Source organism: Neodiprion virginianus, chromosome 3 (assembly GCF_021901495.1).
Source record: "Neodiprion virginianus isolate iyNeoVirg1 chromosome 3, iyNeoVirg1.1, whole genome shotgun sequence".
NCBI lineage: Eukaryota > Metazoa > Arthropoda > Insecta > Hymenoptera > Diprionidae > Neodiprion > Neodiprion virginianus.
The window spans coordinates 9,975,771-10,119,949 of NC_060879.1; the positions used below are offsets into that span (position 1 = coordinate 9,975,771).

General features: G+C 39.2%; 6 protein-coding genes and 2 long non-coding RNA genes across 10 annotated transcripts; 3 read left to right on the forward strand and 5 right to left on the reverse strand.

Annotated features, from left to right (window-relative positions):
* Positions 1 to 31,171: 31,171 nt before the first annotated feature.
* Positions 31,172 to 31,912, reverse strand: LOC124299513 (tigger transposable element-derived protein 6-like). The gene has a single exon (XM_046752769.1). The coding sequence runs from the start codon at positions 31,910 to 31,912 to the stop codon at positions 31,172 to 31,174; it is 741 nt and encodes a 246-aa protein (XP_046608725.1).
* A 19,668-nt stretch (positions 31,913 to 51,580) lies between these two features.
* Positions 51,581 to 56,028, reverse strand: LOC124301673 (L-threonine ammonia-lyase-like). 2 transcript variants are annotated; one of them, XM_046757041.1, is made up of 6 exons: positions 55,945 to 56,028; positions 54,259 to 54,378; positions 53,795 to 54,153; positions 53,553 to 53,715; positions 52,939 to 53,231; positions 51,581 to 52,391 (listed from the first exon to the last, which is right to left on the reverse strand). In XM_046757041.1, the coding sequence occupies exons 1-6, from the start codon at positions 55,978 to 55,980 to the stop codon at positions 52,025 to 52,027; spliced, it is 1,338 nt and encodes a 445-aa protein (XP_046612997.1). In that variant the 5' UTR covers positions 55,981 to 56,028; the 3' UTR covers positions 51,581 to 52,024. The 2 variants fall into 2 exon arrangements, with proteins under 2 accessions (XP_046612997.1, XP_046612996.1); XM_046757040.1 differs by lacking the exon at positions 55,945 to 56,028 and adding an exon at positions 55,164 to 55,311.
* A 517-nt stretch (positions 56,029 to 56,545) lies between these two features.
* On the reverse strand, positions 56,546 to 57,281 carry LOC124301678 (uncharacterized). The gene is made up of 2 exons (XR_006907535.1): positions 57,079 to 57,281; positions 56,546 to 56,699 (listed from the first exon to the last, which is right to left on the reverse strand). It is a non-coding gene; the product is annotated as an uncharacterized LOC124301678 (long non-coding RNA).
* Positions 57,282 to 60,416: 3,135 nt separating this feature from the next.
* Positions 60,417 to 61,152, forward strand: LOC124301677 (uncharacterized). Its single transcript, XR_006907534.1, has 2 exons — positions 60,417 to 60,619; positions 60,999 to 61,152. It is a non-coding gene; the product is annotated as an uncharacterized LOC124301677 (long non-coding RNA).
* A 515-nt stretch (positions 61,153 to 61,667) lies between these two features.
* LOC124301672 (L-threonine ammonia-lyase-like) lies at positions 61,668 to 65,947 on the forward strand. 2 transcript variants are annotated; one of them, XM_046757038.1, is made up of 6 exons: positions 61,668 to 61,753; positions 63,320 to 63,439; positions 63,545 to 63,903; positions 63,983 to 64,145; positions 64,467 to 64,759; positions 65,307 to 65,946. In XM_046757038.1, the coding sequence occupies exons 1-6, from the start codon at positions 61,718 to 61,720 to the stop codon at positions 65,671 to 65,673; spliced, it is 1,338 nt and encodes a 445-aa protein (XP_046612994.1). In that variant the 5' UTR covers positions 61,668 to 61,717; the 3' UTR covers positions 65,674 to 65,946. The 2 variants fall into 2 exon arrangements, with proteins under 2 accessions (XP_046612994.1, XP_046612993.1); XM_046757037.1 differs by lacking the exon at positions 61,668 to 61,753 and adding an exon at positions 62,387 to 62,534 and having other exon boundaries at positions 65,307 to 65,947.
* Positions 65,948 to 78,202: 12,255 nt separating this feature from the next.
* On the forward strand, positions 78,203 to 79,231 carry LOC124299514 (tigger transposable element-derived protein 6-like). Its single transcript, XM_046752770.1, has 2 exons — positions 78,203 to 78,605; positions 79,170 to 79,231. The coding sequence occupies exons 1-2, from the start codon at positions 78,203 to 78,205 to the stop codon at positions 79,229 to 79,231; spliced, it is 465 nt and encodes a 154-aa protein (XP_046608726.1).
* A 5,273-nt stretch (positions 79,232 to 84,504) lies between these two features.
* On the reverse strand, positions 84,505 to 88,466 carry LOC124299515 (uncharacterized). Its single transcript, XM_046752771.1, has 8 exons — positions 88,419 to 88,466; positions 87,024 to 87,156; positions 86,605 to 86,907; positions 86,001 to 86,456; positions 85,708 to 85,886; positions 85,123 to 85,315; positions 84,657 to 84,956; positions 84,505 to 84,608 (listed from the first exon to the last, which is right to left on the reverse strand). Exons 1-8 carry the CDS (start codon positions 88,464 to 88,466, stop codon positions 84,505 to 84,507), a joined length of 1,716 nt encoding a protein of 571 aa, XP_046608727.1.
* A 38,777-nt stretch (positions 88,467 to 127,243) lies between these two features.
* On the reverse strand, positions 127,244 to 129,139 carry LOC124299516 (uncharacterized). Its single transcript, XM_046752772.1, has 4 exons — positions 128,473 to 129,139; positions 127,760 to 128,362; positions 127,423 to 127,626; positions 127,244 to 127,263 (listed from the first exon to the last, which is right to left on the reverse strand). The coding sequence occupies exons 1-4, from the start codon at positions 128,951 to 128,953 to the stop codon at positions 127,244 to 127,246; spliced, it is 1,308 nt and encodes a 435-aa protein (XP_046608728.1). The 5' UTR covers positions 128,954 to 129,139.
* Positions 129,140 to 144,179: the final 15,040 nt, after the last annotated feature.

A 144,179-nucleotide genomic window follows, 5' to 3' on the forward strand; every position in this document is an offset into this window, starting at 1 on the left:
AGTGAATGTCCATCACGATATTCCCCGACTTTTCCAGGTTCTCTGGACAACAATCTTGTCATTTTCCCTGAAACATTTGACTATATTCGCTAAAACATATTGAAGAAAAATACGTATTTTCCATACAATTTCTTCTTTTTTTTTTAAACGAAAGTACTAACTGTAACTTCAGTTACACTGTCACAGCTAGCCGATGCGCAGTCGTTTGTGATGTAATATTCAGGAATAATCAAAGTTTGAAGCGAACCCTGCGGTGATGGTAAGAAAATTGGTATTCGATCTAATTTATCTAAAGCTTAAAAAACTTTGGGACGTATTTGTATGAAAAAAGTATATAGTAAACGATTCCCTGACTATGCGGGAATTGCAGAATTCCATGACATTTCCAGGTTTTCCAGAATTCCCTGACCAGAGGTCACCCCGACGTTGACGGGCATGTTTCACATTTTTCAATCGAAATGATAATTGATTCACAGTAGTACCAATTTCGATCCCTTGTAGATGGCAAGATTCCTCGATTGAAAAGCAGCTTCAAAGATGCTGGTGTACCCGAATCCTTCGCATTGAATAAATCTAGATTCATACGAATGTGCCAACGATACCTTCACGGAAAAAACCCTCAACTTGGGTGTCAATTCGTACCCCTAATTCACAGGTATTGCTGAATTCCCATAAGATAAGAATTGAGGGTACGAATTCACCCCCATATTAAGGGTTTTTTTCCTGAGGGTATCCGAAGCGATATGTTGGGTTATAGTTTTGATCCAGCTATGTTTTCCAAAAACTATTTTGGAGTGACGCTGCTACACTTGTTCGGTGGCAATCAATAACAATAGCACAACGTATTGAAAAAAAAATTTTAAATTATGTAGCCCAGCAAATTTACACAACATTTATATGCCCTAGAGTAGTACATTACGTGTTCGGACGTAATTTAAAAACTACATAAATTGTCGCTTTGAATAAATGTGGTCTCACGACTTTACAAACGCATGGATCATTTGGATCGATTAATATTCATCAAATCCGATAACTTTTTTTATCTCAGTGTACCATGTTTCAAGAGTATTATTCATTTTTAATTCGTCCGTATTTCGAAAAACGATAAGAAGGACATTTTTCGGAATCAGAAGCGTGTAAATAGAAATAAAAATAATTCGCGATTGGACGATTGCTCAGAATTATCGTTTGCCGACAAAGAATGTGGAAAATCTTTCCAACGTGTTCAAAGTCGGCATTTTTTTAGCTTCGTACAACAATACATAAATGAGTATAATCGTTGTAGAAAAACAAATCCAAGAAAAATGATAAACTTGTTTTAAACTTGGGACAATCGTGTGAAAGAAAATGCTCCAGTCAATAATTAGAATCCTGAACAATAACAAACACTATAAGTCGAATAAATAAAAAAGCATCATCGCTCAATACGTACGAGAACGGGATTCGTCGGAATTCATTTCCGATAGACTTGAGAAATATTTTCGTCCGATAACCATGATAAGAATGGCACAAAATCTCTTCTTTTCCCTGAATAGAAGATGTACGCAAATTTTTCGGTTAAAGGATAAAAATGGTGAAGCTTTACAGCATAGAATTTTCTAAACCGCGAAAATCTATTTCATAGAATTTAAAAATGTAGAAATGCCAAAATATAAAGTCTTCGGAATGATTAAGACCGGAACATACAATCGTCATGATTCAAATCCAAATCTTGTGCTTCGCCTTATTCCACACTTCGACTTTTTACATTATTTAAATGTAAAAGTTACGCTTTCACGTTTTTGAATATTTGATATTGCGACCCTTCAAATTTTCGATGTTTCTACTTTTTCACCCAGATCGAAAAATGTTGAAATCTAATACCGCACCGCCTCTCTCCCGACATTTTCGAAAAGTCTGCTGCAAGGCAAGTGCAGCAGAGGTTCGGGCGGACCGTCGAATCACAAACACCCTTCGGCCGGCCAGGTAGTCCCTTTGCTCATTAGGGCGGCACCTGATTGGTCAGCCTGAAACTGGCGGTGATAACGGTATTTCTAGCGTAGAATATAAATATCGCACGTCTTGACCCGATGAGCATTATTCCTCAGTCAATCGCAGAGGTAGTAACACCTGTAGAGTCTGAGCTAGTCCTTGACGTTGCAAGGTTTCCCGAGTTGAAGTTTCGAACGGAATCTATTCAAGTCCAGTTGGATTTAAAGTTTGATTTGTCTAGTTGTTGAGTAGAAAAAAAAAATCGACTACGATGGCTTCGATGTCTGTTCCCGGCTGTTTCAGCAACACAACTTGCCAAAACGACGAAGAAGACGTAAGTTGAAAAGTTTTGAACTTTTTTCATTTATTCTTTTGGTAATTTGACACAGACGTTGATGTTTTAACGATATTAATAGACGTAATGGTCATTTTGAGAACTTTGGAGTGTTCGTCTTTTTCCGAATAAATGACTCGATTATAACCATGTTTCTTTCCTACTTTTTTCAGAAGCCACGTCGACCGAGCGAGATCGAAATGAGGGCCAAGAAATCATTCGAGCGGCTGACGGTGCCCGATTGGTTTAAGAATAGGCGTAGAGGTGGGCTGAAAATCCTGACTGACCCACGACCGATCCTGAGCCGCCCATCCCCTTGGAAGAGCTATCAATCGACTAGGACACGCTTGGTCAAACTCTGCAAAAAGCAGAGTGCGGCAATGGAAGGTAAGAATCGATGTGTCATTACAAAAAAGCGGTGTAAACGAACCAAGTTGAACGACAGTGAGATACGCGGTTGAAATCTTTAATTGAATGCTCCATACTCATCGTCTGAAGGATCTATGTTCCAGGTATTGAAATATTTGCAACGAACGTACCTTTGTATGAAAAAAGAGTTGAAAGAAAAATTAGAAATTTTAACCTCATGATTATCGAAAAACTTGGTTCTGAAATTCTGGAAATAAATTGAATTCAACGTCTCGTTTCTTTAGAAAAATCAATTTCTTGGCGGCTGACAAACGGTGTCTTATTTAAAATTGTATCATATTGTTTTTACAGCCGATGCGATGCCGATTCTGACAAGGGCCGCACAACGGTCTCCACGTCCGGAATTAGACATGCGTGCGGAGATCATGAAACTGTCAGCGGCTGACTCGAAGATGCACGTGAGTAAGACATTGCCGAAAATGTCACGGTCACGGAAGGTAGAGAACTTGAACCTGGTCCTTCCGCTTGTACCTACGGAGAAACTAGACAACCTGGAGGAAGACGAGATGGTCGTTAGCACCGACTGCGTAACTCGCGTCGAGAAATTCGCTCCGGCGAAGAAGTCGAGTTTAGAGGACCAGGAACCGCCCGAGGATAACGTCGACGATGACGAAGTCTCGTCGTCGGAAATTTCGAGCCTCGAAAACATTGAGCAAATACTACCATTAGCCACATCGACTCCGAAAAAATTTAATTGCCCGGTGAAAACGCAGGGCGAAAGGTGGCTGAGTGATATTGAAGAGATCCTGGCCGATAGCGAAATGAAATCCGAAGAGACAGAAAAGAGGGACAATTTTCTCGAAGACGAATTGGACGCGGAGGACCACAACCGCTTCTTCGTGTCGTCAAGGAAGTCGACTGTGATGGAAAAGATTATACAAAGACACAAACAACGATCGCCGACCAGAAGCTTCGTAGAAGAAATAATCGAGGAACTGAACGCGAAATGTCGTGATCCGGAGACGGCAATGTCAAGCTACTTATCTTCAACTTCTGCGAACTTCGTGAAGAAGCTGGTGGAGGCACTGGAATGCAAGGAGGACGACGAAAAAGAGAATCGGCCCATCTCGATCCCCGCCAAGAGTTCGGGCAGCAGTTTCTGTTCAAAGGCTCCGTGTTCGAGCAAACCACGTCCTTCTTGTAGCTTCCACAAGGCGTCGGGTTCGAGAACCAAACGTTCATCCTACAGCTACGTAGTGCAGGGGAGGGACAGAAACGGAGAGATAACGTTTACGACCTGCACCGTGGAAGGCGGTGCGATCTGGATATCGCTACCAAAAGACAAGAAGAAGAATGGTCAAGAGCGGGGCGGAAGTTGCATCCGTTCGCCGCAGGCTGACGGGCAAGACGGCTGTGGAAGGACCTTCGATCGAAACAGGAAAGCCAGTCCCAAGAAGGTCAGGTTCCACGACCCACTGGTGGTCGATTCAGGATTCTGTGAAGGTTCGCGAGCCGTTCCCTGTGTGAGTTCATTACTGAACGGGTTATCCTTGTATAACAAAGATACCACGTGCACCGAAAACGAGACTGACAACAGATCAGGAGACGGAGGAAATTTGAATGACGCACCGGACACATCCGATCGCCACATGCAGCGCACGACACTTGTGTAAGTTTTTGACGTGACTTAAGCGTCTCTTTCAAAGGAGCTTATCTCATCTTACGACAAATGGTACGCAAGTTATTGACTAAGACTTATGCTTGTATCGATATCTTAATTCTTCAGCACTTTTCAGTTTCTCCATTTTTGTAAATTTCTTAATCCTTGAACATATTTCAAAGTTTCTCCATTTTTCTTTGACGGCAGCTAGTAATTCTTTCGATTGACAATAAATGTTGAAGGCCGTCAAAGTAACGTGAACGATTTGATAATAATACTAGCGATATAGTAGAATAGAAAAAAAAAAAATTTCAAACATAAAAAAAAAATTTCATCCAAGTGTTTCTGTTAGAGGGATAGGTGTAACATATAGGTTTAAAACATTTAATGTTATATTTCTATGAAATTTATCATGCATTGATTAGAATGTGATGATAATTTTGAACCGATTATAACGTAATTCATATAATGATGTATGTATGTAATGATAAGAACTCGCATATTCAATTTGTAACGCTCTGTTGTCATTGTAAATGATTGAATTGACAAATAAATGTCTGATACTAAAATCTGTAATTCTGATACTATTATTTCACTTCATTAATCGTTTTAAAAACGGCCAGATTAGAAATTGCAAATCAGGATATTTTCGTTGATTTTATAAAATTATCCTTGCAGACTGAATCTATAATCTAAATTGTAAAATTTTACCAGTAAGTCATCAAAATGCAAGTGAATTTCTCACTTGAAACATTTGAAAACAACTTTTCCCCGAATATTATATCAGTAGTTATATTGAACAAGCATGCAATAACGTATTCTTTTACACTTTGTTGTCAGTGAACTTCGGGTCGAGATTAAAATATTCGATTTTAGAAATGTTACATTTTCTCATAAAAAAAAAAACCTCAAATAGAGAACTCGGTTACCGAGTCTTATAACTAACAATAAAGAACATACAAGTGCAAGTACAACTCACAGTAGATTTATTCGACACATTAAATTCACCTAAATATTTTTCGCGCTTACTCACCGCTGCAGACTTAAATTAAAACTGTATTGGCAATTATTCAAAACCGCAGTAGTGTAAATTGGATTTTATCGACGATCTCAAATATGAACTCGGTATCTTTCCATAAAATTTTAGCGACGTATACATGATACCTTGAAATTTTACAATCGTAGAAATCAATTGCCCGTATTCCGTAACAAATTCGGAACGCACTGCAGCCATTAATAATATATACGTATACCAATCTTCTAATTGCCATTTCGCGCATCAATATTCGCAGATATTCATTTCCATCGCGCAGTTCGATATCTCCAGCCTAATAAAATAAAGCCGTGTAACGTAACGTAGACCAGATGCTACATCGAAGCTTCGGACAACGTCAAAGAACCCTAGACGTAGTTAATTTTTCAGCGGGGTGATATTACACTCCATTTCGCATTGACCGTGCAAAGACAACAGCGGACGTTCAATACATCCCACGCTGTGTGTTTTACCACTGTGAAAAAGCACGCGAAATAACTCCCGAGCAAACAAATCTACGCACTGACTCGGAGATGAATCCGACGATTGATTCAGATATCGATAACAAATAAGCCCCCAAAAAATAAACTCGCGAAAATGAAACGATAGACAGACCAACAAAGCCGATAAAATAACGAATCAAATCAAAAAACAAGAATGAAATGAAAACTATTGTAACATTATTTACCAACATTAGACTGCTTTTGAGATCACTTCCGATTGAAACTGGATCGATAAGTGGTAAGAGAAATCCAGACCGAGAAATGATTATCTTCAACACATCATTTATCATTTGATTGTAGACCAAAATTTTCTCTTCGCTAGATAATATTTTATCCAACTATCCTATTGTTGAAATCATCCAAATTAACCGATTGTTTGATGCTGATTTTCAAGTTTGTCAGGCGCCAAAACTTCCGGAATTAGTCGAATCGCACGGTTCGGAAAAAAAAGCCGTTCAAACCTGTCTATGTCGAAACCTATAAAATTTTTGAAACTCCAAAGTTGGAGCTCGTAGCGTAATTCGGAATAAATCTATTTAGTCTAAAAAATAAAAATTCAGTTTTCAGAGCTTTTCTTCTCGCTTCAACTTAGAAGTCAACAGGTTCCGGATTTGTTCAGTTAGGTAGTTGATGAGTAATTTATATAACAAGCTCTTTTTATGAGTCATAAATGATTAAATTCTGAATCTAATCGGTCCGGTAAAATATTTTTCCCGATAAAGTATTTTCAGTTTAAAATAGATTTCAGCGGGAAATTTTATTCAACCTTATTGTACAGGTCGGTCCAATAACTGTTTGTTCCAATATTTTTTTGAGTGAATGTATATGCGGTATTCCAGTTCAACCGAGACAACAACAAAGTACCTACATCCAGCCCTAACTGAATTCCGTTTGAAACCGCATTTCTGAAATTTTTTTTCTTACTTGCTAAACCTAAAAAGTACTCTTTTCACTTCCAAACCGTCGAATAATTATCGCCAAAGTCGAAATTTCACAAAAAAAATATATATATATAATAATAATAATAAACAAAACAGTAAATACGGAAAGCCCGAGTTGAGCTTTGGTAAAAAATGCAAAAAAGAAGTTCAAAAACAGCCCAAGTGATCTTTGAATTTTTGCAATCTCAGATTCGCAAGGGGTAGAGGAAAAATTTGAAAAAATTAGGTCTTCTGTTAACACGAGGAGTCAGGTTTTCCACTATGGAAATCTATAATCAGCGACAGTGAGGAAAACAGTTGTCTCAGTTGAGCTGGATATTCCATATTATTCGAAAATCGATTTGTTTCTAAATTGCGTGCATTGATGCCCATTACGACGATTCAAAACGACTGGCCTCGTCAGATGTACAGGTTATATATACAGGCAAAAGCAGACGACATCGGTGGCCTTGAGACGGTTACTATCCACAGCGGGAGGTGCGCACAAAAATTCCAGCCACACGATAGTCTCGGTCTAGATACATAGTAGAACCAAGTTTCGCAGTAGGAGGTATCAATGCTTGGGCAGCCAAGTATACGGCTTGCTCTTCTTAGCGGTTTTCACACCATCGCCGCGTCAACATTGTCAGACATATTCTTACATTCCCTACAGACTTCTTTTGGCAGCCTTATCCAGACGAGCATTTTTTCTTCAAATTTTTTTCAATTCTAATTTAATTTAAAAAAAAAATTAATTCGTCTTGACCAACAGCTGGAACTGAACTATCAAAATGATTCACTCTAGGTTCGAAAGCTCATTCTTACGAAACTTTAGCTAACCTCACATATGACACGGTGATTTTTCAACGCGATAGTGAACTTCTAAGCAGAAACGTAAGTGAGATATTTGTTACGCATGGACTTCACCGTCATTCGGCTTCTTAACCTTATCCCCTATAAAACGATCACCCTCGTTCCCGGTTTTGGACTTCGAGTCAAAGTGCCTCTCTTACTTTGAATACCCAATTCAGTATAGCGATCGCGTGAACAGAAAATACGAGACACTTTTCTTACAGGCGAAATTTCATTGGCACCTGGTAGCCCTTTCAACATTCCACCCTTACGATGCAAAAGTATCCGCACATGGTACAGATTTTCAATGCATACCACTAAAGCATTTTTACATGTAGTTGTGTAGCAGGATTTCCCTGAATTTGGTTAACTTTCTGCTTTTGGTAATCGCCGAGACGTATTTTAAAGGGAAAGAAGACCATGCAGTGGCGGATAATTCATGTTTTTATTTGGAGGTGGGTTTGAAACAATTGAATTTCACGCGCGATAAGCGGCTCTGAAGATCTTGACTCATCCTTTTCACCGAGTATGTGTATATAGGCATCGTGCAAGGTTCGGAGCAACGAATAAAACAATTTAGGGCAAACCGGGAGCTCAACGAGAGTTTTAGTGCTTTTTCTCAGAAATGAAGGCATCAAGCATTCTCTGGTAGAAACTTGAACGCGCGATTTCACTAAAACGAGGGGTAGCCAGCCTGTGGGGCAAATCTTGACGCAGAGTGTGCTGGAAACTCAAAGAGCAGGATTCGAGCCAGTCTCCTTGGCGCCGTCTCATTGACTCTTCTCCCAGCCCTCTGTAACCTTGCCCAAGGACGTCGTAGATACCGCAAGAGGGAAGCAAATCTGCGTCATAGACGAAGCGTAGGTTGTCGGGTCGTGCGATACGCGAAACGAAACGGTCAATGTGAAGCCGGAGAAGCGAAGAAACGGCTATATGACCGAACATTTCGTGCGGGTGCAATACGCGAAATTCCCATAGCGGGTGTTCGTCCGATTGATTTGCCATGCAGAAAAAATTGCCTACCAGATTCTATAGGACGGGAATATTGAACTCGGACGGAAAGCTCAAACCGAAATGAAGCTTGAACCGAAGCATTTAAAGATGGGAGACGCCCAAGTGTGAAACATCTTCATCTGTTAATGTGGCTAAACCAACTTCAAATGCGTATTTCTTGTACGAGGATGAACTTGTTGTCCAAATTTTAAGCACTTTCAACCCAGTAACTGCGTAGATGCAAAAAATAATGCTACTTAAAATGGGATAATTGAAAATCCTCCTTATAGGTTACAAACAATTTTCAGGGATCATGTTGAAACTGCAGAACACTTTTTCTCGCGCAAAAGTGCGTTACTTTATTTATGCAAGTCAGTTCAAATGTGATTATGAATGAATGTAATTTTTCAATTTTCGGTTCCTGGTATTCTCAAACGAAAGAATATCACCCGTGCAACAAAGTGTGTTATCACGGCAAAAATGGGTCGTAATAGAAGTCTCGAAAGAGAAATCATGAGTACAAAATGATAACTGAAACGGAACGCAATGAAATGAGAAATTAATATTTACCGATATTTTTCAATTACTCCATCGTTTTGTCGTAATTCAGCGCCCATGATTGATAAAACGCCTGCTTCGTCCGCAAAGGTCGTAGGCTTCCGAATCAGCTCCGCGAGGTCGTAGGCTTCCGAATCAGCTCCGCGAGCTCACCGGAATCCCGTTTATGATTCATACGGAATGTTTAGACATCGCTGTGGGTATACAAGTTTAATCACGAAGTGCTCGCGCTGGGTTAAAGCCTTCAACTTAAAGGGTTCCCCGACTTGCTCAAATTACGGGAATATACCAAGTCACAACGTTAATCCAGCCCACCCCGTATCCTTACTGGGGGGTGATAAATTTCACGATCGATAAAATTCAACCCCAGAACTAATTAACTTCCGATTCTATCGCCATTTTTGCGAACTAGTCAAATTTCAACCTGCAGCCGTCGCTCTGCCGGGCGGATTGTTCATTTAACGATCATTATTCCCTGATTAGCGACCCCTAGCACTGAAATTCACGCCTCAATGATCAGCGGAGGAAAAATGTCTTTCAACTCCAGCATTCCAGGATTTGATATTTTTGTAAAGTCGCTCTGGGATCGAGAAAATTTCCGACTGTATAAACGGACCGGACAGTTTTGCGCAGGCAATTAATTACAGATTACCCTTCCCCGACCCTGCTGCAGAAACTGCGAACTGCAGACTCGTCGTTTTTGCGTGTAATATAATATTCCGTGGGCGGATATCAGAATTTAAACCCAGGATTTATCACGTAAGCCAAGTATTCCTACGGCTAGCATCTCGCGTCGATCGAAGAACCCGGATGTGACGAGTGCTGATGATTTCTTATTTCTATTACAAACTTATCGTTTGTAGACATTTATCAAGATGAAAGACGCAGGTATTTTTGTAACGATATTGCTTGATGTCGAACAAGCGGTTTCTTATCGAGGCGTTGAATGAAATTTTTCACACTGTGCGCGAACCCTTATTGCCTTCTTGTTTCAGCATCCAGTAAACCATTATCGGATTCCGATCTTTGAAAATGTACAAGCGTGCAGCGTAATCTACTCAATTCACACCATTTCACAAGGCTGCGTCATCGAGGCACCGCTTCAATACCGAACGGGAACGATATCATCGCACTGTTGGAGACTGTCGTGAAAAACTTTTCATCGCCAGCAAATAAAAGCTAATTAGGTCATGGAAATATTTTAGAACGGCCTAATTGATTCGTTCAAAAATTTACGTATCGCAGATAAATTCTCTATTCTAGTTTATATGCGAATAGAATTTTGTTTCCTGCAGTACTTGGTCCGTTTGACAATTAATTCATATGTGGACAAATTTTTGCAGCGATTTCTACTAAATTTCGTTCGTCATCTGATACGATACGAAGTTTGCTCACTAAATGTATAATAATTTCTGTTGACGTGTGCGGTGAGAAAAATGGAGTCATTGATTGGTGAAATTAAATTTATCGAGGTCTAAAAAACATGTCATAATACCGCGTGTAGACTCCATAAGCAAAAATTGTGAAGCGTCTCGGGTTTTTATGATGATATCAACACCCCCGTAGTAATATCCGTACTCAAGTATCTGCTGGAAGCTGTTTCAATTAAATTTTACTTCAGACGTTGTTTCGGCAAGATATCGAATAGTTAAATGTGTGTCTCGCGACACTCAAAATCGTCCTCGCACATGTACGCACACTCGCGTGCAATGTTTACTTGCCGTCTCTGCGTCAAATCTCGCCGCTTGCCCGTGTCGCGACTCAAAACCCATCAGCTGTATCTCATGTATTGTCTACTATCTCGAAATCATGTATGTGTATAATCTATGTGTTCTCTCGCTCTGTAAAATCCTCACTCTCTGTAACGTTCTCTTGCGATACGGTTTGTATCGCCTCATCGAAACCAATAAAAATCTCGTTTATCGGTATTCATTATCTCTCTCCATCTCGACATCACTTTCGTTTCATTCACACTCGTTCTCATCATTAATTCGCGGATCCCACGTCAATGATCCATATCCTTTTGCCATCTCTCCAAACAGACGTCCAATAGCAATAACAACGTCATATGCACGAATCAACTAGCTGCGTACCAACAAGGCGTATTTTTCACGCTGGGTGACGTAAAGAAACACGGGCAGCTTGATTGAACAGCAGAAAAAAGTTTCGTATAACACATCTGTGTAGTGGGTCTAAGGAGTTTTTTCTTGTTAGAATAGCTTTCGGTTATCCAAATAAGATTAAACTCCACCGATCGACTCTTCGTTAGTTATTATTATTTCGCAAATGATATTCTGTTGTGGGAGGAATAATTTCAGTACCCTCCTAAAATGAAGCACCGTTATCTATACTGTTATTTGTTATCTGTATAACACACTCTGGAATAATTTGTACGACACCGTTAATATCGCGGTCTTGATACTAAGTTTCGTCCCCAAGCAGAGAATTGAACAGGAAAGATTTGTTTCCGGACGTTCCCGAGTACAATTGAATTCCGTGCACAACTCTGGGCCAATTCGCAATAATTTAGTACAGTTGTCCGAAAGAATATTGCGACAATTTTTCCACGAGCGAAACTTCAACTCGGGACATTTGCACCTTGGTATCGTTTGAAGGGCATGGGTCCAGGTCATAGATACTTTTTAACAACGTTGAAACATCCGTTCTCCGTCTTTCCGCGCCTGATAGATATGTATGCCACAGCTTCACGGTCAACGGAAAGAACACTTTGCATCGGGTCGAAGCGAGCGAAACGGGTTGTAAAGGGTCGGCTATTCTCGATAACCGGACCAAGTTGAGGCGCTGCTTGGTTATCCACTTTACGTAACTCGCAAAAATATTCCCGAGTACAAGACGAGTGAACGAGTCCGGCACCCGCGGCGGTATCAGCGCCATGTGGATGTTACGTTCATGTGCATCCTTTGCACGATAAACACGGAGAAAAGAACGACGAGAAATACGAGCAAACTAAAGAAGAAGGAGGAGGAGGAGGAGGAGGAGAAGGAGGAGGAGGAGGAGGCGGAGGAGAGTAGTCCATGCGCCCGTTTTGTCAACATTTTTGTCCCTTTTTATTCGGCGCCCGGACGACGAGGGACGTTCAGCCTGAAGAGAAGTAAATTCGCGATTGAAGAGTATCTTACACGCGTGCGAAACCCCTGGATAACCCAATTAGGAAATTATTGTCAAGTGTATTCGCGGCGAGAGGGATTCGACCCCTGTAGTATTGACTCCAAGTTTTTTTCTGGTGGCTGTTGTTTGGGGAAACTTCAATTCAACACGCAGGAGAAATGGTATTTGTACACGACGAAGGAGAGTGTCCGACGGCGAACCGCACACTTGACCTTTGTGAAATGAACTCATCCGACAGGGAAGAGATTTATTTTAAGCTGGAGCTGAAAATACGGGTGGACTACCAAACTGATATTTTCACGATGATTTTAATGAATTCTGATACCGATTCGAGGCATCTACGTGACTTGAAATTCCGTTGGACGAGAGAGAGAGACTCGATACGAAACTCAAAAGCTACGCCCGCACATTACTCTGATATTTGTGTTTTGCTCGACTGGTTTGAATAAGAATTAGTTTTGGATAATTGGGGAATGGGTGAAGCATGCAACAAGGGCGACGTTAGTGGGCGTCAAAGCCGTGGCTTCAACCTCGCAATTTCGGGCGTGATTCGAATAAACCGAAGCAAGGCAGCTAAGAGAGAGAGAGATAAATATCTGCTGAGAGAGAGATAAATATCTGCTGAGAGAGAAAATCCGCGAGGACGTTGGGACTTAGGCTGCATGGACAAGACACGAAGGAGAGAGAAAAAAGGGGTGAAAAATATGGAAAAAAATTCACAGCAACGCGCACTTTGAGCACGCGATGAGGTTAAATTAATGAACCCCGTTGTTCTTGTACGTTACCAACCGGCAACCGCAATCACAATGAACGTATATATCGGTACAATGTTGGTGATTTCTCCTTTACGCGCAAAGGCTGTGTAGGCGTATTTTGTTTTGTTATTGTTTGTTTTTTTTCTACCGTTCCTTGAAAGAGCTGCAAATCTTTACTAAGGACAGTTAACAGAACACTGAAAAACACTCGATTTCTTGATTGAGATTTGATTAAATTTCTAAATCGCATCTGACAGAAAATATGTAGAAATTTTGAAAAATCGAAACCTGTCAGTTTACAAAACCAGTAATATGAAGGATGGAAAGTGGGTGTGGAACAGAAGAAAGTTACGCTCGTTGATCACGCTTTTGCAAATATTTTAACGCGACGATTGTCACTAATATTAGGATAGAACAAAGAATAGCTTGTGAAATAGTAAGTGAGTATAATTTTCCGGTGAAATGGTGAGGAAAATAAACAATTGCTGTGTAACAAAGTGTATCGGCTGCGAAGATCAAATTTAAGGGATAAACAGCCAAGAGAAAATTTCATTAACCGAAAAGTTCATCGTGTTTTCGTCGGCAAATCGCGGGCTACGTTAATGAGTTCGTTGCGTGTCGAGTCTCCGTTTTCCGCTCGGCCGAGTCACCGGAATACAGCTTTTATTTACCGCTCAATTAGACACGAAAAAACGACAAGGTACGAACAAGAAGAATAAATGGGAAGTATTGGGACGAGGAAAACAAAATTTTCGACACTAATCCATCAACAGCGTCTCGCTTATACGGCACCCATGGACCATTCCATTTGTATCCGCCGTAAACAAGAAAAGCAAACGACCTACAAGAACAGCAAACGATCTTTTCCGAAATTGACGAGCCTCGAGGATAAATCCTCCGAAATCTCGACGCCCATTATAACAATTTTCCGTGCCCCGCACTTTTCTCGAATACACCTTATGTGAAAAGAAAAAAATAAACCATGATCTGCGAACCTGACGACATGATCCCATAAAGAGGTTCTTCCGGAAATCTAGTTTCAGGATTTCTTGATACATCTCATCGCACATGGAAAACCGATTTCTAAAATCATCTTCTTTTTTTCTTTTTTTTCCTTCTTCACTAATGTGCAGGGTTCGCAATTTGACTCAAAATTTGTAATGTCGACAAGCCGCCGCACTTCGGACGATATATGTATATAAATATACCGCATACCGTGGAGCACCTAAGACAAGTCGGATGAGGGTGTTGACAAACGAGAGATTTGCACTCGGGGGGAAATCAGATTTTCTTACCGGTCACGCGCTTTGCGAAATCGCATTCGTACCTTGCAGTCTGATATTTCATACCGTTCCCTCATCCCAGCCGGATTCTCCCTCAGCTGTCGCTCTCCAGCTGCGGTAAGATCTGATTTTTCCCCCCCTTTTTTCGCAGGGGATTTATTGATAAGATTCGCTGGGCTCTTCGCGACCCGGCTAACCACGGTAGCAACGACGAGTACGGTGGTGAGCGTAGCCGTCGCCTCGGCGGCTATCACCACCTCGGCGGTGTATGGTAGCGCCTCGCGGCCGACAGCGTATCAAGTTCCGGCACGGGAACTTTCATTCTTCTTTCTCTTTTTCTCTTTATCCTGTTCGTTTTTCTCTCTCGTTTTTTGTTGTTTTTTTTTCGTGTTGTATGGAACTAGCCGTAAGGAATAAATAAGTAAAAATTATATTGTGTTTTTTTTTTGGTTTTGGCGGTTGTGCATGCCGTCGATTGGGAGGGAGCACCCTGACATACTGACGTCAGGGACCCTAGGTTCCGGTCACTCGAAGAGTTCGGTTCGCGGGAATTGGCGCTGGCGCTCTGTCAATCCGCGATCCGTCTAGGTGGGGGGGGGGGGGAGTTGTAACGTGGCATTTTTACTGCGCGTTCCACACAGCTCCCCGAATCCTAGACGGAACCTAAAATTAGGGAGCCGGCGGAGCAGACCGCGGCTCATTTCAAAAAAGAGCGCCGGGACACCGATCACGCATCCGAGACTGTGAGAGGGGACCATAGTCGGTCTAGCGAATACGACTTTTCAGGATTTTTGTTTATTTTTTCTTTGGGTCGCGAGTAATTGCGGCCCCAGACAGGGGATCGGCAGCAAATTCGAACGACGTTACCGGATGGCAATCGCGGCGGATCGCGACAAAGGGAGGGCCTTACACGAGGCTACGGAGAGAGCGTCAACGGAGAGCTGTGCCGCGACGGAACCCAAGGCGGTCGAGATTCCCGTTGGTGTCCGGTGACCCGTAGCCCTCCCCCGTCGCACAACGGACGACAGGCACCCTCGCGAAGTCGTCACCACGCCACTGTCGAGCTACGGGGTACCGGAGACTGGCCAGCCAATCAACACCTCGCGACAGCGGAATTCAATGATAGCGATAAGCTAGGCTGTAAGAATTTCGTAACGAGAACCCCAATTAGATCGGGAGAATTTTGACTACGGATAGCGCCCATGTTCGAGGCATGTTCGAATTGCGGCTCCGATTTGCAGGGCTCGTCACTTGAGTCCTGGCGACGTGTCGCGGTGGTTAAGATAGAATCAAGCAAAAGTTAAAAAAAAAAAAAAAATTGTGTGTGACATGGCGGAGACTGGGGTCGGGGAATTCCTCGTGTGGCTGCGGAGCGGTAGGCGCTTGTAATTCTTTGCGAGCATATTTCGAGCGCAAGTTAGATTGGCACACTGATAAACGGTCGGCCCACTTAATCCTGGAGTTAGAGTAGCGGTCGAAATTTGTTTGCCGGTTTCCTCTATGATGACCGTAGCCTGAGTTTTCGCGATAACGCGTAGAGTCAAGTTGATCTCTGCAAAGTCTCGCGTAGAGTCGCGGTTTCGAGTGGGAAACAATTTCGGTTCGAAATTGAGTGTGGCCAAATTCCGCTGCACGGGGTCTCGTCGAGTCTGCGCATGTAAAAAGGGTCACCTCTCGTGGGGGTCGCGTGTTACTGTGCGTAGATATGCTCGGTTTAGCGGGAAGGGTGGCGATCTTTGTGGAAATAATGACTATGACTGGAGCTCGGATGCGTCATAATACGCTACACACCCGCACGAAAAGAAAAGCTTCCGAGTTATAATTGCGGTCGCGATCAGCGCTTCGAGTCACGTCTTTTTGGTTCATTTTATGAATTATTGTGTATCAGTAAGGTGGCGACTAGCGCACGTAGAAGTAAGACATCACCTAGATTCAATCACGATCGCGATCAGCGCGTCGATCATAATCTCGATTACGTTTTTGTCTAGCGGTTCATGATTAAGTGACGATTAGCGTCGTAGTAGAGGACGATCGCGGGCAGCGATTTTGTGAGTCAGGGTATTACTAAGACGGCGACTAGCGCACGTAGGCCGTGGAGGTCTTCTGGATTTATTCGTTTTTCTTCATTATTTTGTTTGTTCCTTCTTTTTTTTTCTTTCGGGTTAAATTTAAGCATTTGTATTTGGAATCGCGAAGAACGACTTTCGCAGTATAATCATTTTCATTTTTTTTTTTTGTATTATCGCCGACGAGAAATATATTATTGGAATTTTATAGTGATTTGGCCAAACCACGCGTTGGCTTACGTGTGTTGTATCTCTCTACCCAAAAATTACCCCTCCCCTCTCCGCGGTACTGAGCTATCGAGTATATGGTCGCGGTATTTCGCATTACCGATTTCGAGGCGTGTTAATCACGCCAGGCGCCCAACAAATTTCGCGATATTGTTTTAGGTCCAGGGTACATCGTGGACGCCGATTTATTGTGCGCGAGGTAAGTTCTCGGTCATTTTCTCCGAGTGACTGAAGAGCGGGAAAAATCCATGGAATAATATATAATATATATGTATATAAAGAGAACATCATTACAACACATGTTGGTAGCAATTTCATCTTGCGTCGTTCCAGTCGCAAATGGTGCCAGAAGAAAACTGAAAATCTTACTTCTCTCGTTGGAATCTGCTTAATGACAACAAATTCTGTGCTGAGGTTGCCAGCGCTCGTGATCATGCAATACGTATCATATCCACCCTGCAGGCCAATGTTGCAACACTACCAATGGTTCTGACAGCCATGCAGACTACCTTCTAAACTGGCAGAGCTGTGTAGTGTATATTGAATTCCTAATTTTCATTTCAGGTTAGAATAAGTTTAGTTAGTTATACATTGTAACGTGGCGTTTCAGAGTCGCCTGTCACAAGAGCACACAACCGTTATTATTTCTAGTCTACGCGTCCTCAGCAGGGTACTCCAACCGAACTCGATACCAAATAGGCAATAACTATTTTTGATTTATTCTCCCGTTGTGAATTCTGTATTTCGCGCTTCGGCGCACGCTATCAAGGTAGTTGGACGACAACGATCCCGACCACCGAGAGACCGATATCTACCGTTTCCAGCTCTCGACGACTTCGCCTATCGATACTGGCTACCAGACTATACTGGCTACCTTGGTGCACTTCCCTTGCTACCGGGGTAGCATCCACCCGAATCTTTCGTATCGCCTTGACAGCCGGTGAACAGGGAGATAAAAATCCTCCCGACGGCCGAGGGGACCGCTCCTCAAGGAGGAACCAGCCGCCCGCTCTATCGGATTCCGTTAGGATGGCGTGAAGGGCAGACCGTAGCCTGCCATCTTTCGACTTACCCGCCTGGTGCCGGACCGACCCCAAACCACTACGTCCACATTGATAAAGCCATCGTTCCGAGGATCGACGCAGCCTTCCTGTCGGCAAGGACTGATTGTGTGGGTCGTGGTCCACAGTTTAGCCAACCGTCTGACTGTACGACCTCGGGTATGGGCAGCCGGCTACTACCTGTACAAAAGCCGGTGGAAGTGAACAGTGAGGCTTCACTCTCCACTCGGTAATTTTGGCCGAGAGGCACCCTGTGTATGCGTCTGTCAAAGAAGTCCCCGATGATAGGCAACCTGGACCGTAAACCTAAGCAGCTACAAAATCGTACGAGTTGGTGTCAACGACGAAATCACGAGCAGCACATTACGCATCATCTAGCGGTAATTTTCGAAAACGCATGACCACGCCGTGACCAATATTCGCCACAGGGGGATGGCCTATTTGCGGTGGGGGTCAACCCAACTAATCAAAGGGAAGAAGAATCACCTCACGACAACCGCGAGATCGGCGAGCCGAACTGCGCATTCCTTCTATTCTACGCTTGCCCTGCTGAGCGACAGCTGTGTTTTCCGTATCCTCCCGATTATTCTCTCGCTTCAAGTTACCGATCCTTCTTCCTCTCATTATACCGTTATTTTATCTACCGTTTTTCCATACCCTTTATCGTTGCACTATCGTTAACTTCTGCATGTAAATTCAAGTCCTTTCCTTCCTTTCTACTTCCGTTTGATTATTCTGAGTTTGATTCAAAATAAATTCAGTGTTGTGTGCCTGAAGTCACCTACCAAGGTAAGGCTTCTGCCTCTGTATTGTATCGTTACGGAGTTGCTCATAATTTCTATTCTTTCTTATGGTATTCATCGACTTTGTGTGAATCATGGTCCACGGCTCAAAGTTGCAGTAAGCCGCCGTGTGGCTGCATGATTTCGGTCATTAACATTATATTTACTGTTTCTTGGTTGCATCGTGTGATGCCAGTTTTGTGTGAATCATGGTCCACGGCCTAGAGTTGCAATAAGCCGCCGTGTGACTGCATGATTTCAGTGATTCATTATTTTATTGTCTGAGCGACCTCATAACTGCCGAATAATTATTTCTTCTGTATTTATGATTCATCTGTATTTATGATTCTTCTGATTATTTGTGAATTACTATTAGACTGCTTCTGTACTTTGTATCGTATTTGGAGCCCTATTGGCTTTACGTTTCATTTCGTACTCTTTTGCAATAGTAGTACGCTTTCAATTTTATTTCTGTTACTGATTATTATATTTTTACTCATTTTTGTGCTTATTGTATCGTATATCGAGTTCCTTGGAGTACATCCGAGCGTAGAATCAGCCCCTTGAGGGGGTATTCTAGTGTAGAGGCATGAATTTGAGGTGTTTTTTGAAGTGCTATAAACAAAAAACAAAAAATATTTTTACCATCCATTTTTTTATCAGGCGTTTATTATTATTTCACGATTACAAAAAAAAAAGAACAAGTCAAAAAATACAAAATTGAAAGTGCTATGAGTTGTTGAAGTGGGGGCTACAAAAAAAATGGCGCGCCAATGTTGTCACGATTGCAAGCATTTTCAAAACCAGAAAAAAAAAAGAAAAGATTATTAATCTACATAAATGCAGCTATTGTACTAACTAAAAAAAAGTTGAAAAAAAATTTTTTTTTGCCAAATTACGGCTGTCCGAAAAAATAATACGTTTTTTTTGACGTTTTTGGACGTTTCTGAATTTTTTAAAAATAGTAAAAATTATTATTTCGTTATAATAATAGTTCGTGCGATAGAGACATGTATTGAGAAGATTCTCACCAAATTTCAAGTAAATCGGTTGAATAGAACTTGAGAAATCATGTCAACCGTTTTGAAAAATGTAGTTTTGAGAAAAACGCGTTTAAAGTTTCGAGTAAAATTCGTTCCAGCCGAGCCAGTATTGAAGACGTGTCACTAAAATGGCTATATCTCTGAAAATAATTGAAATTTTGACTTGTCTTTTTAAGGACAAATTCTTGAAAGGTTAAGCTTTGAAAATATAAAAAAAAAAAAATTGATTTTTTCAAATTTCTACACTAGAACACCCCCTTAATATTACCGCACCTTTTCTAATGCTATTGACAATTTTACATTATTTTTGTCTGTTAGTCTTTTCTCTGTATCTTGTTAAATTAAGTTCTGCAAATTATTCTTTTGTACTGCGGTGTATTTAGTGTATTTCTTTATTTTGTAAACTCTTCGAAATTCTCACTCTCTCATAATTTTGTATTTTGTATTCTCTCAAAAGTTTTGTTTAGGAATTCATTGTTTAATTCCTCAGGCCTGTGATCATTATAAATTATTGATTCTACTGTTGATGAATAATTCTACCGAAAGCTATCTAGTCGATCGTTTGCCGACTTTGTGAATTGTTAATGAATGTCAATCGCTCGTACTGGTTATAATTTATGGTAAATTCGTCGTATTATCTACCGAACTATCGTTACGTTGTTTTCTACCGATTTCAGTAAAGTTCTTTCGTTTCTAATTGACAGAATAACAATTTTCGTAGCGTCATTTGCAACTTGGGTAAGATCGCGTCGCCCAGTGACGTGTAGTTTCAAGTAAATTCTTGCATTATATCGCATCTCCCGACCTACGTTCATTTTTCTCTCTTAACTGCCGTCTCTCGTTTTAAAGCTACCGTTTACTGCTATTCTACCGAAATTATTGTGAACAACGATTGCTTATTTTATACACTATCGCTGTCGATACCATATTATTTGCCTGACTCAACCATGTGACCTCTCGACAATGAATGATCGATTAACCTGTTCATTTTTCTTTTTGACTTGAGTTTATTCTTTATTTCGTTATCTTCTTTAATTCTGTAATTACTGTTAGCTGCCTTGAATACCGCCACTCTACCGGGTTGTACGTGTGCGTACCTGAGCCTAGCCAGCCATACAACGGGTTTTCTATTCATTCTTTGTACGGTTTTGTGTTATTGTTATTGATTTGTATCATTGTTTGAGAATCGACGCTAACGGTTCTGGCGGCCAACATAATTGATTTTGTTATAGTTTGATATTTTGAATAAGTGGAGAATCGCGCCAAAGTGTCAACGGTAAGTCCCCATCCGAGGGCAACAGAATTTAGCATTACAGCACGTTACATTGAAAACGTGGTATGTACTGCTTATTTATTTGTGAAGTGCCCGAAAAACATGGCGGAAGTTGGGGCATGCGCACAAAAATTTTTAATTATTAAAAAGGCTATATGATTACGTATTATACTAGGAACGAGACTAGTTGTCGACCAACTATTAATATAAATCACTCTATCAGTTTCAGTTACAATTAAGTAAAAGATTTCATGTCATGAGGAAAAATGTCCGCTTTAATTGCGATAATTCATACTTTTCTAGTATTGTAATATGTTTACGTATTATACTAGGAACGAGACTAGTTGTTGACTACTTATTAATATAGATTGTTTCATTTTTCATCATTGATTCCAAAAAATTTTATGTTACATAGATAGACGTTCAAACTCTTCATGATATACCTTGTTCTTAAAAAAATAAAAATAAACAGAACTTGATATAATCATAAATATATTTTTTTCTATCCAATTGTTTTTACTAAATTGTTTTCAAAGAGAAACGAATGAACTAATAGAGCGATCTAGCACGCCATTGGATTAGGGACGTGAAAAAATAATCGTCTATGGAAATAATCGATTATGGAAATAATCGAATTAAATTGATTGTTTTTAAAAGTTAAAATCAATTTTTCATGCTTGATTTCAATATTTCAAATAATTGATTATTAATCGATTTTGTTTGTACTAAAAAATCAATTATAATCGATTTTTTTATCTGCCACCACCCGACATTAGGCCTGGTCTTTTATAACCCAGAGCGCGAACCATGACAGAATACTATCTCCATGGAGAAAATATTACATTAACGCCATCTGTGCGTCTACGATGTCAGCCCTTCTGTACTTTTGAAACATTACTTCATTAATTTGTCTAATCAAACATTCACTAGATGGAGTTGGGCAACGGTTGTACTATTTATTTTACCAACATTCGGCTGATATGTCTTTCATTATTCGTTATTGAAGCTCCATTGTTCTAATGACAATTTTGAAAGTTTTTCGTGACAAAAAAAAATTAGTGTTTGTAAGAATCTTGTTTTTAACAAAGTCAACAACCAAAAGAGCGACAAGTAGTTGGCGTCAATATTTTCATGTTGACAATAAATCTGGCAATGCTCAATGTAAATATTGCCATAAAATTTTAAAAACGTGTAGTAATACAATCAATTTAAAGCAACACATGGCAAGGAAACACACTGGTATCATAAGTAGTATTGAAAATAAAGAGGTAAGTACCTGCTATTTTCTGCTTTGAACCAACCTAATGATAAATCAGGGCACTATTTAATATGCCCGGGCATTATGAATACACATGTTTATGTGAATAAACAGTTGGCAGGAAGAATCAATTGCAGCTTTGTCTGCTAATTGTAAGTCATCGACATCTACATATTCTAAAGACTCTATGATTATGATGCCGACCACTTCCGCATCTCAAATTGAAGATCCTGTAGGGCCTTTATCTCCTGAACGACATAATATGGGCATAGAACCATCATTCTCAGAAATATTAGAATTTGGATCGGGGCGTTCAAAAATCAAACGGATCCAGACGCTATAGAACTATAAATATGTCGCGAGAATTATTCCTTTCAGCGTGGTCGAAGAGGGGTTTGGAAGATTAATTAACGTGCTTGCACCATTATTCATTCGATTGGGACCGAATAATTGTATTCATACAGTGCGAAATTAAATGTCGGAATTAGGGAAGTGAATAAATAATCGATTTTTATTTTAATCGATTATTTTTTTTATCGTCGATTTTTTTATAACCGATTTTATTAATGGTGAACATCGATTTTTAAAAAATCGATTATTAGAATTACACATTTTAAATTGATTTTTGTAAATAGTGCCATCTGTGCGACGAATGGGTAAGTAAGTTTATTGAGCATGTCGATAAAAAAGCAGCGCCATCGGTACTAAGATATAATAAGCTGTGATATTTTTTGTTTTTATTTTCATCTTTTTGAAGTGTCAAAATAATTCCCATTAACCTTAAAAATGTCTTTCACTGGTAAAACACCTAAAAGTTGCTGACGAAAGTATTTTGTAATAAATAAGGACAATGCCACTGCACAATGTAAATATTGTCCAAAAGCATTAAAAACGTGTAGTAACACTACAAACTTAAAACAGCATATGGAAAGGAAACATTCCGCTGTTTTAGAAGTTGACGAGGTAACACTAATCATTTAATGCAAAAAGTCATTATTTATTCTTTGTTATGGTCTTTATGAGAGCAAATCATAAAATTCAAATAATAAGTAAATTTTATATGCATTAATTGCAAATATTTTAGACTTATGAAAATAAAATTTGATTCTCTATTTCTTACTCCATAGTAACATCATTTCAGAGGTTAATAACGCATTTATGATTATATATTTCTCTATTTAATTCTGAAATCAAAAATGCATGTCATCAAAAGGTGTTTTAGCTATTATTCATTTTTTAAAAATTAATGTAAATAATAATTTCGATGAAATAATGAATAAATATTCAATTTAATTTAATTTTTATTTTTATCGCTACAGAATTCATGTGCAGTTGCTATTCAGGATACTAATAACTGTGATAATATCAATCCATTGGCACAAACTTCGAAAACAACTTTATCAACAGGAAGTGAGGCTTTATTTTCAACGCCAAAACGAGCTAAATTAAGTATTGGAGCTGCTTTTTCGAGAGTTTCTGCATATGCTCCAAATGGCGATAAAAGTAAACAAATAACGCAGACTATCGCAGAAATGATAACTCGAGACAGTCTTCCTTACAGTATGGTGGAAGGAATAGGATTCAAAAAGTTAATGAAGACTGTGGCACCTTTGTACAACGTTCCATGTCGCAAAACAATCACAGAACTTATCGACACTAAATATGAAGAAAAGAAAACTATTATCAAACAAAAATTAAAATCTATTAAAAATATCTGTCTCACAATAGATGAATGGAAGGATATGCAATTAAGAAGTTTTTTAGGTGTGACAGTGCACTTCATAGAAAACTATGAAATGCAATCTATGAGCATTGCATGTGAACCGCTACATGAGAACCATACCGGAGAATATTTATCGGAGATGATTCTTAAAGTATGTGGAGATTGGGATTTGTCTATTGAAAAAATTGTAAGTGTTACTACTGATAATGGCAGTAACATAGTTAAGGCTGTTGAAATTAGTTTTGGTCGGGCAAAACATATTCGATGTGTAGCTCATACACTGAATTTAGTGGTTGATAATTCAGTGAAATCTACTGAAGTGAAATTATTTTTGGATAAAGTTCGAAAAATTGTAACTTGGTTCCACCAAAGTGGCGTAGGCGCTGAAGAGTTGCGACAATTACAAACGCAGGAAAAAATTCCTGATGGAAAAGTGAAGCATTTAGTTGGTGACGTATCCACTAGATGGAACTCACAATTACTTATGATTGAACGTTTTATATTAATGAGTAGTACAATAGGATCTATTTTATTAAAACATCCAAATGCACCCCAAATGCTTCAAGCAAACGAAATTGTTGTACTTAAAGAAATAGAAAAAGTTTTAAGACCTTTTCACGATGTCACTGAAAAAATGAGCGCCGAAAAATATGTGACAGCCAGTAAAGCCATACCTATGATCAAGTGTTTGAGAATTCTATTAGATGCAACAACGATAGATAGTGATTTGGCTAACCAATTAAAATATTCACTGCAAACGGAGTTGATCAAAAGATTTGAAAACATCCAAAAAGTTCACCTTTTCTCAGTCGCAACTTTTTTGGATCCTAGATTTAAAAAAATTTATTTAGATGAGCCGTTATCCTTGTCAAAGACAATCGATTATACAAACCGATATTTGAGTTTGAACATGAGAAATGATGATGTTCTAGCAGTGACCCATTCTGAATCATCGGTTTCATCAGAAGTGACGGTTAACGGACAAGATATATGGAAGGTACACCATGAAAAAATAGTGTCAGCAAACACGTCAACGACCAAGAATACAGAGCTTGACTTGTATATTGCTGCACCGTTATCAAATCTTGAGGTAGACCCTCTAAATGTATGGAAAAACTATGAAGGAACTTTTCCGAAGTTAACGAATTTAGCTGTAAAACATCTCTCAGTGATGGCCACTTCTGCACCAGCTGAAAGGCTATTTTCTAAAGCTGGGAATATTTTGAGGAAAACTCGAAATCGTATTTTAGGAAAGCGATTACCAAAATTATTATTTTTAAACTCTTTAACAGAAGACTTATGGCAATAATTTATTGAAGTTTTATTGTATGTTGTGATTCAAAGTTTGGAGAAAGCTTTCTTTTTATTTTAAAATTTGTTTTTAAATATTAACGTTTTATTTACTACTTAAACTAATCGGTTTATTTTACTTCGATTCTAGTCAAATTTTAAGTGACATTAAACATTTGTAGCGATTATTTATTTTTGTTTTTTTTTTATCATTGGAGCTCAAAGATTGAAAGAAGCTTATTTTCCTTTTCAATTTTGATATTTAACAATTATCTTTTTATTTTTCTACTTGAACTAATCAGTTTATTTTACTTTGATTCTAGTCAAATGTTAAGTACAACTAAACATTTATGGCAATTATTTATTTTAAGATCATTAATTAAACTTAAAGTTTACGAAAAACTTATTGAATTTTCTAGTTTTAAGACTAGACTTTCGTTTTAATTATTATAAATATAAGCCAGTTAATTTCATGCTTGATTTAGTCTAATATTAAACTTGACTACTGATCATTTGTGATAATACCAATTCATATATTTGAATATTCGTTTTTTTCATTATCTAAACTTAGATTGTAGCAAGTGATGTGTTTTGTATTTTAGTTTTGAGACTAAAATAATCATATTTTTATACGTATTGTTTTGTAATATTTGTACCGAATTAAATCTTTAAGAATATTAAAAATTTGTATGTGAAGAGTTCGAATCTGAATTATTAAAAAATCTGAAAATCGACGATTTGACTATTTTTTTATACTTATTACCTCGAATATTTTTCATTCGAATTAAATATTCATAATATATTTTTACTAATTCATCTTATTGGCATTTATCGTATAGAAAAATATATAAAAAATCGAAATATGAACAAAAATCGATTATTTTTGTTTAAATCGATTTTTTACCAATCGATTTATTTCTAAACAAAAAAAAATCGATATTGAGCAATCGATTTTTCCGACTCGAGGTCACATCCCTAGTCGGAATCTCTTGGACGGTTAGAGTCGATTATCATTTACACACAAAATAGATACTCATCTGTCTACGAAGATCACAGTACCAACCTGGCCCGCGGACCGGCGTGCGGAATGACCTTCCGCTGTTCGGCCGACCCGCGGTTTGGTGCAGTGGGATATATACCTGGCCGGCGTCGCTGGAGTTACGAGAGACGCACGCCCCTAGCGCGCGCGTGCGGTACTTGGACAGTGCTCGGGGTACGGCGCGCGGCAGCGGAGGTCTGACCCTGAGACGTGAGGTGTTTCGGAGTGAGTTCCGAGTCGCTTCAATCTTTCTCTCGATAGTTCCGAGATAATCAAACACAGCTCAGGCCAGAAATATACTGAGAGAATACGCCTCTTGGATAAATATAGTGGCGCGGCTCGGAGGCAGATTCAAACAACACATGGACGTGCGAGTGCGGTCAGCTGTGCGATTTATGTATTAATTCAATTAAAACGTACTCTCCGAAATGAACAAGAAATGGGTGATACGAGGCACCATTGTGTTGTGGATTGCAAAAATACTCAATCGAAAAATCCAGAGTTAACTTTTTATTCGTTTCCGAGACGAAATTGGGAAATCAGCAAGAGAAATGAGTGAATAAAGGCTGTCAGAAGAATGTCAGTAATATTATAACAATTTGATACAAGGAATTAACGTATTGAAAATATGCAAACGTCAGATTTTCTGTAATCTTTTATTTTTATAATACACCAGTAGTCCGGTCAAATTAGACCAAAAAATAGGGATGAGGTTACAAAAATTCTCACTCGGCTGAAAATTGATAGGATTGTTCAAAACACTATTATACATGAAATATGAAAAGTCCTCATCGATCCGACGCCTGGAAAAGAATTTACTCGGGTTCAAATGTCACAAAATCGGGTTTTTCGCGATTTTCAGCAAAACGGTATGTTTCATCATAAAATTAGCCCCAACAAAAATTGTAGATCAGATAATTATCTATAAAAAATGTCGAAATACTTGCTTCCTAAGAGCCACTGTTTTAGAGATATGACGGTTCAAAAAGTTAAAGGAGTTGTAATCGTTATAATATGTATAAGTACACCACGTATATACATCACTGAAACTGTAATGCAAGTAAAAATATAGTTCTATCGGTCAGTGTAACTTACACATAAAATATTATAAATATGAGAATTTCGAGCAAAAAGAAAGCCAGTCCCTCATTTTATACGCCAGTGTGACCTTGAGTAACATCTGTCTCCCATTCAACTTATAAGGGATTTTTTATGGTTAACATCAGTTATGAAAATATCAGTGAGAGAACATTTTTATTTATTGGCGTTTTGACACAGAGACCGGTAAAATGGGTTTACAAGGTGACGAAAAAATAAGAAAAACGAAACCATTCACACATCACTCACACCAAAAAACTTAAAATACGCCTACCGGCCTGTGATTTTTCGATTAGAAAGGCAAAAATAAGGTTATACTTGTGACTCTAAATACAAAAGGCAAATGATTCTAAGTTAAATGAAATATGGGTACAGGAAAAGATACTGAGAGGCTAGAAAAAGGAAAGTAGAAAATGACGTTATGTGTGACTCGATACAATGTTAAAAACTTAACTTGTTGGTGGTCTAATGGCCTGAGTAACGAACTGTGACACAAAACGACTACTAATTCGTTACTATCAACGTTGGCTCTCGCTGCGTTCCGCGTAGCGACGATCGGTGAATGATAACGAATATTATGGTGTTCTGGTCAGATGACATTCCATCAGGATTCGACGTGCTCACTGGTCAGTGTGCTAGCAGTTACATTTATACGATTTGATTCGACGAAGGAATTTAAATTAAAAAACAAAGTAAAATGAAGGCGGTCTACGAGGTATTAGGTGTGCGACTCATTGCCGTGGCGTCTTCTCGCAGAGTCTCTTTGCCGTGAACGGATATCCCGTGAGTTTGACTAGTATTGCTATATTTGTGAAGTATTAGTGACCAGGGGGTAGATTGAAGAATGAGGAAGGTTTAGTCAAAATCCGGTCAGGTAAATAGATATATTTAATTGTTGGGCAAACGAACATGTTTGCGTTTGCGACGTTTCGGCCGGGCCCTGCCGACCATCATCAGGCTATAATAATTACAAAATGTTTCAAAAGACAATTCTAATTAGAACAGAAATTCCATTTTTTAAATGTTGTGACGTCTGTCCAATATAACTTTTGCTACAGTCTCCACATGGTATTTTATACACACAATTGATTTCATACAAATTAGGATTTACAGATCGTAGGTGAAAAAAAAGAGGATATTTAGTAGTATTATTAATTCTAAACGTAATTTCGATGCCTTCAATTTTCAAATCTTTTTTAATTTGGCTAGATAGATTTTCAATATAGGGTATAGAGATGGTGTTCTTAAATTTGTCATTATCATTAGGTTGATTGTTAGAGTCTATATTCAAATCAATAGAATTGTACATTTTTTCAACTCCATACTTCTTAATATCATTGATGAAATTAAAATTTGAAGGATGGCCATTTGAAATAAGAGTTGTTTCCACGAGTTTTAAGTTTTTTTTTTTTTTTTTTTTTTGAGAAATTGAGGGTTTGAAATTTTAAGACAACGATCGAACAAAGCTAAGGCGACAGATTTTTTATGTTTCATAGGATGATTTGAACGATAATGAATGTATATATCCATAGAAATCCACTTGAATCTTACTGTCAAATAACTTCCAAAGTAAATCAAACAAAAGAATTTTTAAAACATCATAATCACTTAGTCGTCACTGATGCTGACAAAGGCAATATAACAGTCGTCATGGACAAGATGGATTTTGAACAAAAGTGCAAACATATTCTTAATGATTCCAACACACACACTCTTATCTCTCGTGATCCCACCAATAAGATACAAAAACAAGTCAATGATATGATAAACCTGTGGCACCAGAAAAAATTTGTAGATTCAAACTCGGCAAAAAATCTCAAAACCTACAACTCTCTGCCTCCTAAGACATATTTTCTACCAAAAATACACAATATCAATGTACCTCTGAGACCAATTGTATGCAACATCAATTCACCTACGTACAAGATCTCCAGATTCTGCTCTAGTGTACTCTCTAACATCACAGGTAAATCCAACTATCACATCAAGGACACTTGGTCCTTTGTAAATAAAATCAGAAATACACTAATCCCTAGAGAACACCTATTAATCTCCTTAGATGTCAAATCACCGTTTACTAATATTTAGCAATTTCTATGATCAGTAAAAATTGGCCCAAATCAAAATCACACACTAACATCAACAAAAAAGATTTTCTTGTAGCTACAAAACTTTGTTTCAACTCTTGCTACTTCGCCTACCAAGAAAAATTTTACCAACAAATTTTTGGTGTAGCCATGGGCTCACCAATTAGCCCAGTGGTAGCAAATTTGGTACTTGAACATTTTGAACAGAAAATTATCTCACAGCTCCCCTTTAGTCTTCCTTTCTACTACCGTTGCGTAGACGATATTATAACTTGTGTGAAAAAAGAAAACTTACAATTCCGTCTAAATAAATTTAACAATTCTCACCCTCACATACAGTTTGCAATTGAGTTGGAAAAGGATGGTGAAATCAGTTTTCTTGACACCTTGGTGATTAATCAAAATGATACTGTAATCCAAGATTGGCATCACAAACAAACTTGGTCTGGTAGATACATTTATTATCGTTCAGATCATCCTATGGAATATGAAGAATCTGTCGCCATAGCTTTGTTCGATCGTTGTCTTAAAATTTCAAACCCTCAATTTCTCAAAAAAAAAAAAAAAAAAAAAACTCAAAACTCGTGGAAACAACTCTTATTTCAAATGGCTATCCTTCAAATTTCATCAATGATATTAAAAAGTATGGAGTTGAAAAAATGTACAATTCTATTGATTTGAATATAGACTCTAACAATCAACCTAATGATAATGACAAATTCAAGAACACCATCTCTATACCCTATATTGAAAATCTATCTAGCCAAATTAAAAAAGTTTTGACAATTAAAGGCATCGAAATTACGTTTAGAATTAATAATACTACTAAATATCCTCTTTTTTCTCACTTAAGATCTGTAACTCCTAATTTAGATGAAATCAATTGCGTGTATAGAATACCATGTCGAGACTGTAGCAGAAGTTATATTGGACAGACGTCACAACATTTGAAAAATAGAATTTCTGGCCATCGGTCAAATATTAAATGCCATGAAACTGACAGATGCGCTCTAGCAGAACACACCTTGAGTCTTGGACATCATTTTGATTTCAATAACTCCGTAACCTTAGCTACAGAACCTACTTGGTATAAACGTAATATTAAGAAAATGATCCATATCTTCAAGAACTAAAGTAACTCTGTCAACAAGCGCACAGATATCCAACATCTCAGCCATTTATACTCTAACATTATCTAGTTTTCAAAATTGGCGCCCTTATTACGTTGAATCAGTTTCAAATCCATTTTGCTCCTACATAGATCAATATCACACCTCATTACCATAGATTTTTAATCGATATCCGCTAATATTCACTTCCGTCAAAAATGCTGAACTAAAAACACCCAAGCAGGCACAGGTCGTCAAATTTTGTGAGTAATCCGTCCATATCTTGTTAGATCTCTTTTTATTTCAATTCTTACGCAATTATTAACCTCTTTCATCGTCAAATTTCATTCATGTAACCTATATTTTATACTATCGTTGCTAACCGCAATTTTCACACTTAATCTAAAAATTGTCAGTTAAACATGTGACAATATATACAGTGAAACCTGGTTAATTGAGATTTCAAGGGACCATACATTTTACGCCATTCGAAGAGGTTTTCATTTATCAAGTTTTCCAATTAGACAGGTTTAAAATACTAGTTATCTCATTTACAGAGGCCCCCGCTTATAGAGGTCGAAATTTACCGTTATTCCAAATATAAAGGTGGAAATATTAATTGTAAATAAGTATTTTTAATGTTTTGAGTTATATAATTAAATAGATTTTTTATATGAATAATAAATGAAACTAAGTGTAAGAATTTATTTATTCATTATAAAAAATAAATATATGTAGTACAGTACAGTAAAGTTTATGACTTCAAGTAATCGGTTATATTGGTTTGTATTTGATGGCTAGTTGCTAAAACCTGTTTCTCGATGGCATAAATTTGATCAAAAATTCTTTGATCGTCAATATTTGACATCTCAAAATACTTATGCAAAGTCTCCAAAGCTTCCATTGCCTCACGCTTTGAAATGTTTACTGAAGTTTCTTCATAAACTTCTTCTATTTCTGCTTCAGTCTCCAAAGAAGAATACGTAGAAACGATTTCGTCATCAGTAAGATCTTCTGAAATTATTACATCATCGTCCATAGAAACGAAATCCTGAAAACTCGGCTGCTGGTCATTTTCGTTGTTCCTACAGGTGAAAATTAGTTTGTTCCATTCTGGAAATCTTGCAATGGTCTCTACCTCTTCTTGTAGGTTCTCAGGTTCAGATACATTCGTCACTTTGAATCCAGCTTTTTTGTAACCATTACTTATTGTGGTTTTGCTAACTGAAAACCAAGCTTTTCTTGCAAAACTCATGGCCTGTAGTATGTTGATTTCAGGGCTTTTATCATCTTTTATAGACTTTAGAACATATTGCACAACTTCCTTTCTGTAGTACACTTTTAAGTTGTTGATAATACCCTGATCCATGGGCTGCAATTTACCTGTTGTATTAGCGGGTAAATACAATAATTTAACGTACTCCAATTTTGGCATATTGTTGTGAGCTGTGCAATTGTCGACAAACATCACTATCTTTCGTTTTTGGGCCCTCATATCGGCATTCACTTTTTTTAACTAATCTACAAATAAATCTGAAGTCATCCAGGCCTTTTTATTATTTTGATAATTAACAGGCAACGTCTTGATATTCTTGAAGCATCTTGGGCTCTTAGATTTTCCAATTAAGAGAAGTGGCAGTTTTTCATTTCCGGACATATTTGCACACACAAGTACAGTAACCCGATCTTTACTCAATTTGCCACCATGGCAAGGCTGACCTTTGAACGTAAACGTTTTATCCGGTAGACACTTGTAGAATAAGCCTGCTTCATCGGCGTTGAATACGTCATCGGGAGTATAATCGTGTAATAAAACTGGAAGGTTTTTAATCCACTCACTACATTCATTGTTGTCCACAGAATTGCTCTCACCACAAATATTTTTAAATGCTATATCGTTTCTTTTCTTAAACCCCTCTAACCATCCATTACTGCCAGAAAAATTGATATGGAGCTTACTTGCAAATTCTTGAGCTTTTTCTTTAATCATTGGTCCGCTTATTGGAATGTTATTATTCCGTACCTGCTTCATCCACGTCGAAAGACATTTTTCGAGTTCAGGATGCTCTGCTGATCTTATTCGTTTAAGCTTCCCTTTTCCATCAATATACTGAGACCGAATATTCTCGTTGTTTTTAATAATTCTACACAAGGTCGATTTTGGTACATTATACTCCGCACACGGTTTATCGCGCGACTTTCCACAATCATAGTCTGATAGAAGCTTTAATTTTTCAGATACTGTTAATGTGTTATGCTTACGTTTGGACATTTTGTACACTTTTATTCTTATGTTTGCACGTCAAAACTTGAAATAGTACTGACAAAAGAGCATGTACGTGCGAACGATGCGAAAGAAATTCAAATGTTTGTAAACAAACGTGTCTAAGTCTGTCTCAACCTGATAAAATGTCTCGCTTATGCAGGGAATTAAGCTGCAGAGTCCCATTTATAGAGGTAAATATCGAAAGAATTCTAGAAATCGAATCTCATCTAACCAGGTTCGTAAAGTTCCATTAACAGAGGGAATTCGATAAAAAAGTGCCGGGACCTCTTAGGAAATCTCAATAATAGAGGCTTCTCACTTATCCAAGTCCCACTTGACAAGGTTTCACTGTATTATATAATTAAGTTGAAATAACAGCAACTATTCTTACCAACATAGTCTCTGTTCCAATTGGAATTGTCTTCTGAAACATTTTGTAATTATTATAGCCTGATGATGGTCGGCAGGGCCCGGCCGAAACGTCGCAAACGCAAACATGTTCGTTTGCCCAACAATTAAATATATCTATTTACCTGACCGGATTTTGACTAAACCTTCTTTATTCTTCAGTGTTGCTATATTGGAACGCTTATCTGACACTAGTTGTTATATGGTAAGACAGAGAGACCGGTGTTCGGCCGCTTCCGTAGGTGTCGCCTCGTGTATCTCGTTACAAACTTCAGCAACATCTTCATCTTCTGATATTTTATTTGATCAATCTATGACAATTTCTACCAGTCAACAGAAATTTCTTGCAAATATTGAAACAGCAATAGAGCAATTCAATTCAACAAATACAACTATTGTTATAAGTGAAGATGTAGACTTACTCGTATTACTCACTGCTCGAAGTCCAATCGAAAAAACTATTTTTTCATTTAAACCCGGAAAAGCTCAACATCAATCGGTAATATATTCATCAAAATGTTTATCTGCTTTTGCAAAGTGCCAAAATCATGCACTATTTTTACATGCAATAACTGGCTGTGATACGACATCCCCATTTTTCAGGAGGGGTAAAACAACTGTTTGTAAAATGTTTGAAAAACAAGATTTAGTTCAATGTGCTGAAGTTTTTAAAAAGAGTAATTCAACGCCACAAGAAGTTATCACCAACGGAATTCGCTTTCTTCTCTGTATGTATGAAGCTCCTAAAAAAATTACGTGCTTAGATAAGTTCCGATATGCATGTTTCGTTACAAATATTTGAAATAAAAATCAAGTGCAGTTAGCTTGTCTTCCTTCAACCTCAGCGGCTGCTTATCAACATCTTTTCCGGGTATATTACCAAGTTCAAGCGTGGGTTGGTTATCAGCTAGACCCAAAAGACTGGGGTTAGAAGTTGGTCGACAATTCATTAGAGCCAGTTCAAACTTTACTCCCACCTGCGTCAGAAAAACTGCTAAACACAATTTTTTGCATCTGTAAAAAGGGATGTAGTGCTGAATGTGGTTGCAAAAAAGTTGGACTGTTTTGTTCTGTAGCATGTACAAATTGTCAAGGCCGGTCATGCTCCAATGTTGAATCACCAACAATTGAAGTTTCATTTGATGCTAACGAAGAGACATGCGATGTATCATTATTGGGGCAATTTACTTGCACCCAGGATGAAGAATATAAACAAGGAGAAGAACAAGGAGAAGAGGTTGCAGAAGTTTCAGATAATTATGATTCCGATAGATAAATTTCCCTATTTTTTTTTTTTTTTTATTTACACCCCTTTTATCATTTTCGACCCATGCCAATATCTTTAATTATTTAATAGTTTCAAATTGAACAGAATCACAACAGATCAGTGGAATAGGCCTACCGGGGAAACCACATTAAAAAAACCGCGCATATAATGACGATCACAACTCTTTCAACTTTTTGAATCGTCATATTCCTAAAACGGTGGCTCTTAGGAAACAAGAATTTCAAGATTTTTTATAGATAATTATCTGATCTACAATTTTTGTCTGGGCTAATTTTATGACAAAACTTACCGTTTTGCTGAAAATCGCGAAAAACCCGTTTTTGTGACCTTTGGCCCCAAGTAAATTTTTTTCCAGGTGTTGGATCGATGAGAACTGTTCACATTTCGTTTATGATAGTGTTTTGAACAATCCTACCGATTTTCAGCCGAGTGTGAATTTTTGTAACCTTGGATGTCGAAATTGACCGGACTACAAATAACAAGCCGTGGCAGCCGAATAAGAACACTCGGAGAGAACATAAGGATCGAGAAATTACACACAAAAATGTACACAAACATACATACACAAACAGAAGCTACAAATCAAAACATGCAATACTCAATATTCATTACTGCGTTAACGATGTGAGATGTTTTTAAGTAATATATACGCAGCAAAACCAGCATGAATAAAAATCGAAACAAATATGCTAAATTTTAATCGTGTTTAATTTAAAATCTCGCATCAACATTTTTAAAGAATCACGTGCAAGTCATCTTTCATTTCATTGTTTCGCATCTATAAATATTATTAGTTCAAAATTTCATGCTTATCCTTAAAGATGAAATAGTCTCCACCAATAATATATTATTAGTTTCACATTCTATACCCATTCTTAATAATGAAAGAAAATATGTCATTTCTTAATGTTGTTATAAACCGAAAGAAAAAAATGTAGTTCTCTCAATCTAATTTCAATGACCAATATAATTATTCCTTTATTATTTATATTTTTTTGATAAGGAGATACATCTCCATTTTCCATTTCTGTTTTGCACGTATAGACGCAAAGTTCCTGAAAATATATTTTTTTTTTACATTAATATTGAACTATTCATTGATCTCATAAGACTTCCGTTTCCGTTTTGAATGTAAGTGGCAGGTGTGCGAAAGAGTGTGAGTGAAAAGGCGAGAATTTAGCAGGATAGCAAAGGTGAGGAGAAAAGGAAATAGGGCAGAGGAGGAGCGGGGAAAACATAGACGGGAGGTCGAGTGAAGGGAATAGGGAGGCAGGAATAGAAAGGAAGGGCAGTTGAAAAAGAAAGAAGAGGGAGAGTTTTGAGGTTAGGCAGAAAGAGCCGGCGGACGGCAACGATTCGGATAAGATAAGCATAGGCGGTGACATCTAGGGAGTAAGAAGGGGGATAGAGTAGAGACAGGTAGGCGGCGGATAGATAAGGTAGGGAGTGGTGACGGAGAGGAAGAATATTAGTAACGCGGGTGGCCAAAAAGAAGGGGCGAACAGGGAAGAGGAGGAGAATGAGAAAGGTAGGCCGGGGGCAGTAGCAGCGTTAGGGAGGGATAGGAGGCATAGCCTGGGATCGACGGCGACGGTGCTAGACTTATGGAAGAGAAAACGGGAGGAGGAAGGGGAAAAAGGGGAGGAGGATGTAGACGAGATGCAGGAAAGAGAAAGAGTATTTGGGAAAAGCAGGAAAGTGCACCGGTCGCCGGAGTGTAAGACAGTGGAGGAAGGGAAGGCAGAGGGAGGGGGTATACAGGATATGCTAAGATTGATTAGGGAAGAGCTAAAGATAGGTCTAGAGGAGGTCAAAGGGCAGGGAAGGGAGATCAGGGAAGAAATGGAAAAGATTAAAGGCGAAATGACTAGAAGGGATGAGCAGTGGGAAGTAGAGAGGGGGGAGATGAAGGAAATGATAAGGGATCTAGGTAAAAGACTAGAAGAGGTAGAAGAGCGGAGAGGGGGGGAGATAGAAAGGGTGAAGGAGAGGCTGATAGAATTAGAAAAGAAGAGTGCAGAAGGCGAGGGGGAAAGGCAGGTACAGGGGAATGCGGAAGTGGCGCAGGTAACAATAGATAGGTTAAAAGAGATGGAGTGGGCCATAGAGAGGAAAGAAAGGGAAGAAAGAAGGGGAAATATAGTAGTGAGAGGAGCGAGACTAGAGAAGGGAAGAGAAAAGGAAGGGTTGAAAAAGATTTTGCAGCTGATAGGGGTAGAGGTCGAGGTAAAGGATATGTGATAGGTAGGCGCGAAAAAGGGGGGAGAAAAGGGGATATGGATAGCGAGACTAGGAAATAGGGAGCAGAAGAGGCAGGTAATGGGAAGAAAAAGCCTCCTCAAAGGGAGGGAGGAGAGAATAGACGAGGATCTCACCTGGGCAGAGAGGAGAATGAAATGGAAGTTGAGGGAGATAGCAGCTATGGAGGAGAGAAGGGAAAACAGAGTAAGAATAGGGTATGCAAAGATCTGGATAGAAGGGAAAATGTGGAAGTGGGATGAGATAGGAGAGGTGCTTAGGGACGGTACAGGGAGAGCGCGGGAAGAGGGATAAAGGGAGGGGAGGGGAAAAGCAGGGGAAAGCGATAGGGAAAGGTCAGCAAGAGAGGAAAGACAAGAGGGAAGTATAGAAGCACAGGGAAGGGTACGTAGGGAAAGGCAGTCGGGGGAATGGGTAGTGGAGGGGGACAGAGGCAGGTGGGGAGAGAGATAAGGAGGAGAGAGAGGGGAGTAGGCGAGACAGAAAGGGAGGTGTGGAAAGTAGCTTTCTGGAATGTGGCGGGGCTCGCGAGAAAGGATGAAGATTTTTGGAGGGGGCTAGGGGAGTGGGATGTAATATTTCTAATGGAGACATGGATAGAAAAAAAGGGGTGGGAAAGGATTAGAAATAAGTTGCCAGTAGGGTATAAATGGGAGGTGCAGTATGCGGTTCGAAAAAATAGGAAGGGAAGAGCAATAGGCGGAATGCTGTCAGAGGTGAGAAGGGAGATAGTAAGTGGGGAGGGAGGGAGGGAAGAGGTAAAAGAGGGCATGATAACAAGGAAAATAAGTGTAGGGGGGGGAAAAATGGGTAGTAGTAGGAATATACGTAAATGGGGATCTAAAAGAGAAGATAGGGGAATTGAAGGAGCGGGCAGAAGAGATAGAGGGAGGGGTAAAAGTGCTAGTGGGGGGTGATTTTAATGCCAGAACAGGGCAGGAGGGGGGAGGATGCTGGGGAGAAGGAGAGAAAGAGAGTAGGAGTAGGAAATCAAAGGACAGGAAAATAAACTCGGAAGGTAGGCAGCTGGTGCAATTTTTAGATGAGACAGGATGGGCAATAATGAACGGGAACACAGAGGGGGATGAGGAGGGGAAATTTACGTATGTAGGAGGGGCGGGGGTGACGGTGATAGACTACGCTATAGGAGACATCGAGGTAAGGGATAGGGTCAGAAGGATAGAGATTGGGGATAGGGTTGTAACGGTTTTTTTTTTTGAGGTTCAACCGATACGTTTTGATTTTATGTTATATTAGAAATCTAGATATATTCAATAAACAAAATACATTAAATCAGGAGGAAACAATGTAGAACACAGATTTATTGAGTTTTGGTATAACCTTTTAAAAGAACAGGCAATCATAGAAAATCTCATTCACTCTTTCATTCACACGTTAAAATTACTCAATGCGATTACCGACGTTTTGTATATAATTATTCTGGTAAAATTTTTGTACCACATTAACGAAAGACTGGCTCTCTTTTCCTTTATGCTTCAAATTTAAAAATGATTCTAGTGAAAGAATGAATCTACTGACAAAGGACTCTAAATTATGGTGAGATTACAATAAAGTTAACAGACGAAGATATAAAATACTGACTTAAGAAGGCTATTACAGATTTGTGGCACAATCCACCTACAAATCAGTAATGAAAAGATGACTTAGCTCGGAATATCTCTGATGAAGAGAGGTGGCCTAACGGCTCCGTAGATGATCATGGATGTTGAAGTTCTTTGATATTCCTTTTATAGAATCGGTCTTCACCGATTATACTGCGTGGTCGTTCGTCGATCAGATATTTGGATTTGTTCTTTAGGCTCACAGGCTCCGAAAGATTCGGATTGCGTTGGGTTACACTTCTGGTATGAATCGTCGTCTTAATTTTTTTTTTTTTGTTTCCCTTTTTTTTTTTTTTTTTTTTTTTTACTTGTTTTGTTTTCCCAAATGTTAACGAAATTATAAGAATGTGAATATGACAGGACTAGACTTTATATCGACCGTTCGCTTCGACCCCGGCTCGCAGAGAGAGAGAGTTACACTTATTTCACCGGATAGGTGATCTTGACCGACGTGACACCTAGAGTTAAGCGTTTGCCCTTTATTTTGAAACGTTGTATGTGCTTAAGGCGCGTACATACGAATTACTTTATATTCTATGTGACTCGCATGTAATATCGTTACATCACCCCCCCCATTTTCGAGATTGTTGTGAGAACGAAAATATCGAAAATTACTCGTTATCCTATATTTGCAGTAAAATCTAAAAACCTCTCTTTAAATTACTTCTTACTTATCAATCATTCAATCCATTCATCCTTCATCATTCATCATTAAAATTATCATTTTAAAATCTAATCACATTTTCTTTTAGCAAACATTTTGTTTAACTGGACTTACATCTAAAAAATTCTATAATCTATGCATGTTGGACTTATTAGAACATTTGAAGGATTCATGACGAGTTTTTCGTGAATTTTCATTACAAAAAATTATCTGTTATTTAGCACTTGGATTTGTGGGCTGATAATATTTGCGTAAACTCACACGATTGAAAGTTCCCAAGTTTTTGTTTTTATTTTTTGTATCTATTAAATTATATGCATTTTCATTAACTTTTTTGTTTATTTTGTACGGACCTTTAAACAAATGGAAGAATTTGTGTGTTAATTTATCGATAGCGGAGGATGGATATGGTACACGTAGTAAAACTAGATCTCCTTCATTTAAAATTACAGTTGAAATTGATTTTTGATTCCGGCTTCTATATTCAAAATTTTTCTTCAAGTTTTCTTTGGCTAACAATATTTTAATATCGTAACTATTTTCAATTCTGTCTGGAAATTTTACAATTTTTGTTAATTCATCATGCGCTGTTTTATTAAAATGAAGTTCGTATGGAATAAAACCGGTGCTATGGTGTGTTGTTAAATTTAATAATTTTTCGATTTCTTTGACATATTTTGCCCATCTAGTATGCTTATCATTGCAGAAGGTACGGAAAAATCTCCCCAGTTCTCTCATCACTCGTTCAGTAGGATTGGATTGTGGGTGTCTAATTGATGAATAGCAAACTTCTACTCCTTGTTTTTCTAATTCGACTTTCCATCTAGCAGCTGTGAATTGAGTTCCATTGTCGGATAGCAATCTTTTTGGTTTTCCTACGTTTTTAAAGTACTCGTTGATTATTTTATTTAATGCTATTGTTGTAGTAGCTCGTTTTATGGGGTATAACGTAACTAGTTTTGAAAATGCATCTATTGCAACTAACAAATATTGGACTCCCCCAATAGATCTCGGCAGAGGGCCATAGAAGTCAATTGTAGTCAATTCGTTCGGGTGATCAGCTGTTACCTGCTTGTACTTTCCTTGCATGCTGTAGGATAATGCCTTTGTTCTTTGACATGTGTCACATGCTTGAATACGTTTTTTGATACCTTCTCTCATTTTTCGCCAGTAATAATATCTGTTAATATATTGGTATGTTTTATATACACCCATATGACCTATTTTTTCATGTACAGAAATTGCGAGTAAATCTACTATACTTTGTGGGATTACTACTCGCCAATTTTGATCGAATTTACTTTTATAAAACAACAAGTCTTCATGTACTTTGTAACAACCATCAGATGAATCTGTATTGCATTTATTTATGATATTTTTCAATTCCTCATCTTTTATTTGCAATTGTTTTAAATTTTTCAGGTTTCTTATCAACGTTGGATTCATTTTAATAGTTTTAGATGCGATTTTGTTTAGTTCGAGTTCTACATTATCTACTAGCAGTTGGTTTATTTTTGCTATTAGTAACTTGTTACGTTCGTTTGTACTTTGTTTCCCGTTGATATTTCGGCTGAAAAAATCTGCCACCACATTATCTTTTCCTTTGCAATGCTTGACTGTGAATGTGTACTGTTGTAAGATTACAACCCATCGTGATAATCGTGGACTTAAAAACGGTGCTGTATTTATAAAAGTTAATGCTTTATGATCTGTTATTATTTCAAATGGACTTCCAATTAACCAAATTCTAAATTTATCTAATGCATACATTATTGCCAGTAATTCCTTTTCCGTAGTTGTGTAATTTAATTCTGCTTTCGACAAACATTTACTTATAAGTGAAATAATTTTATGGTTATCTTCCTCATCAATTTGGTACAAAATCGCACTTATTCCAAGATCGCTTGCGTCTGTTTGTACTCTACATATGACGCCAGGTAAATAGTGATTAAGGGTTACACAGTTTATAAAACTTTCCTTTATCTTTTTAAATGCTTTCGTATGTTTCTCTGTCCATCTAAACGGTGTATTGTCTGTTAATAAATCTCTCAAGGGCGTGACATAGTTCGAATATTTTATGCTAAACTGCCGGTAAAAGTTACACGCTCCTAAAAATCGTTGTAAAATCAATTTACTTGTTGGTACTGGAAATTCTCTAATCACCTTGATTTTGTCTGGGTTGGGACTAACTCCCTCAGGTGTTATAACGTATCCGAGAAATGCGATTGACTTCTTACAAAAAAGTGACTTATTTAGACGAAGTGTAAAATTGTGTTTCATTAAACGATCAAATATTAGGCTTAGGTGTTTCATATGAGAATCAAAATCAGTTGAGGTTATTAAAAGATCATCTATATAACAAGTCAGAAAGGAGGTAAATTCATTACCTAATGCCATATTTAGGGCACGTATGAATCCACTTCCTGCCGTCTTGAGACCAAATGGAATTCTGCAAAAGTGGTATAAAGTGCCACCGTGTAAAAAAGCTGTATATTGACGTGAATTTCTCTCTAGCGGGATTTGCCAATATCCATGTGTTAGATCAGTAGATGTCATGTATTTTACACCATGATATTTTCTTAATAATTCATTTATTGGTGGTGGACATTCGTTATCAGACTCAATTATGTCATTTATATATCTGGCATCTAAACATAACCTCACTCCATTCTCCCTCTTTTGTACTATTCGCAATGGATTGCAGTATTGACTATTTGATCTTTCTATAATTCCTGCTTGAAGCATTTTCTTTATCTCTGCATCTACTGCTTCTCTAAGTTTAAATGGTACCGGGTATGATTTTTTAACGATTGGCTTGTCTTTTAGTAATTTGATAGAGTGTTCATAAATGTTTGTACATCCGGCTTTCTCTGAAAATAGTTTTTCATATTTAATTAGCAATTTTTCCAGCTCAGCTTTTTGCTCTTCACTTGTACCCATAAGATTATTCGCGATCGACCGGACAGATTCGAAAAAGTTTTGATCATTTGTTTGAGATCTTGTTACTTGAATTTGTTCTATTAAAATTGATTCGATATTTTCATCCAATTTATCTTTAAAAAAATTGTGATCTTCCGATTCTACTGTTTTCTGGCAAACTAAATTCTTTTTGTAAAAATTATGGTCTTGTGATTCTATTGTTTCTGCGTTATTTTGTTCATGTTCGTTTACATTTTGAAATACAGATTCATTACATTTTATATTATTTTTTACACACATCAAATTTAGATTTTCTAATTCATTATTTCTCGGATTATCTCTTTGATCTACCGATGCAATTTTATCAAATTCACTTATTGCTACACATATATTTTCCTTATCTACTAAAATATTTTTATCAATTTCATCATTTTCTACAAAGATATATTTTAAATTTATTTCTGTTTCTTCATCAATTTTATTCTCCTCTACACAATCAGATTCATTGTCAATTTGCATCACATTTTCATGTGTTTCTGACATTTTATCATCATTATCACATTCAGGATCTTTAGTTGTGATATTTTCAAAAACTGTTTTTATATCTTCATCATCATTTTTATTTTCTTCATTATTATTCTCTTTCTTTGAATTCTTTTTAAATATTTCTTTGCCTATTTTTTCATATTCTTTTTCTGAATCTTCAGTTCTTAAAATTTTGATATATATTTTCGCGTTTTGTGCAAATGAGCTCAACCTTTCCGCAGGTTCCCGGTCGTATGAGAAAAGTGGTGGAGCTATTACTTTACCTTTAATACTAATTGTTTTCTGACCGTAATCTAAAACTACTTTATTAATATCAAGCCAATCGTTACCAAAAATCACACTACTAGACAGATGCGGTATAATTAAAAAAGCTGTTGTGATTTTCTGCGATCCCATATGAACATCAACCAAAATTTGTCGCTTAACCGCTGTGGGCTTTTTCCCAATTGCTGGTAAAACTACTACATTTGTAACTGGTAGTTCATTTAAACTATGATTACCTTTGAGAGATTTATATACTTTTTCAGACATACATGTTACTTGGCTTCCTGAATCAAATAAAGCTACCATTCGATAATTTAACACATTTATTACTACATTTGGACCATTCGATAAGTTTTGTTTTACTCTTTCAATTTTTTCTTCAGCATCACCAATTTCGTGCATTAAGTCCTCAACTAAATTTGCATAATCCCAACTCGATGTCGGACTTATACACATCGAGCTGTTTATTAGTTTAAATTTCTATTTGGACTGGTTTGTAAATTATTGGTGTTAGTTTGCATTTGAGTTTGTAATGACTGTATCTGATTATTGGTTCCTGAGAAATAAGGTGGTGGATAATTGACGTTTGGTAAATTCATTTGGTTGCTTGTTGATGCTTGAACTTGCGGTTGATATTGCCATGGTGATAAGTTTGTACCAAATTGAGGATTTTGATAAAAGTTGTTTGCAGCATTTGGATAATTTTGTTGCCTACTTGTATTATTTATCTGTTGCTGTTGTTTATGTTGAATTTGCATGTTGTTTACATTATTCACTTGATTGTTGTTACTTTGATTTTGATATTTGTGTTTATTATTGTTTCTTTCTTCATAATTTACATCTAATTGCGATAAAGCTTGTTCTATTATTTTTGTATCCGCCATATTCACAGTTGCTAGAGTATCACGAATTTTATATGGTAATTGTTGGATAATGGTATAGTTTATTTCGAACTGGTCTAGTTTCGGTAATAGGTATTTTGCTTCCTTAAGCTGTTTAAAAAAATATGTTTGAAGTGAACCATCCTGTTGATTATACCGTCTTGAACTCCACTTTGTTTTGACTTTAACTTGGATTGGAATGGAATAAAATTTATTTTTAAAGGCTTCTTTAAAATCATTATACGTGTTGATAGTTTCTTTACTCGCTTCCCACCATATTTTTGCTCTACCTGATAATTTACTTTCGACTATCGACAATTTACACTCTTCCTTCACACATTTTAACCTGAAATAATTTTCCAAATTTTCCAAATATTCAATAGGATTTATAACTTCTTCATCTGTAAACTCGGGAGCTTTGGCATCAATGTGACTTCGTTGCAAACTTACTATTAACTCACTCACCGATATTTGATCGTTATTGGTAACTGGTTGTTGAACTGGATTCTGTATCTGTTGAAGAGCCTGTCTTTGTTGTTCGTTCTGGAGCTTCAACAATGCGACTTCGTTTGCCAGCTGTGCGTTAGTTGCTTGTTGTGCCTGTAGCTGTTCAATCGTATTTCGTAAACCCGCGAAACTCGCCATTTCCTCCTTCAAACGCTCCAGTTCTCCCTCCATCTCGCCTGTATTATTTCGTATTTGACTATTGCCTGCTTTTGATATGTCAGGTTCTGACCTCCTTGGTTTATTTGTGATCCTTGACCTAGTTTTAACAGGTGTTCTTTTAATCGTTGGTGCCATGTACTTTTGAAATTCTTATATTTCTATTTATCGCGTAATATATGTTTCTTACAATTACTACCTAAGGTCAATCATACAAACATTCAACGACGAAGTTTCAAATTTAATCCTATGTTTACTTTCTTTATGTCTAAACTTTATGTTCGGGCGCCATTTTGTAACGGTTTTTTTTTTTGAGGTTCAACCGATACGTTTTGATTTTATGTTATATTAGAAATCTAGATATATTCAATAAACAAAATACATTAAATCAGGAGGAAACAATGTAGAACACAGATTTATTGAGTTTTGGTATAACCTTTTAAAAGAACAGGCAATCATAGAAAATCTCATTCACTCTTTCATTCACACGTTAAAATTACTCAATGCGATTACCGACGTTTTGTATATAATTATTCTGGTAAAATTTTTGTACCACATTAACGAAAGACTGGCTCTCTTTTCCTTTATGCTTCAAATTTAAAAATGATTCTAGTGAAAGAATGAATCTACTGACAAAGGACTCTAAATTATGGTGAGATTACAATAAAGTTAACAGACGAAGATATAAAATACTGACTTAAGAAGGCTATTACAGATTTGTGGCACAATCCACCTACAAATCAGTAATGAAAAGATGACTTAGCTCGGAATATCTCTGATGAAGAGAGGTGGCCTAACGGCTCCGTAGATGATCATGGATGTTGAAGTTCTTTGATATTCCTTTTATAGAATCGGTCTTCACCGATTATACTGCGTGGTCGTTCGTCGATCAGATATTTGGATTTGTTCTTTAGGCTCACAGGCTCCGAAAGATTCGGATTGCGTTGGGTTACACTTCTGGTATGAATCGTCGTCTTAATTTTTTTTTTTTTGTTTCCCTTTTTTTTTTTTTTTTTTTTTTTACTTGTTTTGTTTTCCCAAATGTTAACGAAATTATAAGAATGTGAATATGACAGGACTAGACTTTATATCGACCGTTCGCTTCGACCCCGGCTCGCAGAGAGAGAGAGTTACACTTATTTCACCGGATAGGTGATCTTGACCGACGTGACACCTAGAGTTAAGCGTTTGCCCTTTATTTTGAAACGTTGTATGTGCTTAAGGCGCGTACATACGAATTACTTTATATTCTATGTGACTCGCATGTAATATCGTTACAGGGTTGACTCGGATCATCACCCGGTAAAAGTGTGGTTGAGGGGGGCAGTGGCTAGGACAAGGAAGGGAAAAAGAGTAGGGGGGACTAGTAGAGGAGACTGGACGGAGGAGGGTAGGATGAGGTTTAGAACAGAAGTCAAATGGGAGGAGATAGGAGAATTGGATGTAGGTAAAGAGATAGAGATAAGAATAAGGGAGTTTAGACGAGCCTCAGATGTAGGAGGGAGGGGGAGGGAAGCGAAGAAGGGATGGTGGGATGAGGAATGTAGGCGAAAAAAAGCGCAAGTTAGGCAGAGTCTAAGGAAATGGAGAAAGGGGGAGGGGGAAGGGGACGCGTATAGAAAGGAAAGAAGGGAATATGCGAGGAGAGGAAAGAGAAAGAAAATGAGGGATTCATAAAAGAAGCAGCGGAAGCAAGGACAGAAAGCAAGGTATGGGAGATGGTTAATGGGGAAAGAAAGAAGTGGAAGAGGGTGAATGAAGAAATAGGAGATCAGGAGTGGAGGGAGTATTTCATGGGATTATTAGGCGGGGTAGAAAGCAAGGTAACAGAAGGCGGGGAGACGGTAAATAGGAAGGGGGACGGGGAAGGAAAGCTGCAGAGGGAAAGGATTAAAAAGGTGATTGGAAAGCTGAGGGATGGAAAGGCACCAGGGGGGGATGGAATAGTTAGCGAGGTATGGCGGTATGGGGGGGGGAGGAAATGGAGCAGTGGATATGGAAAACATGTAACAGAGTTTGGGTGGGGGAGGGCTGGCCAGAGGATTGGAGGGAGGGATTGATAGCGCCGATAGTTAAGAAGGGGGAGGGGAAAAGGGTAGAAGAGTATAGGGGGGTGACTTTGATGCCAACTCTATATAAGGTGTATGCGATGGCATTAGCGGATAGGCTAGAAAGAGAGTTAGAGGAAAAGGGCTTGATACCGCAAAACCAAACGGGTTTCAGAAAAGGCATGGGTACAATTGACAATATATATGTACTTAATTATTGATTCAATAGGCAGGTGGGAAAGGATAAGGGAAAGATGGTGGCGTTCTTTGTGGACTTGAAAGCGGCGTTCGATTTAGTGAACAGGAAGGTGCTGTGGGAGACTATGGAAAGGTGAGGGGTGAGGGAAGGGCTAAGGGTAAGGATAGAGGAAATTTACAAAGAAACAAAGAGTCGAGTGAGGAGCGGGGGAAAGGTAGGAGAGGCGTTCTGGACAGCGAGGGGGCTAAGGCAGGGATGTTCGCTCAGTCCGCATGTGTTCAACCTGCTGCTGGCGGACTTAGAAGAGGAAATAGGGAGAGGGAGAAGGGTTGGGGGGGTGGAGTTAGCCGGCGGCAGGGTATGCACGTTAGCTTATGCGGATGATATAGTGTTACTAGCGGAAAGTGAAGAGGAAATGCAGGTAATGATTAGGAAGTTAGAAAGGTATGTGGATAGGAAAAGGCTGACGGTAAATGTAGGAAAATCAAAGATTATGAGATTTAGGAAAGGGGCGGTAGAAGGAAAAACATAGATTGGAGATGGAAAGGGAAAAAGATAGAGGAGGTGAAAGAGTTCAGCTATCTAGGGTATAGAGTCAAGTGCAATGGGGGACAGGAAGCACAGGTGAAAGAGAGAGTACGGAAAGCAGGGGTAGTAATGAGGCAGGTATGGGGAATAGGAAAAAGAAGCTTTGGGAGGGATTGGGAAAAAAGGATTTGGTTATTTGACAGGCTAGTATGGACGGTAATAGAGTATGCATCGGAGATAGGGGGGTGGAGGGAAAGGAGGGCGGTCGAGGCGGTACAGGATAGATTTTTGAGATGGACATTAGGAGTGGATGGGAGAACACCGGGATATCTAGTAAGGGAGGAACTACAGAGGGAGAAGCTAAGGATTAGGGCAGGGAGATGGGCATGGAATTTTGAAAGGAAGCTGGAGAGAGTGGAGGGTAGCGAGTTAGCTAGGAGATGCTGGGAAGAGATAAGGGAGAAGGCAGAAGCTGGGAGGCAGGGATCGAGGTGGGAAAGAGAAAGGGAAAGTTTCTTTGCCGAAAGGGGAGCAGAGAGTAGAGAGGTAGTCGCGAGAAGGGAGAGGGGCGAAATGGAGTTTAGGGAAATAGAGGAGAGAGAGAGGGAAGAACAGAGAAAAGAGAGGTGGGAGAAAATAAGGGAATCGAGGTACAACAGATGGTACAGGCTAGTGAAAGGAGAAGGGATACCAGGATATCTGGGAAAGGGATGGGGAGAAAGCAGGTGGACAAGGGTGGCAAGATTTAGATTAGGAAACGAGATGAAGGAGGCAAGATACTGGGAAGAAGAGGAAAAGAGAAGGTGTAGGGTGTGCGGGGGGGAGGAGGAAACATGGGAGCACGTATGGGAAAGGTGCGTAGGCTGGGATAGAAGGGAGGAAAGCTGGCAGGAAGTGGTGAGGGAGATGTTAGGTGCGGAGGGGGTGGGAGAAGTCTGGATGAGAGAATTGGAAAGGATCAGGGATGTACAAGAGAATGAAAGAGTGAGAGATGAATGGGAAATGGAAGTCGAGTCATTAGGATAAGGACGATTTAGTAAAATAGAATAAGGTAAAATAGGATAAGGTTAAGTGAAGATAAGGATAAAAAATAAGAAAAGGATGAGAGGGAAAGTAAGGGAATGGCAAGGCAATGGCACAGGGCACAGGCAATTAGAAATTAAGTAAGGATAAGGTAGGAAGTGAGAATAGGGTAAGAATAGGTTAAGAAAACATGTAAAAATATTGTAAAGGAAGAGGAAAAGGGAAGTCCTTGTAACCCCAAGGGGATCAATAAATATTACATACATACATTTATCTCATAATTAATACATACCTCTGATTTCACTTCGTACGGCGGATTATGTACTTTCGTCTGTGGTATTAGTTTCCCACGGACGATTCGTTCTCCACTAGCTTCATCATGAATTTCAACGACCTCCTGAACATGATGGCTTTGGAATAGTTTATACCCTATAAATGTTTAATTAATTGATCATCGTATTGTTAGTAATACGATAATCCTAAAAATAAATACGTAGTGAAAATTAAAATGAATTTGAAAGAATATCTCATATGTTTCGTGCATTTACTTACCTTGCGACAAATTTTCCGCGAAAGAATTCTGCATGTATGTTCTGAAATCCACATTTGATGATAGTGTGGCTCATAATATCACTTTTATTTTCGCATTGCATTAAATAACACAATAATTTGAAACGTGCCGTGATTGTACGCTTGTACGCTTTGTATTCCACCACACGCAATACATTTCTTACCAAAAATTTTGAAATTCTTATCTCTTGAGCGATACGGCTTGCAGGTTTCATCGGATCTTCTTCGGCACACAAACATATCGCTAATTTTGTCTCATAACTTGTATTTCTGTTCGGCTGCGACACCTTCACTGTTCTTCCATCGACACTTCCTTTTTGTTCGAACCGTATTACAATTTTACGTATCGTATTATGCGATGGGATCGGGCGATTTGGGTACGATGCCGTGAAATGAGTCGATAACTCGCTGCCTCGTAACGTTGTCTCAAAATAGCCACTTTTTCTTCAACACTGAATTTACAATTCGGCATTTTTGACAGTACTAAATTGGAAAGCAGATTCAATTATTGCATACTGAAGTAAACAACGCTTCGATCGCGAATAGACGCCGTAATAATGCAAAACCACCTGTTGATTTGTGGTTGCTGTATGGTAACGACGAACAAATGAATATAGCGTTCAATCTGGACGAGTTATTGACATGTAATCGTTGCATCTTTCCGCAAATCAATCGCGAACAATACTCAATAAAAATTTTACTTTATAAAGAACAGGGTTGTACATTTTTTTATTAAAAAAGTAAATGATAAATGTATTGCGCGCGGTGGGATACAAAGCGTACAAGCTGCAGAAACACCAAGAGCTTCTGCCTGGCGATGCAGGACGACGCCTCATATTTTGCGAACAGATGATGAACACTTATGATCAAAATACGGGGCTTGGAGTGTGCTTCAGTGACGAGAGCACGGTGTTTTTAGTGGGAATGCCGAATAGGCAGAATACAAGAGCGTGGTCCCAACATAATCCCTATGTTTTCCTTGGAAATCGAACACAGTACCCTGTCAAGGTGAACATTTGGGTGGGTGTTGTCGACGGCCACATTATCGGGCCGTTTTTCATCGAAGGAAATCTCAATGGGGAAAGATATTTGCAGTTACTCAGGGAGCAGATTATACCTGCAATCAGAGCGATTGACGGGGACGTAAGTACAATTTATTCAAGTTGTACCTAGGTAGATTATAAATAATACTATTAATGATGATGATGATAACAGTAATGAAATTATTGATAATAATGTAAGATCGTGGTCCCCCATATTGACTAAGAAGTTTATGAAAATCACGATGGCCAAAGTAATTGACAATATTTGTCGAACTGATTAAAATTATAAAATGGGCTCAATATGATTTTGCGAGGCAATTGTAGACTGCGATCTTAATTCTTTCAATTATAAATTACAATTGTAATTCGTAAATCAAATCCTATCGATTAGGCCCAACACTGGTTGCAGAGCAGTTGACAGGAAGTCGAGAGGACCTGGGTTCAAATCTCAGTGCAGTTACCCGAAGCTTCGGTTTTCCAAGATTCTGACAGTAATATTAACAGTAAAATCATCATCATGATTCAATTCATCGTCAATTGAATTATTTCAACAATTACTCATTACAATTGAAAAATAAAAAGTTGAAATAATGATACGAACTTCGTTCATAATAATATGAATATTATTCTTTGACTGTATTTTTCAGGGTCCCAGAGTATGGTTCCAATAGGATAGGGCGCCACCACATTTTACGCAACGAGTAAGGGAATACCTCGACCAAGAATTCCCTGATCGCTGGATCGGCAGGGGAAGTCCTACCATACAGTGGCCCGCGCGGTCCTCTGACCTCACACCACTGGATTACGGCCTACGGCCTTATTTGAGTCCTAGCTCAACCTAGAAAATAGTCGCTGCTTTTGCTCCTTGGGCCGACAGTGAGAGTTTGATGAACGCGGTGATTCGATCAATGTTCATTATTGTGAACAACCGAATTAAATTACATATTCATAGGATATTGCTAAAAAAAGTATCACTATTCGATTTGTGATTTCAAATTATTTGCACACCCTCAGCTTTTTTCTTCACACTTTTGATGTCCTGATTTATTCTTGGTCGCTCAGTTTTCAGTCTACCATAACATGTTATAAATGAAAAAAAAAAAACCATTCAGAGGGATTGACCTGGGATCCTTGTTAATGTAGGAAGTAAAAAATTCAGAGCTTGACTGCCAGTTGTTCCGCCAAGCTGCGTTTCGGTATAACGACGAATTAAGCTGGCGAGATGCGCGACGAGTTTGTCGGCAGCGGTGTCGGGGCACAATCGAGCAAGCACTAATCCCAGCTTGTCACGGGCATCAGGATTTAATACATCCAATTATGATACGAAGTTCGTTCGACGTTAAATGTAGCGTGTCAGAGGATGTGCGGGTTGTTCCAAGTCGGAGCGACGAGCGCTGGCTGCGCAGCACCCAGAAGGCTCGACGTGACCGAAATCACCAAGCTTCTGGTTTCCCCGCTCCGCAGGTTGCCCCTCAGGAAATGTAACCGGTAGCTGAAACTCGTTTAATTCAATGTCCCGACCAAAAGTCGCCATGACATTTATTACGACTCAGCCAATTCTCCCCCGCCTTACTCGGGGACCCCGATCATCGTCTTCGACTTATTAAACGATCCAAGGTTGGATGGTAGCCAGCATTAATTTTCTTGCTTACCATCCACAATATCCTCTTTAAAAATCTCCCCTGAAAAAATCCCCCATTGAAAAAATTCTCACTGCAGAATTTTATATTTTTCTCGTCAATTTAATTTAATCGGTTTTTTTATTTTTTCATTTTTTTTTTTTTGTTTTTTCTGTCATAGGTGATTTTATCCTGCGGGGATTTTTATCGGAGAGATTTTCTCTAGCCACCATTTTCTTGGATCTAGGATTAAACTCAGATCCCCTGCCGAGGTTTTTTACCACAGAAAGAAACCCCCTTTTCACATTTTCAAGGAGTATAGGCTATCAATTTTTAAGTATAAAACCGCAATACTAATCAAACATTCTTTATTAACAAAACTTTTACCCAGATACCCCATGTATAATACCCAGAATCATTGATTAACAATTTTATCTTTCGTTACAGCTATGCGAACTATAGGTAGGTGTATAATATATAAAGAAACGTTTGGCCCATAACCACAAGATCAGAAATAGGAATAAATAAAAGTTACACATTACAATGTTCACACAACTAAACGAGTTGCCTTCTTTTATCCACGATCAGTTAAAGTAAGCGTTGAAAATATCATCTAGAGTCAACGTCGAGAGAAATAATTCAGTTGCAACGCTAAGTCATTTTTCGATAATACACTTCCTCAATGTCGTTTCAGTCTAAGGCGATTCAAGAACTATCGATGGTTAATCTTGATTTCGGTTTGAACGCGGATTGAACGCATTTAATCTAATGCGGTAGCGTCATAACTGGTTTACAATCTAGCACCCTGTGAAGGATTGATCGTCACCGTTTGAAAATTCGGAACTGTTGCCAAAAACAACCCTCCTGTAGTTCTTGTAGAGCATTTCCTGTAGCTGTCGGGCGTGATGGGCGTCCCTGGTCTCGCATACGACCTTGACCTCGACGCTGAATATGTCCGACATGATCCAGGCCCGCTCGTGCATGATGTCTTTTATGGACACCCCGATGTCGGCGACCATCTTGCCGAGCTCGGAGATCCCTCCTGGACGGTCGGACACCGTCACTGTGAACTTGAGGAGGCGACCCTCGGCGGCAAGTCCGCGCTCCAGGCACCTACCCAGAATCGTCGTATCTATGTTGCCACCGCAGAGGGGGAGGACCACTCTAAAACAGATTTTAACCGGTGTAGGTGAGGCGGCAACGCCCTCGAAGAGGTGCGGGCTAAGGGATGGCCCGTTTAACGGTTAATTAACTTTTACGATTATACTTCGTTTCGGGTCGTTACGTAACGACGCCCGGAAACGACGACGGAATGACGCGCGAACTCTGGATGGAACGACTGACGAAGAACCACCACCCCCATGCTTCGTTGTTTCTCAAGGATCGCTACTCCTTGCCGTATACCTACCATCTTCCTGCGGAATCGCGTATCAGAAAACGGGAAAACCGGAGTCCCAGGAGAAAAGGTCTTACGGGTACTGTCAGGAACGTTATGCGTTCGAACTACAAGAAATCACATTCCAAGAGCTCGTAAAATCGTACAAAATTGTTTCATGAGTTACGAAACTACTAAGTTGGTGTGGCATTTGAAACGATGGCGATCGGAACATCGTTCAGCTCTTCGTTGGAGGAACTGAGCCGTTACTTTCCTAATGAGCTGCTTGAGAGATGTTGGAATCTTTGGTTGCGAACTCAAATGGTGTCACCTCACCTTTTTCCTTTCAGTTCGTCGAGCTGTCCTGCGAGAATGGCGGCCAATCCCGTAGCTCCGGCACCCTCGACTATGCACTTCTCATTTTCGACCAACTTCAAGATCGCTATGGCGATCCACTCCTCCTTGACGACGACTAGCTTGTCAATCAGCGGATCGGCAGTAACGAAGGCGTTGTAGCCAACCATAGGAACGGCCAGACCATCGGCTAGAGTCGATTCGATTGGTGTGTAAGTTGGACGACCGGCTGCCCGGGCTGCCGTGAAACTTGCGCACCTGTGGGACTCGACGCCCTGGGAAAAATCGGTGAAAAGTGAAAAAACGGTTCTGAGAGGCCTTTTGGAGAGAAAGAATTATACAGTTTCATTAATTTTTAACTTTTTTTTCTCTTTTTAACGTGTCACTCGAAAAATTCGCCGTAAAACCCAGAGAAAGTAGGAAAATATTTAGAAGTCACAATATTTTCCTACTTCCACCAATTTCTTTTAGTATTTATCACATATATTTCGAGTGGTTCATTATAAAAAAAAAAAAATGTCAAATAAGGAACTACTCTGTTATACAGTATTTGAGGATACGTTGGAATTAATGCTTCTGATTCTTCCGATTCTTACTATAACTTTCACATGCGGATGCAGAGTTTTTATCGCTAGTGCAACACCGGCGATCAGACCTCCTCCTCCGACGGGAACGACAACGGCATCGATATCTGGAACCTGCTCCACGACCTCCAATCCCAATGTTCCTTGACCGGCCATGATATGCGGATGATCGTAGCTGGAGGAGGGAAAGACCGCATATCACACTTGTGACAGTGGACATAGACGCCAAACTGAGTCGGGAATATTGTTCCTACCCGTTGATGTAGACGAGGCCCTTTTCCTTGCCGATCTGCATGGCGTTCTGCTTGGCCTCACCCATGTCCGAACCCTGGACGACGACCGTTGCGCCGTGCTGTTTGCACGCCGCGATTTTCATGATCGGCGCCACAGCCGGCATCACGACTGTCACCGGTATTCCAAGTTTTGCCCCATGGTAGCAAAGTGCCAAGGCATGGTTGCCCAGGGAGGCCGATATCACTCCGTTACGTTTCTGCTCGTCGGAGAGCATCAGCAAAGCGTAGAGAGCGCCTCGCTCCTTGAAGCTTCCCGTGGTTTGCAGGAAGTCCTTCTTCAGGTACAGCTCCATGCCCATGGAGTCCGACAGCCGGGATCTCTGTTCGACGGAGGTTTCGGGTGAGTGTAATGAAAAATGATGTTTGTGCAATTGGAAGCGAATCGAAGACTTCCGATTGCTCGATATACAGTGATATTTACATACCGCACATGGTGTGTTGATTATCCCCGACTTGATTTTGAACGCGGCTGAGGTCACGTCTTCGCAGGTAATTTTTTGCGGATTTCCTTCGACGCAGTAAGGGTCAAAGACTGACTCATCTCCCTGTAAAATCAAATCGTTGTACGTATATGCGGGCGTGAAACCATTGAGCTACTGCGATAAGGCCAAGCAATATTCAGGTACTAATTCTTCAGTTCCTTGATTTTACATAAATACTCCTGCTGTGCGATATCTCCCTATTATGATAGGATACGGAACGTCGATAGTCTTTTGTCACCGCACATATTGACTCAATGACTCAACGCTCGTTACTGATAACGCGCGTATATTGGGTCAAAGGTTCATGCTGAGTCAAAAAACCGTTAATCGATACTTACACCCGTCTCTCTTTGCTAAAAGTCTACGATTCACGTTGTTGGTCTTCAAGATCAACTCTGTGATAAATGTTGCTATGATAAATTCGCAGAATCGGTTAATGTCGTCAACCTTGGAATATGGATGTGAATCACAAAAAGTATCGAATGCCTGAACGTTAGTCATTGAAACAGTCACAGGACTGTCGTTATTATTCAATGTAATTTCATTTTTTTTTGTTTGCAATACTTTGTGAAATATGAATCTCAGTGTTATACTTTTTAACTGTGTTAAACTTTCGTGAAACCGATAAATCGAAAACCCATTATTGGTAATGTTAATTCGCGTTCGAAGATGTGACAACCGATCAAAGTGCATTGTTCAAAACGAGTGCGTGATGGATGAAATTATTTACTTCAATTTTTCACAAGGTACGGAACTTGAACATAAAATTCAATCCTAAATTATCCCGTGTAACGCCCTCGCCCTACAGTAGAGTTTGATGAAGATTATAAGGGAATTAGATAACTTACCGTAGAAATCGAGGAGACGGAAATGTTGCTAGTGCTCGAGTAACTCTTGTTAACTCCATTTGAAGCAAACAAGTTAAGAGGCTGACTTGGAAGCTTATTCAAATCCCTCATCTCGCACCTTATTTTCAATCTTCGTAGGTAAACTTTAATTACGCTATTTAACAACTAATAACCTGAACTTCAGACGAGATACTGCGCGGGATACGTGTTTTATGGAAAATTGCCTCCGACGAATATAATCGCGAACCTTGTGACCTTAAGCTCGAGTCTCCTCTTGTCGAGCAACTTTACTACTGCTGCACTTACGGATGGGGGCGGGTTACTTCCTCCACTCGGCAACAGCACGTGCTGTGTCACGTGGCGGTCACTTATCGTCGTCGGCTGTTTCTCGGACGGAACATTTTCATTATATATATACGTATACATAGCCTCGACACGCCTCACCACCGCAGCATCGACTTTGACCTTATCAACCATTATTTCGCAACACGGTTTACTGTCAGCACTTTTTTCGAAAATCCGCCACAAAATTCTCGGGCTCAACGCGTGTTTTTTTTCAACTACAGTGAAAAGTCGCGACTTGATCGAACGGAGACGAGATTTCCAGTAATTATGATAACGATTGATCGTGAATATGTAAGCAAACACGTGGATGGAGATAAATTCGCTGAGAAGAATTATTTGTGGAATAATAAGCGAGCACGGAAAATTTCCATTACACTATAAACGCTGTTTGCAAACCGTTAGAAATCGTCTGATTATAAGGGTCACGTCCACTTACCACATTAGCCTGGCGCCAAATTTTTCTGTGCTCCATTCTTATACAGTGGTCAGAGTAAAATTGAAACAGTCACTCTCGCCGGACCTCAGTCAGTGACTCAATGAAAAAACGCAATCCAACCAACGACTACGAATCAATGACCTCGCTCTCCGATATCTAGCCAGAAAAAACTGGAAAGAAACCACATTGCACTATTCTGTAAGTCTCGCTGTAATGATTAGTTGAAATTCGGTCATCGCACATGTATAGATGATCCAGCTTTGACCCCATCCAAATGTGTAGATCTTAAATCTATCTTAAATATAAGCTCAAGTGGCTCTTACTTGATCATCGAATATTCACCTACTAATTGTTTCGTGCTGACATTTTACAGCGACAAATCTGTAATACCGTAAAGATTTGCTGGTTTTCAAGAGGGTGAATAAATTTCATTGCCAGAATGCACATTCTGGATCGAATTTGACTATAATCATTGCTGCATCATTGTGTGAATCATAATACTCGGTAAATTTCCTTAAGGGGGGAAACCGGTTTATGAGGTCGAAATTTTGCTGTTTTTCATGATTTTTTTTAACCAGAAAGGAATAATCGCAAAATGTTCAAACCTGGAGGATATTTTATTTATGTTTTCAAGTACACTTTGAAATTTTTTCAAATGATTTCCGCCGGAAATAGTGGAGTTACCGCGTGCAGTCCATGGGCGATTGCCATCCGAGCATTTGGCTTGCGTACATCCCTGACGTCGCAATTTTTATCTGTAATCGTCAGGATTTTTTTTTTTTTTCATTAGAAACATATTTTCTGAGAATATGAACCTAATTTTGATCAAACAAATTGAAAATTGCATGTTTTGGAGGTGTTTGAACACAATGTCATGTTTTTATACTATATTTTTTCATCTTTCTTGCATAAAAACATATATTTTTAATAACAATGTAATCCCCGAATTAGTTTCATATCACGTGGAATTGAATAAAGAATATCTAAACCAAATTTCAGAACGATTGATCAATAACTTTTCGAGCTAGAATGTACGCAAGTCGAAAAAACGTCGTTTCGAGAAAAACGCGTTTGAAATAAAATGTAGCGAAAACGAGAAATTCAAGGCAATAATTAATTATAAAAAATGCTCACCGGTTAATCAGCTATACCAGCATCATATAGCAATCCCTCTTCTTGCTCATATGCGTCATTCTATTATTCAATAGTACAGCGGTATTGAGGCAGGTAGCTGGAAAAGAAGGGTCTGGGCGACCGCTCCGTTGTAATTACCGTGCGCTTCTTCACAGAACCGACGGGCGGTCACTTAAGTGCTCATTGCATTCGAACTAATGGGAATTTTGCTTCGAAATTTTGACCACATATTCTTGAATAGTTATACTAACGATTCATGCAATAAAAAAACAGACGATTTTTCGATCGGTCTAAACTGGGTTTCCCCCTTAACGAACCGTTCGCACACGGAAGGTCGCATCGCGAACCATGTCGAACTCGAAGGAAAAATCACCGAAATCCTTGCGAACATGTTACTACAACACGTGTTAAATATTACTGGTGCATTTCATGATTGCCTAGGGTACTGCACGGTAATGATGGGTGGCCATTTTGAAGTCTACATCGATGGTTTTTTAGTATAAATTATCAATTATTACAGAAAATTAAATTATAATCAATTCTTCGTCCCGAAATTGACTGTTTTACAAAAAATTGTGAGAAAATATTCAATTCTCTATTAACGTTGGTGTTATGCTTTAAGCAGAAGCAATGAGTTTTCGTAGAGTTGGACCTGTATGATTTTTGTGAAAAAATTTCTACAAATTCTCACCGTATAATACGTACGAACAATTCAAGCCTGTGGACAAAGTGGGGCTCCTAACTATTTCTTTTGTAATGCATTTTTTAATATTTTATTTTATCTATTGAAACAATTGTCACGTTACTAAAATATCGTAATTTTATTCGTGATGACATTTGTATGAAATAATCTTAGAAACACATTAATGAAGTGAAATCTAGAAAACGGTGACTCAAAAGTGTTAGTTGTGCTGTACTAATGGATGAGATCCGTTCCCTTCAATGTTTCCTAATTCGAAAATTATTCGATTTCATTTCATCAATGTGTTTAGAATATTATTTAAGACAAATTACGGCGTAAAAAAATGTTCAACTTGTTATGGACGTGATGATAGTTTTAATTGAAAGAGTAAAACAGTGAAAACTTGATGGGATTCCCCAATTTTAAATCAATTTCAGTTCATAACCAATGATCTTTGATGTTTATTATTGTTATTTTAAATTTGTCATCTTCATTAGCAATAATAATAACACTTAGAGAAAGTTTTAGTTTCGGTTACCGCTCAGTCCTTGACTACTTTCATTTTTTACCACAATCGAAAAATATAGTTCTAGGTAAAGAATAAAAAGTAGTTTTCTAGCTGTTGCCAGAAAGTCTAGTATCCGTTACTATTCTTTCTCGTTATGATCACTGTAACTTGTATAGGCCGATAGATCGCAAGATTGGGGAACGATGCGCACTGCGTTCTGCGCATATCGGAGGGAAAAATGACGTCAGAGACGACTGGGCCCAGCCTTTACCCATCCCCCCATCTCCAAATTTTTGGGTTTTATTGCTCGTTTGAAGTGACCCGCTTCCGCAGCTGCATCTTGCCTAAAAGCGTGTTGGAACAGGTTTTCACCCCCTCCCCCTCTCCACGAACCCTCCGCCGCCTACGATGGATGCCCACCTAAGTATGAAAATCCGCGCAAATGCTGCGAGTAAAGTAGCAATGTATAGTTTCCCAAGCATGTAATGGAAATCGGTCAACAAAAAGCAGGTAGTGGGCGGTGTGGGTATAAAAAATCAGGGCCCAGAGCCCTTGCCCCGAATACCTACACTTATGACGTTCGGCGAAAAACAAGTCTCGACAGGAATTATTGTGTGTGTGTGTGTGTGTGTGTGTGTGTGTGTGCGCGCGCGCGCGTCAAATCCTATGAAAACAGCCATCTTGCGGCAAAACCCGAAAATGATCAACGGGGCGGGTAGCGCCGCGGATTTGTGGGGGGAGGGGGGTACCTACGCGGATGGGGGGGGGTCCCGCCGCGATTTGGGAAGGTAGGCGGCGAGGGGGGGGGGGGGGTCACGCCGCGGATTCGGGGGGGGGGGGGGGAGGAGGAGGTGGTCCAGAACTTTCATATATACGCTACTAACGTAAAATCAGTTTGTTCCCTTTACTGTACTTTTTCCGTTGAATAAGGCTTTAACGTCAATTTGTTATTGCACAAGCATTGAATTTGTGCAACAGTTACAAGAAAATATAGTTACAGTGATCATAACGAGAAAGAATAGTAACGGATACTAGACTTTCTGGCAACAGCTAGAAAACTACTTTTTATTCTTTACCTAGAACTATATTTTTCGATTGTGGTAAAAAATGAAAGTAGTCAAGGACTGAGCGGTAACCGAAACTAAAACTTTCTCTAAGTGTTATTATTATTGCTAATGAAGATGACAAATTTAAAATAACAATAATAAACATCAAAGATCATTGGTTATGAACTGAAATTGATTTAAAATTGGGGAATCCCATCAAGTTTTCACTGTTTTACTCTTTCAATTAAAACTATCATCACGTCCATAACAAGTTGAACATTTTTTTACGCCGTAATTTGTCTTAAATAATATTCTAAACACATTGATGAAATGAAATCGAATAATTTTCGAATTAGGAAACATTGAAGGGAACGGATCTCATCCATTAGTACAGCACAACTAACACTTTTGAGTCACCGTTTTCTAGATTTCACTTCATTAATGTGTTTCTAAGATTATTTCATACAAATGTCATCACGAATAAAATTACGATATTTTAGTAACGTGACAATTGTTTCAATAGATAAAATAAAATATTAAAAAATGCATTACAAAAGAAATAGTTAGGAGCCCCACTTTGTCCACAGGCTTGAATTGTTCGTACGTATTATACGGTGAGAATTTGTAGAAATTTTTTCACAAAAATCATACAGGTCCAACTCTACGAAAACTCATTGCTTCTGCTTAAAGCATAACACCAACGTTAATAGAGAATTGAATATTTTCTCACAATTTTTTGTAAAACAGTCAATTTCGGGACGAAGAATTGATTATAATTTAATTTTCTGTAATAATTGATAATTTATACTAAAAAACCATCGATGTAGACTTCAAAATGGCCACCCATCATTACCGTGCAGTACCCTAGGCAATCATGAAATGCACCAGTAATATTTAACACGTGTTGTAGTAACATGTTCGCAAGGATTTCGGTGATTTTTCCTTCGAGTTCGACATGGTTCGCGATGCGACCTTCCGTGTGCGAACGGTTCGTTAAGGGGGAAACCCAGTTTAGACCGATCGAAAAATCGTCTGTTTTTTTATTGCATGAATCGTTAGTATAACTATTCAAGAATATGTGGTCAAAATTTCGAAGCAAAATTCCCATTAGTTCGAATGCAATGAGCACTTAAGTGACCGCCCGTCGGTTCTGTGAAGAAGCGCACGGTAATTACAACGGAGCGGTCGCCCAGACCCTTCTTTTCCAGCTACCTGCCTCAATACCGCTGTACTATTGAATAATAGAATGACGCATATGAGCAAGAAGAGGGATTGCTATATGATGCTGGTATAGCTGATTAACCGGTGAGCATTTTTTATAATTAATTATTGCCTTGAATTTCTCGTTTTCGCTACATTTTATTTCAAACGCGTTTTTCTCGAAACGACGTTTTTTCGACTTGCGTACATTCTAGCTCGAAAAGTTATTGATCAATCGTTCTGAAATTTGGTTTAGATATTCTTTATTCAATTCCACGTGATATGAAACTAATTCGGGGATTACATTGTTATTAAAAATATATGTTTTTATGCAAGAAAGATGAAAAAATATAGTATAAAAACATGACATTGTGTTCAAACACCTCCAAAACATGCAATTTTCAATTTGTTTGATCAAAATTAGGTTCATATTCTCAGAAAATATGTTTCTAATGAAAAAAAAAAAAAATCCTGACGATTACAGATAAAAATTGCGACGTCAGGGATGTACGCAAGCCAAATGCTCGGATGGCAATCGCCCATGGACTGCACGCGGTAACTCCACTATTTCCGGCGGAAATCATTTGAAAAAATTTCAAAGTGTACTTGAAAACATAAATAAAATATCCTCCAGGTTTGAACATTTTGCGATTATTCCTTTCTGGTTAAAAAAAATCATGAAAAACAGCAAAATTTCGACCTCATAAACCGGTTTCCCCCCTTAAGGAAATTTACCGAGTATTATGATTCACACAATGATGCAGCAATGATTATAGTCAAATTCGATCCAGAATGTGCATTCTGGCAATGAAATTTATTCACCCTCTTGAAAACCAGCAAATCTTTACGGTATTACAGATTTGTCGCTGTAAAATGTCAGCACGAAACAATTAGTAGGTGAATATTCGATGATCAAGTAAGAGCCACTTGAGCTTATATTTAAGATAGATTTAAGATCTACACATTTGGATGGGGTCAAAGCTGGATCATCTATACATGTGCGATGACCGAATTTCAACTAATCATTACAGCGAGACTTACAGAATAGTGCAATGTGGTTTCTTTCCAGTTTTTTCTGGCTAGATATCGGAGAGCGAGGTCATTGATTCGTAGTCGTTGGTTGGATTGCGTTTTTTCATTGAGTCACTGACTGAGGTCCGGCGAGAGTGACTGTTTCAATTTTACTCTGACCACTGTATAAGAATGGAGCACAGAAAAATTTGGCGCCAGGCTAATGTGGTAAGTGGACGTGACCCTTATAATCAGACGATTTCTAACGGTTTGCAAACAGCGTTTATAGTGTAATGGAAATTTTCCGTGCTCGCTTATTATTCCACAAATAATTCTTCTCAGCGAATTTATCTCCATCCACGTGTTTGCTTACATATTCACGATCAATCGTTATCATAATTACTGGAAATCTCGTCTCCGTTCGATCAAGTCGCGACTTTTCACTGTAGTTGAAAAAAAACACGCGTTGAGCCCGAGAATTTTGTGGCGGATTTTCGAAAAAAGTGCTGACAGTAAACCGTGTTGCGAAATAATGGTTGATAAGGTCAAAGTCGATGCTGCGGTGGTGAGGCGTGTCGAGGCTATGTATACGTATATATATAATGAAAATGTTCCGTCCGAGAAACAGCCGACGACGATAAGTGACCGCCACGTGACACAGCACGTGCTGTTGCCGAGTGGAGGAAGTAACCCGCCCCCATCCGTAAGTGCAGCAGTAGTAAAGTTGCTCGACAAGAGGAGACTCGAGCTTAAGGTCACAAGGTTCGCGATTATATTCGTCGGAGGCAATTTTCCATAAAACACGTATCCCGCGCAGTATCTCGTCTGAAGTTCAGGTTATTAGTTGTTAAATAGCGTAATTAAAGTTTACCTACGAAGATTGAAAATAAGGTGCGAGATGAGGGATTTGAATAAGCTTCCAAGTCAGCCTCTTAACTTGTTTGCTTCAAATGGAGTTAACAAGAGTTACTCGAGCACTAGCAACATTTCCGTCTCCTCGATTTCTACGGTAAGTTATCTAATTCCCTTATAATCTTCATCAAACTCTACTGTAGGGCGAGGGCGTTACACGGGATAATTTAGGATTGAATTTTATGTTCAAGTTCCGTACCTTGTGAAAAATTGAAGTAAATAATTTCATCCATCACGCACTCGTTTTGAACAATGCACTTTGATCGGTTGTCACATCTTCGAACGCGAATTAACATTACCAATAATGGGTTTTCGATTTATCGGTTTCACGAAAGTTTAACACAGTTAAAAAGTATAACACTGAGATTCATATTTCACAAAGTATTGCAAACAAAAAAAAATGAAATTACATTGAATAATAACGACAGTCCTGTGACTGTTTCAATGACTAACGTTCAGGCATTCGATACTTTTTGTGATTCACATCCATATTCCAAGGTTGACGACATTAACCGATTCTGCGAATTTATCATAGCAACATTTATCACAGAGTTGATCTTGAAGACCAACAACGTGAATCGTAGACTTTTAGCAAAGAGAGACGGGTGTAAGTATCGATTAACGGTTTTTTGACTCAGCATGAACCTTTGACCCAATATACGCGCGTTATCAGTAACGAGCGTTGAGTCATTGAGTCAATATGTGCGGTGACAAAAGACTATCGACGTTCCGTATCCTATCATAATAGGGAGATATCGCACAGCAGGAGTATTTATGTAAAATCAAGGAACTGAAGAATTAGTACCTGAATATTGCTTGGCCTTATCGCAGTAGCTCAATGGTTTCACGCCCGCATATACGTACAACGATTTGATTTTACAGGGAGATGAGTCAGTCTTTGACCCTTACTGCGTCGAAGGAAATCCGCAAAAAATTACCTGCGAAGACGTGACCTCAGCCGCGTTCAAAATCAAGTCGGGGATAATCAACACACCATGTGCGGTATGTAAATATCACTGTATATCGAGCAATCGGAAGTCTTCGATTCGCTTCCAATTGCACAAACATCATTTTTCATTACACTCACCCGAAACCTCCGTCGAACAGAGATCCCGGCTGTCGGACTCCATGGGCATGGAGCTGTACCTGAAGAAGGACTTCCTGCAAACCACGGGAAGCTTCAAGGAGCGAGGCGCTCTCTACGCTTTGCTGATGCTCTCCGACGAGCAGAAACGTAACGGAGTGATATCGGCCTCCCTGGGCAACCATGCCTTGGCACTTTGCTACCATGGGGCAAAACTTGGAATACCGGTGACAGTCGTGATGCCGGCTGTGGCGCCGATCATGAAAATCGCGGCGTGCAAACAGCACGGCGCAACGGTCGTCGTCCAGGGTTCGGACATGGGTGAGGCCAAGCAGAACGCCATGCAGATCGGCAAGGAAAAGGGCCTCGTCTACATCAACGGGTAGGAACAATATTCCCGACTCAGTTTGGCGTCTATGTCCACTGTCACAAGTGTGATATGCGGTCTTTCCCTCCTCCAGCTACGATCATCCGCATATCATGGCCGGTCAAGGAACATTGGGATTGGAGGTCGTGGAGCAGGTTCCAGATATCGATGCCGTTGTCGTTCCCGTCGGAGGAGGAGGTCTGATCGCCGGTGTTGCACTAGCGATAAAAACTCTGCATCCGCATGTGAAAGTTATAGTAAGAATCGGAAGAATCAGAAGCATTAATTCCAACGTATCCTCAAATACTGTATAACAGAGTAGTTCCTTATTTGACATTTTTTTTTTTTTATAATGAACCACTCGAAATATATGTGATAAATACTAAAAGAAATTGGTGGAAGTAGGAAAATATTGTGACTTCTAAATATTTTCCTACTTTCTCTGGGTTTTACGGCGAATTTTTCGAGTGACACGTTAAAAAGAGAAAAAAAAGTTAAAAATTAATGAAACTGTATAATTCTTTCTCTCCAAAAGGCCTCTCAGAACCGTTTTTTCACTTTTCACCGATTTTTCCCAGGGCGTCGAGTCCCACAGGTGCGCAAGTTTCACGGCAGCCCGGGCAGCCGGTCGTCCAACTTACACACCAATCGAATCGACTCTAGCCGATGGTCTGGCCGTTCCTATGGTTGGCTACAACGCCTTCGTTACTGCCGATCCGCTGATTGACAAGCTAGTCGTCGTCAAGGAGGAGTGGATCGCCATAGCGATCTTGAAGTTGGTCGAAAATGAGAAGTGCATAGTCGAGGGTGCCGGAGCTACGGGATTGGCCGCCATTCTCGCAGGACAGCTCGACGAACTGAAAGGAAAAAGGTGAGGTGACACCATTTGAGTTCGCAACCAAAGATTCCAACATCTCTCAAGCAGCTCATTAGGAAAGTAACGGCTCAGTTCCTCCAACGAAGAGCTGAACGATGTTCCGATCGCCATCGTTTCAAATGCCACACCAACTTAGTAGTTTCGTAACTCATGAAACAATTTTGTACGATTTTACGAGCTCTTGGAATGTGATTTCTTGTAGTTCGAACGCATAACGTTCCTGACAGTACCCGTAAGACCTTTTCTCCTGGGACTCCGGTTTTCCCGTTTTCTGATACGCGATTCCGCAGGAAGATGGTAGGTATACGGCAAGGAGTAGCGATCCTTGAGAAACAACGAAGCATGGGGGTGGTGGTTCTTCGTCAGTCGTTCCATCCAGAGTTCGCGCGTCATTCCGTCGTCGTTTCCGGGCGTCGTTACGTAACGACCCGAAACGAAGTATAATCGTAAAAGTTAATTAACCGTTAAACGGGCCATCCCTTAGCCCGCACCTCTTCGAGGGCGTTGCCGCCTCACCTACACCGGTTAAAATCTGTTTTAGAGTGGTCCTCCCCCTCTGCGGTGGCAACATAGATACGACGATTCTGGGTAGGTGCCTGGAGCGCGGACTTGCCGCCGAGGGTCGCCTCCTCAAGTTCACAGTGACGGTGTCCGACCGTCCAGGAGGGATCTCCGAGCTCGGCAAGATGGTCGCCGACATCGGGGTGTCCATAAAAGACATCATGCACGAGCGGGCCTGGATCATGTCGGACATATTCAGCGTCGAGGTCAAGGTCGTATGCGAGACCAGGGACGCCCATCACGCCCGACAGCTACAGGAAATGCTCTACAAGAACTACAGGAGGGTTGTTTTTGGCAACAGTTCCGAATTTTCAAACGGTGACGATCAATCCTTCACAGGGTGCTAGATTGTAAACCAGTTATGACGCTACCGCATTAGATTAAATGCGTTCAATCCGCGTTCAAACCGAAATCAAGATTAACCATCGATAGTTCTTGAATCGCCTTAGACTGAAACGACATTGAGGAAGTGTATTATCGAAAAATGACTTAGCGTTGCAACTGAATTATTTCTCTCGACGTTGACTCTAGATGATATTTTCAACGCTTACTTTAACTGATCGTGGATAAAAGAAGGCAACTCGTTTAGTTGTGTGAACATTGTAATGTGTAACTTTTATTTATTCCTATTTCTGATCTTGTGGTTATGGGCCAAACGTTTCTTTATATATTATACACCTACCTATAGTTCGCATAGCTGTAACGAAAGATAAAATTGTTAATCAATGATTCTGGGTATTATACATGGGGTATCTGGGTAAAAGTTTTGTTAATAAAGAATGTTTGATTAGTATTGCGGTTTTATACTTAAAAATTGATAGCCTATACTCCTTGAAAATGTGAAAAGGGGGTTTCTTTCTGTGGTAAAAAACCTCGGCAGGGGATCTGAGTTTAATCCTAGATCCAAGAAAATGGTGGCTAGAGAAAATCTCTCCGATAAAAATCCCCGCAGGATAAAATCACCTATGACAGAAAAAACAAAAAAAAAAAAATGAAAAAATAAAAAAACCGATTAAATTAAATTGACGAGAAAAATATAAAATTCTGCAGTGAGAATTTTTTCAATGGGGGATTTTTTCAGGGGAGATTTTTAAAGAGGATATTGTGGATGGTAAGCAAGAAAATTAATGCTGGCTACCATCCAACCTTGGATCGTTTAATAAGTCGAAGACGATGATCGGGGTCCCCGAGTAAGGCGGGGGAGAATTGGCTGAGTCGTAATAAATGTCATGGCGACTTTTGGTCGGGACATTGAATTAAACGAGTTTCAGCTACCGGTTACATTTCCTGAGGGGCAACCTGCGGAGCGGGGAAACCAGAAGCTTGGTGATTTCGGTCACGTCGAGCCTTCTGGGTGCTGCGCAGCCAGCGCTCGTCGCTCCGACTTGGAACAACCCGCACATCCTCTGACACGCTACATTTAACGTCGAACGAACTTCGTATCATAATTGGATGTATTAAATCCTGATGCCCGTGACAAGCTGGGATTAGTGCTTGCTCGATTGTGCCCCGACACCGCTGCCGACAAACTCGTCGCGCATCTCGCCAGCTTAATTCGTCGTTATACCGAAACGCAGCTTGGCGGAACAACTGGCAGTCAAGCTCTGAATTTTTTACTTCCTACATTAACAAGGATCCCAGGTCAATCCCTCTGAATGGTTTTTTTTTTTTCATTTATAACATGTTATGGTAGACTGAAAACTGAGCGACCAAGAATAAATCAGGACATCAAAAGTGTGAAGAAAAAAGCTGAGGGTGTGCAAATAATTTGAAATCACAAATCGAATAGTGATACTTTTTTTAGCAATATCCTATGAATATGTAATTTAATTCGGTTGTTCACAATAATGAACATTGATCGAATCACCGCGTTCATCAAACTCTCACTGTCGGCCCAAGGAGCAAAAGCAGCGACTATTTTCTAGGTTGAGCTAGGACTCAAATAAGGCCGTAGGCCGTAATCCAGTGGTGTGAGGTCAGAGGACCGCGCGGGCCACTGTATGGTAGGACTTCCCCTGCCGATCCAGCGATCAGGGAATTCTTGGTCGAGGTATTCCCTTACTCGTTGCGTAAAATGTGGTGGCGCCCTATCCTATTGGAACCATACTCTGGGACCCTGAAAAATACAGTCAAAGAATAATATTCATATTATTATGAACGAAGTTCGTATCATTATTTCAACTTTTTATTTTTCAATTGTAATGAGTAATTGTTGAAATAATTCAATTGACGATGAATTGAATCATGATGATGATTTTACTGTTAATATTACTGTCAGAATCTTGGAAAACCGAAGCTTCGGGTAACTGCACTGAGATTTGAACCCAGGTCCTCTCGACTTCCTGTCAACTGCTCTGCAACCAGTGTTGGGCCTAATCGATAGGATTTGATTTACGAATTACAATTGTAATTTATAATTGAAAGAATTAAGATCGCAGTCTACAATTGCCTCGCAAAATCATATTGAGCCCATTTTATAATTTTAATCAGTTCGACAAATATTGTCAATTACTTTGGCCATCGTGATTTTCATAAACTTCTTAGTCAATATGGGGGACCACGATCTTACATTATTATCAATAATTTCATTACTGTTATCATCATCATCATTAATAGTATTATTTATAATCTACCTAGGTACAACTTGAATAAATTGTACTTACGTCCCCGTCAATCGCTCTGATTGCAGGTATAATCTGCTCCCTGAGTAACTGCAAATATCTTTCCCCATTGAGATTTCCTTCGATGAAAAACGGCCCGATAATGTGGCCGTCGACAACACCCACCCAAATGTTCACCTTGACAGGGTACTGTGTTCGATTTCCAAGGAAAACATAGGGATTATGTTGGGACCACGCTCTTGTATTCTGCCTATTCGGCATTCCCACTAAAAACACCGTGCTCTCGTCACTGAAGCACACTCCAAGCCCCGTATTTTGATCATAAGTGTTCATCATCTGTTCGCAAAATATGAGGCGTCGTCCTGCATCGCCAGGCAGAAGCTCTTGGTGTTTCTGCAGCTTGTACGCTTTGTATCCCACCGCGCGCAATACATTTATCATTTACTTTTTTAATAAAAAAATGTACAACCCTGTTCTTTATAAAGTAAAATTTTTATTGAGTATTGTTCGCGATTGATTTGCGGAAAGATGCAACGATTACATGTCAATAACTCGTCCAGATTGAACGCTATATTCATTTGTTCGTCGTTACCATACAGCAACCACAAATCAACAGGTGGTTTTGCATTATTACGGCGTCTATTCGCGATCGAAGCGTTGTTTACTTCAGTATGCAATAATTGAATCTGCTTTCCAATTTAGTACTGTCAAAAATGCCGAATTGTAAATTCAGTGTTGAAGAAAAAGTGGCTATTTTGAGACAACGTTACGAGGCAGCGAGTTATCGACTCATTTCACGGCATCGTACCCAAATCGCCCGATCCCATCGCATAATACGATACGTAAAATTGTAATACGGTTCGAACAAAAAGGAAGTGTCGATGGAAGAACAGTGAAGGTGTCGCAGCCGAACAGAAATACAAGTTATGAGACAAAATTAGCGATATGTTTGTGTGCCGAAGAAGATCCGATGAAACCTGCAAGCCGTATCGCTCAAGAGATAAGAATTTCAAAATTTTTGGTAAGAAATGTATTGCGTGTGGTGGAATACAAAGCGTACAAGCGTACAATCACGGCACGTTTCAAATTATTGTGTTATTTAATGCAATGCGAAAATAAAAGTGATATTATGAGCCACACTATCATCAAATGTGGATTTCAGAACATACATGCAGAATTCTTTCGCGGAAAATTTGTCGCAAGGTAAGTAAATGCACGAAACATATGAGATATTCTTTCAAATTCATTTTAATTTTCACTACGTATTTATTTTTAGGATTATCGTATTACTAACAATACGATGATCAATTAATTAAACATTTATAGGGTATAAACTATTCCAAAGCCATCATGTTCAGGAGGTCGTTGAAATTCATGATGAAGCTAGTGGAGAACGAATCGTCCGTGGGAAACTAATACCACAGACGAAAGTACATAATCCGCCGTACGAAGTGAAATCAGAGGTATGTATTAATTATGAGATAAATGTATGTATGTAATATTTATTGATCCCCTTGGGGTTACAAGGACTTCCCTTTTCCTCTTCCTTTACAATATTTTTACATGTTTTCTTAACCTATTCTTACCCTATTCTCACTTCCTACCTTATCCTTACTTAATTTCTAATTGCCTGTGCCCTGTGCCATTGCCTTGCCATTCCCTTACTTTCCCTCTCATCCTTTTCTTATTTTTTATCCTTATCTTCACTTAACCTTATCCTATTTTACCTTATTCTATTTTACTAAATCGTCCTTATCCTAATGACTCGACTTCCATTTCCCATTCATCTCTCACTCTTTCATTCTCTTGTACATCCCTGATCCTTTCCAATTCTCTCATCCAGACTTCTCCCACCCCCTCCGCACCTAACATCTCCCTCACCACTTCCTGCCAGCTTTCCTCCCTTCTATCCCAGCCTACGCACCTTTCCCATACGTGCTCCCATGTTTCCTCCTCCCCCCCGCACACCCTACACCTTCTCTTTTCCTCTTCTTCCCAGTATCTTGCCTCCTTCATCTCGTTTCCTAATCTAAATCTTGCCACCCTTGTCCACCTGCTTTCTCCCCATCCCTTTCCCAGATATCCTGGTATCCCTTCTCCTTTCACTAGCCTGTACCATCTGTTGTACCTCGATTCCCTTATTTTCTCCCACCTCTCTTTTCTCTGTTCTTCCCTCTCTCTCTCCTCTATTTCCCTAAACTCCATTTCGCCCCTCTCCCTTCTCGCGACTACCTCTCTACTCTCTGCTCCCCTTTCGGCAAAGAAACTTTCCCTTTCTCTTTCCCACCTCGATCCCTGCCTCCCAGCTTCTGCCTTCTCCCTTATCTCTTCCCAGCATCTCCTAGCTAACTCGCTACCCTCCACTCTCTCCAGCTTCCTTTCAAAATTCCATGCCCATCTCCCTGCCCTAATCCTTAGCTTCTCCCTCTGTAGTTCCTCCCTTACTAGATATCCCGGTGTTCTCCCATCCACTCCTAATGTCCATCTCAAAAATCTATCCTGTACCGCCTCGACCGCCCTCCTTTCCCTCCACCCCCCTATCTCCGATGCATACTCTATTACCGTCCATACTAGCCTGTCAAATAACCAAATCCTTTTTTCCCAATCCCTCCCAAAGCTTCTTTTTCCTATTCCCCATACCTGCCTCATTACTACCCCTGCTTTCCGTACTCTCTCTTTCACCTGTGCTTCCTGTCCCCCATTGCACTTGACTCTATACCCTAGATAGCTGAACTCTTTCACCTCCTCTATCTTTTTCCCTTTCCATCTCCAATCTATGTTTTTCCTTCTACCGCCCCTTTCCTAAATCTCATAATCTTTGATTTTCCTACATTTACCGTCAGCCTTTTCCTATCCACATACCTTTCTAACTTCCTAATCATTACCTGCATTTCCTCTTCACTTTCCGCTAGTAACACTATATCATCCGCATAAGCTAACGTGCATACCCTGCCGCCGGCTAACTCCACCCCCCCAACCCTTCTCCCTCTCCCTATTTCCTCTTCTAAGTCCGCCAGCAGCAGGTTGAACACATGCGGACTGAGCGAACATCCCTGCCTTAGCCCCCTCGCTGTCCAGAACGCCTCTCCTACCTTTCCCCCGCTCCTCACTCGACTCTTTGTTTCTTTGTAAATTTCCTCTATCCTTACCCTTAGCCCTTCCCTCACCCCTCACCTTTCCATAGTCTCCCACAGCACCTTCCTGTTCACTAAATCGAACGCCGCTTTCAAGTCCACAAAGAACGCCACCATCTTTCCCTTATCCTTTCCCACCTGCCTATTGAATCAATAATTAAGTACATATATATTGTCAATTGTACCCATGCCTTTTCTGAAACCCGTTTGGTTTTGCGGTATCAAGCCCTTTTCCTCTAACTCTCTTTCTAGCCTATCCGCTAATGCCATCGCATACACCTTATATAGAGTTGGCATCAAAGTCACCCCCCTATACTCTTCTACCCTTTTCCCCTCCCCCTTCTTAACTATCGGCGCTATCAATCCCTCCCTCCAATCCTCTGGCCAGCCCTCCCCCACCCAAACTCTGTTACATGTTTTCCATATCCACTGCTCCATTTCCTCCCCCCCCCATACCGCCATACCTCGCTAACTATTCCATCCCCCCCTGGTGCCTTTCCATCCCTCAGCTTTCCAATCACCTTTTTAATCCTTTCCCTCTGCAGCTTTCCTTCCCCGTCCCCCTTCCTATTTACCGTCTCCCCGCCTTCTGTTACCTTGCTTTCTACCCCGCCTAATAATCCCATGAAATACTCCCTCCACTCCTGATCTCCTATTTCTTCATTCACCCTCTTCTACTTCTTTCTTTCCCCATTAACCATCTCCCATACCTTGCTTTCTGTCCTTGCTTCCGCTGCTTCTTTTATGAATCCCTCATTTTCTTTCTCTTTCCTCTCCTCGCATATTCCCTTCTTTCCTTTCTATACGCGTCCCCTTCCCCCTCCCCCTTTCTCCATTTCCTTAGACTCTGCCTAACTTGCGCTTTTTTTCGCCTACATTCCTCATCCCACCATCCCTTCTTCGCTTCCCTCCCCCTCCCTCCTACATCTGAGGCTCGTCTAAACTCCCTTATTCTTATCTCTATCTCTTTACCTACATCCAATTCTCCTATCTCCTCCCATTTGACTTCTGTTCTAAACCTCATCCTACCCTCCTCCGTCCAGTCTCCTCTACTAGTCCCCCCTACTCTTTTTCCCTTCCTTGTCCTAGCCACTGCCCCCCTCAACCACACTTTTACCGGGTGATGATCCGAGTCAACCCTATCCCCAATCTCTATCCTTCTGACCCTATCCCTTACCTCGATGTCTCCTATAGCGTAGTCTATCACCGTCACCCCCGCCCCTCCTACATACGTAAATTTCCCCTCCTCATCCCCCTCTGTGTTCCCGTTCATTATTGCCCATCCTGTCTCATCTAAAAATTGCACCAGCTGCCTACCTTCCGAGTTTATTTTCCTGTCCTTTGATTTCCTACTCCTACTCTCTTTCTCTCCTTCTCCCCAGCATCCTCCCCCCTCCTGCCCTGTTCTGGCATTAAAATCACCCCCCACTAGCACTTTTACCCCTCCCTCTATCTCTTCTGCCCGCTCCTTCAATTCCCCTATCTTCTCTTTTAGATCCCCATTTACGTATATTCCTACTACTACCCATTTTTCCCCCCCCTACACTTATTTTCCTTGTTATCATGCCCTCTTTTACCTCTTCCCTCCCTCCCTCCCCACTTACTATCTCCCTTCTCACCTCTGACAGCATTCCGCCTATTGCTCTTCCCTTCCTATTTTTTCGAACCGCATACTGCACCTCCCATTTATACCCTACTGGCAACTTATTTCTAATCCTTTCCCACCCCTTTTTTTCTATCCATGTCTCCATTAGAAATATTACATCCCACTCCCCTAGCCCCCTCCAAAAATCTTCATCCTTTCTCGCGAGCCCCGCCACATTCCAGAAAGCTACTTTCCACACCTCCCTTTCTGTCTCGCCTACTCCCCTCTCTCTCCTCCTTATCTCTCTCCCCACCTGCCTCTGTCCCCCTCCACTACCCATTCCCCCGACTGCCTTTCCCTACGTACCCTTCCCTGTGCTTCTATACTTCCCTCTTGTCTTTCCTCTCTTGCTGACCTTTCCCTATCGCTTTCCCCTGCTTTTCCCCTCCCCTCCCTTTATCCCTCTTCCCGCGCTCTCCCTGTACCGTCCCTAAGCACCTCTCCTATCTCATCCCACTTCCACATTTTCCCTTCTATCCAGATCTTTGCATACCCTATTCTTACTCTGTTTTCCCTTCTCTCCTCCATAGCTGCTATCTCCCTCAACTTCCATTTCATTCTCCTCTCTGCCCAGGTGAGATCCTCGTCTATTCTCTCCTCCCTCCCTTTGAGGAGGCTTTTTCTTCCCATTACCTGCCTCTTCTGCTCCCTATTTCCTAGTCTCGCTATCCATATCCCCTTTTCTCCCCCCTTTTTCGCGCCTACCTATCACATATCCTTTACCTCGACCTCTACCCCTATCAGCTGCAAAATCTTTTTCAACCCTTCCTTTTCTCTTCCCTTCTCTAGTCTCGCTCCTCTCACTACTATATTTCCCCTTCTTTCTTCCCTTTCTTTCCTCTCTATGGCCCACTCCATCTCTTTTAACCTATCTATTGTTACCTGCGCCACTTCCGCATTCCCCTGTACCTGCCTTTCCCCCTCGCCTTCTGCACTCTTCTTTTCTAATTCTATCAGCCTCTCCTTCACCCTTTCTATCTCCCCCCCTCTCCGCTCTTCTACCTCTTCTAGTCTTTTACCTAGATCCCTTATCATTTCCTTCATCTCCCCCCTCTCTACTTCCCACTGCTCATCCCTTCTAGTCATTTCGCCTTTAATCTTTTCCATTTCTTCCCTGATCTCCCTTCCCTGCCCTTTGACCTCCTCTAGACCTATCTTTAGCTCTTCCCTAATCAATCTTAGCATATCCTGTATACCCCCTCCCTCTGCCTTCCCTTCCTCCACTGTCTTACACTCCGGCGACCGGTGCACTTTCCTGCTTTTCCCAAATACTCTTTCTCTTTCCTGCATCTCGTCTACATCCTCCTCCCCTTTTTCCCCTTCCTCCTCCCGTTTTCTCTTCCATAAGTCTAGCACCGTCGCCGTCGATCCCAGGCTATGCCTCCTATCCCTCCCTAACGCTGCTACTGCCCCCGGCCTACCTTTCTCATTCTCCTCCTCTTCCCTGTTCGCCCCTTCTTTTTGGCCACCCGCGTTACTAATATTCTTCCTCTCCGTCACCACTCCCTACCTTATCTATCCGCCGCCTACCTGTCTCTACTCTATCCCCCTTCTTACTCCCTAGATGTCACCGCCTATGCTTATCTTATCCGAATCGTTGCCGTCCGCCGGCTCTTTCTGCCTAACCTCAAAACTCTCCCTCTTCTTTCTTTTTCAACTGCCCTTCCTTTCTATTCCTGCCTCCCTATTCCCTTCACTCGACCTCCCGTCTATGTTTTCCCCGCTCCTCCTCTGCCCTATTTCCTTTTCTCCTCACCTTTGCTATCCTGCTAAATTCTCGCCTTTTCACTCACACTCTTTCGCACACCTGCCACTTACATTCAAAACGGAAACGGAAGTCTTATGAGATCAATGAATAGTTCAATATTAATGTAAAAAAAAAATATATTTTCAGGAACTTTGCGTCTATACGTGCAAAACAGAAATGGAAAATGGAGATGTATCTCCTTATCAAAAAAATATAAATAATAAAGGAATAATTATATTGGTCATTGAAATTAGATTGAGAGAACTACATTTTTTTCTTTCGGTTTATAACAACATTAAGAAATGACATATTTTCTTTCATTATTAAGAATGGGTATAGAATGTGAAACTAATAATATATTATTGGTGGAGACTATTTCATCTTTAAGGATAAGCATGAAATTTTGAACTAATAATATTTATAGATGCGAAACAATGAAATGAAAGATGACTTGCACGTGATTCTTTAAAAATGTTGATGCGAGATTTTAAATTAAACACGATTAAAATTTAGCATATTTGTTTCGATTTTTATTCATGCTGGTTTTGCTGCGTATATATTACTTAAAAACATCTCACATCGTTAACGCAGTAATGAATATTGAGTATTGCATGTTTTGATTTGTAGCTTCTGTTTGTGTATGTATGTTTGTGTACATTTTTGTGTGTAATTTCTCGATCCTTATGTTCTCTCCGAGTGTTCTTATTCGGCTGCCACGGCTTGTTATTTGTAGTCCGGTCAATTTCGACATCCAAGGTTACAAAAATTCACACTCGGCTGAAAATCGGTAGGATTGTTCAAAACACTATCATAAACGAAATGTGAACAGTTCTCATCGATCCAACACCTGGAAAAAAATTTACTTGGGGCCAAAGGTCACAAAAACGGGTTTTTCGCGATTTTCAGCAAAACGGTAAGTTTTGTCATAAAATTAGCCCAGACAAAAATTGTAGATCAGATAATTATCTATAAAAAATCTTGAAATTCTTGTTTCCTAAGAGCCACCGTTTTAGGAATATGACGATTCAAAAAGTTGAAAGAGTTGTGATCGTCATTATATGCGCGGTTTTTTTAATGTGGTTTCCCCGGTAGGCCTATTCCACTGATCTGTTGTGATTCTGTTCAATTTGAAACTATTAAATAATTAAAGATATTGGCATGGGTCGAAAATGATAAAAGGGGTGTAAATAAAAAAAAAAAAAAAATAGGGAAATTTATCTATCGGAATCATAATTATCTGAAACTTCTGCAACCTCTTCTCCTTGTTCTTCTCCTTGTTTATATTCTTCATCCTGGGTGCAAGTAAATTGCCCCAATAATGATACATCGCATGTCTCTTCGTTAGCATCAAATGAAACTTCAATTGTTGGTGATTCAACATTGGAGCATGACCGGCCTTGACAATTTGTACATGCTACAGAACAAAACAGTCCAACTTTTTTGCAACCACATTCAGCACTACATCCCTTTTTACAGATGCAAAAAATTGTGTTTAGCAGTTTTTCTGACGCAGGTGGGAGTAAAGTTTGAACTGGCTCTAATGAATTGTCGACCAACTTCTAACCCCAGTCTTTTGGGTCTAGCTGATAACCAACCCACGCTTGAACTTGGTAATATACCCGGAAAAGATGTTGATAAGCAGCCGCTGAGGTTGAAGGAAGACAAGCTAACTGCACTTGATTTTTATTTCAAATATTTGTAACGAAACATGCATATCGGAACTTATCTAAGCACGTAATTTTTTTAGGAGCTTCATACATACAGAGAAGAAAGCGAATTCCGTTGGTGATAACTTCTTGTGGCGTTGAATTACTCTTTTTAAAAACTTCAGCACATTGAACTAAATCTTGTTTTTCAAACATTTTACAAACAGTTGTTTTACCCCTCCTGAAAAATGGGGATGTCGTATCACAGCCAGTTATTGCATGTAAAAATAGTGCATGATTTTGGCACTTTGCAAAAGCAGATAAACATTTTGATGAATATATTACCGATTGATGTTGAGCTTTTCCGGGTTTAAATGAAAAAATAGTTTTTTCGATTGGACTTCGAGCAGTGAGTAATACGAGTAAGTCTACATCTTCACTTATAACAATAGTTGTATTTGTTGAATTGAATTGCTCTATTGCTGTTTCAATATTTGCAAGAAATTTCTGTTGACTGGTAGAAATTGTCATAGATTGATCAAATAAAATATCAGAAGATGAAGATGTTGCTGAAGTTTGTAACGAGATACACGAGGCGACACCTACGGAAGCGGCCGAACACCGGTCTCTCTGTCTTACCATATAACAACTAGTGTCAGATAAGCGTTCCAATATAGCAACACTGAAGAATAAAGAAGGTTTAGTCAAAATCCGGTCAGGTAAATAGATATATTTAATTGTTGGGCAAACGAACATGTTTGCGTTTGCGACGTTTCGGCCGGGCCCTGCCGACCATCATCAGGCTATAATAATTACAAAATGTTTCAGAAGACAATTCCAATTGGAACAGAGACTATGTTGGTAAGAATAGTTGCTGTTATTTCAACTTAATTATATAATACAGTGAAACCTTGTCAAGTGGGACTTGGATAAGTGAGAAGCCTCTATTATTGAGATTTCCTAAGAGGTCCCGGCACTTTTTTATCGAATTCCCTCTGTTAATGGAACTTTACGAACCTGGTTAGATGAGATTCGATTTCTAGAATTCTTTCGATATTTACCTCTATAAATGGGACTCTGCAGCTTAATTCCCTGCATAAGCGAGACATTTTATCAGGTTGAGACAGACTTAGACACGTTTGTTTACAAACATTTGAATTTCTTTCGCATCGTTCGCACGTACATGCTCTTTTGTCAGTACTATTTCAAGTTTTGACGTGCAAACATAAGAATAAAAGTGTACAAAATGTCCAAACGTAAGCATAACACATTAACAGTATCTGAAAAATTAAAGCTTCTATCAGACTATGATTGTGGAAAGTCGCGCGATAAACCGTGTGCGGAGTATAATGTACCAAAATCGACCTTGTGTAGAATTATTAAAAACAACGAGAATATTCGGTCTCAGTATATTGATGGAAAAGGGAAGCTTAAACGAATAAGATCAGCAGAGCATCCTGAACTCGAAAAATGTCTTTCGACGTGGATGAAGCAGGTACGGAATAATAACATTCCAATAAGCGGACCAATGATTAAAGAAAAAGCTCAAGAATTTGCAAGTAAGCTCCATATCAATTTTTCTGGCAGTAATGGATGGTTAGAGGGGTTTAAGAAAAGAAACGATATAGCATTTAAAAATATTTGTGGTGAGAGCAATTCTGTGGACAACAATGAATGTAGTGAGTGGATTAAAAACCTTCCAGTTTTATTACACGATTATACTCCCGATGACGTATTCAACGCCGATGAAGCAGGCTTATTCTACAAGTGTCTACCGGATAAAACGTTTACGTTCAAAGGTCAGCCTTGCCATGGTGGCAAATTGAGTAAAGATCGGGTTACTGTACTTGTGTGTGCAAATATGTCCGGAAATGAAAAACTGCCACTTCTCTTAATTGGAAAATCTAAGAGCCCAAGATGCTTCAAGAATATCAAGACGTTGCCTGTTAATTATCAAAATAATAAAAAGGCCTGGATGACTTCAGATTTATTTGTAGATTAGTTAAAAAAAGTGAACGCCGATATGAGGGCCCAAAAACGAAAGATAGTGATGTTTGTCGACAATTGCACAGCTCACAACAATATGCCAAAATTGGAGTACGTTAAATTATTGTATTTACCCGCTAATACAACAGGTAAATTGCAGCCCATGGATCAGGGTATTATCAACAACTTAAAAGTGTACTACAGAAAGGAAGTTGTGCAATATGTTCTAAAGTCTATAAAAGATGATAAAAGCCCTGAAATCAACATACTACAGGCCATGAGTTTTGCAAGAAAAGCTTGGTTTTCAGTTAGCAAAACCACAATAAGTAATGGTTACAAAAAAGCTGGATTCAAAGTGACGAATGTATCTGAACCTGAGAACCTACAAGAAGAGGTAGAGACCATTGCAAGATTTCCAGAATGGAACAAACTAATTTTCACCTGTAGGAACAACGAAAATGACCAGCAGCCGAGTTTTCAGGATTTCGTTTCTATGGACGATGATGTAATAATTTCAGAAGATCTTACTGATGACGAAATCGTTTCTACGTATTCTTCTTTGGAGACTGAAGCAGAAATAGAAGAAGTTTATGAAGAAACTTCAGTAAACATTTCAAAGCGTGAGGCAATGGAAGCTTTGGAGACTTTGCATAAGTATTTTGAGATCTCAAATATTGACGATCAAAGAATTTTTGATCAAATTTATGCCATCGAGAAACAGGTTTTAGCAACTAGCCATCAAATACAAACCAATATAACCGATTACTTTAAGTCATAAACTTTACTGTACTGTACTACATTTATTTGTTTTTTATAATGAATAAATAAATTCTTACACTTAGTTTCATTTGTTATTCATAAAAAAAATCTATTCAATTATGTAACTCAAAACATTAAAAATACTCATACTTATTTACAATTAATATTTCCACGTTTATATTTGGAATGACGGTAAATTTCGACCTCTATAAGCGGGGGCCTCTGTAAATGAGATAACTAGTATTTTAAACCTGTCTAATTGGAAAACTTGATAAATGAAAACCTCTTCAAATGGCGTAAAATGTATGGTCCCTTGAAATCTCAATTAACCAGGTTTCACTGTATATATTGTCACATGTTTAACTGACAATTTTTAGATTGAGTGTGAAAATTGCGGTTAGCAATGATAGTATAAAATATAGGTTACATGAATGAAATTTGACGATGAAAGAGGTTAATAATTGCGTGAGAATTGAAATAAAAAGAGATCTAACAAGATATGGACGGATTACTCACAAAATTTGACGACCTGTGCCTGCTTGGGTGTTTTTAGTTCAGCATTTTTGACGGAAGTGAAAATTAGCGGATATCGATTAAAAATCTATGGTAATGAGGTGTGATATTGATCTATGTAGGAGCAAAATGGATTTGAGACTGATACAACGTAATAAGGGCGCCAATTTTGAAAACTAGAGAATGTTAGAGTATAGATGGCTGAGATGTTGGATATCTGTGCGCTTGTTGACAGAGTTACTTTTGTTCTTGAAGATATGGATCATTTTCTTAATATTACGTTTATACCAAGTAGGTTCTGTAGCTAAGGTTACGGAGTTATTGAAATCAAAATGATGTCCAAGACTCAAGGTGTGTTCTGCTAGAGCGCATCTGTCAGTTTCATGGCATTTAATATTTGACCGATGGCCAGAAATTCTATTTTTTAAATGTTGTGACGTCTGTCCAATATAACTTTTGCTACAGTCTCCACATAGTATTTTATACACACAATTGATTTCATCTAAATTAGGAGTTACAGATCGTAAGTGAAAAAAAAGAGGATATTTAGTAGTATTATTAATTCTAAACGTAATTTCGATGCCTTCAATTTTCAAATCTTTTTTAATTTGGCTAGATAGACTTTCAATATAGGGTATAGAGATGGTGTTCTTAAATTTGTCTTTATCATTAGGTTGATTGTTAGAGTCTATATTCAAATCAATAGAATTGTACATTTTTTCAACTCCATACTTTTTAATATCATTGATGAAATTTGAAGGATAGCCATTTGAAATAAGAGTTGTTTCCACGAGCTTCAAGTTTTTTTTTTTGAGAAATTGAGGGTTTAAAATTTTAAGACAGCGATCGAACAAAGCTATGGCGACAGATTCTTTATATTCCATAGGATGATCTGAACGATAATACATGTATCTACCAGACCAAGTTTGTTTGTGATGCCAATCTTGGATTACAGTATCATTTTGATTAATCACCAAGGTGTCAAGAAAACTGATTTCACCATCTTTTTCCAACTCAATTGCAAACTGTATGTGAGGGTGAAAATTGTTAAATTTATTTAGACGGAATTGTAAGTTTTCTTTTTTCACACAAGTTATAATATCGTCTACATAACGGTAGTAGAAAGGGAGACTAAAGGGGAGCTGTGAGATAATTTTTTGTTCAAAATGTTCAAGTACTAAATTTGCTACCACTGGGCTAATTGGTGAGCCCATGGCTACACCAAAAATTTGTTGGTAAAATTTTTCTTGGTAGGCGAAGTAGCAAGAGTTGAAACAAAGTTTTGTAGCTACAAGAAAATCTTTTTTGTTGCTGTTAGTGTGTGATTTTAATTTGGGCCAATTTTTACTGATCATAGAAATCGCTAAATATTAGTAAACAGTGATTTGACATCTAAGGAGATTAATAGGTGTTCTCTAGGGATTAGTGTATTTCTGATTTTATTTACAAAGGACGAAAGTGTCCTTGATGTGATAGTTGGATTTACCTGTGATGTTAGAGAGTACACTAGAGCAGAATCTGGAGATTTTGTACGTAGGTGAATTGATGTTGCATACAATTGGTCTCAGATGTACATTGATATTGTGTATTTTTGGTAGAAAATATGTCTTAGGAGGCAGAAAGTTGTAGGTTTTGAGATTTTTTGCCGAGTTTGAATCTACAAATTTTTTCTGGTGCCACAGGCTTATCATATTATTGACTTGTTTTTGTATCTTATTGGTGGGATCACGAGAGATAAGAGTGTGTGTGTTGGAATCATTAAGAATATGTTTGCATTTTTGTTCAAAATCCATCTTGTCCATGACGACTGTTATATTGCCTTTGTCAGCATCAGTGACGACTAAGTGATTATGATGTTTTAAAAATTCTTTTGTTTGATTTACTTTGGAAGTTATTTGACAGTAAGATTCAAGTGGATTTCTATGGATATATACATTCATTATCGTTCAAATCATCCTATGAAACATAAAAAATCTGTCGCCTTAGCTTTGTTCGATCGTTGTCTTAAAATTTCAAACCCTCAATTTCTCAAAAAAAAAAAAAAAAAAAACTTAAAACTCGTGGAAACAACTCTTATTTCAAATGGCTATCCTTCAAATTTCATCAATGATATTAAAAAGTATGGAGTTGAAAAAATGTACAATTCTATTGATTTGAATATAGACTCCAACAATCAACGTAATGATAATGACAAATTTAAGAACACCATCTCTATACCCTATATTGAAAATCTATCTAGCCAAATTAAAAAATATTTGAAAATTGAAGGCATCGAAATTACGTTTAGAATTAATAATACTACTAAATATCCTCTTTTTTTTCACTTACGATCTGTAACTCCTAATTTAGATGAAATCAATTGTGTGTATAAAATACCATGTGGAGACTGTAGCAAAAGTTATATTGGACAGACGTCACAACATTTAAAAAATGGAATTTCTGTTCTAATTAGAATTGTCTTTTGAAACATTTTGTAATTATTATAGCCTGATGATGGTCGGCAGGGCCCGGCCGAAACGTCGCAAACGCAAACATGTTCGTTTGCCCAACAATTAAATATATCTATTTACCTGACCGGATTTTGACTAAACCTTCCTCATTCTTCAATCTACCTCCTGGTCACTAATACTTCACAAATATAGCAATACTAGTCAAACTCACGGGATATCCGTTCGCGGCAAAGAGACTCTGCGAGAAGACGCCACGGCAATGAGTCGCACACCTAATACCTCGTAGACCGCCTTCATTTCACTTTGTTTTTTAATTTAAATTCCTTCGTCGAATCAAATCGTATAAATGTAACTGCTAGCACACTGACCAGTGAGCACGTCGAATCCTGATGGAATGTCATCTGACCAGAACACCATAATATTCGTTATCATTCACCGATCGTCGCTACGCGGAACGCAGCGAGAGCCAACGTTGATAGTAACGAATTAGTAGTCGTTTTGTGTCACAGTTCGTTACTCAGGCCATTAGACCACCAACAAGATAAGTTTTTAACATTGTATCGAGTCACACATAACGTCATTTTCTACTTTTCTTTTTCTAGCCTCTCAGTATCTTTTCCTGTACCCATATTTCATTTAACTTAGAATCATTTGCCTTTTGTATTTAGAGTCACAAGTATAACCTTATTTTTGCCTTTCCAATCGAAAAATCACAGGCCGGTAGGCGTATTTTAAGTTTTTTGGTGTGAGTGATGTGTGAATGGTTTCTTTTTTCTTATTTTTTCGTCACCTTGTAAACCCATTTTGCCGGTTTCTGTGTCAAAACGCCAATAAATAAAAATGTTCACTCACTAATATTTTCATAACTGATGTTAACCATAAAAAATCCCTTATAAGTTGAATGGGAGACAGATGTTACTCAAGGTCACACTGGCGTATAAAATGAGGGACTGGCTTTCTTTTTGCTCGAAATTCTCATATTTATAATATTTTATGTGTAAGTTACACTGACCGATAGAACTATATTTTTACTTGCATTACAGTTTCAGTGATGTATATACGTGGTGTACTTATACATATTATAACGATTACAACTCCTTTAACTTTTTGAACCGTCATATCTCTAAAACAGTGGCTCTTAGGAAGCAAGTATTTCGACATTTTTTATAGATAATTATCTGATCTACAATTTTTGTCGGGGCTAATTTTATGATGAAACATACCGTTTTGCTGAAAATCGCGAAAAACCCGATTTTGTGACATTTGAACCCGAGTAAATTCTTTTCCAGGCGTCGGATCGATGAGGATTTTTCATATTTCATGTATTATAGTGTTTTGAACAATCCTATCAATTTTCAGCCGAGTGTGAATTTTTGTAACCTCATCCCTATTTTTTGGTCTAATTTGACCGGACTACTGGTGTATTATAAAAATAAAAGATTACAGAAAATCTGACGTTTGCATATTTTCAATACGTTAATTCCTTGTATCAAATTGTTATAATATTACTGACATTCTCCTGACAGCCTTTATTCACTCATTTCTCTTGCTGATTTCCCAATTTCGTCTCGGAAACGAATAAAAAGTTAACTCTGGATTTTTCGATTGAGTATTTTTGCAATCCACAACACAATGGTGCCTCGTATCACCCATTTCTTGTTCATTTCGGAGAGTACGTTTTAATTGAATTAATACATAAATCGCACAGCTGACCGCACTCGCACGTCCATGTGTTGTTTGAATCTGCTTCCGAGCCGCGCCACTATATTTATCCAAGAGGCGTATTCTCTCAGTATATTTCTGGCCTGAGCTGTGTTTGATTATCTCGGAACTATCGAGAGAAAGATCGAAGCGACTCGGAACTCACTCCGAAACACCCCACGTCTCAGGGTCAGACCTCCGCTGCCGCTATCTTGTCGCCGCGCGCCGTACCCCGAGCACCGTCCAAGTACCGCACGCGCGCGCTAGGGGCGCGCGTCTCTCGTAACTCCAGCGACGCCGGCCAGGTATATATCCCACTGCACCATACCGCGGGTAGGCCGAGCTGCGGAAGGTCATTCCGCACACCGGTCCGCGGGCAAGTTTGGCACTGTGATTTCCGTAGACAGATGAATATCTATTAGGGATGGAAACACGAGCTGAAGAATCGATTCCGATTCTATTATCCGAGGTATCTATTCTCAGAATCGAATGATCAATTTCAAGAATCGATTCTTTTAAAGTATCGATTCTGAGTAAGATTTTTCTTTTTTTTAAGTAAAATTTTTTCTAAATTTTTTTTTTTTTTCTTAAAATAAAACTTGTAAAATAAGGTTAAAGGTACAATAATATGTCAAATTATAAAATATTATATTTTATCAAAACAGTAACTTTTGAAAACATCAATAAGACTGGTATTTTTCTCAAATAGTTAATTAAAAATATTATTTTGAAAACCATACATTTTTTTCGATAGATCTCAAGAAAACCAACACATTTAAATGATTCGGTGACAATCTATTTCTCAGCTGACTAGCAATCAAACCTGAGTGTGAAAATAACCGCTCACACGGAGTTAATGTTGCAACAATACTTAAATATTTTCTAGCAATAGGGGATAAATGGGGGTAATCAGATTCGTACGATTGCCAAGTTGCAATCGGGTTTGGATTAGTTTTTCGGTCTACTGTAGACCGATTCAAAAACTGCCTAAGTTCGATAGGCAGACCGCCTGCTTCATCGCTGACAGCACATTTAAATGATTCGGTGACAATCTATTTCTCAGCTGACTAGCAATCAAACCTGAGTGTGAAAATAACCGCTCACACGGAGTTAATGTTGCAACAATACTTAAATATTTTCTAGCAATAGGGGATAAATGGGGGTAATCAGATTCGTACGATTGCCAAGTTGCAATCGGGTTTGGATTAGTTTTTCGGTCTACTGTAGACCGATTCAAAAACTGCCTAAGTTCGATAGGCAGACCGCCTGCTTCATCGCTGTCAGCGACTTGTATGTTGTGTTGCACAGCGTCGTCTAAAAAATCCCACCAATCATTACCACCTGAAGATAGTTCATGATCTGTGAGATTATTTTCGCAGGTAATCGCAAGAGTTTTCGATGACTTGATTTCTTTTTTCAAAATTTCACCTATACAGACAAAACTCCAATACCATATTAAAATCATATACAAATGAAAATAAAATCTTTCTCAAATATTAAATTGGAGGAAATCCGATTGAAGAATCCTAATAAAGCACATTGATTTGTTTTTCTGCAAATTTAAATATTGAAACGCATTATGTTGGAAACATACCCACAGTAGTCACAGCGCGTGCTGAATTTTGAATACTTTGAAGAACTATTTTCTTATATCGTGGATCTAAAAGAGTAGCAATCGAATACACTTTTACCGACTCTATATTTGAGAACTTTTGTTTTATTTCAGCGACTAGGTTTTTCTTCATTTGTATTCCAATTGATGTCACAGGACAAAGTCTGTCGGTTCCCTGAAAGAAAAAAAATATAAAACTTGTTGATAGAGAATTTTAATCGTAGAACTTTGTTATAATGGCGGTTAAAAATTTTCCAACTTGTAGAATAATCTAAAAATTCACGATAAACGTACTATTAAAATTAGATTTTTATAATGAAGTAATAATACATTTTTAGATGAAATAAAACATTGCTATATTTGATTCTCAGTTTAAATTTCAATGTCGCTAATTAAACTATTTTAACCGTAAATAACATAAGTTATGAATGTGCAAATTATAAAATTAACAGGGTATTACTAACAAATATTGAGCGAGTTACAGAAATTTATATAAAATAAATTTTAACATTGAAAACATGGCTTTTAAATAACGACGCATTAAAAGGTGAAGAAAAATTTACTTACTCTCTTCAATCCAGTAATTAATGGGATACATTTACTTAATGTCACTTCCTTGTCAGCGCTGACTTCGTGAGTTACATGCCATAATGGCTTCAAGATGTCTCGTATTTCAATCAGAGCATCAAGCTCTTCGGCTGTTGAAATTTCAGGAGGTTTCGACCTTGAACTTTTGTCTCGATGAACTTTCAAAAGTGCACAATTGACATGTTCAGCCAGATTAATAAACCGTTCTACCATTTCATAACATGAATTCCACCGGGTCCTGACTTCTTGAACTAATTTTAACGCTGACTTACACCCAGACTGCTCTTGCAAAATTTCTAGCTCACGAGACGCAATTTCACTGCAGCGGAAAAACTTGACGATCTTCTTAACTTTCATTATAAGATTTCTCACTGACGAATTTTGGGAATCTTCACAAAAAAACTCCTCAGTATCACTTTCATCATCGAGTAAATGATGAATATTATCATCACTTAATTCAGACGCGGGCTTAGATGTATCAACTTCTATTAGTTTTTGACCAATATTATTTATGGCGTGACCGAAGTATGAAATATGTTTGGACTCTTCGAATTCTTCTTTGATAGCACCTTTGATGTTTGCTCTGCCATCAGAAACGACTGTACTTATTTTATCGTCATGAATATCACACTCATTGCAAATGTCTCTTAACTTCATCCGAAGAATAGCAATAGTTTTCCTATCCTGTAGATAATAGGCACCAAGCTCATACGATTTCATTTCGTATCCTTTTGAACAAAAAAAAAAAATATATAATTATAATAGAAATAAATTAATATTATAACTAAAATTGATATTTCAATTTATACACGTATAAGCCAAACAAAATCATTTTTAAAAATCAATATCAATTAGCACATAATCACCTAAATTTACCTTTTAGATAATGAACAGTTAGTCCAAGATAGCTACGCATCGTATTTTTGTGCGTCCAAATATCAGTTGTTAAGCAAACTGAATCGGCTTCTCGGAGTTCAGTTTTCACTTTAATTTTAAGCTCTTCATACTTCGCTGTCATTCGTTTTGTTATTGTGGGCTCACAGGGCGGTTTATAAAGTGGCTGTAATTTTTGAACGAACATTCTGAAGCCTGGTTTTTCCAGTGTACACAAAGGGAGATTATCGACAGCAATCATGTACAATAATGCATTTGTGACGTCATTATTTCTGTACCCACCTTCTGTGAATGCACATACAAACATACACATGCATATTTATATTCATGAACTTAAATTTTATATTAAGTCAAAACTCAGTTGTTTATAAGAATAGTTTGTATATAAATAAATTCATAACCTGAAAATGAAATTGCATTGTTCAAGCATCGGTTAAGAGGACCTTCATAAATAGGTTTTTCATTAAGATCCAAACCTGAAGATGATGAGGAAGTACTTCGGACTAGCTTATTTGATGTACCACTCAAATTAACCTATAAATAATTTAAAGTAAATTATCAATAAGTAGATGCAAAATTTTATTCGTGATGGAAAAGAAGACAGAAAATAATAAAAAACATTTAGAATTACCTTTTTAGATTGGAAAACCGAGCTTGTATCACTGTCACTGTCTTGTTCAGATATTTTTATTTTTTTTGATTCATTCGACGAATTAGGTAGTTCAATGTTATGAACTTTTTTTCAATGTTTAATTAGAGCCGACGTTCTATTTTTATAAGTTAAATTTTTATTACATTCATTGCACTTTACGTTATTCCCCTTATCAATTTTTGTAAAATAAATCCATACCGGACTAGGCGCCATTTTACATATTACACCTAATTTGCATATATCTATCTTAATATAGATGGCGCTATCTCCATGTGAAAATAAAAAGAAAATGAACTATATATGTCATAAAAACATACATATTTGTAAGATGATTGGTTGAAAAAAAAAAAGAAAAAAAAATAAGGAAGGTCAGAAAACGATGCGAGCGCACAGAGAGCGCTAAATTTGAAATATTTTCATAATGATATATACTTTGGACCATTTTTCATTCAATATTGATGCTATAGTGTCATTACTCCGGTTTTAAAATAAATTACAGAATCGATCGCTAAGAATCGATTCTAGATCGATTCTGATGACTGGGAATCGAATCTGAAGAATCTAGTTTTTTGACCACAGAATCGATTCTCGGGTTAAATCGGACTCGATTTTACCATCCCTAGTATCTATTTTGTGTGCAAATGATAATCGACTCTAACCGTCCAAGAGATTCCGACATATAATTTCGCACTGTATGAATACAATCATACGGTCCCAATTAAATGAATAATGGTGCAAGCACGTTAATTAATCTTGCAAACCCCTCTTCGACCACGCTGAAAGGAATAATTCTCGCGACATATTAATAGTTCTATAGCGTCTGGATCCGTTTGATTTTTGAACGCCCCGATCCAAATACTAATATTTCTGAGAATGATGGTTCTATGCCCATTTTATGTCGTTCAGGAGATAAAGGCCCTACAGGATCTTCAATTTGAGATGCGGAAGTGGTCGGCATCATAATCATAGAGTCTTTAGAATATGTAGATGTCGATGGCTTACAATTAGCAGACAAAGCTGCAATTGATTCTTCCTGCCAACTGTTTATTCACATAAACATGTGTATTCATAATGCCCGGGCATTTTAAATAGTGCCCTGATTTATCATTAGGTTGGTTCAAAGCAGAAAATAGCAGGTACTTACCTCTTTATTTTCAATACTACTTATGATACCAGTGTGTTTCCTTGCCATGTGTTGCTTTAAATTGATTGTATTACTACACGTTTTTAAAATTTTATGGCAATATTTACATTGAGCATTGCCAAAATTATTGTCAACATGTCGCTCTTTTGGTTGTTGACATTGTTGAAAACAAGATTTTTAGAAACACTAATTTTTTTTTTGTCGTGAAAAACTTTCTCAATTGTCGTTTGAAAAATGGTGCTTCAATAACGAATGATGAATGACATATCAGCCGAATGTTGGTAAAATAACTAGTACAATCGTTGCCTAACTCCATCTAGTGAATGTTTGATTAGCCAAATTAATGAAGTAATGTTTCAAAAGCACAGAAGAGCCGTCATCGTAAACGCACAGATGGCGTTAATGTAATATTATCTCCGTGGAGATGATATTCTTTCATAGTTTGCGCTCCGGGTTATAAAAGACCAGGCCTAATGTCGGGGGGTGGCAGATGAAAATCGACTATGATTGATTTTTTATTATAAAATAAATCGATTAGTAATCGATTATTAATCGATTATTTGGAATATTAAAATCGAGTATAAAAATCGATTTTAATCAATTATTTCCATAATCGATTATTTCCATAGTCGATTATTTTTTCACATCCCTAATCCAATGACGTACTTGTTCGCGCAACTGTATTATTATTATATTAGTTTGTAAATTTATCACAGCAAATACTTGAGTTTCGTTATATTCGTATGTTGTACTTATTTACCACGTATTAGGTGACTAAAGAGTCACAACAGTAGATTTACTTTCTTATTCCACATGACAAGTAGTTCAACGTTACAGTAATTCAAATTACGTACTTATTGTCCACGCCAGAAATTCGTGGGCCGATAGTCGAATCGGCAGTTACGTACGTTCGCTTGGCCGGTGAGGGCGCAGCGCAAGTTAGTTGGTCTTGAGCGCTCGAATAGGTAGGACGTGTCAGGTTTGCCTTAGACACGCGCGTCGATTATTTCGTTTCGCGTAGTTTCAAGATTTATCCGTTTAACACGGTCGGGGGAGACGTGGTTCACCCTCCGGTTGGGCCGGGGGTGCCCGTCTCCCGGGCGAGTGTCATTGCACTTCAGCGTTGGTTCCCGAGACGTCGGGACCGCTGAAAGCACGGCATTGTGCCACCATGACTGTTGATGTATGTACTATACATTTATATTGTACACACATATATCTACACTCTGTAATGTATACTGACACTGAGGAAACCAAATCTGACCTACACGTATGTATTCTAATACCGAGTGAGTGTGTGAGAAGCAAGAGTGTTGTTTTTCTGTACACAGAGTCGAAGAGAGTCGAAAACAAGATCGCAGACAAAGCGCCACGAATGTCTGGTGTTGTCCCGAATATTCGAATATTAACTCAACGTATTTCCATATAATAAATATACCAATAGAATTATTGGAGTCTCGTTTTTTCCCAACCATTCTAACAATAACGCTCCGCATTCCCTGCTTCCACGAGTGCGTGGAAGTTGCGGAGCACGGTTTCTCATGGAGACTTAGATCAGTTGGCTTAAGATCATTGAATGATCATTCAATATAGTTGACAAGGAACGCACCAGCGACTGTATTATCCTGTTTTATGATGATCTGATTTGCAGTTAATAAACACTTGTCTTGCTTCGGCTTTTCCCTCTGCACCGTGAGGGTTTTCATGCCGAAGCAAGCGTCTTGTCTTTCCCGCAAAATCGTGTTATTTATTTATTCACCCTCTCACTCACTCATCTCATCCCGATTGAAGTTAGAGAAGAACTCTGGTCAAACGACCCAAACATGAGGTCAGGTCGCGGCCATTATTGGTACGAACAAATTAGTCAAATTAATCATTGATCCGAACAAAAAATGAGCTTCGTATGAACAACGTGATATTTGAATTTGCAACTGCGTTGATGCTAATTTATCAATTAATTTTACTGTAATAATTGATAGTTAAGAATGGATCAATTGCTTCTATTATCATTGTTATTAAGAGATTTCTTAGGAAGATATAAGATACTGTATCTTAATATTCAATCATACAAAACATGTATGCCAATGCTACTCCCTGCGCGTCTTTTTTGGACGTTGACTAACACCTTCGTCGCTACCTCTACCTTTTTTACCAATTTGTACCTGGCTTTGGGCGGTTAGTTGCAACGATATTGCATGCGTGTTCAACTTCTCGGTTAGTAACAAGTCTTTTAAGCCCTTCATTTTCTGACTGTACGAAGTTATTCTTGGCTTATCACTTTCCAAATCGCTTTCAATTTCAGGATCAAGCGGTTCCTGCGATGTGGATGGCTCAACAGGCAAGGCGTTTTCTGGTGGTGCTACAAACTGCTTCCCACCTCCATGTAGCAAGTAATCCCTGTTTAGTATTTTTTCACTGCATGCGGCAGTCAGAGCTTGAATACTCGGATGCGTCGGCGCGGGAGTTGCGGGAACTTTTGATTCGAGACTTTTTATTGAATCGCGAGCTGTGTTACCCCTCTCCTTCGTCTTGCAATAATTATTATTGTTGTTATTTAGCGTTTCGTCAATATTTGTCTCCCGCTTTTGTGCCTTATCCTCTTCAGACTTTTGATCTGCCTTATAACATTCTATGATAACCTGAGCTCTGATATTCGCGTCAAACTTCGATATTGTATGCCCCTGAGTCTTATAATCTCAAGGCCGTCAGTTCGATCCTGACCCGGGGCACCAATTCGAGTACGAGAACACTCACTCAACAGTGTGTGCGCCAGATTGTAAAGCGTCATAAATCAGAGAACGAATAAAAGTGTATTTAAACGAGACTAGAAGTAGCCTCTAGGAAGAATAACCAAACTCCACCCGGGTTCGAATGGCCTTGTAAGGGTGGTCACGATTGAAACCGCAACTACCACTCTACGGCGGCCTATCTCTCGTCTATGCCCGCTGCACCTCGAAGATGGCGGCAAAGGGCGTAGGGCAATGTCGGAGGCGTAAGAATTCGTCTGTTGGGCGAAGGCGGGCGGGATGATGTTCGCGCAACTTCTGTTCCGGACGACTGTGGCAGCTCTTCAGGCTGTTCGCGCAACTTCTGTTCCGGACGACTGTGGCAGCTCTTCAGGCTGTTGATCAGGTGAACGGCTCAGGAGAACCGACTGTCACCCCTCGAGGTTCCAGAGTCGTTACTCCGCTTCCCTCTTCTGTTCCCGTTCCCGCTGTTTGGCAGGTCCAACATTCAGGACGGTTCCAGGATGTACGAGACTCAAGATCTGTGCCTTTTATTAGGGGAATAGATGAATCCCCAATTGGTAGAACAAAAGTTGATAATGAGGCTGGTTTTTCCGAGTCTTTGACTCAGGTTCAACCTCGTTATTCCCATTTAAGTCAATTGAATAATACAAGATTTCCTGGGGTTGCTTCTCAAACTAACGAGAAACCCTTTTGTCCTTCAAAACCGCCAATTTTTGACGGAAAGATTCCATAGTCAGATTATGAACGTCAGTTTAATACGATTGTTAAACATAACCAGTGGGACTCCGCCATGAGGGCCCACAGTCTTGCCTCTTGTCTTCGAACGCCGGCTTTGAATGTTTTAACGGCATTGTCTGAGGAAGAAATTTCCGATTATGAGAAACTTGGTTCTGCACTCAAATTGAGATATGGAAATGACCACTTGACGAAACTGTACACGGCACAATTACAAACAAGAAGACAAGGACGAGACGAAGACCACGCGTCTCTGAGTCAAGATATCGAACGGCTTTCTCGTATAGCTTTGCCAGATCACGAGCCGTCTCGTAATTTATTAGCAACGCAAGCTTTCTTGAATGCGATTAATGATCCAGAGATTAAAATGGCCGTTGGAACGTCGGGCCTCACTTCCCTGCGGGAGGCAACGGCCAAAGCCCTCGAGGTGGAGGCAATGAGGAGACAATATTTTGGGTTGAGCAAGCTCCGTCGGATTGGGGTGTCCGAAAACACCTCAGAAAGATGAAGTTTTGAACACTCGGAGGAGCCAAAACCTCAAAATTATAGAAATAAAAATAACAATAGTAATTTTAAACCAAGAAATCGAGGTTCTTTTCAAAACCAGAAAAACAAGCGTGTAATTAAGAACGCGCTCATGACGAGTCAAACCGGTTTGACTTGTATATTTTGTAAAAAAACAGGCCATGACACCAATCATTGTTTTATAATTGAGAGAATTAGTGGAGAACCGATGCAAGGCTCGAATCAAAACTCTTATAACTGGCGTAAGAAGAATATAGAAATAGGGGAAGCAAATCCTCAGTCGAGTTCTTCAACGGGAACTCGCCTAAAAAACTGATTTCAGATGATTTGTCGGGGCGAAAATCATCGCAGATTGTCAGGAGTGAAAGCCCTCTTCGAAAACGGTTTTTAATTAGAAGTCTACGACAGTCTGGTCTTTACGCGCGCGGTACTGTATATGGCGTCGATTGTCTATGTGTAATACACACGGGCGCAGAAGTAACCGTAGTTCGATCGGATCTCTTTGAATCCGACGACCGGATTGTTCCCTTTTTATCCCTGCGAACAGCCACCGGAGAGACGATCCCAGTCTTGAGACAGGTTACTGTTCAAATTAACCTTTTTGGGTGTATCGACGCTCCACATAAGGTTTTCATAGCAGATATAGAGGATGAAGGTATTTTGGGAATAGACTTTCTTACAGCTCATAACTGTGTTATCTCGACTAAGAGAAATTCACTAGCTTCAAAAAATCGCGAAATAACTTTTTGTACAAATAGAAATGGAATTTATTGGACTCCTCCTAGAATTCGGGAAATGGAACTTTCAGAGGATGATTTGCAACAACATTTCCCTTCACATTTACAGGGCCTTGTTGAGAAATCTTCGATTTCGTTGAATTCAGCTCAGGTAGAATCGTTTGAATCTCTTGCTAGAATTTATAGATTCTTTCGCCAAAGATAGTGGTGATAAGGGCCGATGTACTTCTGTCAAGCACAAGATCGACGTCGGAGAGAGTTCGCCAATAAAAAGCTCCTTGAAGACTCGCTCTCAACGCCCGAGAATAGGTGAAGAAACTTGTGGAAGACATGCTAAAGAACGATGTGATTGAACCATCGTCTAGTCCCGGGGCCTCACCAATCGTCCTTGTTAACAAAAAGGACGGATCCAAACGATTTTGTATCGATTACAGGAAGCTGAACGATATAACGAAGAAAGATTCTTACCCTCTACCCAGAATCGACGAGACACTCGACCTGATAGCTGGTGCAACTTGGTTCAGCACCATAGATCTTCAGAGCGGATACTGGCAGGTCGAAATGGATCCTCTAGATAAAGAAAAAACAGCTTTTGTTACGGGTTTAGGAGGATTATGGCAGTTCAAGGTTATGCCGTTTGGTTTGAGTAATGCCCCGGCTACCTTTGAACGGATGATGGAGGCTGTTGTCCATGGGCTCACTGGCAAAATATGCCTCGTTTGTTTAGACGATATAATCGTTTTTGGCAAGAACTTTGAAGAAGAAGTTCAAAATCTCGGACAAGTTTTCGCTAGGCTGAAGCAAGCAGGTCTGAAAATGAGCCCGAAAAAATGTCATCTGTTCCAGAAAGAAGTAGGCTTCCTCGGACATATCGTTTCAGCACAAGGTGTGAAGACCGATCCATCCAAAATAGAGAAGGTTCCTTCTTGGCCGACACCTAAGAATAAAGAACAAATTCAAAGCTTTTTAGGCCTTTGTACGTATTACAGAAGATTTGTAAAAGGTTTCGCTAGTATAGCTAAACCTCTCCATCACTTGACCGGAATCAAAATTCCTTTTGACTGGACCCCGGAATGCGAAGAGGCTTTCAAGAAATTAAAAGAAAATCTTATTTCTTCGCCGATTTTAGCTTATCCAGAGGTCGAAATTCCTTTTATTTTAGATACGGATGCATCTCTTTCAGGAATAGGCGGGGTTCTGTCACAAATTCAGGGAGGTCAGGAGAGAGTGATAAGCTATTTCAGCAGAGTTTTGAGTAAAACCGAGGGGAATTATTGTGTCACTCGTAGAGAGCTTTTAGCTGTTGTTAAGACCGTAGTACATTTTCACCATCATTTGTACGGCAGGAGATTTTTGATACGTACAGATCATGCTTCTCTCAGGTGGCTACTTTCGTTTAAATCTCCCGAAGGTCAGGTAGCTAGATGGTTAGAAAGGCTCGGTCAGTACGATTTTGATATTCGTCATCGAGCAGGAATTCATCATGGAAACGCCGATGCTCTCTCTCGTAGACCCTGCGAGGAAATGCCAGAGTGTAAACAGTGTGCACGATTAGAGAAAAATCGTGACTCCTCTCTTATAATACGGAAGATTTCTTTCGAAAATAACCAGGAGGAATGGAGAAAATCGCAACAAGAAGACGACACTTTGAATCAAGTGAAGTCTTGGAAAGAAGCAGAAATTCGCCCAGACTGGCAGGATATATCCTTAGCCGAGCCAGATTTGAAAATTTATTGGGCTCAATGGGACTCTATTCTTTTAATTGATGGAATTTTATACCGAAAATGGGAATCTGCAGACTTGAAAGAAATCAGGTGGCAACTTTTGGTTCCCAGGTCACGAGTTCCAGAGATTCTTGCTCTTTATCATGATTCTCCTGCAGGCGGACATTTCGCTTCAAATAAAACTCTGGGCAGAATTCGCAACTTCTACTTTTGGTCCCGTTGCCGGATGGACGTTGAAGATTGGTGTCGAAGATGTCGAATCTGCACGGCAAAGAAAGGACCTCGAGCGAAGGGACAAAGCTCTCTTCAAATCTACAACGTGGGAGCTCCATTTGAAAGAATAGCGATGGATATTCTTGGACCTCTCCCGATAACCCATTCTGGAAATAAATATGCTTTGGTTGTTGCTGATTATTTTACTAAGTGGCCAGAAGTGGTCCCTCTCGCTGATCAAGAAGCCTCTACTGAAGCACAGGCATTCGTTAAAGAATTTATTTGTGGACACGGAGTTCCTCTAGAACTTCATACTGATCAGGGCCGAAATTTTGAGTCAACCTTAATGAAAGAGGTTACTCAGATTTTAGGGGTTAGAAAAACTCGTACAACTCCTTTGCATCCGCAATCTGACGGCATGATAGAGCGTCTGAATCGGACTTTGCCACAATATTTGTCGTCCTTCGCAGAACAGAATCAGAGAGACTGGGACTCGTGGATCCCTTTCTTTCTCTTATCTTACAGATCTGCGAGTCATGAGACGACGAAGCAGACGCCAGCCCTCATGCTTACTGGAAGAAATCTTCGACTTCCGTCAGATTTAGAGAAAGGCCCTGTTCCTGTGCAAAGACAGCATCAAACAGATTATGCCTTTGCATTACTACAACGTTTAGAAGAAATTCATCACTTTGCTAGAAATAGAATTTCTATGGCTTCAGATAAATTGAAAACTCGTTATGATATTCGAGCCAGAGATTTAAAATTTAATCCTGGAGATTCTGTTTGGCTTTTTCAACCTCGAAGACAGAAAGGACGATGTCCAAAACTACAAAGAAATTGGGAAGGCCCTTACTTAGTGGTTAACCGGATAAATGATGTTGTTTATAGAATCCGAAGATCTCCTCATTCGCGTCAGAAAGTGGTTCACTTGGATCGTCTCGCTCCTTTTGAAGAGGATCAACCTGGAACAATCTCTCCAAGACCAGGGACATCCTTCGAAGTTAGATCTTCAAACGAACACCCTTGACGACTGTGATCGACTTGACCTTCTTTACAGTCGGTTATCGATTGGGAGAAGAATTTACCTTTTGGAATTCATTTGAGTAAAACTCGACCGCTTACGATTATTATAGAAGGAAATATCGGATGCGGAAAAACAACTTTCACGAAGAGGTTTTTAGCAGATCGCTAGGTCTGTACACTTTTAGAACCTCTTGAAGAATATCGAAATGTAGCTGGAATTAATCTTTTAGATTTGATGTATCAGAACCCAAATCGTTATTGCTATTATTTTCAGCATTTCGCTCAAATGGTTATGTTAGATAGACATCTGCAGACGACTTCATTACCTGTAAAGGTGATGGAAAGATCGATATTCAGTAGCAATTGTTTTGTAGAAGCTCGTCGAAGGTTAGGTAATTTTCGCGACTTCGAATCTCATTTATTGACAAAAAATTTTGATCTTCTCATTCGCTCGTCTGAGCTCAGAGTAGATTTGATTGTTTATTTGCGAGTTTCCCCAGAAACTTCTTTTGCTCGAGTTAGTTCCCGTTCTCGTGAGGAAGAATCGAGTATTTCTTTAGAGCTACTCAGAACTATTCATGAGGTTCACGAAGATTGGCTAGTAAAACAAACCTTTTCTTCTTTGTCGGTTCCTGTTTTGGTTATCAATGCAGAATCCACAGCCGACCAAGTTTATTCTAGTTTCTATCTCGCTATGTCACTCGGACAAGGTTGAGGTATTTTCTTGTTATTTAAAAAAAAACTTTTCCTATTCAATGGGACAATTTATTTACTAAATACAATTTTAATTAAAGAGGGAAGTAACGGATAACATTCAGAATTTTTCTTATTTCTACTTTAACCATTTCACACTCGTCACATCCATCCGCCTTTCTTACTGTTACGTACAGGCTTTGTCCGCAGAGGTAGCATTTTGCTTATGGAAAATGATGTGAAAGGAGACTTTATGTTCGAACAATTCGGGTTTTGAGCTAACAAATGGTGATGTTTTCTTATTTTCTTATAAATTATTTGTGTTTCTCACTGTGGTATACTTACTGGAAATCGTAGCAGCCTTGGCAAAGGTAATCCGTCTTATCTTTTTCTAAAATTCCGTATAATTGTCCACATGACATTTCTTTCCATTTGGAGTTTAAAAAATTGGAGATTTCTTTTGTGGAGAGTTTCTCAAGGTTGTCCGTGGGGAATTTTTTTATTAATGCCGCCGCATTTAATGAGATGTGTTCTTTCGAGTTCATTGAAGTCAACGGAGTTGGTCAGGGACTGTCTTTGATGAAGGCTTTTCTTACAATGATTTATTATTTCTTAGTTGCTAATCAACTCGAAATTTGTTTTCTTCGATTGTTTCCTTCTAGAAATTTCTTCTTCAGAATCGAGTTTTGTGTCGGATAGGCTTTGGTTTAATAATGTGAAAAGAGCCACGATTATTTTCCGAGGTCGATGAGCGATTGCTTGATTTTCACATTTTATTAACCTTAAGTGTTAGTTTTTGTGAGCACTTTTTCAGGTTATTTGGCACAGCCTTTTCCTTCCAATCTTCCCCGATTCCTGAGGATGACTGGTGGTTTTATTTTGAAGAAGGACGCAGAAATAATTCAGATAATATCGTTTCTTCTCTTTTGAATACATATTCAATTTATTTTATTCAAGTATTCTCCCAAATTCACTTAGTGAATTTGAATTGTCATACCATCACTCACATTTGTCCTTCCAAAACTCTAGGGTGAACTATTTCTAAAGAAGTCACCCCACGATTTCCTTATTTCCTATGAAGAGAAGTCTGTTTTCATCTTATTTGGTCCTGGAATTGTCGGTTCCCGGTTCGATGTTTTCATCTGAACCTGTTTCGGAGGGATCCTTCATGAAGAAGATTGAATTTCTTTCCGACATCAATTTGAGCCGTTGCGGATAACTTTGAATTCATGAAGCCACATAACACTTAATAACACTAACCTTTATAAAACATGGCACATAAATTTTTGAGATTATTTAACGCTCAACTATCTGCTCAAGGTTTTCTGTGGTTTACCTTGAGACTGTGGGCAAATGCCAGATAGTAAAAAAGGGAGTTCTTAAATTTTTAGAGCCACAGCTCCAACTCACCTTTGAGCACTGATTACTAGACTATTTTTAAAATTGTTTTATCTTTCCCGAGTCGGGACGACTCTTTTTCTCGGGGGGAGTAGTGTTACAAAGGGTGAGATCACCCGTTTTGCCCCCTCTTTAATGATTTAGTAGTCAGCATAGATAAAAGACGTTTATAAGCCTCTTATGTCTTTAAAAAGAATAAGGTTGCTGCGCCAACCGATATTATTGTAAAAACAGTCTTGTTTCAGACTTTAAACAAGAAACACGTATTAAGCATTAAAAGCTTTTCACAACATTTTAATTTCGCCTTTGATTTTGGCTTGTTATTTACTCTCTTGATTTCTTCGACTTAATAAGTAAACTCGCGGATCCATATTTTATTAACGTAACGCCCAAAACGTTACAATATAAAATGGTAGAAGCCTCGCCAAAAAATGGTACCATTAAACAATTCGTTCGTTAATAACAACTACAATGTTCAATGTTTCCGTATAAACCAAAGTTTTCTACGAAAGCTTATCCTCTCTGCTCGCGAATGTGCTGTGAATCATTTTTCTACGTCAAATAGAACCGGAGATGAGAAGTTGATTCTTTAAGTTTACTGCGCGCTCATTTTGCAACAAAATTGAATGACTCGGCGTTTCCGGAAAAAAAAATCGTAGAAATAGGTTTTGACTGTTTATGCTCATACATCACGTCGAAAAAGCGTCCATTGTTTTGGTAAATACGCGGTCATTTTTTGTCAGGATGATATTTCTGATTCAAGAATCTAAATTTCGTCCCAACTGACGTTTTATGGTTTATATGATGAAATGATAACAGTCGTAATATTTGATTCTCTCAAGATTCGAAATTTCTCGCATATTTGCATCGTACTTGGGGTATATTTCAACACGTGTAAATTTCACCAATTATCGGAAAAAAAAATTAGCGTACGATTATAATAATCGAACCCTCCGAGCATTCGAATCTAGGCTCCGATAAAATTCTTGTTCTGCATACTCCTAACGAAAAATCAAAATGATTATATATTAAGAAAACGGAGAAAAAAAAATTTGCAACACGTATACAATTTGGTTACTGAATATTTTGAAAAATGTATAACAAATCATTTAAACATTCACAAGAGATTACCGGCAAATCGCTGATGCGCCAGTAATCGATCTGAATCTCCGTAGGTCGTAATTTTAATCGAGAGCGGGTGTCGTTCTAGCTGACAGTCGTATGACAGGCTCGATAAACATATTTCCCATCAGGATGTTTAGAGATTCTAATGTCTTTATGCCATAATTCATGTAATCATTTCCTGGAATTCTCGTAACGCGTCGCGGCATGCTCACAGGAATGTGTAATGGCTATGTACTTGAATAACATAAAATGGTTCTAATTTAAATAATATTCTGATCATCTCTAATATTTCACAAACGAATATCACGCACAGTACTACAAATTCAGCTACATAGGCGGCTGAAATATTTTAAATACCTCACAACTAAATACATATGATGGATATATTCGAAAGTTTGATTGTATGAAAAACTCGAAATTATCCATTATATTAACGTCCATGATATATTATACAAACAACAGGAATTAACAGGAACTTGGACTATTGATAAACGCAAATCATTGATTCCGCAACGTTTCGACCATTTTATTTGGCCTTCTTCAGGCGTCTATAAACATACATATAAATACAAAATATTTTAAACACAACGCATAATACATATAACAAGATTATACAATTGATAGCAAATAAATTTACCTCAATTTATAAGCGTAAACAATATAAATCTTCTTATACAACTTTTGTATAACTGTTGATATGGTCAACAGATGGTCGGTTAATAGGCCTTGGATATGGAGGTGAAACTCGCGGCCTGAAGCGTCTCGGATATCTCCGACTCCCTGAAGATACATCTGAATATCTGTTGGTAGTGGGTAGTCGAATGCTAGGACTTCATTAATCTGGAGATGCTCAAGGGTTAGTATTCCTCTAGAGCTGGATATATCAAGCAGTCGTTTCCAGAGCGCTATTGTACAGTAGTATTGAAAGGCGCTAAATGACACGTATTTCCTCATGGATCGGTCAAACGCCATCTGAGCATCGTACGATGTTCTTACTAGCTGCATATAACCACTAAAATCTAATTCAAAAGTACGCTCGCGAGCGACTTCAACGAATCCGGTGACTCCTTCAATGGTTAGTAAATCATTGATTAGAGGGTCATTCTTCTCTGCGGATGAGGTTGTTGATTTAGATTTTGGCGCAAGGTCTGGGACAGAATCCTTAGATTTGAAATCTTTCTTGGGGTTCTGTCGCTGAGGCTTCGGTTTTGTGGGTTCCGGAGTGCTCTGAGGTGCTGGAGCTTGGTTGCCGGCTGGGCGTGAACCCCCACGGCTGCTACCACGTCCTCGCCCTCGGAAGTATCCACTTTGAGGCCTTTCAGTACCTGGTTGGTTAGGTGTGCTATTTTCTGACATGTTGTTTGTTGTTGGTTTTCGTCTACTAGACTTAAACACAAAATTTGAAAAATGAATAATAAAACTGTTGTTTGTACTCGAAATTATATTAGTATGGAATTTTGTATTCTAACGATTACCTGCACCACGATAAATGTACTACACAAATTACGTCACGGGAGATTCGTCACGAAGAATTTTTATCTGTCACACGACTGCCCGCTAGAACGATATAACCCTATCCCTTGATTGAAATTACGGACAACTGTAAGTAACTGTGATTTGTACATTCATCAGAAACGTGGTACGAGGAAACGTAACTGTAATATTATTTATTTGGCTTGGTCCTTTACCTTACTTGCAGCCCTGTTTTCTTTTTCCCGACGAGCGTCTAAAATGTACTGTGGTTCTCTGATCTCCATATTTCTTAGCAGGCGACTGTCAATGATCTCAGGCACCATACAACATTTGTAGAATCTCGTCAAGTAGGGTTGCATTTTTTTAGACCAGAAGTCGGCGTTGCTCTCAAGGACTATACTTTTCATACCTCGCGGTGTCCAAACAGCAAAGATGCAGTACTTTCTATGGGTGACGTGCAGCTGACCTTGCACTTGGTAGAAGTACTCGTGACTCTCGTTCATGTTCTCGCCTCGGCTGTCAAAAATACGATGCACATTTCCTTTTTTTTGTGCGATCGCTTCTTCTGGGGCGAAGTTCTTTATGGAAAACGGGCACTTGATTTCCACAATCCCATCCTCGCCGATGTACGGTAGCTCCTCATCGATGAACAACCCACACTCCGTGTTGTTGATATTGCGCTCGGTGGCCCATTGTTTTCGCGCCTGTTCTTCGCATTGCCGGCCATATTCAATAGCAGGAAGCCGCAACGGTGTCGGAAACAGCAGCGATTTGACGGTGTTTTTACACGATGTATCACTTCGCATGCGACACACGCGTCCAAAATTCGATGCAGTCAATATCTTTTTCCGTATTGACAGCCAACGCTCGCTTTGTCCTTGCTGCCTTGTCCGTTCAATTTTATCGCGATCCGCTTGCCATTCGAGCAGCTGATCGTAGTGATACTGCGTTTTTATTGCATTTTCTTCCGCCGATAAGTCGAGACGTTGACAATTAGGTCCATAGTCTTCGGTTGTGTTTGAACGTCCAACTTTTCGCGATGTTGCAGTCGAGTCGTTTTTCTTTTCAGCTTTTCGTTTCTCGGCACACCTGTCTCTGCTTGCTGCTTTATTCTAATTCCTCCGAATGCGCCGCTCTTCCTTGTGCCTCAACGTCGCTGTTGGTTCCTCATTGACAGCTTCACTCAATACGCTCAAAGATTTATTAGTATTGAACTGTATGACAGCCGTGGCACATCTTCCGGTATACGAACCTCTGGCCCCGTAATTTATTCGTTTACCACCGATGTATTTGCAAATTATGGAAATGTACCTCTCCACGCTATTGCTGTTTACGCCTAATATTATGCTGTCAGAGTAGCAACTCAGACTAGAAAAGGCTTTCTGTATCTTGTCGTACAGTCCGAAAGCCTTTAGAGCTGGAACGTGGTTTTCTTCGCCTTCTTTCAACGATCCATCGCAAAAGTAGCCCAGTTCAGCGCACTTCTTATGCTCACCAAACACGTGGCTCGGGATATTCAAAATATCTCCAGAAAGCTTCCGGGCCTTCAGGCTTGTGGGACCGTCTTCCGTCGATCTGAACTTTGCAGCATTCGATACGGCAGTTCGCAGCCTGAGTACGCTACCTTCTACAACTTGGCGCAATTTCCCTATGCGACCTTTATTTTTCAGCGTGTCTTTTATTTTCGTTGCCAGATTACGCAACAAATGATTGATGCATTCGACCTTCTTGACAATCATATTCGGGTACGGGTTGCTGTCCAAGATCTTCTTGTACACGCTACTGTCTCCATCGGCGATCAAAGTGGAGTAGATAAGTCCATGCGTATCAATGCTGGATGTGAATCCGTCGACGATAGCGTCACTCTCCATTCTGGTCTAACTGCGGTTTCGATCCCAATTTTTGTAGCACGTGTGCTCCGTAGGTTCCTTCCCAGTACGGGCCGCCCTCTCACACGTGGCACAAAATTTATCACGCACTCCGATGAAGAGGACCTTCTGCGTATGATACCCGACTATCGCTCCAACTCCAGACAGAGAGTCGTACCTTCCGGTTCGGTAAGATCGTTTCATTCAGCTACCATCCGCTACGACGGGAATATGAGGGATGCCATCAACGACGTCAACTCGTTTGAGAGCTAATTCCTTCTCAAGTTCTCCAGCAGCTCGCATTTCATCGTGGGCGGCATTCAAGAACTGGACCGTTATATCGTTCTCGTACCACAGATAGGTCCGCTGCGAGATGTTTGGGATATCAACCGCTGCAAGGAGTTGTTCCAATTGTGAATACCCTATTCCGCTCGTTATGCATCCGGCCACCGTGCTATGATGTATGTCCGTGGATTGACGATTTTCCGGTTCAGTCCAGACGCTGTCTTTGTGAAGGCGCATTTGACATTGAAAAAATACTGGTGTCTTCAAGCCTTGCCGGCGCAAATCCACGATTACCAGGGAACGCATCGGACAATTTAGGGCCGGTGCGTGATTCCCGAATTTCCGGATGAAATCAGTGAAAAGATGCTCCAAGTTTACAATACGGCGGCCATCGATGTGCGCTTCTTCTAAACGGTACGAGTCGGGTTAAGCGTCAGATACAACCAACTCGTAATCGGACAGGCCATTCAAAGTCGGATACTGCAGCGGCTCTCTCTATGTCGCAATCATTGTCGCGAACGTTATCGTGGTCCCCAAGTTCTTCGTCGCTATTATCATCTTCTGATCGCAAGATGCGTAACAGTTCGGGAGTCGACATGCGTCGGCGAGTACCTCCAGACGTGCTCGGTTCGTCAAGGTTCAATACGACCTCGAGTGGTTCACCTGCCTGCGCAGGCGGGGTCTCGGCGTGCGTAGCAGCAGCTATCGTAGCCGAAGAGTTGGCGGTCTCTTCGGCTGTTGGACGATTGAACGCCGCGCGGCGCCGCCTACACAAAGAGAAGATGGACAAATTCATTAGCAAATACTCCGCAGGCCTCACTTCTAATTATCTTCGGAAACTAAATTTGCCGAAAACAGCTCATTGCCCGGTATAATCAGAGATACAGAATAAAAAACAATTTCTCAACGGCACGGAAAATGAAAGCCAAAACAAGTTTTCTAATCTTATCAACTACCGGCGTTTGTTGTAATAAAAACAATAATAAGCGAATTGTTGTAAACAACATGTTAGAACATTTTAATTATTGTATGTCGCGTCACCATACTTATCTAACTGTGTTACAACTTGATCACCATGCAGTTGTCTAACGATATGACAACTTGTTTTGGTTTCATTACGCATCTTTATCCCAAATACACCTTACTGATAATTTTTATAGTTTCTGAAACACGAGAGGTCATTTTTGTGAAAGCAAAAGATATTTTTTCTCTCACTTCAAATCGGCGTAACTTTGTTCAGTATTGATATTTATTTTTGAAACTTTAACACGACAAACTTGAATGTATTCCGCGACTTTGAAGCCCAATTACAATCCTGAATATAGGATACAAACAAAATTGCGATTTTCTCCAAAGATTTCATGCAGGATTCCGTATTATACTATACATTGAAAAAGTTGTACTTCGAAATTTGAAGTTTTCATTTTTCAATCACACAAACATTTTAACAATGCTTCGAAGAAGTTTTGTGAGAGTTTTCGGCTTCCTACCTCTTATTGTTCTGGAGCATTGTTAATTTTTCTACGAGCGCGTGTCGCAGTCATCATTATTAGTCCAGGCAGAGCGTGATTTCGATGAGAATTTTGGGTAGAACGCTATTTTTTTTTTTTCATTCTCTGGGGGGTCGGCCATGAGTGTGAAACTCAGTTTCCGGGTCCGAAAGGGTTAGCGAACGGCCGCCATCTTGAAATTAAGGAAGTGATTGGTTTTTGTTATTTACCTCCGTAACCGTGAGGCTGACAAGAATTTTGTCAAGAGCTTTTTTGTAGTTGATACAATTATCCATAACTTTTTCCCATAACTTTTTGCACTAATGTTGATAATAAAAGAATTATGAACCAAAAACGATGAAAAATTAGGGAATAGAAAACTTTGAGGCAAGATTATTGATTAATTTGAAATCTGACAATAAAAATGCAGCCAACCTTTTTTATAGAGGATTTTGTTCCAAACAATTTCAATTATTATTTATTTTTTCGCTTCGTTGTTATTGATTCTTACGGGAATTGAATTCTATTAGTTCTTCTTCATTTAATTTGAACGGAATACATGCGAATTCCTTTCTTATTTTATTTGTTACTGAAAGTAAATAATAATAATCCGAAGTTTAGAAATTTATAAGAATATAAAACTCGTATGATTATCAAATTTTTAATTATTCGTAATCGAGAAAAAAACTGTCGTTTCTCGAAAGTTTATTCGTTCTGTTTTTAGTTTTAAAAGGTATCCATTGCTTACCGATTATTGGAATTTATTATATGACGTTGAGGTTTATTATTTATTTATTTAATTAATTTGAATTGACTGAATGTTGATAATTCGAAATGATTTCTAATAGAGAATTTTTAAATTCAATGATTTATTTGAATTCATTCAGATATAATATTTTTGTTTTCAAATATCGAATTAGGATGAACTTCCGTTCAGAACATTCCTCCGATCAATGCGAAATTTGGTATACTTATGTATTTTGATGCGCTGATCAAGAATATCATACTCAAAACACCCGCAAATTCGATTTTCAAGGTCAAATCGACAAAAAATCGATTTTTTAAATGTTTTTCACATTTATTGCAATAAATATAGATTTGAGAGGAAAATGTTTCAAACAAAAGTTATGGGCCATGATAAAACTGACATTTTTTGTTCCACACGTTTTTCGTGTATAACCGGTGGTTTCCGAGAAAACTGCTAAATTCACCCGAAATCGGTATCTCTCGCCAAGGCTCCATTAGTTTCGATACTAATATCTACTCACGCACTCACCACCGAAAGGTTCGAGTTTGGTCTTAGAAGTGCAATTTTTTTTTGTTGTATGTTTTAAATTTTTTTTTTCGGTTTTCGAATGGTTTTTTTGCTTTTTATTTGCGCGAAGCAAATACACATACACACACACGCACGCACACACACTCGCACCAAAACCCAAACACACACACACTCCCGCACACAAACCCAACAAACACGCACTCACACACACACACTCCCGCGCAAAAAAAATGTAATCCAATCCGTCCAATTATCATTATTTTCCTACCAGTCGACCGGTGAATGAATCCTTAATTGAACCACACATCGATATTGATCGAGCAGTTCGGCACACCGTGAATATGAATATCTGATTGCTCCACAACTAGGGAGAATTTTTTTAAAAGTACCGGAAATATCTGTGAACCTGATAATTAATTTGCCTCAAATAAATCCTCAAGTTGATTGCAAAAATATTTTACGAGATCATAAGATAGAATAATACGTGTGCTAATGATTCGAGGCGGCTTGATAAATCAGATATTAAAAATTAAACCTTTCCCGAATCGATGCATCGCCGCAGCTGCCTCCATAGGGCACGTGGAATTCGTCACGTAAGACATCGCTGGCGACAAATTGGCCAAATCGAATACGATGGAACTCGAGGCCTGCGAAGACTGGGATATAATTTCATGTGGTTGACAGGCAATGCAGACGAAATACCGCGAAAAGACCCTTTCTTATCTGACCAGGTAAATGAACGGTCGTTCCAAAAATCTAATTACACAAATCCAATACCTTAAACCGAAACGTCCGAGAGGTCCCGCAGCGTTCCCAAGTTCCTCGAGACTTGTCTAATTACTACTTGTAAAGTGAATGAAATTTGTCTCTCGCCTTCAAAGCCTGAGGTGATATTTAACCAGGCATAAGTTGAGTCTCTGCGTGAAGAAAAACAAATTCAATTTTTATGTCTTTACTGAGGAAAAAAACACGGAATAATCGAGTCGTGTTGTTTTTTCCTGTGTCGCCAAAAGGAAAAATCATTTCGAATGTTGTAAGGAGGAATTGATCTTTGCTGATTTTGTAACTCGTATTGAAATACTTCAACATGGGCGACGCTGTGTCGTTCTAGTTTTTAAGCAGCGTAGTATTTGCTCTAATATTTGTTTAATCGTAGAAATGAAGAAACATTGCCAAATTAATTTTTAGACTTTTCATTCTGTATCTATGATATAAAATTCCGTCTTGCTGCGATTCCCTTTTTTATATTGTTTTTCGAATTCATTGGGTACACGGATTATGAAGATTCAGAATAATTACAACTCGTTTCAGTTTATCCATCATCGTAGAAATATTTTTATAATTGTTATAAAAAACTAAAGAGCTTGTCAATTTTCAGTAAAAATAGATTCGACGGGAATATTGAAGTTGATTTCAGGTCTCGTTCAAACTTGCAGAGGATTCACACGTTCGAAAAACGCCTCGAAGTTCGAGAGTCCATCGATGCGTCACTTGCAATTTTATTGCAATACAATGTAAGGAACGAGTGCATGTAGGCAATAAATATTTACAACTACGTCATTTTGTGTTTTCCACGTTCGTTATACTTTACTGAGGCAGACCCGTTGCGTAGAATTGACACGTTATTTCTTCAGTTGTAGCTCCGAAGGTAGTAAACCATGAATCCTCTGTCACACTTCGCAAGATCTGAAATATCACGAATTCTTTTACACCTGGAAACGCAGACTGCCGTTTTGTGTCGATATCTACTTTCTCAAAAAATAAATGATTATACTCAAGGTGAAAAGAAGAAACCGACGATGCGAGGGACTTCATTCTCAGACATTTCACGAGACAAAGGTGAAAGACGTTGGTATAACCTGACTGCGAACGAGCGAGTAGAATGAAACAGTCATAACGTAGTTGGGAGAAGCGCAGAATTTATTTTTTCTTATCTCTTATTTTATATACTATTCTCGGTCCGGGAACAAGCTTGTTTTACCGGAGTTTTTCATTTTTAACTACAGCAGTAGCTTGTATCTTTCTCCACCCCTGATTCCCAATCAGCCCACGTGGAAACCGTCGATTCCGCAACAGTTCGCATCAATTTTAAATAGCGAACAAACCCGTGCTCGTTAAAAAAGACCAAAATCGACAAATTGAAACTTTCCGTCGCTACGACGCATCAATTTTATTACCACGATAGATTTTTTTTTTCCCCTTTTTTCTAATGCGAGGCTAATGGTGATTGATCGTGAGACGCAGTCGACGTCGATAGATCGTAAAAAAGTTCAGTGTGATGTGGAAAAAACGCTGGTATCGTTGGCCAGCTGATACCGAATCGCAAGCCGATAAATTGAGCGTGGAACAGCGCCTTCATTTTCGGAATAATTGAAGAGACAAAAGTAGCGAAAAATTAATTACTAAATCTTGCTTCTCTTTCGATTTTTGGAACGGAGAAAAAGCGAGGCGTGTATCCGTTCGAGTGCGAAATTCGCCATATTATGCCTACCGTGATCACATTGCGATAGATTTACCAAGAAATTAATTAAACAGATGCCGCTCATTGGGCAAGAGTTAGGAATGTCCGAAATTCGGTTCTAAAGCCCACAGTGTGTCGAAATTGGTTTGCTAGCCGGCATATTATGGATGATTAAACCAGTGATCGTCATTTGACGCGGGTATCTTTAATTGGAAATACCTCAGTTTACGTTTCGACAAACTGAGAACTGACTATAACACAGAATTCTTCAAGGTAATATCACCCTGGGATATGATCGATTTCTACTCATATGTCAATCAAGACTTATTATGAAACGCAATTGTCAACGTAACAAATCAGAGGGCAAGATAAGCAGTTGCTGGTATTTCAAATTTAAAGACGGGAATTTTTACCCGATAATAGAATTTAGTTGAAGCTGATACGCTGCAGGCGTGATAACTGCTAAAGTTGCCATGAAAATTCTATCTTTTGTCCTTTACGGTGAATTAGCCCTAGAAATACCGAACTGAAATTCAAAAGTGAATGAATTAACCCGTTGTCTTGATATTGATGATTTTAATTAGTTGTCACCAATTATCATTCATCAATTCTTCGCCTCCGTTATTTGAAAAATTTCGTTATATTTCCAGAAACGTCGAACGTGACTGGAAATCAAATTTCTCGATCCAAATATGGAATCACAAAACCGTTTCTACGTTATTAGCAATTTTTAATAACGATTACCGACTTCAAAAAACAAATTTTTTTTCCTGTCATTCTGATACACGTTCATTTTGTCCGCGATCGCTCGAATTGGAGAAAGAATTTATGGAAAAAAATTCTTTCGAAGAACCTTCCAAACTTCAACCATACAGACTCTGAAGATTTTAGTCACAGCATGATTCTCGAAACGTCAATTTCGGGTAATCTGGTCGTTTTTTTCAAATTCGAAAAACGGTGCCGTGCGTATGAGGTTGTGAGCGTAAGAATCGCGAGTTTGATTTTCGTCACCCGAATGCAAATGAGTACCTTTTTCGCACGAAAAATTAAAAGGAGAATAATGATTCGAGAAATATCTCTTTTCAATTGAATTCACGCTTGTATAATAATTGTATCAATATTCTGCATCGATAAAAATACCGGAGAGTCGATATGGAAATCCAGTTGTTGAAAGCTTGGGCTTTATTTTCAATAAACGTGAATTTACGTTCCATTGTCACGGGGCTTGGAAATGAATTTCACTGTTATTCAAAGCTTCAAGGCTTCAAAAGTCAACTTATTCCAAACGTGTTAACGTAACGAAGGATCCCATTCTTGCTATTAAAATTATTTTTGTAATTCCTAACGGCGTTACGGTTTCTTTGAACTGAACGGAGGAAGAAAAACATGATCTAGTAACGAGCATCTATGTCGAATGAATCGCACTGCCCACTTTCCACCCGGAGGGTATTACCACGATAGAAACTTGAAAAGCCTCCAACTGAAAATAAGTGGAATTCAATTGCCTCACCCTGTTCACGTAGAATGCTGGGGGACTGATGTACATGAAGTATATAATCCGCCATGAAATTGTGTTCTGTGAAAAAAAAACCAACTTGTCGATTCAACGTTTGCTCTTTTCAACACAATGCTCGACTGTGTAATTATTGCTGCATGAATTAATTTCCTGGCACAAACTGAAATCTTGATTCATTCATCAGACGCGACCCGCTGTGATGATTTAAATTAAAACTCGGGCTAGTTCAGTGACGTCACAAAATTTGCCTAATAGTCTTACCAGGCAACAAGAGGCAGCAGAAGAGCCTGACTAAAATACGTCGCTTGACTACCGACAGAGTCTTCCCTCAACTCGACTAGACCAAAATTAAGAAAAAAATTAGGCAAAAAAAATCCGTAACGTCTGGCTGACGGAAGATAATGCCGTGTAATCGGAGAGCGGTTGGATTTAATTGTAAGATAAGCCAATCCATTTGGAAGAATGGCGTAATGACGCGGAGCGCATCTTTTGCTCTTATATTAGATCACGTGACAAATGAAGTTTTTCTCAGTGCTGTATTTATACATACGAGATCTTCGTCAAGATTAATTATCACGAGTAAACGAGAATTGACGGATGCTGCTGCGTGGGTGAAATGAGGGAGGTGGAAAATCGAGGGGAATTATAAAACGTGGAAAAGTATGCAACACTAACACTGACAGATCGCTTAACTTTCTAAAAAAAAGCCGATTCTATTTACGGGAAAATTCCCAACAATATTCTGTGGCGATCGCTGCATGCGCGATTTATTATTTCACCTGCCGCAGGAAAGAGTTGTGAGTGTGCATAATTTTGAATCAGGTTCCAGAATTATTGCGTTACAAATGGATACTTATGAAAGAAATTAGACCTGTTCAATAATATTTTAACTTGGTGCAGACGAATATGTTTTGTATTTACCGTTTTATAATTAGCAATTAGCTCAAAGCTGAAACGACACAATCATGGAGAACACGTATAGTACGATTCAACGATCATAGTCTTTGCCTTGATGCTGGAATATGTAGAGAAAATAAAAAAAAAAAAAAGCTGCAAGTTTTTGAGAATTTATATCTGATATATCGGATGGAAAGCATTCAAACAAAAACGTAATCGGAAAAAGATTTAAAACGTTTAACTGAAGCTATCCTCAAGTTAAATTTAGTTAAAACAGTGTCAAGCTATTCCACAAGAAAATTTTTAAATCGTGAATTTCAATTTGAAATAAAATTCATATGGCATCCCAAAATGTTGCGAAAAATTTGTCTATGAATAAAGAATTATGCTGTAATTCGTTAGAAATTGGCTGGCAATGAAAACAAAATGAATATTGATGAGCTCAATAAATAGAACACTTGACACTCACGAATGCAGACAGATTTTCTTATCGGAATACGGAAACGTCTAAGCAGTTCAAAAATCGGAATCAGAATAAATATAATCCGCTCAAACTCTGTACGCAAGTTACCGATTCGATAGATAATCTCTCTTCTCATCCGAGAAGCGGTGTTAATTTGACTGTAATAACATGAATAATTTAACTTTTTTGATGAAAAAAAAAAAAAATGTCGATAGTAGGTTTGAAAACATGTGCCATATGTTGCGAGATTATTCTTTGGGTGAAATTAAATTCGATCAAACTTAAGCGGGCCTTTCGAAGCTCCGTTTCACATTTCTTTCGATTCGAACGTTCCACGATGCCCGACGATACGCTGATCTCCACTACTGCCGCCGATCAGGTAGCCGCATTAGCGTCATCCAGATCGCACTGCGTCAAACTGTCAGAATTGTGGAATTCAAAATTGAGAAGGCTGCCAGATTGGCCCTTCTTAGCTCGAAGATGAATTTTCAAATCTTGAATCGCCGCTACGATTGTAAGTAACAATAGGTGAGAAGACAAGGTGAAACCAAAGTTTAGAATTCACACACGCAGAGAAAACTTCTTCAACTCATCGCCAATAAGGCAAGACATATTTTGTCTTATTTTTTAGTCGATTCAATTAGAAATATCATTGTACTGATTCGACAAAAAAAACAAAAAAACTGTTCGGAAGATGATGATTGATGTTTTGGAGAGAAACTCCGTTCTTTGTACAACAAACAAACCACTTTGATCGTGAAATCGATTGGTTACCGTGTTTTTAGCGAAGTATCAACAGATCCTTCTTTTGAGTGCAATCGAAAAATTGGTAGAAATAAATTTTATCAAAAACAACACGTCCTTTGAGATCGAAAACATGTTCAATCACAAATTTCAACTAGCATTGTCAGCTGCTTATTGTCAGTTGACGTGAAACATCCACGCATTCAAAAATTGTGTATTGTACAGTGTAACGGTTGTCATCAATCATGTGGAAAACTCGTTTGCAAATGGAACCGCGAGTGAATGTTCGTGAGAATTTCATGAGCGTTACACTCTTGGTGTTAAGACATTGGGGACAATAACGTTATATTTACTATATGCACATTACTGATATACCCTCGGGTTTCACCAACTGCGCATCGCTTTCCTTCTTTTTCAACCCAGCTTACGTAGCATCAGTGCACACTCAATTGCATCATGTGCACTAAACTTGTACGTAGCAAAGAAAAAAAAGTAAATGAACACGTAATGAACTCTTAAAAGCATTACAAATATGTTTTAAGGCTGCCATATTTAAATTTAACCATAACATATATGCCCAAACGTTTGGCTTACCTATGGGCTCACCGCTCTCTCCAATTTTGTCTGATTTGGTTTTGGATGACCTTGAACAACACTGTCTTAATAAACTAGACTTCAAGCCTTCATTCTTTTTCAGATACGTAGACGACATAATTACAGCTGTCCCTTCTCATAAAGTCGCAGATATGCTTTTAGTTTTCAATAGTTTCCATCCGAGACTACAATTTACATCCGAATTAGAGTCTAATCGCCAAATCAGCTTTTTAGATGTACTGATTATCAATGACAATCAGCTCATGAAAACTGATTGGTTCCACAAGGCTACTTGGTCACAAAGGTATTTAAATTACCATTCTCACCATCCCAAATCATACAAAATTGGAACGACCAATTGTTTAGTTGACAGAGCGATCCGACTCTCAAGCATGGAATTTCACAATAAAAATTTGTCCTTGATTCAGCAGGTACTACGTAAGAACGACTATCCTTCTCGCCTGCTTAACAAACATATAAAGTTCAAATATGATTCCATCTTGGCATCTACCAGCCCTAACAACAATCTCGATGCAACTACTACACAGACCATTCAAAAAAACTATATTTCTATCCCTTATGTAGCGGGTCTGTTTGAGTCTCTTAATAGAACATTCTCCAAATACAAAATTCAATTTGTGGGCAAATGTGCACATGATATATCCTCGATGTTCGATTCGGGTAAAGACCCCTTACCCCTGGTCAATCGCTCGGGTGTAGTTTACAAAATACCTTGCAATCATTGCAACAAGGCTTACATAGGTCAAACTAGTAGACAACTACACACCAGGATAACCGAACATAGACGCAATATCCACGAACACGAGGATAATTATACTGCATTGACGAGACATGCCATCGATTTCGACCACTCTTTTAACTATTCTCAAGCTAGTATTATTGATGTTGAACCTTTGTATTATAATAGGCTTCTGTTGGAAATGTGCAATATTGTAGCACATCCTAATTCTGTCAACCGTAAACAAGACATAGAACACCTAAGCAATATTTACACCTCTGTGATACGACCATCGTAATTTGTCCATTACCGACTGAGCTTGCTCTCGATTTTACCTTCTTAACACGAAAAAATTTTTGTTTTCTGTTTAACCCGTTGACTCTGCGTTGCTCTGATAACTATTGAGATCGACCTCTTCCCACTACACACTAGACGTTCCACTGTGCTTATGTGCTCTGACTCAACCATAACGGCTGTGTATTTTAATTCTTTTAACAAACCAACTATAAATATGAATTCGTGGGAGTTACGTGTCGCGAACGCAGTGTGTCTCATTTTTTGTCGTTTTTGCCTTTTGTTCTATTTATTTTCAATTATCAACACGCATCAATTAATTGGAAGTGTTATCGCATATGAGGTAATCTCTCTTCTACACTTGCTCCAACACCTTTGCATATTAGTTACATCAATATGTCATACATTGTCAAACCTATTTGTATATCATTTTTATTTTGTTCGTGACAGATATCTAAATAAAATTGTTCTGAGGAGGGCCCCCACCAGGGCCGAAACGTTAAATCGATAAAAAGTGTCTTGAGTTGTGACCTTCATATCCAAGAATAACTTTAATCAAAAAAAGTAAAATCTCTGCCACAAGTTGAAGCTTGCCCACTTAAGTAACATGGTGAACATTGTTTTTTTTTTTTTTTGAAACTGTTACCACTCAGCCGCATTTAACGATACGCATTTGAACTTGGAAATGTTCCGTAACTAACACATACTCTACATAGAAAAAAAAAAAAAAAATCCGCTGAACAATAAACGCGGTTTAAACGGGTCAAAAAAATTATAAGCCTCGGCTGAAAAGTCAGTTTTGTGATGTAAAAATTCGTCTCTATTGAACATCATTTATAGTGGCTAAACTATAGTACTGTATTAACTTGACGGTCAAAATTCACATGATACTTTCGTAGAGAATTCAAATGCTCTACAAATTTAGAGAAAAAGAAATCTAATATCTTCCCCGTGTTATTTTAAATAGGGGAAAATTTGAATTCTCAGAGCGACATTTTGGAATTGGTTTTATAAGAGATATCTTTTAGTAAGGATTCCTTCCGGCTGTATGTGAAAAGAGTTTTACAAGTGAAAGCCCAAGAAAAATTTCGCTCCGAAACCTGGAAACACACCAATATGAGTCATCGGTATAGGTATACCTAAGCGGCGGTCGTTGAATAAACCGAATATCAACCCGCCGATGTTTAATGGGCTCGCGTTTTGGATTTGGCATTAGTCAGTTTTCAGTCATTTGGAGTTGTTCACAGTCAAAGGGCTCGATACAAGGGTATAAATGACTTACCTGAGCCGTACGAAAGACAAAATGCATTCCCGAATCGGCGGGAGGTTTAGGGTTGAGCAAACGTTCGAGGAACGAAGGGCAAAGAAATCGGTTTAAAATTGGTTTCATTTCTCCACACTGCCATGCGAAGTCCTCGAGCCGTCCCAGACTTCGGGGCGACGTTTTCGCAACGGCTCAATTATGCGCTAAAAATTCGTGAATAAAGTTTTGAAACTTGTGTGACTGTATACAAACGTTTTAATTAAATGAAGTAAAGGCGTTTATATCGATCAATTGTTTATTCGATCAACGAGAATGTAAAGTAAAATTTTCTACGTGGAAACGCAACTTATAGATATTTTACGCTGGTTCAATCCTCTTATGCCAATTGCCGAATAAGCGCGATAGCTGGCTTTAAACTTTGCACCAGCCGTTAAGCGGCTCGTGAAAAAGCGACACCGCGAAGACGAGACTTGTGTGGAACCGAATGTCGAAATTTATCGCGTAGGAAAAAAACTAAGGCCGATTATCTCGTTCTTCGTCAAGGTATACGAATTTTATGTAATAATTGTGATAGCATTACCGTTGAAAAAAAGACTGAAACCGCCGTAAGCGCTGTGTTCAAAAATTCGACTTTCAAAAATTTCGTTTTCTCAGTTTTAGCCGGTAATCTGGTCCGACATTCAACGAAGAGACTCACTTCGTTCCTTTCAACAAGCAAAATCCTTTCTGGTCTCAATTACAGCTAAGGATTATGGATTGACCAAAAAGCCATCATGACTCCATTTTCCCAGAAGTTTGCAGCGGTGGCCTTTATTTAACAACCTTACAGCAATATTTGTTTAAAATTTAGTGCCCTCGCAGCTGATTATTTCGATACTCCGGCAATTTGTCCTTCTTCAAATAGACGAGCCCGGGCAAAGTCCATAATCCAAATCCGACAATCAAGGATGCAGGTATAAGTCTCGAATGTCAACGAAAATGCGGTTATTAACCCGACAATATCAAGCGGCTTATAATTCCCTAACACGATTCTCGCCTTTCCTGTCCGGGGTAGGTGGTGAATTTTCAATTGCACTGGGCAGGAATCGCACTTGAGAAAGAGCCACCCCGGGGGTACGAGTCACGCTGCCAGACGTCCGGTTTACCTGACCCCCAATAAAGTGACGCCGATTAACTTCGAAACATTATTCGCAAACGGAGTCGACCACAGAAGTTCCAGGAACAATGTTAACGCGAGAATAATTGAAAGGCCCGAATAAGGTCCAGCAATGTATTGACTCGACGAGTCATACTTGGAATTCATGTAAACCATTTCACCACTATATCCAATAGTGTACCATCGTACTTTACTCAGTCTGACTAAGCTGCAGCGTAGCCGGTGAATATCCATCACGATATTCTTCGACTTTTCCAGGTTTTCCGGACAAAAATCTTATCATTTTCCCTGAAACATTTGAATATATACGTTAAAACATATACGTATTTTCCATACAATTTCTTCTTTTTTTTTTAAACGAAAGTACGAACTACAACTAAGTTACACTGTCACAGCTAGCCGATGCGCAGTCGTTGGTGATGTAATATTCAGGAATAATCATAGTTTGAAGCAAACTTGCGGTGTTGGTAAGGAAATTGGTATTCGATCTAATTTATTCAAAGCTTAAAAAAACTTTGGGACGTATGCGAATGAAAAAAGTATATATTTAACGATTCCCTGACTATGCGGGAATTGCAGAATTCCATGTACATTTCCAGGTTTTCCAGGTCTTCCAGAATTCCCTGACCAGTGGTCACTCCGATGTTGACGTGCATGTTTCACATTTTTCAATCGAAATGATGATTGATTTGCCGTAGTACCAATTTCGATCCCTTGTAGACGGCAAGCTTCCTCGATTGGAAAGTAGCTTCTAAGATGCTTGTGTACCCGAATCCTTTGCATTAAATTAATCTAGATTCATAATAATCTGCCAACGATACCTTCACGAAAAAAACCCTCAACTTGGGTGTCAAATTCGTAGCCCTAATTTATAGGTATTGCTGAATTCCCGTAAAAAAAGAATTAAGGGTACGAATTCACCCCCCATATCAAGGGTTTTTTTTTCGTGAGGGTATCCGAAGCGATATGTTGGGTTATAGTTTTGATCCAGCCATGTTTTCCAAAAACTATTTTGGAGTGACGCTGCTACACTTGTTCGGTGGCAATCAATAACAATAGCATTACGTATTGAAAAAAAAATTTTAAATTATGTAGCCCAGTAAATTTACACAACATTCACATGCCCTAGAGTAGTACATTACGTGTTCGGACGTAATTTAAAAACTACATGAATTGTCGCTTTGAGTAAATGTGGTCTTACGACTTTACAAACGCATGGATTATTCGGATCAATTAATATTTATTAAATCCGATAATTTTTTTTTCTCAGTGTACCTTGTTTGAAGAGTATCATTCATTTTCAATTTGTCCGTATTTCGAAAAACGGATAGAAGAACATTTTTCGGAATCAGAAGCGTGTATATAGAAATAAAAATGATTCGCGACTGGACGATTGCTCGAAATTATCGTTTGCCGACAAAGAATGTGGAAGATCTTTTCAACGTGTTCAAAGTCGGCATTTTTTTAGCTTCGTACAACGATACATGAATGAGTATAATCGTTGTAGAAAAACAAATCCGAGAAAAATGATAAACTTGTTTTAAACTTGAGGTAATCGTGTGAAAGAAAATGCTTCAGTCAATAATCAGAAGCCTGAACAATAACAAACACAATAAGTTGAATAAATAAAAAAGCATCACCGCTCAATACGTACGAGAACGGGATTCGTCGGAATTCATTTCCGATAGACTTGAGAAATATTTTCGTCCGATAACCATGATAAGAATGGCACAAAATCTCTTCTTTTCCCCGAATAGAAGATGTACGCAAATTTTTCGGTTAAAAGATAAAAATAGTGAAGCTTCACAGCATAGAATTTTCTAAACCGCGAAAATCTATTTCATAGAATTTAAAAATGAAGAAATGCCAAAATATAAAGTCTTCGGAATGATTAAGACCGGAACATACAATCGTCATGATTCAAATCCAAATCTTGTGCTTCGCCTTATTCCACACTTCGACTTTTTACATTATTAAAATGTTAGAGTTACGCTTTCACGTTTTTGAATATTTGACATTGCGACCCTTCAATTTTTCGATATTTCTACCTTTTTACCCAGATCGAGAAATGTTAAAATCTAATACCGCACCGCCCCTCTCCCGACATTTTCGAAAAGTCTGCTGCAAGGCGAGTGCAGCAGAGGTTCGGGTGGACCCTCGAATCACAAACACCCTTCGGCCGGCCAGGTAGTCCCTTAGCTCATTAGGGCGGCACCTGATTGGTCAGCCTGAAACTGGCGGTGATAACGGTATTTCTAGCGTAGAGTATAAATATCGCACGTCTTGACCCGATGAGCATTATTCCTCAGTCAATCGCAGAGGTAGTAACACCTGTAGAGTCTGAGCTAGTCCTCGACGTTGCAAGGTATCCCGAGTCAAAGTTTCAAACGGAATCTGTTCAAGTCGAGTTGGAGTTGAAGTTTGATTTGTCTAGTTGTTGAGTAGGAAAAAAAAATCGACTACGATGGCTTCGATGTCTGTTCCCGGCTGTTTCAGCAACACAACTTGCCAAAACGACGAAGAAGACGTAAGTTGAAAAGTTTTGAACTTTTTTCATTTATTCTTTTGCTAATTTGACACAGACGTTGATGTTTAAACGATATTAATAGACGTAATGGTTATTTTAAGAACTTTTGAGTGATCGTCTTTTTCCGAATAAATGACACTATTATAACCATGTTTCTTTCCTACTTTTTTCAGAAGCCACGTCGACCAAGCGAGATCGAAATGAGGGCCAAGAAATCATTCGAGCGGCTGACGGTGCCCGATTGGTTTAAGAATAGGTGTAGTGGTGGGCTGAAAATCCTGACTGACCCACGACCGATCCTGAGCCGCCCATCCCCTTGGAAGAGCTATCAATCGACTAGGACACGCTTGGTCAAACTCTGCAAAAACCACAGTGCGGCAATGGAAGGTAAGAATCGATGTGTCATTACAAAAAAGCGGTGTGAACGAACAAAGTTAAACGACAGTTAGATACGCGGTTCAAATCTTTAATTGAATGCTCCATACTCATCGTCTGAAGGATCTATGTTCCGGGTATTGAAATATTTGCAACGAACGTACCTTTGTATGAAGAAAAAGGTAAAAGAAAAATCAGAAATTTTGACCTCATGATTTTCGAAAAACTTGATTCTCAAATTCGGTAAATAAATTGAATTTAACGTCTCGTTTCTTCAGAAAAATCAATTTCTTGGCGGCTGACAAACGGTGTCTTATTTAAAATCGTATCATTTTGTTTTTACAGACGGTGCGATGCCGATTTTGACAAGGACCGCACAGCGGTCTCCCCGTCCGGAATTAGACATGCGTGGGGAGATCATGAAACTGTCAGCGGCTTACTCGAAGATGCACGTGAGTAAGACATGGCCGAAAATGTCACGGTCACGGAAGGTAGAGAACTTGAACCTGGTCCTTCCGCCTGTTGCTACGGAGAAACTAGACAACCTGGAGAAAGACGGGATGGTCGTTATCACCGACAGCGTAATTCGCGTCGAGGAATCCGCTCCGGCGAAGAAGTTGATTTCGGAAGACCAGGAACCGCCCGAGGATAACGTCGACGACAACAAAGTCTCGTCGTCGGAAATTTCGAGCCTCGAGAACATTAAGCAAATACTACCATTAGCCACATCGACTCCGAATAAATTTCATTGCCCAGTGAAAGCACAGGGCGAAAAGTGGCTGAGTGATATTAAAGAGATCCTAAACGATAGCGAAATGAAATCCGAAGAGACAGAAAAGAGGGACAATTTTCTCAAAGACGAATTGGACGCGGAGGACCTGAACCGCTTCTTCATGTCGTCAAGGAAGTCGACTGTGATGGAAAAGATAATACAAAGGCACAAGCAACGATCTCCGACCACAAGTTTCGTGGAAGAATCAATCAAGGAACTGAAGGCGAAATGTCGTGATCCGGAGAAGGTAATGTCAAGCTACTCATCCTCGACTTCTGCGAACTTCGTGAAGAAGCTGGTGGAGGCACTGGAATGCAAGGAGGTCGACGAAAAAGAGAATCGGCTCATCTCGATCACCGCCAAGAGTTCGGGCAGCGCTTTCCGTTCCAGGGCTTCATGTTCGAGCAACCCACGTCCCTCTTGTAGCTTTCACAAGGCGTCGGGTTCGAGAACCAAACGTCCATCCTACAGCTACGTAGTGCAAGGGAGGAACAGAAACGAAGAGATAACGTTTACGACCTGCACCGTGGAAGGCGGTGCGATCTGGTCATCGCTACCAAAAGACAAGAAGAAGAATGGTCAAGAGCCAGGCGGAAGTTGCATCCGTTCGCCGCAGGCTGACGGGCAAGACGGCTGGGAAAGGACCTTCGATCGAAACAGGAAAGCCAGTCCCAAGAAGGTCAGGTTCCGCGACCCGCTGGTCATCGATTCAGGATTCTGTGAAGGTTCGTGAGCCGTTCCCTGAGTGAGTTCATTACTGAACGGTTTATCGTTGTATAACAAAGATACCACATGCATCGAAATGGAGACTGACAACACATCAGGAAACGGAGGAAATTTGAACGACGCACCGGACACATCCGATCGCCACATGCAGCGCACGACACTTGTGTAAGTTTTTGACATGACTTAAGCGTCTCTGTCAAAGGAGCTTATCTCATCTTACGAGAAATGGTACGCAAGTTATTGACTAAGACTTATGCTTGTATCGATATCTTAATTCTTGAACATTTTTCAGTTTTTCCATTTTTGTACATTTCTTAATCCTTTGACATATTTCAAAGTTTCTCCATTTTTCTCTGACGGAACTAGTAATTCTTTCGATTGACAATAAATGTTGAAGGCCGTCAAAGTAACGTGAACGATTTGATAATAATACTAGCGATATAATAGAATAGAAAAAAAAAATTTAATACATGAAAAAAAAAATTTCATCCAAGTGTTTCTGTTAGAGGGATAGGTGTAACATATAGGTTTAAAACGTGTAATGTTATATTTCTATGAAATTTATCATGCATTGATTAGAATGTGATGATAATTCTGAACCGATTATAACGTAATTCATATAATGATGTATCTACGTAATGATAAGAACTCGCATATTCAATTTGTAGCGCTGTCATAGTAAATGATTGAATTGGTAAATAAATTTGTAATACTAAGATCTGTAATTCTGATACTATTATTTCACTTCATTAACCGTTTTAAAAACGGCCAGATTAGAAATTGCGAATCAGGATATTTTTGTTGATTTTATAGAATTATCCGTGCAGACTAAATCTATAATCTAAATTGTAAGATTTCATCAGTAAGTCATCAAAATGGAAGTGAATTTCTCACTTGAAATATTACAAAAAACTTTTCCCCGAATAATATATCAGTAATCATATTGAACAAGCATGCAATAACGTATTCTTTTACACTTTGTTGTCAGTGAACTTCGAGTCGAGATTAAAATATTCGATATTAGAAATATTACATTTTCTTATAAAAAAAAAAAACCTCAAATAGAGTACTCGGTTACCGAGTCTTGTAACTAACAATAAAGAACATACAAGTGCAACTATAACTCACAGAAATTTTTCTTGGGCTTTCACTTGTAAAACTCTTTTCGCATACAGCCGTAAGGAATCCTCACTAAAAGATATCTCTCATACAACCCATTTCGAAATGTCGCTCTGAGAATTCAAAGTTTTTCCTATTTAAAATAACATGGAGAAGATATTAGATTTCTTTTTCTCTAAATTTGTAGAGCATTTGAATTCTTTACAAAAGTATCATGTGAATTTTTACCGTCAAATTAATATAGTACTATAGTTTAGCCATTATAAATGATGTTCAATAGAGACGAATTTTTACATTACAAAACTGACTTTTCAGCCGAGGCTTATAATTTTTTTGACCTGTTTAAGGCAGTTCTATGGTTTCTTCAAAATCTTACGACTCATTTGAAATTTTGATATATACAAAGTACAGTTATAAAGAATTGCTCAAATTTTCAAACCGATTCACCATCTAGTTTGTTAAATAAACGCTATCAAAAATCATTTTTCTGGGGTACGTTTTCTATACTTAACCCGTGATAGACTCTGACTTCAGTTACATAAGTAATTATAACTAGAGAACGGATCTTACCATTTGTTCGAAAAGTGAACATGATGTTCTCAAATATATAAAGATCATTCAAACCAAAAAATGAAAATGTTTGACGATCTAGTTTCGGATTAGTCGTCTTTCGGAAGTAATATCTTGCGCCTGACACTGAACGTGGAGGAGAGTGATTGTGACGATGTGGCAACGATGTAAGGCGGCAGCGGGCAAGATGCGCGCGAAATTTAAATCGATAGAGCCCAAGTTTTCTGTTTTTGGCAAGATAAGGGAAAGAATGTTCGTTTGTTTCTAAACGATTGACAGAGATTTATTGAAATTGTAATGAAATAATGAAACATGAACTTTTATTATAGAAAAACAAAGTATTAACGAAGATTATTCATGAAATAACGACAACTCAATATTTTTCGATATACTTGACAGTTTTAAGTTAAGACCTGCTTTGCAGGCGCGCTATGATTTTATCAATAATTTTTTTCATTTTGGTGACGCGTGGTTTTTTTGCAGTCGTTTCTTTGGCCAATAATTCTCGAATTGCAGCTTCTCCGCCTGTAGAGTAAACTGTTGTCAGAATTTCGAAATCGAACCCAGCGCTTGCTATTTTTTTTATTATTCCATCCGAAACTACGCTTTTCAAATTTTGCAATGATGGTGCACAAATTTTCATCAACACTGAGTTTTTACATGGTTTACGGTGTAAACAAAAATTTTCTTTCTTGATAAGCAGATGGCACAACTGCTCTAATATTTGACATCAAATAATGCTTCGTGAAATTCGTCAGTTACTTTTAATTTTAAAAAATCACGCGCCAACGTCTCCAGTTTGAACGTTCCATTTTCTTTTTTTCTTTCAGGTTAAACTTTTCGCGAAATCGCCAAGCTGTCTGAAAATCCCGCAATCTTTTGAAAATTAGCAATCATCCCATTTTCGATAATATACCGAAGCAAATGACCGGAATCGAACGAAACATTATGGGCTACAAAAAATGCAAGGTTTGGACGAGAAGTCGATAAATTCTTGAAATGATTCTAAAGCATCCCGCGGTGACATCGACGGGACTCGTTTGCCGTTAAAAAACAGATGTCCCTTTATGAACTTCAGTCCTGTAATTCTGGACGCAGTAGAATCAATAGCTTTTGACGGATTGACATACACACTAGGCTGATTCAAAAAAAATGGCTAATTTTTTTTTTTCGAAATCCCCACATAAAAACTTCAGAGAAGGTGTGAAAAGACGCCTGTAAAAAGCAGAGCTCTTAATATTATTATTTAGAGGTCGCGCATCGGGAATTTCTATTTCCCATTTAAATAACACAGGAAGAAATTTTTTTAAATTTTGCAATTTCGTATTTTTGCAACGGCTCATTGAATCAGCGGACCAAAGCATATTCTTGTAGGAAATTTGACGCTCTACAAAAAAGGTCCTTACAAAGTTTTCGATAGACACACTCCTTCAAAAGTTATTCGAGGTCAAAGTTGAACTTACAAAAAAATTCAATGTTTTTTTTTTTTTCGATGATACTATGAATCTTTTCTCATTATTTTGTTATAAAGAAGATAGATTTCGGAACAATTACATTTTTAAATAGTCAAGTGCATCAGTTATGGATTCTCCATGATAACATGTTTATTATTTAACATCGCATTTTTGTAAGGTAACTTTATATCGACTCGATGGGAAAATTAATGATTGAAAAAGCCCAATTATAGTCAGATATATTTATTGTGTTATATTCTATAACTTGTAACGTTAAGTCTTTTCTGCCCCTCGTCGAGCGCTAATTTGTAACGCTAAATGTTGTTACTTTCGGATGAGGACTTACCGTTGACACTTTGGCGCGATTCTCTACTTATCCGCAATATTAAACTACAACAAAATAATTAAGTTGGGCGCCAGACGCGTAGCGTCGATTCTCAAAGAATAATATAAATCAATAAAATTAACACAAGACCGTGCAAAAGGGATAAATAGAGAACCCGTTGTATGGCTGGCTAGGCATAGGTACGATCGCGTACATCCCGGTAGAGTGGCGGAATTCAAGGCAGCTAACAGTAATTCCAGAATTGAAGAAAATGACAAAAGTAAAGAATAAACTCCAGTTAAAAGGAAAATGAATAAGTCAATCGATCATGTATTGTCGAAAAGGTTACATAGGTGAGACAGGCAAATGAGATGGTATCGATAGCGGTAGTTAATAAAATAAATTGTCGTTGTTCATAAAAAATTATCGGTAGAAGAGCAGTAAACGGTAGCTTTAACACGAGAGACGGTAGTTAACAGAGAAAAATAGACGTAGGCCGAGAGATGCGATATAATGCAAGAGTTGACTTAAAACTACACGTCACTGGGCGACGTGATCTTACCCAAGTTGCAAATGACACTACGAAAATTATTATTCTGTTAATTAGAACGAGAGAATTTTACTGCGATCGGTAGAAAACAACGAAACGGTAGTTCGGTAGAGGTACGACAAATTTACCATAAATCATAACCAAGATGAGAGATTGACAGCTAGTAACAATTTACTAAGTTGGCAAACGATCGACTCGGTAGCCTTCGGTAGAGTTATTCATACGGTAGATTCGATAACTTATAATCATTACATAATTGAGGAATTAAATAGTGAATTCCTAAACATAACTTTTGAGAGAATACCAAAATATAAAGTTATGAGAGTGAGAGAATTTCGGAGAATTTACAAAATAGAGAAATATACTAAAATACACCGCAATACAAAAGAATAGTTTACAGAACTTAATTTAACAAAATACGGGGAAATAAATAACAGGCAAAAATAATATAAAATGGTCAATAGTAACAAAGAAAAATGCGGTAATATCTAAGGGTGATTCTACGCTCGCTTGTACTCCATAGAACTCGATATACGATACAATAGGCACAAAAATAAATAAAAATATAATAAGCAATAACGGAAATAAAATATAAAGCACACTACTATTACAAAGAGAGTATGGAATAAAATATGAAGCCAATAGGGCTCAAAATACGATAGAAAATACGGAAGCAAAATAATAGAGATTCACAAATAATTAGAAAAGTCATAGATACAAGAGATAATTATTTGGCAGCTACGAGGTCGCTCAGATACGAAAATAATGAATTACTGAAATCATGCAGTCACACGGAAGTCGTGGACCATGATTCACACAAAATGGCATCACACGATGCAATCAAGAAACAATAAATATAATATTAATGACCGGAATCATGCAGCCACACGGCGGCTTACAGCAACTTTAACCGTGGACCATGATTCACGCAAAATCGATAAATATTACGAGAAAGAATAGAAATTGTGGGCAACTTCGTAACAGTACAATTCAAAGGCAAAGCCTTACCCTAACGGTCGATCTCAGGCACACAAACTGAGTCTTATTTAAATTATACTTCACAAAAGCAAAACTGATAAGGAAAGGAAAAAGGATGCAAAGAGTTTAGAAGGGTAGAACGATAGCGGTAGAATAAACAATAGGTCGGTAGCAAAAGAAGGAAAAGATAACGGTAGCTTAAATCGGTAGTAATGGTCGGGAGAATAATCGAAAACGAAGCTGTTCCTCAACAGGTCGAGCGTAGAATAGCAGGTCGTAGTTCAGCTCGCCGATCTCGCGGTTGTCGTGAGGCGATTCTTCTTCTTCGATTGGTCGCTTGACCCCCACCGCAAATAGGCCATCCCCCTGTGGCGAATATCGGTTACTGCGTGGTCGTACGTTTTCCAAAAATTACCGCTAGATGTTGTGCAATGTGCTGCTCGCGATTTCGTCGTTGACACCAACTCGTACGGTTTCATAGTCGCTCCAGTTTGCAGTCCAGGCTGCCTATCCTCGGGGACTTTTTTGACAGAGGCACGCACAGGGTGCCTCTCGGTCAAAGTTAGCGGGTGGAGAGTGACGCCTCATTGTTCACCTCCACCGGCTTTTGTACAGGCAGTAGCTAGCTGCCTGTACCTGAGGCCGTGCAGTCAGACGGTTGGCCAAACCGTGGACCACGACCCACACAATCGGTCCTCGTCGATAGGGAGGCGGCTAGTTCCTCTTTGAAGAACGATGCCCCCGGCCGCCGGGAGGATTTTTATCTCCCTGTTCACCGGCAGTCGAGGCGATACGGAAGGTTCGGATGGATGCTACCCCAGGTGTATATAAAGGTGCACCAAGGTAGCCGGTGTAGTCTGGTGAGACCGTCAGTAGGCGAAGTCGTCGAGAGCTGCAAACGGTAGATAGTGGTCCCTTGTTGATCGGGATCGTAGTCGTCCAAGTACCTTGTTAGCTTGCGCCGAAGCGCGAAATAAAGAATTTACAGAAAAGAATTAGTTGAAAGTAGATATTGCCTATTTTGTATCGAGTTCGTTTGGAGTACCCTGCTGAGGACGCGTAAATTAAAAATAATAGTGGTTGTGTGCCCTTGTGACGGGCGATTCTGAAACGCCACGTTACAAACTTTTACATTTAGATTTCTCGTCTATAATATTCTCAAATAAAGACTATTTCAAGGTTGTTTTATTACAATCTGGGAAACTACGACGATGTTCTTGGACGACTTGCAATAGATACTGTAATTGTTCTTCGTTCTTGGTTAAACAGTTGTTGTAATCCTCAATCAGAGCAATACCTCGTTCTGCTGAGTCATTAACTACAGAAAGTCTTCTAAAAAAATCTAAATTATCTCTATAACTTTCTTTATTAGACCATAATGATACGTCGACTTCAAGAAAATCGTATGATAAATCGAAGGCTTCAAAAAGCATGAGTGAATTTTTCGAGACGAATTCACTTAAATCTTTATCAAAAAATGATTCCAATTCGATTCCTTTAGCAACGTATCGTTTTTCTCGAATAATTTTACTCTCCTTATTATTAATAATGGCTTCACACATTTTTTTTTTTATTTCATTTGAGACATTGTTGTCAAACAATGCCAGTGCTGCTAGTTCTTCATTCATGTACCATAGATGATCACTAAATTTTTTTAATGCTTTTTGTACGACTGATGATTGAATTTCCTCGCAAAGAAGTAACTTTTTCAACAATTGCAAATCATTATTCGGTGCTTCGATTGCCAACGAACAAGTAAACCATACTTTAATGTAGATTAAAATAATAAAAATACATATTTGACGCAAACTATTAATTTCTCGTTTAGAAAGAGAAAATTGGTCTCTGAACATGAAAATTTTCAAGCTGTAAATGGCCTTATTCATCCATCGAGCATGATGCATCGTTCCTGGACATTTGAAACTTATTTCATTTTCTGGAAGACCATCAAGAAAAATCAATGATAACTCGAGAAGTTCTTTGTAATCATTCCTTGGCTGAGTAACCTGTTTAAAAAAATTTTTTAATTAAAATCTTTAAACACGAATTCCCAACTATTTCAAATATAAATTATAAGAAATATACCGTTAAGAAATTATCGATGAGAATAATTATTTCAAGTCTGTCTGTATTCAAGGCATTTGCAACAAATTCATCTTTCATGCCACTTTGATACTTTAAATGATCGGCTTTGCTCCACCAATTTTTAAATCGCCCAAAAATAGGTACACTGGGACCAGAAGTTGTTGGCCAAAACACCTCAAAAACTCCTTTCAAAATAATTTCGAAAATGTGGTGGCGACAAGGTAACCAAATTAGTTTCCGGTTCAATTTTCTTTCAATCAAAGCGGCTGTGCCATTTAGTATTCCTGTAAATAATGTATGAATATGTAAATTAAAGATAGTGCCAATTATTAAGAGAAACATAAGTGAGAAAATAGTATTAATTAGTAGGTATTAACTAGATTTTCAATTATTTAAAGATAACGAAACAAACCATACCAGTATTCACTGCTGGAGTGTCAAAGCACATAGCCTTAATGTAAGGAGTAACTTTCCAGTCTTCCAATGTATTTAATATAGCTACAGCATGATTTTCTGAAGTTCCGTCAAATATTTTTGGTACACCGAGGAGTTGATTGACGTTCGAAGTAGATAATATTATTGCAATTCTATCTACAGATTCAGAACCGGTCAAATCAGTTAAAATTTTACCATCCCAATGTACAGTATAGCGATCTTCAGTTTTAAACTTTTCTTTCAAGTGCTCTGCGATAGCTTGTCTAAATCTAAGACGGGCTCGCCGGATAGTACTGTAGCTTAAATTTAATGTTTCAATATCTATTCCAATACTTTGGTAAGCAGGAGCTAAGATAAAAGTAGCATTTCGACTAGTAACATTTGCTCGATCGAGGGCAGATACAAGTTCAGGAGTCATTATATCAATTTTAGGAGGAGGATTTGGCTGACTAGATGGAGGTTCAAAGTCAGAAAACATTTCTGATTGTTGACTTCCAGATGTCGTTCCTGTACCAATTGTCGATTGGAACCGTGAAATAATACTACCATCCTGAACTGGACTACTAGTTGTAGGCTGATTAATACCTATTATCAAATATATATGATTAACAGCTAATACTTAAGAAACAAATGCAATCCTATTTGAGATAAAATATGAAATAATTGTTTTCTAAAAAAATAAAATAAATAATAACCATCAACATCAATATCCATGGCAACTTGATGAATTTCTTCATTTGAAGCACTTGTGTCAATAAATCCATAACGTTTGTTAGATCGTTGAGATTCCAAAAATAGTTTTTTTGTATCATCAAGTTTTTGCTTCGGATCTAAACGAGCAATATCAAATAATTTTACAAACTTTTCTTTTAACATTGTCTCTTTTTTTTTCTGCGTAGTAGATTTTTTTCGATATCGACTTTTCTTGAGTTTCAACCATTCATTAAATAATTGTAAAACTTTCTGCACAGCATGAGAATTTTTGCAAGTTGGAAGTCCAGCTTGTAACCATTTTTCTTCAACTTTTTTTATTGTACCTGAAGCACTTTTTTTTAATGTTAGTTTGTGTATACAATGCTGATATAAGAACGCTGATAAAACCTCTCCGTTTGTTGGTAATTTTCGTCCAACAAGATTTTCTTTGATATCACCAATTAAGTATTTTTTATTTTCCATTATAGTCAATGAAATGATAAACAACAAAACAATAAACTTAGAGAGCAAAATAATAAATAGTAATATCTGAAGTTCGATTGAAAAGAGAGTTAGAAACAATGTGGCACAGTAACGAGGAAAATCAAAACATGTGTCTTTTAGGTTACGTCGGTAAACAAGTGAACTCCATTTCTGAATGAGCTACTGTAAGTAATTTTTTTTTAATAAAGCAACTTCAGTTCATTCGTTTGAAAAAAAGCGCCTAAACCAAAGGTTTTGTGCCGAAAGACGAATCTACTTATAAGTAAAGTTAAAAAAATCTCCGAATAGCAAAAATACATCAGGAAATATTATTACTAGCAAAATATTGAGAAAAGATTCATAGTATCATCGAAAAAAAAAAAAAAAACATTGAATTTTTTTGTAAGTTCAACTTTGACCTCGAATAACTTTTGAAGGAGTGTGTCTATCGAAAACTTTGTAAGGACCTTTTTTGTAGAGCGTCAAATTTCCTACAAGAATATGCTTTGGTCCGCTGATTCAATGAGCCGTTGCAAAAATACGAAATTGCAAAATTTAAAAAAATTTCTTCCTGTGTTATTTAAATGGGAAATAGAAATTCCCGATGCGCGACCTCTAAATAATAATATTAACCTTTAAAGTGCATCGTTGTTTCGCGGATCATTAAGTGCATCGTGGGTGTCCGACACCCGCGAGACTTTGAACGTTAATTACTCAGCCGCTATCGAATATTTTGTTACAAAAATTTAATCCGATATAGTTTAACATATATATTTTATTATATAGTAGGTATTTTAATTATTCACTTATTTTAATAACACAAAAAAAATTGCTGAAAGAAAAAAAATGGAAAAAATGGATTTTTTTACTTAAAAAATTGTATCTCGCGTAATTTTAAATATTTTTAGCTAAAAATTTAGGATGGTACTCTTCAAATACTATACTTTTAGAAAAAAAATACTATAATACGGATGTTTTCAAAAAAGATATTTATTTGCACATTTGAAGTGCCAATTTTTCGGGTAAAATAACACATCAATTCTTAGCTATTTTCATGTTTTTATTTAATAAAAAAAGGATCGAAATAATGAAATAATACAAAATATTGAAGGATCACATAAAAAAGTTTCTAATAACGTTTCACGCAACAAGCGTGGTCGTAGGCTATAAGCCATCTACGAAGCAAAAATGTGTTAAATAATGAAAATAAAAATTTTTTTTCACTTTCGATAGTGTACTTACGTTAAATTATTGTTAATTACGTATACTAAAACAGAGAAAAAATTTGCTCCAAAAACACTTTTTCACCCACTACGTGCACAGTGGGTGTCGGACACCCGCGGATTTTAGAACGTCTACTTTGCGCAGCATCTGTTCGTATACTGACGCTTACCAAAATATACTAACCTACTTTACTTACAGTTAGTGATCTCAATTGCAGGTAGAAGGCGACATATACCCACTTTTTTCAAATTAAGTAATGTTTTTGGGACCTTAAAGATTTCTGCGGGTGTCAAACACCCGTGATGCACTTTAAAGGTTAAGAGCTCTGCTTTTTACAGGCGTCTTTTCACACCTTCTCGGAAGTTTTTATGTGGGGATTTCGAAAAAAAAAAATTAGCCATTTTTTTTGAATCAGCCTAATACACACTGAACTTTCGATCCTTAAATTTTGCTGCAATTTGTAAAATTTCTGAATTTTTCGACAACCCAGATGTTTCGAGATCGAAATAGATGATGTTGCAGTCATTCTTAGATGAAAAAACATCGGGTAAATTTTTAGCAGTATTTCTCAGTGGTACATTAATACTTCTAGAATTTTGAACTTCGATATCCATACCACAATTTCTCTTGTATCGTGTCCCTTCAGACTTCTCCATTGATTTTCTACGAGTTTCTGTCTTTTGAGCGAGTACATTTCGACGTGCTTCACTTGAAGCCAATTTTGCCTTCACCGCTCTCTTTTTTTTCTTCTGGTCCAACTTCTTACTAAAAGTTTTGGCGTATTTTCCAGGAGAAAGATTCAAATATTTTGAATTGACGTTCAAAATATACATTTCTCCTTCGTTTTTGTGCACACGGTACTGGCTAATCTATGATCCGCTGCTTTGCTCAGACTATAACAACAGTTTTCCGGCGTTTTGTGAGCCATCATGTTGTTAAAACTTTCGTTCGGCTCACTTCAAGCGAGAACCGAAAATTTAGCAGCGTTGCCCGCATATTTCTCGAATATTTCCGACAATTTTGCGTACTGTTGTACGTTTTGTAGCACTATTTTGTGCGGCTCTTTGCACCACGTTCCGCAATTTTCATGGCGACCGAAGAAATGCTCGAGAGTGTTGCAAAGACTTTTGGCTAAGTTGGCGCAGTCCCCTTTATTTTGAACCAAAGTGTAAGAGAAACATTTCTTTAAATTTGGGATAACTTCCTCATCCCTCAGTTCTTTGAAATTATTTCTCAAATCGTATAATGCGCTCATGAAATTTTTCCTCGGATGATTTGCATCTGTTAATTTATGAATTGACTCAGGATTGCCTTGTCGTACTGCAGCGGTTGTTGAACTGTCTTCGTCACCGATAAGCACTTTGACGTTTAATCCAGTTTCTTTGAGGATCATACTGTCATTGACCAGAGTTGCTCCTACATCAGGCTCCATCGCCTTGGCACTATCAGAAAAGTTTTGTCGGCGATCATGGTCGGATTTATCATGACTAGCGGTGCAACGTCTGCATTTCCTATCACGCGCTGTAGAATCTAAAACTGCCACTTAGGAATCCGATTATGGTACCATAACCATTTAAGCTATTATAGCTCCGTCCGTTGCCGCGTTTGCTCCAACCCATATCATATGACACGATGATGTTGACGATATTCCCAACGCCTGTATCGAATGTTTTTCTTTTCTCCAAGGCGTCCTCTGTACCTTCAGGGTGCTGAACGTCGACACTAGTTGAAGCTCTCAGAGACTCCATGAAAGGGAAGATTTCTTGGACTACGTCTTTTGGCCTGATTACGGTAGAGAAAAAAAAAGAAAGAGAAAATCTGTAGGATGCTTGAAAAACTATAAAACTCAAAAATTGTCAAATGTTCCCGTTTATTTGTCAACATCCACTACAATTGATAAAAATACAAGTATTTGGTGAAAAACGTCTGTAGGTGAAAAACCAGAGGAAAATCGTATTATACAATTATTCATATACAAAATTCCTATAAAAATAGCTGTAAAATGCTTTAAAAATCTAATAATTAATTTATATAATAAATCCTATTGTTGCAGCTCTCTGGCTTTCCAATAATTGGTGTCAAAGTACTCTCTAGTTCCCCAAATTAGGAGAAATCATAGTCAAGAGTTATGATAGCGAAATTTTGCACTGCAAGGGAAATTAAAAAATTTACTATAGCGTTGTGGGAGATAATTAACTTTGATCCACGGTCGAGTTTCTTTTTGAATACCAACATTTCTTATTTCAGAATTTTTTCAAAAAAATTGTTGTGAATACAGAGTAAACTATCTACGGCCATCTAACCGCAGCAGAAAATTTTGTAATTTCTTATCTCCCCCAGTATCTAGTCTCATGATTATCACTCATTCTGCGAAGAATGTTTTCTCAATATTTTTTACTCACCGTAGCCAATGCTTTTGTTAAAAAGCTTTACTACGCTGAGGAAAAAAATATGAAACTTACATCTCCTGACATAACTTGTCGACATTAGCTATCACTAATTGTTTTTCTTCCTCCGCAGCTTTCCGACATGAGTCTTTTGCAGCAGCTTTTATAGCTGGCCCGATTTCCCGTTCATATCTCTTGTACAGGTTTGCTGATATCGGAGGAACATTCGAACAGGCCAATAGCTTGTTCAAAGCGGTTTCCCCAATGCCGGAGTGAACAGCGCCCAAAAAAATATTTGAGATATTTAGGTTCTACCGGTTCTACTTATCTCATTTTGGATTATCAAATAGCATCCTATACTTCATAAGAATAATTTACTTACCCAACACAGCTTTCGTATTGACGTCGGCTCGATTTTTATTTTCTCCTGTGCTATGCATTTTTCCGGTGTGCACTTGTGTCATCGTTGATCACTCTTCGCAGGAAATATTTAATATACAGTTCAAACCCATTCGCGATTCTTCTACCGTATTCCTCAAGAAAATATCTTTTTGACATTTGATGCATTTCAGATGGTCCTAAAGATATTGTAGGTCAACAATACGCCTACCGTCAAACGCGAATTTGAGGTTAGGGGGCATCCATAAATTACGTAAGGTGTTTTTTTTTTATTTTTTGTCCCTCCCTCCCCCCCTGGTGAGATGTCGTGAGATTTGACTTAATCCCCTCCCCCTTCCCCCAATCTCACGTGAGAATTTTCAAAATGTGGGTTTCTTACGTAAACACGTCAGATTGTTATTGTGAAAAGAAAACAAAATTTGCTTTGTGCTTTTATTTACGACTAATTAAGACTAGTAATCAGTATTGCTGAGAGTTTATTTATAAGTGTAATAAAAAGTTAACAATAGAATACTTAAATCGTAACTACTGTGATTAAAAAAAGAATATCTACTCTAATTCAGTCCATGGAGAATCATGCGCGGTCTCAAGAGAGACTATTGGAACCAACATGTCCATATGATTTTCAGTAAAATCATCCACTCCTTCAACTTCGTTATGATCTAACCACTCTAAGCCGTTGGCGCTTGCGCACAGTAACTCATTAGCTCGTCTTGTAACAATCCGTGAGGGTCGTACTTTGCGGAACATACGCGCTTGCTTAGCTGGTGCAATGTGGGCTGCTCGCCTGTGCTCTGCAGCTCTTGTGCTAGATGCAAAGTAAATACCGCATGTACTGCAGCATCTTCTCTCTAAATCATCTCGGACACTTGGGCAATAGAGATCATAAGGCGTGCTGTTGAAGGCATTCAGCGGTTGAATCGGTAGGCAGTGGTGTATTAGAAATGAAGCAAATGACTTTCCGTCATGCTCTTCAAAGTCCGGAATTGTCAAATGTCCATCAACTTGAGTGATAGGGTATGGAGGTGGCAGAAAACGGTCGTGAAGAATCATACGCAGATCACTCCGGCGTGGGTTGCAGCACTTTTGGTCATCGCATTTCACAACCTAAAAGAAAATTAAAAACAATTTCCCTTAGTAACTCTTGATAAAAATTTGTTGATATTCGTGCTCGTTAGAAAATTAAAAAAAAAGTGAAATAGGCACGCATAAAAATTTGATATGAACCAACTGCAATGTACCTGGAGTAAATATTGGCTCTCTCTAACGTGCTCAGTGTACCATTCTTCGGCTGGCAGGTCTGGAACGCTGGAAAAGTAATTATTCGGGTCTATATATTTAGCGACTACTTCGTGTCCGTCAATGCACACTGCAGACCATATTTCAGCCAAAATATCCCCTGCCTTTTTGAAATTATCCTTTTCGAGACTTTCGTCTAATGTTCTACCGCTGGAGTCAAGATGTGTCCCAAAAAAATCATGGGGAAGAACAACGCCTGTTAGTTCTCGACTGAGTGGAGCAATGCGTCTTTCTACTCTGTTGAATGCGCTCCTGCCAGGGGCATTAGTCACAATAAATACTGCGTGTAAATCAGATTGTTTAAAATGCTCTATGGCGTGTGCGATCACTTTGCGATATCGCGGATTCTCGTCAGGCCCACCGTCACTTGAAATTATAAGAACAGGTTTAACTTTGCTGTCCATATTCTTTATAAATTTGGAAAAAGTCTCAATTGTTGTAAGAGTGTCCAAATCTTGAGCGTGACTAGTTGCAGTTGACGAAGAGTGCTTGCCACTTCGTATTGCTATGTAAGTTGGTCCACTATATGAAACAGCTTCTGGTCATCCCATCTCATTGGGTTTCACTTCACATGAAGCATATACGCTTGGAATTGATTTGTGCCTCGAAGCAAACACAAAGTCGTGATCTGGTAACGTTATTTTATAATCAACGTGCATTAATAATGGCGCCTGCTTGTTCGCCGCTGTCAGGCCGATGGGGACGCGGGCTTTGTCATCCTGAGATAAAAAAATTACGGAGTCAGGACCAAGTACTGAGGCTATCGTTTCCAGCGACCTTATGGAGGCCACAGAAAAGCATTGGTCTTTGTGTGCCTTATGATGGTCAGCTTCAGGACGACTCAGCTTCACCGGCACAGTCACCACATGGCGCTTAGCTTCTCGTGTATTTAATCGTCTAGGCAATCGTCGAATATAAGTAGCACTTCGTGGAATAATTAAATTCCAACTTGCTTAGTTTATTTGTAAGTTCTGAAAGCGTATGGACCGTTCGAACTATCTCACAAGGACGTCGCTCTTCAGCAGAAGCACCAAACAGGGCTAAATCACTTATTGTTTTTAGCAATTCAGACTGTTCTTCTTCTAAACGTGGGCGTCCAGGGCTAGCACGAGGCGTCAACGACTTCGCTGCTTCGAGATTCTTTGAACATAATTCAATTATTTTTTTTTTTGATTTTGTCTGTGCGTCATAGAGTACACTCTGTGTTTTTCTTTAAGCTTGAGCTTCTTCACACAAATGTCAATTTCTCGCCGTAAATTACATGCTTTATCGAATTCAGTGCCGTCAGCTACAAGAGACCTTTCGCGCCTTCCGTTAAGTCAAGCTCCATATGCAGCTTAGCAATATTTTTCTTCATAGTATCTTGTGCTGGAGTGGGACGTACGTTGGATGGTGTAGTGTTCGACATAGCTTCATCCTCATCATCGCTGATCACAAGAGGCTGATTTTTCCGTTTCGAAGCGCCTGTGAAATGCAGCAAACTTTTACATAAAATAGGACAAAATAAAGAAAACGTCACCTATAAAAAGAAAGACGTATACTAACCTGCCGGTTGAAGACCAACGTTCAAATTTTGATCTCTTGACTACCGGTCATTAATCTCATCCTTAATCGCAGATTCCGCGTGTCGAATATTATGATCGTTGATCTGAACCTGACCTGCACATTCCATGTTTGGAACACTCTCAGTGCTTGTCCCAGCCTGAATCAACGAACTGTTAGAGATCTTAGTGTTAGTCTGAAATCGAAGCATCGTAATAGAGTGATGAAACTAATAAATTAAAAAGATAGGTTAACACAAAATTAAGAAATATTGAATTATGTGAAAACAGTAAAGGAAGTGGCCGCGCTAATATTTTGTAGTTATGATTTTAGTATATTTTATCAAAAGAATTTCACTGCTTCAGTTTTTTTATGCTATTATTTGTAACAATAAAGTTAACATAAAAAAAGTATTTTCTTAAAAAAATATATTTAACCTACCTTTCGAAGGAATGCTAAGGTAGACCGAACTTTTCTCTTAGTGGCTTCCCTGAGAAGCCGTTCAATCTCATGTTGAATGTGATATATTAACTCTTCTTTCTTCGGGAATTTTTGCTTCGCTGTATTCCATAATTTTATCACATCGTCTTGACAGGACTTCTTCGTCTTATAGACGTATCTTTTGACGTATGCGTTAGAAAAGTCTCGATAACTCATTTTAAATAAGTAATAGCATGCACTGAGTCGAGCAAAACATTTACGAGAATAAACACGGCAGGTTGGAACCTGTCCGTGTGTTACTGCCACTCAGCTCGTACGCTCTCGTTCATCGAGTCGCGCGTTCGGCTGACGGTGGCGCGAAAACAAAGGACGGGCTACACTGTACCGTAAATTCAGATTAAATCGAGCTATTTGGTATAAAACCAATATGGTGGTTTGACAGATAGTAGATGTATAGCGTCGAAGTATGAATGAAATTATTTTCTTTCGAACGAATTAGTGAGTGATCCTAATCGTATTACGATTACGCTTAAGATTAAATCTTAAGCATGTACAATCTGGATTAAATGGACGAAAATAGTATAATTTTTTTTTCTTTCAATCAGAAAAAAAATTGCGTGATATTTGCCGGGACCCCACCTCTCTCCAACGTAAGATTAGATGAGATTTGACTCGACCTCCTCACCCCCTTAAACACCTCTCGTAATTTATGGACGCCCCCTTAGGCGGGGAACCTGCCGCGTTTTCAGACAGATGCGCTTGACGCATAGCTGCCACGGCTTTCACTTGTTTGTCACGCACTTTTTTCTTAATGAAACGACCCTTTAGCCGTACTCTATCTGACATTTCTTTGAAATTTTATAAAACTGTTGAACTGTTTATAAAAGTTGGGAATCGCGCTGTGGCCGCGTTCAGCGTTGCTATGCGTCTATGTGTGAGTGGCCATTTGTATATGACTGTTCTGTGTATAGGCGTACAGTCTCTGTTGAAAATTTTTGCCCTACAGCTGATTCTAGAAATAGGATGTAACTATTCGGAACGGACAAAACTTTTGGCTCATATGTATACCGATAGAACTGCCTTGAGACGTATTCTCACAATGTCAGTCAAATTCGTTTGCAATTTATACTGCTATAGTTTAGAATATGAATAGATCGTAATTTTTTTTATCGAATAATTGCTCAGTCTATTCATTGGCGAGATTTCTCTCGATCGTATATTTTTTCCACATAATTTCTCCACATACTTGTTGTGCAACTGTTCGAAACAATGACTTGCAGACAGTGTTGACGCTGTGCCACCTTGCCATCTTTTGTGAAATGACGCCGAACTTTAAATTTCAAAAGGGCCATCCTGGATCACTACTCCTTGAGATCGAAACAAAACATTTTTTCATCAAGGCGAGGCTTACTACGGACGATAAAAAGCTAGAGTGCGGGAAAGCTGATGCAATGCGGTTCGTACAAGACCGATACAGAGGGTTTAGCTGGGTGAACAAAACTCCGAAGAAATTTTGACGTATTTTTCTCGAAAACGCCTTGGGGGAACAAAATTAAGACCGTGTACCGAATCTCGCTTATGCGCGCATTCAGCGCAAAACACTATAACGTGCTCTAATTTTTTGAGGTTGTGTTGTCCTTATCCTTCGTCTTGGTTATCTCCAGCGATTTAAATATCTAAGTATATTTTTTTATATTTAAAATAATCTTACTATAAAATCATTACGGAGGGAAGCTTTTTGTGAAATGAGTTTTGTTGCGTTGCGGAGAGAGTGAAGTGTCTCTCACGGAATGGCGACTCCGAACGACGAACCGACCACGAGGCACACCGTTCTCCCTTTTCTCCTGTATTATCTCTCCATCCGTTTTGCGTAGTAGAAAAAAAAAAAAAACGAATATTGAAGCGAATATCCATGAAAAAATATCGATATACGCTGATAGACCATGACCTATAATTCGATTCGATATTTCGGTATATCGAATTAACGATATCGATATATGTAATATCAAACTGACGTCGCCCGTCCCTAGCTAGTGGTGTCTTCCACTGATATATATATACACTGGATTGGACTAAGTGTGGTCCCGTCACGCCAATTGAACGGTAGCCATTTTGTACCAATTCTTGTCACTTCAGATATGTATATATATATTGTAACCAATATTTTCAGATAAAGTTGAGGGTAAAACTATAGAACGATAATTGGTTACCCTACGGCGCAGTCACTAACCTGAATAAGTAGATAGAGAGAGATACTAAGGGAGAAAGATACGATTGTTGGGCGCCAGACGCACATGCGTCAAAAATAGATAATTAGAGAAAAAGACGAAGGTAAAGGTAAAGGTAATAGATGAAGGTAAGGTCAGGTTCCACGACGGTTTTGCACAGTTCGCTCAGAGAGACAAGATAATGGTAGAGGGGCGGAGTCGAATCCAATAGATAGAATAAGAAACAGGTGAAGCAGGAATAATATCAAATATATTAAACAAGAAGCGATAAGTTGATTGACAAGCAAGTAGCTGAAGAGATTGCGATACAATTACGATGAATGCGATAATTAAGAATATTTACAGCCAGAGAAAGGTTAAGCGAGAGAGTTAACAAATAACGGAACGTTTTCCGAATAAGCGGGAAATATGCGCAAGCTCGCGATACTAAAGGTAATGATTTTACACGGTTTTATGATAGATAGGCAGAACAGAAAAAGATGTACTGTACTTAAATTAAGCGGTAAGCAAATAAATCATAAAATATTAGAAGCGATTATAACCACATGCGAAATACAACAATTGTAATAGTTATCACATTACCAGAATGATCAGAAATAGGCAGACAGGGAATTATGAATTACAAGGTAAATTCAAGCAACAGGTCAAGTAGAAAATTATCATAAAATATAGGTACTAACAGATAATACGTAGTCTCTAGTTTGCGGTAAGTGCGAGAGAAAGAGACATAATATTCGGTACGATAGAAGGTAATTCAAGATGAGGCAAACAATATTCAAGATAATTAATATGCAACGTACGGCAAACCAAATGGACTACGGACAACTACGATCAGCGATATTAGCGAAGAAAATAGTGAAAAAGATGTTAAGCGATACGGCACAATACTCCAATGTCAAATGAACGACGAGCGGGACCGCGCAGCGATATAAGATCGCTCCCGCGGTACTCTCACTAAGATACGATAATCAACGATAATAGGTAAAGAGACAGATAGAAACTAATCAGAGAAAATATAACAAAATAGCAATGCTCAGTAGCTAAGATAAAAATTGATCCTTTAACGGAACGCGCTGCTAGACAGCGATACCACACATCCAAATATTCCAGAAGAGAAAGATAATGAAATGAAGCAATAGTCACTACAATGCGTAAGTAATAGTCAACTAGTCGCGATGTTACTTGCAATAAGACAGAGAGAGGGACAAGATAAGAGATAAGAGGGAATAAGGTACGAGCCCAGGTGGCTCAAGCAGACCAACTGCAAGGTAAAGAGAGAAAGAGATGAAGGTAAAAGTACGATATATTGCAAGTAATCTCGTGGCTTCACAAAATAGAGAAAAGGAACCTCACTTACGTGAAAGAAGATAGATACTGGTATAGAATACGATATAGATGCGATAATGATACGAGAAACTTTCTAACGAGAACACGTCTGTTTACTGCGAAAACTGAACGTAGAGTGACGAAATGAGCGATGATCCTGATTTTCGTCGAGCTACTGTCACGTGATTCTTCCTCAAATTTGCGGTATTCTAATTGGACCAACAGGTCGCGTAGGTCTGGTCCACGGGTAGGCGGCGATAATCCCACGCCGCTTGTTTTTCTTCTCCCTCGACGACAGGTATCGAGGTATCGGGACGTCGGAAGGTGGTCAGGGATGTTTTCCTTCAGCTGTGCGGTATCGTTGGTGAGAGGGGAGGTAGTACTGCTCATGTGTTGCGATATTGGGGTGTGCGGCAATATTACTTCACCGGTCCCTTGGACTTGCGACCGACTGTAACTCACTCCTTGCTTTACTGGTACTCCCCGTTGCAGCTGTTTCGTCGGCGCTGCATCCCGGCCCTCGCTCATTGAAGCCCTCATGCCGGAACGATCTGGTGGTGATGGCCCTCAACCCGGATCCCCACACTAGATCCACCAGATCCACGTGGTCAACATATCATTAGCCTTTTCCACGCCGCAGTCCTTCGATAGGACGGATCGTGAAGAGAAAACCGTCCTCTATTGGATAGTCAACGACTTAGTAGATGTTAGGGTCGGTTCAGCTCCAGGCTTATCAGTATCGTCGACGGGAGGCTTTGTTGTGTTTTTGACGCACAGCCCTGTACGCCGCCTAACGATGCATCCGAGCGGTAGAAGCATTCATTCGTGGTTCGGCTCCTGGCCGATAAGTCTCAACTAGTTGGAGGTGCTGTTTGTGCATCACGCACGACCCTGTTCGACAACTAGATAGGCATCCATCGGGAGTGGTTTCAGCGGTATTCGTTCGTCTGTAGTCGGTGGTGGTCAATGTTGAGCTGGTACGTGACCCCTGTCAGGCAGTGTCCTGGTATCCTGACGCGAAGGTCTCGCAGATGGTTCTCGAAGAGCATTACAGAATTAGAAAATAGCATACAATCAGCTTAGTAAAGAGAATTCAACTTAAAGATAATTAGTCGTTCATTTTTGGAGTATTGGCCCAGACGTGCTTTCGTTATTTTTAGCGATATCTGCACCTAGGGGAATGCGATAATTAAACAAAGTGACGGGGTACGAAATACCACGTCACAACTTTCCCCTCCTTACGGAGGACCGAGGAGGTCCTTTGCCATTAGGAAACCATTATGTTGACTACTTACTTTTGCATGTGACTAGATGATCGTTAGAGATGTTAGAGATAGTTGCGATAGACAGGATTGAAATTGAAAATCCATGCGATACTTGACTTAGTTGAGACTTTGGAGTACGGCTTGCTGATTCTTGGCGAAACATAGTTTTCCAAGTTCTACTGCTGACCTGATCGGTTGTGAGTGAAGGAAGCGAAAGGATGAGCTAAATTTTTGCGAGGAGGTAGAAAGTTAATTGATTCGATTGCTTGGTTGAAGGGTGTTGTTGCAGAGGAGTCCAGACAATTTATGCTGTATAGAGCGATATTGGAATATTGGCCTCATGTAAGGTGTTATTCTGGGTAAAGCGATCAAAAAAAAAATTTGTAAGCGTTATTTTCAAGATAATTGCGATAAAAGGAGTTTTGACCCCAAGTCGTCACTGCGTTATATGACTAGACATCGCAACGATGACGCGGTAGAATTTAGGCGTTTATCTTACCGAGAGCCAGTTTCTTTAGTTTTTACTTTCTTCAATTCCGACGAAGTCATGATGCTAAGGTCGAGTGGGGTTTTAATTGTTGGACGTTATTTTGTAACCGATTTGTCAGAGTGGGGGTTCATTGATCCCGTATCGGTGAATACGACAGAATTCAGGAGTGGATCGTGGGCGCACCGTGAGTGATTGGATACATGTGATAAGGTGGATCACTGCTACTACATCAGCGAGAAAATAATTGTGTAGCGGTAATAAGATGGTTTATTTACAAAAGCCTAGCGGCAAAAAAAAAGAAAGAGAACAATTTGGCGATAATAAAAAAAAAATATGCGATAAGAAAAAGAAAAAAAAATTGCGATAATAAACAAAAATTGTGATAATAAACAAAATGTTTGCGGTAATAAAAAATTGCGAAAAAAATTGCGGTAATAAAAAAACAAAAAAAAGTTGCAGTAATAAAAAAATTGAGAAAAAAAAATTGCGGTAACAAGAAAATTGAAAAAAAATTGCGGTAATAAAAATTGAAACGAAAAATTAGCGAAAGAAGAAAAAAAAACTTTGCGGAAGAAATAAAAACGGCCTTAAAATAAACGAAAATCGCGGTGGACGGGGCCGCCGCCGCGCCGGGTCCAATATATGTCTGGCTCCCCCGGTGGCGGTGGGGAGGTGCCCTGTTGCCTGCTGGGCACTTCGGGTGGCGGGTGGCACTCCGGGTACTCCGGGTGTAAATATCCATAGTTACCGCACTTGTTGCAGGCTCTGTCCTCGGGCACCCTATCCGCACACGCCGACACCCGGTGGCCGTATTGCCGGCAGATCCAGCACGAGACGTACGGGGATCTGCCACCGACCACCGGTCGCGGGTACCTCGGCCTCACCGGTGAGACCGCGGGTGGTGTTGGCCGGGGGTTGGTGCTTGCCGCCCGAGGTGCGGCTCTCTCCCGGGAATGGTGGGGCTCGGGTGGGGTGGAGGCCCGTTTTACCCCCGTTGTCGGCGGCTGGTTGTTAACGGGAACCCTGGTCTCGTGGGTCTGGGTCCCTGTTGACCGCGTCTCGCAGGTGGTCGGGTGCTCCGCCTGAGTCCCGACCTCGTTTCGCCTGAGGCCGTTACCGGCCTGGGTACCCCGGGTGCTGTCGTCCGGGTGCGGGTGGATAATGGCGGCCTGTCACAGGGCCCGGTAACTTTCCGCCCGGTCCTCCTGGACCTCCAGGGCGGCGGTCGTCAGATCCAGCCAAAAGGCCTGATGCTGACGCCTCAGCTGCTGCAGCAGCGGCTGGTGGCGAGCCAGCCTGGCCCAGCCCCTGGTTTCGGCCTCCGCCTCGGGGAACTGCGGCTCCTCGAACTCCCCCTCCGTCCCGCTGGAGTCGCTTATGCTCGAGTCGGTTGCGATATGGGTTGTTGCGGTAATAAAAAATTGGTGCGAGAAGTATTTGCGGTATCTGCGAAAGTCAAGTCTAATTGTTACGATATGCCTTTAAATCCCCAATATGGGTTTTCCCAATCACCTTGTTGCTAACTACGTCGCTGAGTTTAACGACTACAGGGGAGATGGTTCTGGTAATGCGATATGGTCCATGGAATTTCTTAGCCAGTTTAGCGCTGTAATTTTGAGCAGCCGAAGAAAGAGTATGTTGGCGTTTCAATACTAGTTCTCCCACGGAGTACGGCTGGGTCCGGTGACGGCGATTGTAATAACTCGCTTGTCGTTCAAACGCGTTAGCCAGGTTTTCGGCGACCCATTCCCGTAACAGTTGGAGGCGTTCCATACGCTCCTTCCAGAGTTCCGGACTCTGTCTTTCCACTTGTACGTCGCCTCTGGCTATTCGCCGAAGGGAGTTTATTGGAACCGGTGTCCGACCGAGATTTAAGAACGTTGGACTCGTTTGGGCGGAAGTATGATATGCGGTATTGTAAGCGAAACGAAAGTCGGGGAGGTGTAGGTCCCACTCACGGTGTTCTTGCTCGAGGAAAGCGATAATCATGGTTTTTAACACGCGGTTGACTCGTTCTACGGGATTTGCTTGAGGGTGATATGGTGGTGTCGTCGCGTGGGTTACGTGGTAGGTATCGGCAAGTTCTTTTATGGTTCTGTTTACGAATTCGGTGCCATTGTCAGTCAGTAGTACTTGGGGGGTGCCCCAGCGTGATGCGATTAAATCGGTGAAGGCGTCACTAATATTACGACCGGTAGCCTTGCGCAACGGGCAAATCTCGACCCATTTCGTAAACAGGTCCTGGAAGACAAGGAGATAGGCGTAGCCCGAGCGACTGGGAGGGAATGGACCCATTATGTCGGCGGCGACTACTGTCCACGGTTGTTCGATGACCCTACGTCCCATTAAACCCGCTGGGGCCCGTTGATCAACCTTGCTTCGCTGACAGGCGTCACAACGCTTGAGGTGTTGGACCACGTCGTGATACATTTTAGGCCAATAGTATGCGAGAGCTAACCTGCGGTAAGACTTGTCAATACCTAGGTGACCGGCTTGGGGGTCACTATGTGCTTCTTGCAAGGCGCGAGAATAAAGATTTGTGGGCAAGACTAGTTTCCAAGCATCTACATCCTGAACTGGGGTACCGATTATTGGATCTTCGCGATAAAAATATAACTTATCCCC

Bases quoted from the DNA above. Each gene is read 5' to 3' on its own strand.
- LOC124299514 (XM_046752770.1), top strand. From the start codon at position 78,203: ATGCCAAAATTGGAGTACGTTAAATTATTGTATTTACCCGCTAATACA. The intron at 78,606-79,169 runs ATGATGTAATAA...GGCGTAAAATGT, and splicing joins GGATTTCGTTTCTATGGACG to ATGGTCCCTTGAAATCTCAA.
- LOC124301673 (XM_046757040.1), bottom strand. From the start codon at position 55,274: ATGAGGGATTTGAATAAGCTTCCAAGTCAGCCTCTTAACTTGTTTGCT. The intron at 53,232-53,552 runs GTAAGAATCGGA...GATTTTTCCCAG, and splicing joins ATCCGCATGTGAAAGTTATA to GGCGTCGAGTCCCACAGGTG. The intron at 52,392-52,938 runs GTGAGGTGACAC...AATCTGTTTTAG, and splicing joins GACGAACTGAAAGGAAAAAG to AGTGGTCCTCCCCCTCTGCG.
- LOC124301672 (XM_046757037.1), top strand. From the start codon at position 62,424: ATGAGGGATTTGAATAAGCTTCCAAGTCAGCCTCTTAACTTGTTTGCT. The intron at 64,146-64,466 runs GTAAGAATCGGA...GATTTTTCCCAG, and splicing joins ATCCGCATGTGAAAGTTATA to GGCGTCGAGTCCCACAGGTG. The intron at 64,760-65,306 runs GTGAGGTGACAC...AATCTGTTTTAG, and splicing joins GACGAACTGAAAGGAAAAAG to AGTGGTCCTCCCCCTCTGCG.
- LOC124299515 (XM_046752771.1), bottom strand. From the start codon at position 88,466: ATGGCAAGGAAACACACTGGTATCATAAGTAGTATTGAAAATAAAGAG. The intron at 85,316-85,707 runs GTAAGTAAATTT...TTTTTCTTTCAG, and splicing joins TAATTACTGGATTGAAGAGA to GGAACCGACAGACTTTGTCC. The intron at 84,957-85,122 runs GTATGTTTCCAA...TTGTCTGTATAG, and splicing joins ACGCGCTGTGACTACTGTGG to GTGAAATTTTGAAAAAAGAA.
- LOC124299516 (XM_046752772.1), bottom strand. From the start codon at position 128,953: ATGGAAAATAAAAAATACTTAATTGGTGATATCAAAGAAAATCTTGTT. The intron at 127,627-127,759 runs GTATGGTTTGTT...CATTATTTACAG, and splicing joins CACTCCAGCAGTGAATACTG to GAATACTAAATGGCACAGCC. The intron at 127,264-127,422 runs GCATGAAAGATG...TTTTTTAAACAG, and splicing joins TCATTTAAAGTATCAAAGTG to GTTACTCAGCCAAGGAATGA.
- LOC124299513 (XM_046752769.1), bottom strand. From the start codon at position 31,912: ATGAGGGCCCAAAAACGAAAGATAGTGATGTTTGTCGACAATTGCACA.